The 106,427-nt window shown below is 39.4% G+C and overlaps 2 protein-coding genes across 9 annotated transcripts; one reads left to right on the top strand and one right to left on the bottom strand.

Annotated features, from left to right (window-relative positions):
- Window positions 1-14,119: 14,119 nt before the first annotated feature.
- On the bottom strand, window positions 14,120-29,989 carry LOC113433805 (zinc-binding protein A33-like). 4 transcript variants are annotated; one of them, XM_026696590.2, is made up of 7 exons: window positions 29,607-29,989; window positions 28,514-28,788; window positions 26,462-26,557; window positions 19,945-20,178; window positions 16,770-16,789; window positions 14,910-15,022; window positions 14,120-14,810 (listed from the first exon to the last, which is right to left on the bottom strand). In XM_026696590.2, exons 2-7 carry the CDS (start codon window positions 28,784-28,786, stop codon window positions 14,263-14,265), a joined length of 1,284 nt encoding a protein of 427 aa, XP_026552375.1. In that variant the 5' UTR covers window positions 28,787-28,788; window positions 29,607-29,989; the 3' UTR covers window positions 14,120-14,262. The 4 variants fall into 4 exon arrangements, with proteins under 4 accessions (XP_026552375.1, XP_087780421.1, XP_087780422.1 ...); XM_087924295.1 differs by having other exon boundaries at window positions 29,818-29,989; XM_087924296.1 differs by having other exon boundaries at window positions 29,481-29,613.
- Window positions 29,990-44,106: 14,117 nt separating this feature from the next.
- On the top strand, window positions 44,107-106,204 carry LOC113433806 (neuropeptide Y receptor type 2-like). 5 transcript variants are annotated; one of them, XM_087924290.1, is made up of 3 exons: window positions 44,107-44,310; window positions 88,170-88,298; window positions 104,884-106,204. In XM_087924290.1, exon 3 carries the CDS (start codon window positions 104,942-104,944, stop codon window positions 106,100-106,102), a length of 1,161 nt encoding a protein of 386 aa, XP_087780416.1. In that variant the 5' UTR covers window positions 44,107-44,310; window positions 88,170-88,298; window positions 104,884-104,941; the 3' UTR covers window positions 106,103-106,204. The 5 variants fall into 5 exon arrangements, with proteins under 5 accessions (XP_087780416.1, XP_087780418.1, XP_026552376.2 ...); XM_087924289.1 differs by lacking the exon at window positions 44,107-44,310 and adding an exon at window positions 86,249-86,667; XM_087924292.1 differs by lacking the exon at window positions 88,170-88,298.
- The last annotated feature ends 223 nt before the right edge of the window (window positions 106,205-106,427 follow it).

Below are 106,427 nucleotides of genomic sequence, written 5' to 3'. Positions count from 1 at the left end.
ATTTAGGCATATCTTGAATGGACCAACCTGAGTGTGTGTCAATATACATATTGCATTTAGTGTGTAACAGGAGATGGCAAGGAAACCATTTGCTTTTCCAAAACACAGTTTGGATAAATATAGTAATTTACATAGTAGTGTTAGCCATTTTGTCTAGGCTTTTATCATGTATTTTGTGGCATAATTGGCCAAGACTGATTAGTAATGACTTTACTGTTATTAGGGAATGCAATGTGGATGTCAGGGTTCCAAGTATCACCCCCAATAGAATCAAAACTTTGAGGAAGGCCTCTTTGTCATAGTATATATTTATTAGAAATGTCATATTGGCACACCTGGGGAAAACCCGAATCTGAAAGCCTCATGTTTTCCCCACCCAAAGTAAAGTCAATGTTCCTTCCCCTCCATTCACATGTGCATCACATAGTCCAATCCGGTCACTGACCCAACTCTGGTTAACTTCTAGTCACACCTCTCCAGGTGCTGGCAAGACATCCTAGACTTCCAGGGGAAAGAATGTTGTTATGATTACACACCCCAAATTATCTCCCCCTCCCATTCTTACAGCCTTGCCCAGCCATTGTGGCAGTCTGAAGACTCCCATTAAAGATGGCTCCAGTGCTGATAGTGGAGATCTCTCTCTCTCTCTCATTCTCTCTCTCTCATTCTCTCTCTCTCTCTCTCTCCCCCTCCCCTCTCTCTCCATGAACTTGATTGTAAAAAAATGGGAATAAAAGAAAAATGTTGTATAATGTCTACAGGCAGAAAATTATAACTGTGAGGATGGAGAGAAAAAGAACAAGGAATGGTTAAAAATAAAATAGACAAAATGCAAAATGATTTTGAGGGAAGTAAAAAAAAGGTTTTGCAAAGGATGGAAAAGGACTAAACAAGATTCTCTTCATGTAATCATGTAATTCTATACAGTCATTGCAGATATCTTGTGTATTGAGCTCCTAGAACACTTGTTTACAATATGAGAAATGAAACAGGAAGACAAAACCTCATTTTGTTCAATCTCAACTGGGAATGTGCATATTGGGCCATTCAATTTTTCCATCAATCTGTTCATTTCTGCAAATGAATGCAAAAATGACTTTGGGTTATGCATAAATTTTAGCGAGTAGGCAAATTCTCAAATATGGAATTCATAAATATTGACAATTGATTGTATTTGAACAAAATGAAGCAATGATATGGCGAAAGGTGTAATTTAGATATTTATATAGAATGATATTATATACTGAAGAGTTGAACTGAAATGAATGCTATGTGTGTTAATTCTAAAAATATTTATGAAAAGGAAGTCATAAATGTTAAGAGAATGTTGAAAAAGTATAAAGATGGAAGTAATGAAGGTGTACTTGTATAATTAATATAATATGGATGTAGTTTTCTTGTTGAGTTGCTGTGCAATTTGTTTCATATGTGTTTGAAAGCTGTATTTGTGCTTGACTCTTAGAAGAATGCCATTTTTGTTCCTGCATAGAAAGGGAAACAAGTGTATAGAAAAGCTACAAGATGGTTAGTTTGTTAAGTGTGCTTGAAATGTTTGGCAGAATTCTGTTTGAAAGTGTTCAAGAGGTGACAGAATTAAAGAAGTACAGTGTAATGTAGCTTTATGCGGACACTGTGTTGCTGGCTGAGAATTCAAATAATTTACAGGAGAGTTAGATTGTATAAGGCAATATGGATTTAAAAAATTAATGTATGAAATATCAAAACAGAAAATTAGATGACTGATCACAAGATATACATGAATGTTGAATAACCAGAACAACTAGATACCTTTCTGTACGGTAGTAGAAAGCATTCTAAACTAGGAAAATGGTGACATGTTAATATGTGCAAATACTGGTAGAATTATAATGAACAATATGTAGTCTATTATCATGAAGGAATATTTATCAAATGAAGTGTAAATGTCTATGTGTTAAGAGTATGATTTTGTCCATTTTGCTATTTTGAAATGTTACATGGAAGTGACATTTGAGTATGTCAGGAAAAACATAAGAGTAAGTTGAATGTGAGCAAGAATGAGGTACATAAGAGGCTTGTGCAGAAAAACAAGTGATGGGATCATCATGAAATGGGTAGTGAACTAATACAAAGTGGGTGAATGAGATGAAATTCTTATGGTTTGGTCACAGGGTAAAAGGGTTGAGAGGAAAAGGAAAGAAAGTAATGCTTGGATGGAGAGGTTCAGATCAAGAAATAGACGGATACAAGAAGCTTAAGAGAGAGAGTTTGGTGTAGTATTAAAGGCAGCAGACCAAAAACTGGAAGATTGTGAGTTTGGGGTTCTTGTTGCTCTTTGAGCTTGCTTCTTTTCTTTGAGCTAGGCACTCTCTCTTAAAATTGTCAACAATACTTTAGTTTCTTTTAAAAATGTGTTTAATAAATATGATATAAAAATGGTTCATCTTGATTCCTACCCCTGTCCACAATCTCAAAATCCTAGTTTGACTGGCTGCATTGTACACAATCTGTCCAGTGTATATCGTTTGTTGCCTTCTTCCACATTACTAACCTTGAAACGGAAGAACTGACTGGCATAATACTCTTGATCACCTGGGGACAACAAATTAATGCATGGACATTTTGACATGTGAGGGTTTTCTTTTAAATGCTTGTCAGCAATTCATTTCCTGGCTGTGTCCCTAGCAGGGGCTTCAATGTGCTTCCTCCCCTCCTGACCCAGGAGGCAACCGGGTCAAGGTACATCCAGTGAATCAGAGCAGGCCATCCTGAAAGTGGGAATCGGTCTTTTCAAGCCTATCACACACAGAGGTTGTGATATGGTTTAAAACATCCTTTAATCTCCAGCTCAAATAATGGTTAATCCCAGCATTGTGCATGCTCAGCGAGGATCAGTAAAGTAAAATCTTTTAAACTGTCTCAATCTTGCTTCAGGGATTTAACACTCGTTTGAGGGGAGGGGTTGGGGAGAGAGATTGGTCAATTTTGCCATAGTCAGAATTTCTAATCATTGTAGTTTGGTCTATGGAAATTTATGCTCAATCTATTGAACCTGGGGCAACCAGAGAAGACTGGGATAACCAGATGCAAGGAGAAATAGAAATGCATAGAGATCATCATCATCAAGAAATAAAGGAGAACAGAAGCGATAAATTGGAAGCTATGTGAGAATGGGACAAGGGGGAAACAAGGGAATGAGTTACCTGAAAGTAGTATATTTGCACAATCTCAGCATTCAAGAAATGCTCGGGATCAGGTGGTATGACGCAGCAGCAGTATATACCCTAGGTATATTGTACACCTAGGGTATATTGTATACCTAAGGTATATTGTATTTATGTCAAAGACAGTTAATTGTCTGTTATAGTTAAGCATCAGGCTAGAAACCAGGAGAAGCTGAATATTTAAAGCCAGCTGGGTGACCTTGAGCCAAGCTCTGTCTTTCTCAGCCCTAGGCATAATATTAAACATCATTAGTAAAATTAGGCCAAATGCTAACTTTCCCTATTATAGGATTCAAGGATACCTTTATTGATATAGACTGGGAATTCCATCAAAAGACTATAATAGTGTTTTTCAGATGAAAGGGAAGGAACTGAACCAAATGAATGGCAGGCAGGAAGAGATCAAACATATCTTAGTGGCTGGCTACTAGTCAATGAAAAAAAAAGTCTTGAAGATGCTTTTCTCAACCAAAAACATCCATTAGAGTTCAATGGTCATGAGGGCATGCAATAATTCCACCAAAAGGAATTGTATTTGCAGCTTTTCAATAGCCACTACATGGATCTCTAAACAGATGTAAACTATGTTTTCAGCCTGAATGGCTGAATTTACTCAGGGCCAAATGGAGGGTCACATGTAGGCTTGCATTTGTATACAAATGGAGACATGTGAACTACAGATGTAACTACAGATGTAAGTACAGACCTATAACTTTGGCCTACAGATGTAACTACAGACGTAACTACAGATGTAAGTACAGACCTATAACTATGTTTATTGGGACAAACATATTGCAACAGTGCTACAGTGCAACAGAGACAGAGACAGAAAAATGTAGTGTAAGATTTGATTTGAAACTAATTCCACCGAATCTCCAAATTGACTAATTTTCCAAGTACAATCAGAAAAGCCAGTTTGGGGGCTGAATTGAATTAAGTGCTTGAGAATAAACTTGACAGTTTGATTGTACAAATTAATTCGGGAAATAGAGTCATTTTGATTTGAATTATGGTGTCAACATTATAACCTAGTAACTGTTTGGCTAGGGACAGAATAGATCTTATATCTGCAAAATGCAGCTTACAATCCTGAGGAAGCTGCTTTGCATGCAAGAGTTAGAAGAAACCATCCAAGCATAACTGCTAACCTATATCCCTGAAGCGAAGGTGCAGCCAAAAAACCTGCAAAAAAGGATTTTTCTTCCTAATCTAGAGAGATTAGCTGTTTCATATGTGACAGCCAGCTTCTTCATTCAGTTGAAAGACCTCACCCTTTCTTATGGCCTGGCCATGGACAAAACATCCCCAGGAACTTCACTTTCCCCCTCCCCACAGGAGATCTCAAACAAACAACCCTTTTTCTACTCTGTTTTCATTTCATCCATGGCCAGCAGGCTGTAAGAGAGCTGTTCCAGGATATCCGTGGGGAGAAAAAAAAAACTTAAATGGGTTGAGCAAATTCCCTGGGTCCAGCACAAGCAATGTTGGGTGTTGGTTAAGAATATTTAAGAGCTAAAAATGGCTCCAAGCACTGGAATGCAGGGATAGGCCAACATCCAGAGCCTCTGTTAACATTTCTAAAGCTGATTCTTGGAAGAGGAGTAACTAATATATGACCTGTGAAGATGATAAAATCAAATAAACACTCAGCAAAAAGATTATCCCATACACAGTGGAGCCTCTTCTTCCTAATGTAGTTGCCACTATAATATTTGCAAATTCTGTAGTGATGGGAATGATTGTTTATTGCATGGCTACAGCTTGAAAATATCTTACGCAGTGGGAGAAGAACTGTTGGATTTCATTAGAGCGAAAGGCTATGCTTCATAAGAGCTGAAGGTTATGCTATTTTAATGTAGATCATTTCAGCTGTATCAAATGTTTTTCTGATTCAAAAGGAAGAGATTAACCTTTCTTTAACCAAGTTGCTTCCAAAGTTCTGTGTTCCAGTTACTGAGGCTTTATTTCAGAGCAAGGTGGCTTGTTGAGTGTGCCACTAGAGTTGTTCAACAAATCATGGTTAAAGCAAACTGCAACATGGAAATTGAGAAATCTCTTATCTATAGAGATTAAGACTATATTCTTTCCCTGCGTTGTTACCCAATTCCTAGTCTTTATAGGATTGTGAGTCTAGCAGTGTAGCTTGCAAGGCGTTGGCTATGAGCTGCCAGCTGGAACATTTCAGGGCCTTTTGAGCCTTCTCCTTTCAGTGCCTCTGCCACCACATTCCAGTGTGCAAATAGTGACCTGCATAAGAATGCCATTTGGGAAGCGCAACTAAAAAAATAAATAAATCAAGGGCCATATGGCGCAGTTATATGGAAAGAGAGCATCCAAGAAACAGAAGGAGGCACAACATTTTGAATATATATTTTCACAAGACATCTATCAGTTTATGGTCATTCAATGAATCTAGAGGACATCACATGGATTGCAAGAGTTATATCTACAAACTTTGCTGATGTCGAAACCATGGCTACAATATTCAAAAGCCCCAAGCACATCATAGTATTAAATAAAATGCTAAATGGATCCAATAAACAATCAGATATGGATTGAATATCTGGATATCATTCATTGCTTGTGAGTAGGGATTATATATTAATTATTGTTGTGGTTAGCCGACAGCAGATGCAGATGGCTGAGGAGAGCGCTGACTGATGGGGGCCAGGACTATCAGGGAGTGGACTGTTGTCTTCAGAGATTGTGGGGGCTGGCAGCAGTGATGAGGAGGTTCCCGAGGAGCCTGTGCCAAGTGCACGTGCACAAAGGATTACTCGGAGGAAAGAACAATTTCAGCAGCATAGGTGACTCGGGAGTAAGGCTGCAAGGTAATGGCCCCTCCCTCAAGAGGATAAAAGCCAGGTTTGAAAAAGCATTCTTTGCAGAAAGCAAAGAAGCTCTTAAACTCAACTGGTGGACATCTTGGTTTGTGTTTGGAGAATTTTGTAAATTAGTTCTTATCTCTGGGTTTTGGGCAGCCCTGACAAACAACTTGGCAAGGCTCTTTCTTGTCGGCGCTAAGAATTCGTTATTAAACCTTAAAAGGTGGGGGCTGCTGCCTTTGTCTGTGTTTGCTCTTTGGGAACCCAGTTGGGCCAGAACAATTATATATTTAAAGCTACGTCCATATTATTTAAAACTTTTATACAGAGCTTGTGAGAATGGCATGTTATACCGATTTTATTTTGTACATAAGATTCATTAGCATTCTTATTAATCAACTGCTTCAAACAAACCTTGATCTATTACAATTATGCAATCCTTTGCGAGTTGTGTTAAAAATGGAGAAGTGGATTGTTTCTGAATAGCTTACATCTCTTGGTTCTCTCCCAAAAATCCTAGGCAATTACTGAGCTGGAATTTGGGCCTTGATTTATAACCATTTGTTTAGTGACTGTTTGAAGTTTCAACCACACGGAAGAAAGTGACTTTTAACTAGTTTTTACACTTACAACCATTATAACATCCCCATGGTCACATGATAAACAGTCAGATGTTTGGAAACTGGCATGTATTCATGACAGTTGCACTGTCCCAGGGTCATGGGATCATCATTTGTTACCTTCCCAGCTGAGCAGAGTCAATGGAGGAAGCCAAATTTGCTTAACAAGTGCATCGCTTAACAACTTTAGTGATTTACTTAACAACTGTGGCAAAAATGGTCATAAAATAGGGCTACATTCACTGAACAACTGCCTTCATTAGCAATGGAAATTTTAGGCTCAATTGTGATCATAAATTGAGGACGAGCTGTATCTGGAATCCCATTTTATCTGAGAAACGTTATGTTTGGAGAAGGCTGATATAGAATGTCAGCAGCAAATCTGATTGCTATGTATTTCAGTTTCTACCTTTCTGGAAGTAACCAGTAGAAATGGAAGAACCAAAGTTAGGTGCCACAATTAAAAAAAATTGCAATTATTACAAGCGCTGCCCAGTGTAAAACACCTATTGTAGATTAGTTAAGATGAGAAAGCTATATTGATGGAGCCAGCAAAGAGGCCGTGTTAGCCTGAGTGTATCATTGGGTTTTGACAATGCATTATTGTCCAGTTAAAATACATTTTTTGGGCCAATAAAAATAAATATTGAACTGTTGCTTAAGATTGGATGAACTTAATGTAGCAGATTCCAATAAGAGTAACTTTAAAAAAATCATTTGAAGGTTGAATGTGATTAGGGCATGATCTTTTGAGAGTGGGCAACAGAGTTTCAGTTTTAATGTGAACCAATGTGTTCACAATAACAAATGACACCAAATGACACTCTTCCTATACCTGTAGCTTTTATTCTAATGTTAGAAACCAAAATATTTTTAAAAAAACTGGGAATAAGATTTATAGTTCTGTAGTGATCTTGAATATGAGAAGAAGCAGGGTGGGGAGGCATCTTTAAGCATCTATGAAACAACCTTCGATGGGAATTAGTCATTTATTATCTTATCCACAGAAATAAATATTGGAATCGGTTTCACCTCCTTGAGGGTGTAAGGCATTGATTTATTGTGGCAGTTCATAATAGTGTCTAAAATATCTTTCCAACACAAGTTTGAAGAAGCATTTTTGCTCCCTGAGGTACAAGGTAGAATCTCTGCCAGGAGGCATAAACTAACCTCAACTCCTTGAAACAGTCCAAAATCCTGTAGCCAACTGTGGTTTACAATCTGGAAATCCAGATGTATCAACAGGGTCATACTCTCACTGTCTCTTTCTAGTAGAGATCATTTGTCAGAATCATCAAGTCTGTCTAAATGCAAAAATACCCCTTTTGATCTAAGAGCTCTGGGGGCTACGGGACTATCAATTTTTCGAGCAACCTGCCCTGCATATGAAAAGCATTTGAGAGATTATTAGCAAAATGGGGATCCTATAGGACTTAAAAGGCAAGTTGAAGAGATTTGGCACACTGTATGGTGCAAACATGTCCAGGAATCATATTCACTTCAGGCAAATGTTAGTAAATAGTGTAATAAATAGTAAGTCTGAGACACTGTAGATCACAGACTTACACAGAGTTAGAAAGTCTATTTAGGCCATCAACACTAAATTCAGCTCAATGCAGGAATCTAGATTCCAGCGCCTCAGACAATTCAATGAAGAGAAGCCCACCATCTTTTTGGATAAATGTTTGCATGTCATTATATTAAATTTTATTTACAATACTCTACGCTGTCCCACCAACTGGAGGAAAACCTAGGTCTTCACAGTTTTCTGGAAGGCAAAAATGATAGGGGACCTACTGGATTACTGGAGAAGCTGAAATATGTTTTAATTCCTATGTTCTACCTGATGGCAGTATTTAACACAGCACTGGAAATGGGAAGGGGGGCATGAACCCAAAACAAATCCATCTTGTTAGGGTTGACTTAGACTTGGAGATAAATGCTCTTATAAAAGTTTTTTTTTTAACAACTTTCAATTGGACCTTGCCTTCCAGTAACTGAAATTCTAACGTCCTGCATCTTTAATTTATATTTAAATTGTATTTCTGTCAATACAGCCTGTAACTGCATTTGTTTTCTTTGCAGTCACCTGAGATTTAGCAATCAGCAACTGTTCCAAGACAAGTTGGCTTTTCCCATATAATTTTCAAGCCAGATATTTCTCATCCCACACGAGTTCAGCAATGGCCAGGGATCATCAAGCTGACCACGGCTCCGAGTGACAGCTTTTAAAATGCTCATAGTGGGACTTAGATGCTATCGGGATATTGGCAACATCCAGGAAGTTCACTGGCCTGGATCTTCACAGCTGCAACCCAGGAGCAAATCCACCATGTTGTCTCCTCCATGATTGTTAGGATGATACCTCCTTCACATCCAGCAGGATTTCCTCTGGATCTATGGCAGGTTTACTCCAGCTGCCTGCCATTAAATGTCATTGCATATCATTGCTGCTTATATTGCAGAGCTGTAAATGGACCTGGGTTGGAACTTCTGGTTTCACCTTCCTAGCTAAGGAAGAAAGTAAAGATCTTCATTTGATTTTAATCATAATGCTTAGCACTGGAACAGCACATGTAACTATTCGTGGGGACATTTGAAAGGGCAAAACAGCCACTGTATTTCACAGCAGAGTGAAGGATTAAAGATGTGTTTTGAGAACCTCATGAATTCCAGTAGCTCTTTAGTTTAGTGGTGGTTTGTGCTACATATGATATGTACTATTTTTTCTTTAAAAACAACAACAACAATTATATTGAACAGATTCGCCTTGCTGTTTTTCTGCTATACCCTACACAAGAGGCAGAAAGTTTAAACCTGCACGTGTTTGTGACACAAGCTAATTTTACTTCCTTTCCAAATGCCTTAAATGGTTCTAAATTATATTTACACAGACATACGCACACGGCTGTGCATGCACACATAGGATTGCATATGTTTATACGTGTGTGTGTGTGTATTCATTCTAATCTAAACCACCCATTGGCTGTTTTAACACAACAAAACAGATTACGAGTGGGGCTGGTGTATTGTTGGAGTGGGAAAAACCCAAGTCAGCTTTGTGGTTAAACAAAATGTCCTCCCTAAACAGTTCTGGAACACTTCTGCATTAGATCAGTCAAATGGATCATGCAAATAAACAAGGAAATACAGTATTAACAGAGGAACCTTGTTCTCTTCTGGCTGCCGGCACAGAGACAAGGGCCTAGCTCAGCTCTGCAAAAGCATGGCATCTCTGGGAACAGCCTCTTTTCTGTTTTTCCCCACAGCGATCCTGGCTGGTGATCCTGGTGAAAGAAAGAGCTGGAGGGGGTGTGGGTAGGCAAGATATCCCTTATTCTATGTCAAGGGGTTCTGCCTCTCCCAATTGGTCAAAAATTGGTCAATTTTACATTTGACCCTTAGCAGAGGCTGGACTTTTTCCAGCAGTTGCTTTTTTTGGGGTGGTGCGGGTGTTGTACATCCTTGGCCATCTGCCCCAAGTACACTGAATGTTTATCCAAGGGTAGCAGCAGGTGTGGTGAATTATTTCACGCAACACAAGCCCTGAGTCTCAGAGTTTACAATTGTTACATCAGCACACTTGCTGATCTTTTAATTCAAGCCCAGTCACGTGTTTTAATTTGGACAAATGCTAAATCCTGTGCATGTTTTTGGAAGAGATTTGCATCCAGCAGTTCCTGCTGGGTGAGCAAATGCATGGAGAGCCTGGAAAGGTGCTATTTCACAAAAGTCTTTCTCCCTCCGAAGTCAAGAGAGCTGACCTTCTCGGGAAGAAAAAAAATATCTGTCATTCAGTGCCAAGGCGCAACCCAACATTGGCCACCTTTGGCTCCTGTAAGATTAGATAATGGTGCTGCCCTGTTGGTAGAAGGGGAAAGCTGTTGATTGATAGGAAACATTGAGCACTCAAAGATGAGGTACAAAAAGCTTCTGAAGTTTCAGGAGACGAAGCCAATGGTTTTGGGGAAGTGCCTTGGTTATGCAAACCCAGCTTGCGTCTATTATGGAGAAACGTCTGGTACCCATTTTTGTCTGCTGTTTTTTGGCTCAAATGTTCCTTCCTTCATACAATAAAACTGTTTTTGGTTTGCTGACAGCTATACAGCAGTGGCCAATCCCTGAAATTAACCTGAGAGGAAGTCTGCTTAATCCACTTTTGAACCTCAGCTCAAAAGGTTTTGGAAAATCTGCAAGTAGCTTGCAGTAAGAGGCATTATCCATTCAACTTTGGAGACAGGAATTGCAATTTGAACTATTAAGGAATTTGAGATTGAAATTCAATGAACTAAGACAAACCACACTCCATGTGTAGTCCTTAACGGAACTACATCTACATGGAGGGAAGTAAACAGTGGAGTACCCCAAGGTTCTGTTCAGTTTTACTCAATATCTTCATAAATGATTTAGATGAGGGAATAGAGGGGGAACTCATCACATTTGCGCATGACACTAAGCTGGCAGGAACAGCAAACACTCCAGGAGACAGGCTCAAGATACAGATTGATCTCAACAGATTTGAACTCTGGGGCCTATCTAACAAAATGAAATCCGATATAGAGAATAAGGTTTTATATTTAGGCCTGAAAAACCAAACGTACAGGTACAGATCAGTGAAACTTGGCTCAATAGCAGAACTGTGGGAGGGATCTAATCAACAGTCACTTAAATATGAATCAGCAGCAGCCAAAAAAGCCAATGCATTCCTAGATTGCATTGACAGAGAGAGAGAATCAAGATCATGTGAAATGTCAGTACTGCTTTATAAGGCCTTGGCAAGACCACACTTGGAACAGTGCATCCAGTTTTGGTCACTCCCATATGAAAAGATGTTGAGACTCTGGAAAGAGTGCAGAGAAGAGCAGCAAAGGGGACCGGAGGCTAAAACATGAACAGCTGCAGGAATTGAGTATGTCTAATCTAGTGAAAAGAAAGACTAGGGAAGACATGAAAGAAGTGTTCCAATATTTGAGGGCTCCCCGGTTTTCCACATATGTTTTTATTACTATATTCTTATATATCTAACTTATCTGCATTTTGTCTTGTTATATATTTATGTTATGTTACTGATAAGGTCTTATGACTATTCAATAAACCTCTTACTTACTTACAATATTTGAGGGGCTGCCATAAAAAAGGGGTTATCCCATTTTCCAAAGCACCAGAAAACAAGACAAGAAGCAAGGGTTGGAAACTACCAAGGAGAGAAGCAACCTAAAACTAAGAAGAAATTTCCTGGCAGTGGCAACAGTAAACCAGTGGCTGGCTTGCCTTCAAAAGTTGTGAGTGCTCTAGCATTAGAGGCTTTTAAAAAGAGATTGGATAGCCATTTGTCTGAAATGATCTAGGATCTTTCTTGAGCAGGGAGCTAGATTTTCAAGGCCCCTTCCAATTCTGTAATTCTGTTAAGCCTTATTCGAGTTTCAGAAACATGCCAATGCTCAGATTCAACACTTATATCATGTTTTCATCCAGATTTGCAAATGGATTTAGTCATTCTTAACTTTACTGATTTATTTGAGGGGCTGCCACAGAGAGGAAGGGATCAAGCTATTTTCTAAAGGCCAGACAAGGAATAATAGATGGAAACTGAACAAGGAGAGATTTAACTTGGAAATAAGGAGAAACTTTCTGACAGTGAGAACAATTAACCAATGGAACAGATTGCCCTCGGAAATTGTGGGAGCATCATCACTTGAGACTTTCAAGAAAAGATTGGACTGCCATTTGTCAGAAATGGCGTAGGGTCTCCCGCTTGGGCGGGGGGTTGGGCTAGATGACCTACAAGGTCCCTTCCAACTCTGTTACTGTAGCTTATAGGTATTAACTGGCCAAAGGAGGCAGTTTAGGATTTTTGGTCTTCCAAAAGCAGGGGCCCAAATATGTGAATCAGAGTTAATGTAGCTTCCCCCTAGAAGGCCAACTGAATGTCGTTTGATAGGGAGTAACTGTTATTAGCTATTTGAGTTTGAAGGTTTGACTAGGTGAAATTATTAATCAACTTGCTCTCTTTATGTAATCAATGTTACTGAAAACACCCGATGTTTAGCTTCTGGGTGGGTGTTTTTCTCCATGTGGCACAACAGATGCAGAAAGTCTCCCCTCCTCAACAAATCCCACTAGACCACACATACATTGGTAGGTAAGAGAATTCATCCTCTCAAAATACTGGCCAAGTTCATTTTGGCAACACAGAAAAGCAGCGGGTTTTCTGAGTTTCTCCTTTCAAGACAGTTAGATCGTTTTTTGAAATATTATCTCACCTAGTGCAAGGATTAGGGGCATGTCTGGAAAATATATTCTCCAAGGACTGGAAAAACATTGGAGCCTCTAAATAAAAAAAGAATTCACTTAAAAAAAAAACAATTTTGGATCTCTGAGCCACCAAAGGGGTCCTGGGACACATTACTTAAAAAAAAAAAATGTTCCTGCTTGCAATTGTTTAAACCTGCACCTTTAAAAAAAAGTAAGCTCATTTTGCAAGCAACTATGGATCCCATGCTAAGAATGACAGGTTTGAATCAAATAGGAGGAAGAAGATTATGTATGTTGCTGCTTTGAGTTATTTATAAAAAATAGTCATGGTGGGATATAAATAAATAAATAGTTCAGCTCCTGTTAAAATGTTCTTTTAGCAGACATCACCCTCTGCTGGCAACTCCAGGAACTACACAAAAACAGGGAGGAAAAAAAAATTCTACTCCTCTCATGAATATTCTTTAATGTCAATCTAGACAAAAAGCTACTGCACCAAGTGATACAAATATACAGAACGAGGTGAAAAATTCCAGAACAATTGGCAGAAATACACATTTGTTTATTTTAATATTGCATAGCAATAGGTTCATTTGATTTTATTATAAGGAAAATATGTAATTGTACATACTACTCTGTACTACCGGTAATAGTACGGGTGCCAGGAGTAGCTTCTTATACATCCCTGGCAAACACTAAGCTATTGGTGAAGCTTTATCACAGCCTCAAAATTCCTCCTTTCAACAGTGCAGAGCCGCATCTCCCATTTCCAATGCAACTACCCTGTCCTCCAATTTGCCATGGTTATTACCAAAATCACTGTGCTGCTATTCTGAATCATATGTTGAAGTACAAGCTGACATACTGCTCCCAGTTCAGTTCCCACATAAAATGGTCTTGCTTTCATGTCCATAAAACACACATTTACAAAATGCTCCTTTAAAGTGATTTAAAAGGGGCTATTCTACCATTATATTTTGAAGTAACATAAACACACCTTGTTTTTCGATTTGAAAGCTATGCAGCAAAATTGGGGAAATCTTCCTCTGCACTACAAAGCTGTCCTTCAGTCTGGAATTTGTGAATCTGGCTGGTTCCTTTAAAGATACAATCTAATTCTTCAGCATCTTAGTCCTGCATCATAAAAAAGGCTGCTTTCAATCTCTTTGGACTAACTGAATCTCCTCAGAATCCAGGAGGAGATGTGATACTCTCATGCCTGCTTATGTCCGTTGTGTAAGTAGTTTGAAATCTCAATGAACGTTTACCAGCGTCAGTTATGAGGATAAACAGTATTGTAATAGCGCTAAGGCAGAAAGAAACCGAAGTACCCACCATGTCCTGTGAAATGGGATGGTTTCAGAGCCTGAGAGGATGGCAGATCCTCATGGGCTCTGCGTTCTTCTCGCCATGACTGAAACCGGTACTGAAAAAAGGATAGAATTTGCTAGCCCACAACTGGTGGAAAGTAAAGAGGAATGACATGTCCTCAGCGTTATAAAAAGTCAGCTTTTTGGCCTTGCAGTCCAACAATACCCCCACTTTCTTTAGCAAGCACTGGGGCTCCAAACGTACCCAGGGAGTTGCCGCGGCCCAATACTCGGAGTTGTTCCACAGTCTTATTGTCCAATAGCCATTTTCTGGGGACAGACGGACTTTTGCTGCCCGGTCCACATTGTCTGAAGCCACTCCCAATTCCCACTTCGTCTTGTTGCCCACCCAGACTTCCCAGTAATGCTGCCCGCTTTTGAAGGACGCCCTGGCCAACACGTTCACGCTCTGCAGGAAACGTTTGGGGCTTCTGGGTACCGCCTGAGGTGACTCCCTCTCTGTCACTGAAGTCAGATCTTTGGAGAGGATGAGGTTGGGGTGGGCCGTTTCTGGATCCAGGGTCAGAACAGCAGGAGCTATGAGAACAACGCATGGAATTAAGTCAGGCCTTTGCTATATGGGAGCTCCGCTGGTCTCTCTTTATCCCAAGCCTACTTCAAACAGGGAAAACACACCTGGGATGATGGATTTCAGCATCTTTCGCCAAATTATGTACTGCAAGGGCCTGTCACGCAGCTCCTTGTAGTGTTTTTGAAACAAAGTCAATGTTTCTAGTTGCACTGCTGGTCTGGAACAGAAAGAAACTTAGCTAAACAAGACGAGAGTATACACATCACAACATTTGTCCATTATCAAAGTAAATGGTCTCCAGTCTCGAAGCTTTCCAGTCAATTTACCTGGATGCTACCCCGTACTTTTATTGACCACGAAGTGCTCAACACTTTTATGGAGCAAATTACTGTGCTCCCAATTTTACGGCAGTAAAACTGATATAAAGGGGCTCAGACGTATCTGTTTGCTGAGTCCACATAACAGATGGGAGTAAGCTGAAATTACTGGGTGGGTGGGAAGCAGGATGTAGAGGTGTTTTTAATTAAACCTACCAACCCACCACCACTTCTCCAAGATCCATGCAACCCTTTATTGCTAAGCAAAGTAGCTAAGAAAAGAGACCAATACAGGTAGTCCTCAATTTACAATGGTTTGTTTAGTGACTATTTGAACTTACAACGGCACTGAACAAAGTGACTTATGACCATTTATTCAACTTACGATCATCATTGCAGGCATCCCCACGGTCACATGATCAAAATTCAGATACTTGGCAACTGACTCACATTTATGAGGGATGCAGTTTCCCGGGGTAATGGATCGCCTTTCACGACCTTCTGACAAGGAAAGTCAATGGAGAAGCCAGATTCACTTAACAACAGTGATACTAACTGAAGTGATTTCACTTTACAACTGTGTCAAGAAAGATCATAAAATGGGGCAAAATCCACTTAACAATTGTCTCACTTAACAACATAAATTTTGGGCTCAATTGTGGTTGTAAGTAGAGGACTACCTATACTAACTAGGGAACCGTGCAAGTCAGTGATGCCCATGATCGCAGGCATTTGAAGAATGAAGCATCCTTGAAAACTGTCAAATTCCTACAATGTCCGTTCAGCTTAAACAGAGGGGAAATTTCTGACCTGGGCATTCTGCTTCCTTTTCTCAGCCTAAGGGGGTTTATCAACTCACAGTCTGGAGGGCCAGGAGAAAGTCCTAAGCATCATGCAAGAAACTACTTTGCAGACAAACAGAAACATGCACAGTAGCAGTGTACAAATGGACCTAATAAAAATATACACCAAATGCTATTAATTAATTAATTTTAAACTCATTTCCACAGAAACCTCCAGCCCTTTCCTTACATATAAAAATGTCCCCTGGTATGGTGAAGGAGAAAGAGGATTGCACATGCAATCTTCTCGTTACAATTAACAGGGAGAAAATGGATGCTACATCTCCAATGTAATCATTATAGCAAGTTGGCAGTATCACAATAAAGCAGAAACATAAGATACATATCGGGATCCAACAGGGCCTTGATAAGTGAGAGATTTGTGTTTCTTTTTCCTGCCCACCTGGGTGAAGCTAGAAAGCTCTCCAGGATTGGCAAAGCAAAAGCCAAAGCAGATTAACTGAGCTCATATTGGATCTGATATCCTGCAAATCTGGCAGGCTAAGTCTTCCGTCCATTTAGATTGCTAATCAGTTCTGAGGAACTACAAGTGGAGCTCATTCAAGTAGCTCAACCATTTCCTCCTAGCACATCTGTGCCACACTGTTCAGCATTCAGAGGATACAGATCTACCCGTACATCCTCGATCTGTTCACTGACTTCCTCCAAACTTTCAGTGTGTTGAATACTAAGGTGATGATACCCCAATCTCCACCCTGATGAAATTATCCCCTTATCCCACAGCAGGTGAGAGAAGAAGAAATTGCAAAGGATTTTTTTTTGTGTTTCTTTTCCAGACACATACCTGACAGGCAGAGTTTCCACCTGCAAAAAAGAAGTAGAGCAAATTAAGAAACATCTCACTCAATTTGTGTGGACTAGCACCAGTAGATTCTACAGTATATTATTCTATTCTAAAGTTGGAGAGAAGGACAATTAAGTGAATATTAAACACAATTCCAAAGGGAAGCTAAATGCTAAAGGAATATATTCTGGAGACAATAAATAAACATTTCATGATATGAATGAGGAGATGAGGTAGTTAAGCTTTCAGTCTCTCAATTTTCAAGACACAATTTTTGGTGTCTTTCTGGGCTTTTGCTTGTGAAGGAAATCTGTAGTATGTCACCAGCAAAGCAGAAGAGCTTTATCCCTAGCTGTACATTATAATTTTAAATTACACTGGAAAACCAATTTGAAATACAAAGTTGAGAAATAATAGTTTATTGTACTTTAGATAATTTAGACAGAGAAAATGTCAATGAAGATTCTCAGTCATCCAAGTAGAGTTGTCTGGAAGTTATATCATGGCAACTGGACTTTCCTTTTTTTATTTGAAATGTTTCACTGTTTATCCATGTAGCTTATTCAGAAGCCTAGTTGCCATGATGAAATAATGGAATGCTTTGTATGAATAAAGCACTGAAAGTTAACTGGTCATTGTGCTAAAAGTATTATTTGATGGCAGTAAATCATACAGGGAAGGAAACAGAGCACTAAGCAAATTATTCAACCTTACGCAGGCTGTAAGACAAGAATATAAGTCCTCTGCTTGTTTAAAGTAATCACAATTTCCCTATCACAAGATAAGGAATGCTTATGGTAACATTGCAGGTGTTTGGGGTATAGCCATGAACAGATGCGCTCCTTTGTATGCAGACAATGCTATTTTTGCTGACTGAGAAATCAAGAGATTTGTAGTGAATATTAGATTATATATTACAGTGTGAAAGAGTATGGACCTGTAAATTAATGCATCAAAGACTAAAGCAGTTCTACTGAACAGAGAGGAAAAAAGAGAGCGGCTGCAAATTTTGTGCAAATGGAGAAGAAATAAACCACCTTAGAGCAAGTAGCTGAATTTGTTTCTTGGTAACAAATTACTTGGTAGAACAGTTAACATATAGAGAACTGCACGGATGAATTTTAGAATGCGCAAAATGTAATTTTTTTAATTGTTTCTTTTTTTCATTTATATACCTTATTAGTTTTTACTCCTTTTCTGCCTTTGCATGTTGCTTAGTTCCCTGCTTAGGGAATAGCATACCTTGACTTACAACAGTGATCATTCAAAGTTACAACGGTGCTGAAAAAAGTAATGACTGTTTTTCACACTCATGACCATTGCAACATCCCCATGGTCAAGTGATCAAAAGTCAGATGCTTGGCAACTGACTCATATTTATGACGGCTGCAGTGTCCTGGGGTCAGTTGACCCCTTTTGCAACCTTCTGACAAGCAAAGTCAAAAAAGACCGTAAAATGGGGACAAACAAATGTCTCACTTAGCAACAAGAAATTTTGGGCTCAGTTGTGGTCATACATTGAAGACTACCTGTGCTTAGATAGGTAAAGAATGTTTATTTTATTTATTTAAATTATAATCCATCTTTTGGCTGCCAGCAAAGCAGATTAATTTTACACTTAATTTTATAAATGTAAACATTTAGTAGAAGAAGTTTCATGAAGGGAAAAGGTGTCATGTTTTCTAATGCATTTTGTAAAGGGGTTTGCGATTAAAGCACATTTGTGTTCCTCACATTTAGAGGAACGCATGTAATAAGCTATTTGTTAAAGCTAAATAGGTCTTGTTTCTGAGAGCCTGAATTGAAGACTTTCTGGGAATTTTCCTAGACCCAGCTTGTCCACTAGGGGAAAAAAAGGATAAATATAGTTTTTCAGTAACCATTAACTGATGCCTTTCTTCCCGTTTTCCACTGAACTTTTTTCAGTGATTATTCAAGGAAGTGCTAGAAAGTTGTCGTAAACTAGAATCCAAAAGGTGCTTTTTCAAGAAGCAACTGGACTTTGTTTTTTCTTTGAAGATGTTTTACTTCTCATCCAAGAAGCTTCTTCAGCTCTGACTGGAAGGTGGGGAATGGATTTATACTCCTTGCAGACAGCTGGTTATTTGCATTCTTTTTAGAGAGTCATTGAGGCCACTTGGAGGTTCACCTGATTACTAGTGCAAATGGGTATGGAACCTTCTTGGAACTACTGAAAGGACTGTGTTCCTGTGGTCTGCAGGGACCATTTGTGCTTCAGTTTGAGATGCAGACAGCATAGACTCATTCCCAACAGCCTCCACCTCTGGTTCAACAATGAAAGGACACAGGGCAGAAAATATCCTGCAGAAAGCACAGCTCCAAAACACACTCCTTCCAGCAGTTTCAAGAAGTTTAGAGCCTATGCTCTGGCTTTTTACCTCTAATATCAACTGCGATGTTTCCTTGTGCAGCTTTGCTGTATAGGACCCAGAGCCAATATGGCCGCTCTGGACACTCCAAGGCTCAAGGGCTTTGCAGTAATTTCTCAAGGCAGGCAATTTCCCATGCAATTTGTATCAGAGGGAGAGTCAGCCATTCGTTTAACAATCCTGCCGCTGCAGTCACAGCAACTTACTGTGATGTAAAAAGATCGCATTAAACCACGAGTTATCATTCAGGAATGATACAGGAAAGGGAAATGAAAAGAGCAAATGCCCTTTGGGAGGAGGAAGAGAATGTCAGCTGACATTTCCCTTGCCATGTTTGTCAAGTCTGCAAGAAACGGGACAGGGAGGGAGGGAAGAAAGGAGAGAGGGAGACATTCTCATTGCTCGCCCTGGTGAAATGGAGAAAGGATGGGAAGACAGGTAGAGAGATAACACTACAGACGCCATTAGAAAGCCAAATAGAAATTCCCCTTCTCTTGCAACATGATGCAAAAGGTCAAGTCTAGTTACGGACAAGACAGTAAAACAAGCAATGAGTACAGGCAAACATTTTCAGATTGTAAATTAATACGGGGGGGCGGGGGCACTTCTTCCCATCCACATCTCTCACCCAGGAGATAATCCATTCCTCTGAACTGCCCCACACCCTCCTGGTCTTCCCCGAACCTCGGTGTGTTGCATAAACAAGACGGAGGAAGGGTAGATTTGATCTGAACGCCAAGCCCTAAGTTCAACCCCCATCTCAAGGGAAGTGTAGGAAGCTTCACCTGCAGCCCCGATGAGATCTCAGAGTTTTCCAGCCTACGCTGTATCTGCTCCATGCTCTTCTTCAACTCAGAGATCTCTTCTGTTAATCGTACAGAAGCGTTTTCCAGTCTCAGCATGTACTGCTGCTTTTCTCTAGCCAGTTCTGTCAGCATCCTTCCTTCCTCCTCTTGTAGGATCCGATGAAGATGTTGAAATGCTGCATGGACCTCTGAGTTCAGTTTCCCAGATGTTTTCTGGACAGAGAAAAAGACCACAAGAAATAGAAACAAGGTGCATGTTTGATATATTCAGCCGTTATCTTTGTTTCAAAAGATATTACCTCCCCGAAAGTTTTGTGAGTAATGCATCCTCGCTTTGTTAAGAAGAGCAAAGCACGCTTTTATTTTTAAAGCAGTCAGCTATCTTCCTAGGGATCTGCACAGCCACAGGGTGGCAATTGTATCTATGCTACTATTTAATCTAGAATTGTCCTGTCTCACTTTGACAGAGAATCCAGATGTTGCAGTTAATTCATCGCACCACAATTTTCCCAAGCTGTTCTTTGGTCTTCTTTCAAACAGACTTGAAGATTTTTCTCATTTAAAGGCAATTATGGTGCTATTCTTTTAGCATGGTCTGGCAGAACACTACTGAGTCTTTTCAGAGCTACTGCAACTTTAATTTGAAGTTTCTTTTTTGTGACTTATTTCTCTAATTGTTTCCTGTTCAGTGTAACTGCAAGATTACTTTGTTCCTTGATTAGTCTTTATGTGAACAGCTCCTTTCCCACATGGAATAGTTATAATGACTTGACTCCCCTTGTTCATTTTCTCCTTTAATTTTTATTGAAAAATATTCCTGTATTCTCACATTAAAACAGTCCTCTCACAACAGGATATGATGCAAATGCATAATTACCACTTACGCAGCAATTAATTAGTAATACTATGTTAACAGCAAACAAGAGATTGAAGCTGAATGTATGGGTTTTTCAAAACACCTGGAGGATACCTGATTGAACTCGTGCTAAACGCTTGCAAAAGGTTTGCCGTTCACTTTCATTTGGGTTTTTAAAATGTTTAAAAATTCAGATGTATTAAAAAAGCATGCACACAAACCCTCTACTATCTTTTGTAAGCTTGTGAGCATTTTGTTTGGCCCTCTCCAATTTCCTACAAACATGGCAGCCCAATACAGTGAAGAAAGAAACCTTGCCTAATTACAGTATCATTGACTTTCTCTCTCCCCTGCCATTCAGTTCCATTGTATGCAAAATTATAAAAGCAAATTACATACTGCTTATATTCAGGGGCACCAAAATAAGCCCCGAGATTCATCTGTCTTGTATTATTTGATTTCTTTCTTTCTAACACTCCTCTAGTGTACATTGAACTTTCTGTAGTGAGTCTCAATGGGCTCAAAATGATTAGAATTAATTTTAAATTCAAATTACTCCTTTTGAAGTGAACATTATTTGCTACTTACTGTCATTTCAAACTAGCAACACTTATTAGACTACCAAAGCCTTTCAGAAATTGTCATTATATATTATATATATAATGAATGAAGAGCTAACAGAATGATTACAGAAGCAGCTTTCATGAACTTAAATCTAATGCTTCTGAGACCTGCCTGCTTCCAACCTTTACCCGGGATAAATTTTGTTGAAGGTGGGTTAGATGTACTGCTTTCTCTGATGAACTGGGAGACTGTTATTACTTATCATGTTCCTTCACCTTGATGACATCTGAAGGGTAAATCATAGGCTTTAATTTTTAAAAAGCCCATTAATGATGACTGTGGCTGTTCAGAAAAAGCTGCACAATATTTAATATCATTTCTGACAAGACATCAAGAGGAAAACTAAGATGATTTAGCAAATATCTCTCCCACATCCAGAAGTATGCGTGTTTGTATTCCTTGATTGTTAAAAAAATCTTAATAAAATATTGGAGTCAAATTTCAATTCAGAAAGGGCATTTTCAGATGATGTACAATTTAATATTCTAATACATATCAGAATGATATACATGAGAAAAGCAGGTTGTTCTTTCATTTTAATTTTTAAATTCTCAGTGATTGCTGTATTATCAAGACAGCCACTCATTAAGACTTTGAATTGGAAAGATCCAAGCAAGTCTCATTTAGTCACAGAATTCACAATTCCTAGCCAGTCATCACTCACAGGGTAGTGTTACAGATAAAATGGATACCCTACATATCTTGCTAGAGAATAAACCACAGGATAAATATCGTAATAAACACAAAACAAGCCAACCAATATTTAACATTCTGCCTAATTAAACAAGAATAGCCTCCCCCCATGACAACTTAAGTTTCCTTGAGGGTTGGGCATAAACAATTTGAGAAAGTTCATACAAATCAAAGGTTCATGCAAACCAAGGCAGTTCTTCTCCACCAACCTCAAGTTTAGGAGTTTTTGTTGGCGAAAAAATCCAGCATTTTTAACTGGACTTAAAACACAATGAATGGCAATGCTGTTGAAAAGGTAATGTGATCAGCAAACCACATTTCAGAAAGAATAAACTCCTTAACCCCAAATTCCAAGTGTTCTGCATTTTAGTGGTTTCAAAGAGAAATAATCACAAGATGGAGAAAGTGGACAAATATGTCTTCTCTGGTAAAGGGCATATTAACAGAGTGTAGACAATAACATCCTGACCACAGTGGCCTCAGAACTGTCCGGGATGAATACTAAAGCATGTCAAGCTATAAACCTGATTCTTCAAAAAGGGTCACGATCTACTCTATTGCACATTAGGTTTAATCCATATTGTCGTGAGCCTAATTTTGTTAATTTATATCTGATGTATCACTGCATTTAGGCACCAATAAAGGACATGAATAATCTCCTTGAGTCCAGTTAACCAAGAAGGGATGAGTTGGAGATCACCAATCATGGTAAAAGCGTATGGAATATAACAGATCCCTGACAAGACCTGACATTAAGTAGCAGCTTCCTCCCTAGTCATCAATAAAGTCAAACTCCATGGACTGGTTGCATCTCCTCTCATTCTCATGACCACAACTACATGCTGAAGAATTCCTAGTAAGGGACTGTCCTGCGTAAGTGATTATGTGCTTTTTTTTTCCTTTACGGACATGCTATCCGTGGAGACAATTACTTAATTATTAAGTGTTCCTTGATCCTCATTTTGCATTCATCCATCCTGCAATATAAGGAAACCAGAACATTTACATATATAAGAGAAAATAATAAAACCATCTTTCTGAGTTAGTATAATTTGGTTTTTTTGGAAAACCCAGGTTTTTCAGCCTGGAATTCTAAACATGGCTTAAGAGTGAACTGGTACATAATGTCTACTTGGGTGCTGAAAAGTCACAGAACACAACATACTCTGCAAAAAGAATAAAGGCTTGAATAATAGAGTACATGTAGTGCTCGACTTAAGCAGTTCATTTAGTGATTGTTCGAAGTTACAACGGCACTGAAAAAAGTGACATTACTATTTTTCACGCAGCATCCCCACAGTCACGTGATTTATATATGGATGCTTGACAACTGGTTCATATTTATGACGGCTGTAGTGTCCCAGAGTCATGTGATCACCTTTTGCGAACGACTGGCAAGCAAAGCCAAAGGGGGAAGCCAGATTCACTTAACAACCGTGTTACTAATTTAACAACTGCAACGATTCACTTAAAAATGTGGCAAGGAAAGTGGTAAAATGGGGCAAAAGTTACTTAACAAATTCCTAACTTAGCAACATAAACTCTGGGCTTAATAATGGTTGTTAAGTTGAGGACCACCTGAATACCAGCTTGTTTCAGGAGAGAATGCTATCTATGAAAGGCTGCAACAGCATTAAATATGACGACTATAATAACACAGTAGTTCTTAGATGTTTTCAGGCCTGAAATAACTCTCTGCCCCAATTTCCCATAACTTCTGATCTAGAGGCAAGGCTCTAGTGATATAAAATTGGCCGCCTCTGAGTGATCCCTCTTCTCCCTCGCCTCCTTTTATTAATGGAACTCCATCAAGGTCTTGGGAACCCTGCCGTTCAGAACAATTTGAGAAACCCTGATCAAACCCACAAAAAGGTTAGATCAGGGTTTCCCAAAATGATTTTGATATCGACCTCCAGGGATAAATGGGACTATCCAAGGGTTTGATATTATATTTGTAGAATTAGTAATTAAAATAGTGCTTATTAATTTATTTTCAAATAATTAATGTTTTTGAGGGGGCATCAATGAGCTAAAAGGTTTTAGTTTAGGGTCTGGATTAGACACTAAAATATGTTCTTTTAAGCCCTGGATAACCACTTCCCAAGATAGTCCCAGTTGCTGAGTGATTTAGCAAATGTTCAGCTTGCCAAGACGACCAACACTGTCAATACTATTTTGGTGACATATTTCACTTCTCTCAAGAGGGCAGAGGGCAGTCTTGTGGAAAAATTAACGGAATGCTCTTTCCTGGAGCTATGTCCTCTGCCAACTGTTAAAAACTAAACAAATCATTATGAAAGAAAAACACCACCAAAAATTCATTTGTGTCCATCACCCTTAAAGTGTTAATTCTGTATACAAATGGGAAAGCATTTATTAAACCCAGTTAAGTTCACTCATTGATGCAATCCCATACAACCTTCTTCAACTCATGGCCCTCCAGTCATCCTGCCAATGAATTCAAGAAACCCTCACAAATTTATGTGTCTCTGAATGAACAAATTTTTATTTCTTCCTATTGTATACAGTGTAACTGAAAATAGCTGCCTGCTGTCAGCCCACCACCTATTGTGGCAGGAACAGGTTATGAAACATAGCAGTACCAATGGCAATTACATACCGCTCCGTAGTGTTTTAAAACACTGTCTGGGCAGTTTACAGAGTCAGCGTATTTCCCTCAGCAGTCTGGGTTCTCATGTTAATGACCTTGGAAGGCTCAGTCAATCTTGAGCCAGTCAGGATCAAACTCCTGGCAGTGAGCAGAGTCAGCCTACAATACTGCATTCTAGCCACTGTGCCACCATGGCTCTACCAGCTTTTCTTCATACACTTGTCCATGCACACATACACACACACTCTTTGTGGAGGTTTGAAAAAGTTTGCTCTACTTTTATCCCAATATTATTTATAACACCATTATCTCAGTGTTCGTTTTAGAGGCATTTCTTTGGCAAATGCATTTCAGCAATACAATATTATTTTTTCTTTTAAGATGCCATCATAATCAAATGTCTGTGTTATTTTGCATGCTATAGTTCGAAACTTTGACATGGAAGAGCCTTCTCCTCTGACCTTATTTTTGTTACTGGTATTTAAGAAAGATTTTGTTGGTTTTCTTCAGCGAAATCACCCTGTGGAATATGACTTCTAAGCCTTACTGCACAAAGCAGGAAAAAGATTGGCTTATTGGGCTTAAGCTTTTTCCATCTGCGTACTCTCCCCAGTAATTCCCCCCTTGCTCTGTGCAATACCAACAATTAGAGGTATTAATCTTCTATTCTGCTGAGAGGCCTCAGCAGTCCATTGATTATCTGGGCAGATGATTAGTTTGTCTTGTGACAGCCCAGAAGTAACTATTCTTTATCGACTGCTTTATATTGTTTTGCCTATAGTTTAAGAATAGTGTTAGGAAGAAAAAGTCACACAATGTCATAAGTCCAGCTTTGGTCCCATAGATTGGATAAGTCTCACAGACTATAGGTAGTTTTTCTTCTTCCTTTTATGTATTTTCTGCAATTATGATTGTCTGATTATTCGATTTCAGTGCTTTCTAGCATGTGGCCAAAATGCCCCACCTGGACATGCACAGAAGCTAAAAGATATTGGACTAAAATATACACATGGTTGGAAAAGAAGATAAAACAACATATAGACTTAAAAGCCTGAGATATTCCTATTGGGGATTTTGCCTGAGAACTATAGCAAAGAAATAACATATTTGATTATACATGTATTAACAGCAGCTAGAATTGTATTTGCTCAAACTTGGAAAAATGAAAAAGTTCCGATGGAGGGGGTGGAGATTAAGAAAATATTGGAATGTTCAGAGATGAGTAGGTTAACACTAGTAGTTAGAAAGCAAGAAGAAAAGGAGTATTATAGGATTTGGGATCTATTCTATAGATGGTTGGAAAATAGAGCAAGAAATTAAATGACATTGTAATAATGATGTATTATAATAGACAATGTTGAATAGGCTATAATATGAACCTAGTTAAGAGTTGGGAGTTGTTTTCAAGGATAGTTGAAAAATGAAGCAGAAAATTTAATGACACTGTAATAATGATACACTATGATATATAATGTTGAATAGGTTATAATATGAATGCAAATTTAGTAAGAAATGCATACAAATATTATGTGCACAAGATATATGTACCCAGTCGACACTGTATAACTGAAAGACGGTTTTGTTGTTTTTGTTATAAAAATAAAAAAACAAAAACAAAACGCCCCACCTCTCCCAAACCCTAAATGTCCCACCTCTGACATCATCTCTAGCATCTTAGCCATTTGCTTCTGATTCTAAACCAGTAATATTACCACCAAGTAATTGATATTTTCCTCATTCTTTTGCTTCATCTTCAACAGTTTCTCGCGTTTCATCTGGAAGGTCTGAAGGACCTTTTGGAGCTCCATCTGAAAGAGAAAAAGAAAGAAAAGAAAGAATTAATTCATCGGAATAACTTCCAATATTAATTTTGGAATCAGTACAGTATCCTCAATATTTTTTTCAGCCTCATTTATCCCATGAAGTTGTTCATTAGAATTCAAATAGCACCTGCATCTTCCTTGATCTTCCTTAGTAAAAGGATATGAAAATAGTGCCTGATGTTGTTTTCTCCTCTTTATGCATTTCCCCACCCAATCCCTAACCTCTCCAAAGGCATCCAGAGGTGGGGAGGAATGATAAACCATGTACAGTGACATTGTGATGCAAACCTTGCAATCTTTCTCCTTGCATCCAATGCCAGGACATATGTATGAAAAGGGCGAGATATAAATATTTCCACTTGGTGCTGACAACGGATGCAAACATGGAAAAGTTCCAGAGTTGGCATTGGGCCTATGAGCCTCTCTTTACTTGTTTTACCACTGTTCCCTAATCAGTAATTATTATCACCATCTTTTTTATTCATTTGCCAGAGACTTCTCTTTCTTGCTTTCTCCACCCACCCCACCTATGAACTAAAGGACCACACTTAAAAGGATTTCAATGCTGGTTGTGCTCTCGTGCAGAATTGAACAAAGATTTCCAGTACTATTTTCTTTCACTTGTGATCTCTTCTTCCATCTTTTTTCTTATGTAAAAAAAAAAACAGTTAGAAAAATGGACTACCTTTTCACTGGCAGCCATTTCCTGACTATAAGGAAACATCCTTACAAATCAATATTGGCCAATCAGTTGGGAATTCAGATCTCTGAAACATAAGGACCTCAGTCCCAATCTTTTCCTTGGGAATTTTTCTCCTAACCTCTGTTTGTCCCAATGGCAGATAAGGATGCTAGACAAATTCTTGTTCTTCAGTATTGCGCTGCAAAGAACAACATTGTGAGACGAGGAGAAATAAATTAAGCAAAGGATTAAAACTTCAAAGAAGTTAAAAGATAGGACTAGAGCAAAATGCAATGGAGAGGGAAAAGATAAATCTTCTCTCACAGCTCACTTCACCTGACAGGGTGATCACTGTGTGGAAAATAGGATAAATGACTATTAAATATGTTCCCTGCCCTGGGTTACTTATGGAAATAATAAAGGTGGAATTAAAAATATTTTAAAATGGTAAAGATACTACCAGTTGCCAAAGTAAATTGAAAAGAGCTTGGAGAGAATGGAATTAGAATAAAAATATAAAATATCTTGATTCAAAAGCTGAAGAAGCTTCTTGGATGAGAAGCGAAACATCTTCAGAGAAAAATCAGAAAGACCAGTTGCCTCTGGCAAAAAGCACCTTTGGGTCTTGATCCAAAAGTATTTGCTAGAAGGTATTAGGCATGTTTGCACACCATGGAAAATTAAACTTCTTCAGAAATATATGATATGTCCTCAGACAATTTTTGATAATCCCCATTTTCATGATTACATCTGTAATAGATATATCTTTTTTTATGTGAATAGAACTGGCTTGTCTTCTTCAAGCCAAAGAAAATCACAAGCCATGCAAACCAAGAACAATCCATGATGAGCTTGTAAAAGAGGAAGAAACCACAGTTCCTGTTTTACTCACTGTAATACAGACAGACCATAGATGGAAATAATCAAGTTCATTAATCATGTCCGTAAAAGGCATATTGGCTTAATTCAGGTTTTTTTGGGGTGCCTTTGAGTCGTTGATGATTCCCGTGACTGCTTGAATTAGTCCTGAAGTTTTCTTGGCAAGGTTTTTCAGATGTGACTTGCTTTTGCCTGCTTTCTACAGCTGAGAGATAGCACAGTGATTGGCCCAAGGTTTTGTGCTTAAGGCAGGACTAGAATTTATAATCTCTTGGATTATAGCCAGATGCCCAAACTGGATCTCTATTGCAATGTGCCACATGCTAAACATGCTTCTTGCCAAAAGGCCAAGGAAAATGGTTCATTGCACGGTTACTTACCTTGGTTTTTCTTCTGTGCTCCTCAGAGGCAGATCTTCGAACTGTCTCCACTATATTAGATACAATGAAATTGGGATGAAAAGATCGGGAAGGAAACGTTTGCCGACACTGGGGGCAAGTGGCAATTCTGGAGCATCCATTCCAATATTTCAGGATACACTCTTTACAAAAATGGTGCATGCATTCCAGCATGACAGGGTTTCTGAAGAGGTCATAGCATATTGAACAAGTTAATTCTTCTTGAATGCTCTGCTCCTGACTCTTGCCAGCCATTTCTGCAAAAGGATAAAAGAGGGCCTAAGTTTCCATTCTACGGAAACAAGAGTTTTACAAGTGGAACGTACTGAGAAATGCATGATTAGTTTAAATACTTCCCCTAAACACATAAATAACCATTGAGCAGGACTGCATATCCAAACCCCTAAGCTTCCACCTGTAGGCAAATGTGAAACTATCAATAAAAGCATCTCTTCTTATATAGAAATGTAGCAAAAAGGAATGCAACAGGTTTTGATCTTCTTTTTTTGTAGGTAGCAGGAAAGTCCTTTGAAATCTCATGCCCTTCTGGTGAATTCAATTTTAATCAGAAGCACAGGAGAATAAGAAAGAGCTACTAGATTTCAAAACCCTCGGTTTGGCAGGGGTTTTCCTCGCTTCGCTACCCCCTAGAGGCTATTTGGAGTTTTGCAGTCCAGATTTGCTCTCTCCAAACAGAAATCACACACCCGCAAGCTGCCTGCTAAGAAAAGAAAGACGTGGCATCGCGGAGACCCAGTTCACATCTCAACAGCTGCCTGCATAAAAGCAAGCTCCTTAATAGTTTTTCTCCAAAACAACCCGACCCCGAGAACAGGGGGGCGGAGCGATTCAGACAACAGCCCGCACCCCACACCTAAGGATCCCTAAAGAAAAGCAAATGCTTCTCCCAAAAGCCCTATGGAGCTATAAGGGCTGGGCGAAGGAGTACCCCGAGCCGAATGTGGGCGGCTTCCCCTCCCCGGCCCTTGTTCACTACGGGCCAAGACAACGACCGGGCTACCACCCCCTCCTCAGCATCCACGCTCTGCGTCATCGCCCATTGTATTTCACTAACCCGCCACGTCGCGCCTTCGCCGAGGAAGTCGGCTAAACTCCCCAATTCCAAACTGCACTCAGCTTTGCTTGAGCGGCGGCCCTTTGCGCCAATCGGGACAGCCCCTGGCCGGCCGATCTTGCTCTCTATTGGTCGGGTCCCGTCGGGGCTGCTGAGGCTGCTTGATGTTGCCGCGAAAGCCTTCCGGGAGATCCAGGTTGCCTCTGCTCGCCTCTTTCTTCGGTCCGTGTTATTTGCTGCAGGAGAAAGGCGTGTTGTGAAGTTTTTGCAGTTGACGGGGCTCATTAGCAGGGGCTTTTTTTTTTTCCTTTTTCTGCTTGCTGCAAAAAGCCGAAGAAGTTTGCATTCAGGACTTAATAATTCTGTGAACTCTTTAATTAGGGAGGAGCAACGGTGGAAGCCTGCGATTGGTCGTTTCCCAAACAAACAACTTTTATCTCTTGCGGAGTTGGCTAAATTGCACAGTCTAATACAGTACAGTGCCGCACACCTTTACCCCCGTTTTCTTATGTAAGGGGAAAACTCAAATGACAGCCCTGCAGCCTTTCTCATGGGCCAGTATTTTGAAAGACCTCGGTAAATCTTGCCCTTTTTTCTTTACTATGTCTCTATCGCGCCACTAAAGTTGAGAATCAGATATAAATACAGCAAATAATAAGTTAGAAGGCTTCTTTTACGCATTGAAGTAAACTTTGGGGTGGGGGTGGGGGTTTGCATAGCAGTGGACATGTTTGCCTCTTTTTGGCCATCAAAATGATACTTTACATGCTGCCTTCTTGGTTGCAAAGCTTTGAGCTGATTCTGCAGATCTGCAGTCTAAGCCAGCACAAGCTTAGCTGAGATAGTTGCAAAGATGACAGTTTCTCTGTATCACCATGGTACATAGATGTGTTTTTTACTAGGTTGGCTAAACTTTTTTTTCTCTAGCAAGAGTTATAGGGATCATTAGACTTACATGCATAGCAACAAAAGCGTTTGTAAAGATATAAATAAAGATACAAAGATATACAAATAAATAAGACATAAATAAATAATAAGATATAAATAAGATATAGAATGCTATACAACCAGGCCAGAAACATATTAACAAGAGAGATCAGAGCAGCAAAAAGAAGCTACTCTGAAGGTCAAAGAATCAATTCTCAACAAATGAACCATCAAACATGTGGAAAACTCTTAAAAACATCACTGGCTTCAGCAAAACCTCCTTCCCAGGCAGAAGGAAATCAACAACTAGCAGATGACCTGAATGTGTTTTACTTCAGGTTTGAAAAGAAACTATAGCCACCTATCTCCACAACCCACATCACAAACACACCAACAACAGCCAAGCCTCCTACAACTGGCTCCAATCCATTGGGCTCACAACCTCTGGTGATCACAGAAAAAGAAGTCCAAAATCCATTACACAGACAGAAGCCAGGAAAAGCACCAGGGCCAGACAAGATAACTCCTTCTTGCTTAAAGGTCTGTGCTGACCAATTGGCCCCCATCTTCACCCGAATCTTCAATAGATCACTAGAGATGTGCTATGTTTCTTCCTGCTTCAAATGCTCTACCATCATCCCAGTGCCAAAGAAGCCCTCCATCAAGGAACTGAATGACTACAGACCAGTTGCTCTAACATCTGTAGTTACAAAAATCTTTGAAAGGCTTGTTCTGTCCCACCTGAAAACCATCACGGATCCATGCAGTTTGCATACCGAGAAAATAGATCGACAGATGATGCTGTTAACATGGCTCTGCATTACATCCTACAACACCTTGAATCTCCAAATATTTACGCAAGGGTCCTCTTTGTAGACTTCAGTTCAGCATTCATTACCATCGTTCCAGACACTCTTCTAATTAAATTAAACCAACTAGCAGTACCTGAACACACTTGTAAGTGGATCATAAGCTTCCTAACAGACAGGAAGCAGCAGGTGAAGCTTGGCAGAATCACATCGGATACCTGTACAATCAGCACAGCCCCCCCCCCCAAAGCTGTGTGCTATCTCACTTCTCCCTATATACCAATGACTGCATCTCAAATGATCCATCTGTTAAAATACTGAAGTTTGCTGATGACACAACAGTGATTGGTCTCATTCGAGACAACAATGAATCTGCATAGACAGGAGGTTATACAACTTGCCTCGTGGTGTAACCGGAACAATCTGGAACTGAACACACTCAAAACCATAGAAATGGTGGTAGACTTTAGAAGAAACCCTCCCATACTACCACCTCTTACAATACTAGACAACACAGTATCAACAGTAGAGACCTTCAAATTACTAGGTTCTACTATATCATATGACCTAAAATGGACACCTAACATCAAAAACATCATCAAAAAATCACAACAAAGAATGTTCTTTCTGCGCCGACTCAGAAAGCTCAAACTGCCCAAGGAGCTGCTGATCCAGTTCTACAGAGGAATTATTGAGTCCATCATCTGCACCTCTATAACTGTCTGGTTTGGTTCTGCAACCCAACAGGACAGACACAGACTTCAGAGAATAATTAGGACTGCAGAACTACCAACCTCCCTTCAATCGAGGACCTGTATACTGCACGAGTCAAAAAGAGGGCTGTGAAAATATTTACAGACCCCTCACATCCTGGACATAAACTGTTTCAACTCCTTCCCTCAAAACGATGCTATAGAGCACTGCACACCAGAACAACTAGACACAAGAACAGTTTTTTCCCGAAAGCCATCACTCTGCTAAACAAACAATTCCCTCAACACTGTTCAACTATTTACAAAGTGTACACTACTATTACTGTTAATCTTCTCATCACTCCTTATCACCCATACCCTCCCACTTGTGATTGTAGGACCGTAACTTTGTTGCTTGTATCCTTATGATCTATATTGACTGTTTCCTAGTATGATTTGATTGTTGATTGTACCCTATGACTATCATTAAGTGTTGTACGTTATGATTCTTGATTCTTAACGAATGTAGCTTTTCTTTATATATACTGAGAGTATTTACACCAAGATAAATTCCTTATTTGTCCAATCACACTTGGCCAATAAAGTATTCTATTCTATTCTATTCTATTCTATTCTATTCCTGTCCTATCCTATCCTATCCTATCCTATCCTATCCATCCTATCCTATCCTATCCTATCCTATCCTAAGTGGGGGATCATCATCTTTGTGCTTCCAGAACAGCTTTTGGAGTATTCCTGCTAAAATGTCCCAAAGATACTTTTGCAAGAGGCAGCTGGACTTATTTTTCTTTTTAAGACATTTCGCTTCTTGGATGACAAGCGAAATGTCTTGAAAAGAAAACCAGGAAAGTCCTGTTGCCCTTTGAAAAAGCATCTTTGGGACAACCATGACTCGAATGACTGAGAATCTCCGTAGACTTCCTGCTGTAATGGATCTTGAAATGGCTTCAGTTCACCATTCAATTCACTTGAATCAACATATGCATCAGATGACAGACAGCACTGTCTCTAATGCCCTGTGTTTTTAGTGTACATCTTCAGTAATAGAGAAGAATTTTGAAATATCATTGACTGATTGATGTGCCATCAAGCTCTTATTGACGCTTAACAACCACATAGATTTTTGTACAGGATGATATATCACTAACCTGGACTTTTAGGTCTTCCAATGATGCATTCATCACCCCTGGAACTGAGATTCTCCACCTTGCTGCTGGTTGTCCTCTTTCCTTCACCTTTCCTAGCATTTGAGTTTTCTACAGAGAGCTGGATCTTTGTGTAATGCGCCTGACAGAACAATTTGTGCCTGGTCATTGTGCCTTGAGTGAGAATTCTTATTGTGTAATTCATCAGTTTGTGTTCTTGGCTGTGGAATATCATATAATAGCCCAAACATGGAACTGGCCCTTGAGCTACAGCTGCTTAGCAAATTTAAGTCATTTTTAAAATTAAATTGATATGCCGCCCATCTCACCCAGAGGTGACTCTAGGCTGCTTACCACCAAATAAAAACCACAGAAAACATTAAATTAATAAATATTAATGACTTAAAAATTAAATATGTTACCCACATTTGAAGGTGGTTCTAAAATGTTCTTGGACTCTAGTGTTGAACTCTAGTGTTCAGGCCCCAGGGCAAAAGGCCATACAAGATGTATCTACCTTGAACCTTTGTCATAAGGCATCCTAGGCATAACTCTTATGCACATGAAGTTTTGTGGCTCACAGCAGACTTCAATAAGAACCTAGATCATAATTTGATTGTGGGCCTAATAAATTCCTAGAGGTACCCAGATACACTGGAGGGTATAATATTTCATTCCTATTGTCGTATATCTCATACGCACAAAGGACGCGAGGCAGTGACTTGGTTCAGCTCTTTATTCGGGTAAAACACAAGACGGGGAAGTGGGGAAAAAGCGCGGCTTAAAAAGACCTTCTGCTGAGTGCTGCGGCCAATCGGGTCGTTTTGAATCGCCCGCGATCGGCTCAGCCAATCGCGGGCGATCCCGAGCGACCAATCAGTGCCGCGCACTCAGCCAATCCGGTGGCAGTGCGTTTTAGCCAATCCGGGTTGCCGGATTTCGAGTATGTAGATTTCTATACAGAACACCCCTCCCCTCTTGGTTTGGTCCTACGTGACGTAGTCCCGTAAGTAGGCGGGGCTCCGTATTTTCCTACTTGACTTGCGTTGGTCAGTTGTCATCTGGTTGTTGGCCGGTTCGGGTGGGACTCCTGTCGCTCTCCGCCTCGTTGATGGAACCGCCTGGAAGGGTGAGTCAGGCCTCTCGCCGCGGCTCCCTCCTGGTCTTCCCGGGTCGGTCGAGCTGCTGGCTCCGCTGCTCCCGCTCGGCTTTTCCGGGCTGGTTGAGCTGGCTTGGCTGCTCCCGCTCGGGCTTCCGGGGTCGGTTGAGCTGGTTCGGCTGCTCCTTCCAGGCGAGGCTTCGAGTGGGTCGTTCTCCGGTTCTTCAGGTGGTGAGTACTGCTGGTTCCTTTTCGGGTGGGTTTGTTCTTTGGGGTCTTCCCTCCCCTCTTGGTTGGTGTCCTGCCGGTTCCCTTCTGTACCTGGTATCTGCGTGTCGGTTGTGTTTCCCGCGGTGGTTCTTGATCTCAGTTGGTCGATGTGGCGCTTCCACGCTCGTCCGTCAGCTGTTTGGAGGCGGTACGAGAGTGGCCCTGTTGCTTGGGTGATCGTTGCCGGTACCCAGAGGGGGTCTCCGGTGAGGTTTTTTGCGTAAACCTTGTCTCCCGGTGAGAATGTTCTGTGTTTGCTGGTAGAATCAGGGGTCTTTCCGGGTTGTATGTGGGGTGCAGGCGGTCGAGCGGGGATCGCAGTTTTCTTCCCATTAATAGCTCCGCTGGGCTCTTGTTTGTTGTGGTACTCGGGGTTATGTGTTGAATTAGGAGCATTCGATTTATCTTGTCCTGTATGTCGCCGGTTTCGATCTTTTGGATGGTCTTTTTGTGAATTGGACCATTTTCTCCGCCCTACCGTTCGCCGCCGGGTGTGCGGCGCTGTTATGCGTGTCGGATTCCTCGTTCTGCTAGGAATTTCTCGAGCGGTAGTGCGGTGAACTGGGGGCCGTTGTCCGATACGATGACATCTGGGAGGCCGTGGGTTGCGAAGAGTTTGCTGAGTTCTCTGATGACGGAGTCTGTGGTGGTCGTCTTCATGTTGCTTACCTCCAGCCAGTTTGAGTAAGCGTCTACGGTTATCAGGAAGGTGTGTCCTTTGGTTGGTCCCTGAAATCTCGTGGATTCGGGACCATGGACCCCTGGGGGTTTCCCACTCTCGGCTCGGGCGGCGGGGGTTTGGTCTTGATTCCTGGCACTGCTTGCAGGAGGCTACCCAGGCTTCGATCTCTTTGTCCATCCCTGGCCACCAGACGTGGCTTCTGGCCAGGGCTTTTGTCCTAACGATGCCGGGGTGCCCTTCGTGTAGCATGCTTAGGACTTTTTTTTGTAATTTTTCCGGGATTACGACCCTGTCCCCCCACAATAAACAACCTTTTTGTGTTGACAGTTCTGTTTGTCGGCTCCGGTAAGCTTTGAACTCGCTGTCTTCCTCTTTTTCTGGCCAGCCTTTCCCCACCCATCTCAGGACCTGCGCCAGACGTCTGTCTTTATTGGTTGCTAGGGCAATGTCTGACGCGGTCAGGGGTAGGTTGGGTAAGGTCTCGATGCTCAGGGTAGACGTGGTTGGTGCTGGGTCGTCGTCCAGGGTTGGCAACGGTGTGCGGCTGAGGGCGTCTGCGTGCTGAATTGTTTTGCCGGGGCGGTGGATTAGCCGGTAATTGTAGGCGGCAAGGAATTCGGACCACCTTGTCATCCTTGGGGAGAGGATGATTGGTGTGGCCCGGTCTCCTGCCAGTATTCCCAGCAGTGGTTTATGGTCCGTGATTATGGTGAAGGTCCTGCCGTAAAGGTATTCGTGGAATTTCTTTACGGCCGCGACGATGGCTAAAGCCTCCTTATCCAATTGGCTGTAGTTTCTTTCGGGTTTTGAGAGGGTCCTCGAGAAAAAAGCGATGGGCGCTTCTTTTCCGTCTGCGAGGGTGTGGCTGAGGATGGCTCCTACTCCGAAAGGGGATGCGTCGCACGTTACCGTGATGGGGAGTGTCTCGCTGTACTGGATGAGGACAGCGTCTGATGTGAGAAGGTCCTTGGTTCTGTTGAAGGCGTCCTCTTCTCGTCTCCCCACGTCCAGGTGGCTGCCTTGTCGAGCAGCCTATGCAATGTAGCTCCGCGCGAGTCGCCTTTTGGGGCAGGAAAACATTGTAGAAATTTATTAACCCCAGGAACGCTTGTAATTCCGTTTTGTTTGGGCTTGGGCTTCTTTAATGGCTTTTATTTTGCCCTCGGTGGGGTGGATTCCATGCTGATCTAGTAAATACCCCAGGAACTCGACCCTTGTTGTGTGCAGTTGGCACTTCTCTCTCTTAACCTTGAGCCCGCGTTTTGGAATCTCCTCAGTACTTCCCGTGGCGGCCCTCTAATTGTTTCCGATCAGCCCGGCTATCAATACATCGTCAAAGTACGGCACCACCCCTTTTATGCCCCGGAGGAGTCTTTCCATCAGGCTTTGAAATACCCCCGGGGCTACGCTGACTCAATTGCAGCCTCTTGCAGCGGAAGGCCCCCCGGTGTGTGACTATTGTCTGCGCTTCGGCGGTTTCCTCGTCTACCGGCAGTTGCTGATAGGCTTGTGCCAGGTCGAGTTTGGCGAAGACCCTGCCTCCTCCCAGTGAGTGCAAGAGGTGTTGTACTACTGGGACGGGGTAGGCGCTTTGTTGTAGCGCGCGGTTTAGGGTGGCCTTGTAGTCCCCACAGATTCTCACCGACCCGTCTGGCTTTATCGGGGTGACTATGGGGGTCTCCCATCGGGCATGATCTGTGGCCTCGAGGACTCCCTGTTCGATGAGCTTGTTTAATTGCTCATCGATTTTGGGTCGGAGGGCGAAAGGTACTCGCCTGGGTTTGAGGCGGATGGGTGCAATGGTGGGGTCTAGGCTGAACGATATTGGGGGGCCCCGGTACTTGCCTAGGTTCCCGTCGAAGACCTCCTGGAAGTCGCGCACGAGCTGTTCCTCCCAGTCTGCTTCGGCGATGTGGTTGGTGCCGGTCACTTCTAGTCCCAGCGGCGCAAACCATTGTAGTCCCAATAGGCTGGGGCGGTCTCGTTCGGCGACTGTTAGCGGAAGTATTTCGGTGCGCCCTTTAAAAGTGACCTTGAAGTGCCCGGTCCCCACCACGGGGATGCGATTCCCCTGGTAATCTTTGAGGACGAGTGTTTGGCTCTCCAGCTCGTGCCGCTTCATGGAAGGTACTAGTCGCTTAATTTCCCGCCATGCGACCATGGACAGGTACGACCCGGAGTCGACTTCCATTTTGCAGGGGCGGTCCTCGATCTCGACCTCCACGTGGACCTTCCGGCTGTCCCAGTTGGAGGAATGGCCGACGATGACCGTTTGGTGGGTTTCCTCACGCTGGCGGCTTCCGTGTAAACGGCGGTTCCTCGCTTCCCGGCTCCAGCGGCTCTCGCTGTCCCGATCGCGGTTTCTTGGTGGAGTGTTGTTGCGCCTGGTGGTGTCGCGTCTTCGGGGGGTTGTGTCTCGGTGGCGGGGGCTGTGGTTCCTCTTTAGGTGGCAGACCTTTGCGATGTGTCCCCGTTTGTCGCAATGGCGGCAGATCGCGTCTAAAAAACGGCATTCTGACCTTGGATGCTCACCCCCGCAGCCGGCACACTGGAACTTTGATCTTCGGTTCCGTGGGTCGCGCCGGTCGCGCCCCGTCTGCATGCGATGGACATCTTCCTCGTCGTCTTCCGAGCCTGAGGAGGACTCGAGGTCGCCGTGGTGCGTGGAGGTGGCTGTTCGGTAGTTGTCGTCGGTCGCGGCTGCGGTGGTCCGTTCTGCGGTGCTGGGTTGCTTCAGTTGGGCTGCGGATCTCCGGGTCGCTTCTGCTGCCGTGGCGTCTGCGAGGGCATCCGCGAGGGAGATGTCGCCTTTTGCCATGATCCGGCTTTGCAGGACGGAATCCCGGAGGCCGAGGACGACGCGGTCCCTCAGGGCTTCGTCTAGATCGGTAAACCCGCATAGCCCTCCGAGGTCCCTGAGCTCTGCCACATACTTGCTGACGCTCTCACCTTGCTTCTGGTCGCGGCGGTAGAATTCGTGCCGACGAATGAGGGTGGGCACAGCGGGTGCGTAGTGGCTCCTCAGCAGGGGTTCGAGGTCGTCCCAGTCCATGACCTTCACATCGAGCGGCTTGGCAAGGGCTTTTGCCATTTTGAAAACCGCGGGGCCGCAGTGCGTGAGAAAAACGGCCCGTTTTCTCTGTCCGTTCGCGTCCTTGAGATTGTTGCTCTCCAAGAACATGAGGAATCGGTCGATGTAAGATTCCCATTCTTCAGTAGCGGCGTTGAAAGGAGCGGGTGGCACGTTGCCGCTGGCCATGTTGCCGGTTGCGGTTCCGTGGGCCACGTGCGGTGTGGGATTTGCTAGGATCCCACCTTCGTCGCCAGTGTCGTATATCTCATACGCACAAAGGACGCGAGGCAGTGACTTGGTTCAGCTCTTTATTCGGGTAAAACACAAGACCGGGAAGTGGGGAAAAAGCGCGGCTTAAAAAGACCTTCTGCTGAGTGCTGCGGCCAATCGGGTCGTTTTGAATCGCCCGCGATCGGCTCAGCCAATCGCGGGCGATCCCGAGCGACCAATCAGTGCCGCGCACTCAGCCAATCCGGTGGCAGTGCGTTTTAGCCAATCCGGGTTGCCGGATTTCGAGTATGTAGATTTCTATACAGAACACCTATTCCACTAAATTGTCAGATTGGGATGTACTGTTTCATTAATTTCAAAATTATTGTTTTTCAATGTACTATAGAAGTGGGAAATATAAACCCCATTAAACTGCGTTATGCTAATTAATATAGGCAAGCCTCAACTCATACACTTTCCTCTTCTTTCACTTCTGAAAATGGTTGTAGGAGCGCAGAAGTGCTTGCTTTCTAATTTCTAATTTATTACACATTTTAAAAATTCAAAACTTACATCCAAGAGAGGCTAGTCTCTCTCACCCTAACCTATCTTATAAAATTGTTATGAGGTACAAATGAACAAGCCCCCATTTAGGATATCCTGGGGTTATAGAATTTAGGACTTGGGAATCAGACACCGCAGATTCACTTTAGCTCAAGATTACTGATAGTGATTGCTTTCAATCAGCCTTTCAAACAGAATATGGTGTTGAAATTGAAATTGATGTGGTCAGCTTAGTAACCAGGGCTGGAAACTGGATATGGCAAGCATAGCATTGCCTGTTTTACTTGCTATAAGTTGTTTAAAAAACAACTCTTAGGTGTTTGTAGCCTTTCCTCATAAGGAAATTGCTTTTGTTCCAGGATCACTTCATCTACTCTTCTTTATGCATTTTCCTCACTTTTTAAATATTATTTTACAGAGATAATTGTCAAAACTGTGCAGAATATCCCAAATTATGCTTCATTGTAGATTTATATGAAAGCATTATTTTTTTCTTTGGTAATTTTATTTTTTTGTTCTGTTTTCCTAATGATTCCAAGCATGGGTTATATACCGTTGTTAGAGCTACATATTGAGTTGATCATGATTCCAAGAGTAGTTAACTTGGTCAATGATTGCTATTAATGCGCATGTGAAATCTTAACATACAATATTTCATAGCTGCTAATACTGAAAGTCATTCTGGGAAAGTCTTGATATGAAGTGTGAACCCTGGGCATAGCTAGTCAGGGGTCCCTATCATATGCTGGTTGTTGATGGAGAATGTATTGGTTTTCATTGGCCTGGAACCTAGGTTTTTTTTGTGTGTGTGTGTGTGCTGATAGCTGGGTAACTCTGCTCCTAATAGCCAGTGGATATGATTGCAAATATTGTCAGCCTTGTGAGGTAATCCAGACAAGAAGCACGCCAAGGAGTACTACCTCTATAATAAGGTTACACCAACAGAATTGTACACATCTGAAAGGACAGCTCTTCCCCTTCGCCTTTACAGCCAAAGAGACTAGGGAGGGTTCCTTCTGAGATGTTTATCATGCCTAAATTCCTTCTGTGAGCTCAGCTGCCTCTTATCTGACCATTGTCTATTCTGTGGCTCTTCATCCTTTCTCTCAAAGTCATTCCCACATATCATTACATATATGACAGAAAGAAGAAAAATATGGCCTGAGCTCAGTGATGGGATTCAAAAAATTTTACTACCGGTTCTGTGGGCGTGGCTTGGTGGGCACGGCAGGGGAAGGATACTGCAAAATCTCCAGTCAGAGGTGGTATTTGCCGGTTCTCCAAACTACTCAAAATTTCCACTACTGGTTCTCCAGAACTGGTCAGAACCTGCTGAATACCACCTCTGCCTGGCCTGTAGTAAACTCACTCACATACCCCGCCTCTTCCTCCCCTTGTTTTTATTGATTATTGTCCTGCAGAATGTTTAGATTCCATTCACACAGAAGGATTCCGAATGTCTGATGTACACTAGAAGGTGATTTGGAATTGTACTTTTCAGCAGTACAAAATTACATGTTGTGGTTCCTACATGGCAGCCCACAATAGTCAGAAATATGAACTGAAATGCCTTTATCATGTAAAGCAGTGGTTCTCAACCTTCTGAATGCTGCGACCCTTTAATACAGTTCCTCATGTTGCGGTGACCCTCAACCATAAAATTATGGCTCAGTTCTTAAGACAATCGAAAATATGTGTTTTCTGATGGTCTTAGGCGACCCCTTTGAAAGGGTTGCTCAACCCCCAAAGGGATGGCAACCCACAGGTTGAGAACCACTGATGTAAAGGGAACATACCCAAGAATTAATTTGGAGGCCAAATGTCTCAAAATTGGGGAGAAGAAATTGATGAAATGAAAGTCTATTTGGTACAGTGCAAGCCTTACATTCTCCCTCCCTGAGGTGGCAGTGTTGCAAATATGATTAACTTGCAGAAGTTTGAAATATGCTTTTTTAATTGGGAGGAGGGGGAGTAGGATTTGCCCTCCCAGCAACATCTCAAGCATGATTGTAAGAGCATACTACTCAGAGGAGGCCCTGAGAATGTAAACTGCAGAAAAAGCCAAATGCTACTCTTCAACTTACACCCGTTTGTTTAGTGACCATTCAAAGTTACAATGGCACTGAAAAAAAGTGATATGTGACCATTTTTTCATATTTATGACCATTGCAGCATCCTTATGGTCATGTGATAAAATTCAGAGGCTTGGCAACTATCTCATATTTATGATGGTTGCAATGCCCTGGGGTCATGTGATCACCTTGTGCGACTGCCTGACAAGCAATGTCAGTGGGGTAGCCACATTAATTTGGCAACTTGTTGCTAGCTTAACAGCTGCAATGATTCACTTAACAATTGCACCAAGACAGATCATAAAAGGGGGGAAAATTCGCTTAACTGTCTTGCTTAGTAACAGAAATGTTGGTCTCAATTGTGGTCACATGTCGAGGACCATTCTGTAGATACCATAAATAAGCTGCAAAACTCCACTTGACCACTAGATGGAAGCCAAAAGACACAGAAATACCATATAACGGTGATGGCTAACCTTCTCCTCGCATGCTGAAAGTGAGTGCGTATGCGTGCGCACGCATGCCTGTACCCATAATGCAATGTGCACATGACCCCCGCACCGCACACCTCTGTGCATGCGTGTGTGCTACCCTGTGTGCGCCCCACCCTCCTGTGCATGTGCACCAGATACCCAACAATCAGCTGGCAGTGGATCTGTTCAGGGCGACGGCTCCTGTGCCGGAAGAAATGGCTCTGTGTGCCCTTTCTGGCATGTGTGCCGTAGGTTCACCATCACAGCCCTATAACTTTTGTTGGTCATCTAGGTTTCGTAACCCAGAGGCAAGACCCGCAACTTTGCTCTTTTTCACGTGGGGATACAGAGAGGGTTCACAGGTTCTCTGTTATCACTTCACATTGCTGCTGCAAAGATTAAGTGAGAGGAAGCCATTGTAGTAAGGTGTTTAAAATTAATACTGTCTCTTTGACTTGGGGGAGGGAGTAGGTCAGGGGACTTGCTTTTGGATATTGCTGTCATACTGGTCATGCTTTTTTTCTTCTTCTGTTCACTTTATGGCATCCATTGACACAAATTATCTTCAGGTATTTGACTCTGTTAGGATTCCCCATCATTTCCCTCTTTGAAAAATAATATTAGGATATTCAGTTACATACAGAAGACCATTAATGCTCCCAATCTATTTCTCACTCTCTTGCTGTGCATCCTACCTGCTAAGCACTATCTCAACACAAAAAAGCAACCAGGAGTGAGCACAAGGTATGATAAAAAATGATGACTCAAGTTAAACCTTTTTATGGGTGCTGAGCATGCAATGCATGTAAAAAGCAGACGGAGTTGTGATTGTACAATTGTATATACCATTTTGACTTATTTTTCACGCTCTGCAGAATACTCTTGACTATTATAGCATATCCCAGAGAAAAATCAGAGGGGAAAAAGAAGCATTTCAAAATGTCCAAAGTCTCCTTTTAATTTTTTTTTTTTGGCTTTCTGAAGTAAGATTAATCCATTTTGTTTTTAAAGCAGATGTGTGACACTTCTACCATAAAAATATTACATATTGGTTTATGACCATGATCCATCCATCCATCCATCCATCCATCCATCCTACAGATTAAAAATAAAATAGAGAATCAAAATGAGAATGAGGATCAATGACAGATGTGCAAAGAACTGAAATGGTGTAAAGTGAAATGATACCAGAATGTAGCAATCCCATGCTTCCTTTTTACAGCAGCCTGATTTCTACATTTATTTTCTGGTAAGAGGTGATGTTGAAGAACAGAATAGTATTGGGTATTGGGGAGAGACAGGGAGAGAATTGTTGCATGTTCCTACCCACCAATGAAGAACACATAATTCAGTGACAAAGATACTACAGATGCTGCAAAACCATGATGGAGACAATGATTTTGACAACCAAATTTATGGTGGCAAAATTATTTGTAAGGAAGCATGGGTGGCGTGTTAGAACCAGTAGTGAGGACAATGGAATATTTTCATGTAAAAAGCTATTGTTGCTCTTTAAAAAAAGTCAAATTCTATACTTTATATAAATGTGTATATTCACATGCAAACCCGATTCGTAACATGCAATCATGGAGAGAACAATCCATCCCCATGGTGGTGATATGGATTAGGGATTGGCAGCAAGGTGTATGAACTCAGTGATGGGTGCACTGTTTGAGAACCTAAAGGGCCAGTTTGGGAACAGATCATCCTGAAGATGGTCAGTATATGTAGTTGCCACTATGTGGCACATAAGCAATAGTTAATTATGTGAACTCCAAATTATCTAAGATGTTGATTAAAACACAATTTGGATAACTTCCTTTTTTAAAAAATGAATTAGTTCCTCTGTTATAAGTGAATTGCCTTGACAAAAAGTAATCTTTAAAAAGTATTTTCTCCTTTTAAAAGAGAACTGGTTTAATGACAACTACCTTTTCTAGAAAGATCCATAATTTGCTTTTTTAAGTGAGCAACAAACTTTAAAAATATACTGTTTTCAAAATGAGTTCTTCTAACAACTGCAAACCCATGCCAGAGTGTTAGACGGGGAATTGTTTCCTTTTCCCATTCTCAAAGCCCATGTACATGTTTGACTTCAAAAAATGTTGTGCTTGTGTGTGTTTTGCATATATTAGTTTTTGTGTTTGCACTCAGTCAGTAGAATTGCTATTTCTCAGGTGGAATTTTCTCTCTTTCCTTCTCAGGTAGAAGAGTTCTGAGCAAATGTTGCAGTTTTGGATGGCCATTTGAAACTGTCAATCTTATTCAAATTAGGGAACAGATTCAAAGAGTAAATGTTTATTTTCTTTGAATGCTTGTGCTGGTCATATCCAGGTATATCCTGTGTTAGGCACGGTTCCCAGAACAGAGTCCTTCTTATGATTTATGAGGCTTATACCAAAGGAAGTTTATGCAGAATTGCAGCCTTTAAATGAGTCGCTTACTTATCCTGTCATACTTAATTTAAGCCTCACTGAAATTGATGAGGCAGTTTTTCTATTTGTCCTGGAACAGGCTACAGACTGTGGTCAAATGCCACATGACATGTTTACTAAAGACACTGCAACAGCTACTAATTTCATTCAGGAAGTGGTAGAGGGCTTGGAGGCAATAGGATGTCCTTCCAGAGTGCCCCTGAAGAAGAAAAAAACATCATTGCTTCTTAGGGTAAGGCAGTACTGTATATGTTTTGCACATTAAACATGATTTGCTTCACCTTCCTCTAGTTGCCTCCATAATAAACCTAGCACCTATGAATTGTCTTGTTTAACTCCTGAGTAGGCTAAATTGGAATATTTGTCCTATTTTTAACTGATCTGCCCTTCTTTCAGACCGAATCTTTGCTAAGATTGAATTCAGTTCAATTAGGAAATCTCTTATTTGACATGTCATATAAAAAAATTAAAGCAGATCCTCTGTTCTTAGTCTGTATTTTGTTTTGTTGTTGAAATACAGAGCCATATACGCAGGATGCCTTCTCTTAAAACAGGTCATCTAAGTAATTTTTTTTAAAATATCATGATATGCTTTTCTTCCTGCAAAACAACTAATGGATAACCCATTAATGTGCCTTTTGGGCTTGCCTCTGTTAATTCTGTGACAAACAAAACACTTGTCAAAACCGTTTGAAAAATATCACTTCAATAAACCACTATAAAATTATCACATTGAGCACAGTAAGCCTTTGAGTGATCTGAACTGATGATCAAGCCATCACTGTATGTAAGATATTTGTAAATAGCAAATAAAGCCAGGAGAGTTCATTTTCCTCTAATACAGCATTATTAGCTTTGAGCAATTTGTTCAGACTCTTATTTTTCAGAGAGGCAGTACATACACACCTGCACAATTTTGGGACCACAGACTGCAGACCTGGGTAGTTACTCAGGGTTAACATAAAGCTCTAAATGATAATTGCAGAAGCTGAGAAGAGATGATCACAGCTACCATTAAGAAAATGACAGGACCTCTATATTATAGAAATTAGTCAGATGAAATTATGGAAAAAAAAACTATATGATGGTTGCTTTAAAAAATAAGGGCAGCAGCTACTCATGTGGGTTAGTGACAGTTGCAGTCTGTTTTAGGGATAAATGACGAGTAATATGTTACCATGGGAACTATATACTCAGGAGCATTTGGGAATGTTCTGAATAGGAGGGAAAAAAAACATTTTTGGAGGTGGGGGTGGTAAGAAGTGAGATAGAAAGTTTAACCAAATGCAGGGAAATAGAGCCGAATCTTGGATTGTTGAACTTCACTATAGTATCTTGGCTATATTTTTACTGTTCTTATAGAAAAGCAGGGCATTTCAGACAGATTTAAGGAGTAGCATATGTATTTGTAAATAAATAACAGGTGTCACCAAAATCATTTTGAAAAACCTTTAAATAGGCTTGTGTGTTTTTACTTTGGCCTGGCATTTTAAAAACTTCACATGAGTTCACTATAATGGGCCTGTCTAGCAGCTGGGGATAAAAGTACTGACAGGATTTAAAATCTCTGTCAGATTCAGAAACACTTCTTTTAAAATATGGACAAACAATTGGATTGGGGGGTTCTCATTTGTTAGAACGTGGCTTTGTCATTACAATTTATGTTTCATTTAAACATGTTTACAAAACTAAACCCCTACTGAGCAATACCTGTCCAATTGCAGTTTGGGACAACTTTACATAATTCAGTCATTTGTGTTCTGTCCTTATATCTCACTGACCTACAGGCTAATAGGAGCTTCCTTGCATTTTTCTCTATTCAGGGGAACGCTCAGCGGAGATATTTTCTTAAAGCACATTTTTCGTAATTATAATTGGCTTGTTAGTTGCAATCCAGACGTGCGACTATCTCAAGGAATAACTGGCTGTGAAATATGCCATGAGCTCTGTGCTTATTTTGAATCTCAACCAACAACTAAATATCAAGGGACTGTAGCAAATTTTATCTTCTGTACTAGTTCTGGGCTTCCTTTTAAGGCTAAACCAAAATAAAGATTTTGAGGCCAGGCAGTTTTTGTTAAATGTGTTCTGTAGTTGGGGGTGGGGCATATCTCTCTTCAGAAATACCAGTGTTGGTGTCAATGACACATAACAGAATAAGAGAACAAGTGATTATTTCCCTGAAGTATTTATAACCTAATTTTCAGCAGCATGAAAAGTAATAAAGGTCAGATCAAATCACAAAGAGGGAATGTAATGTACAGTATAATTTGTCCATTGGTGGTCTTCATTCTTTTCTTTCTATTCAGAAATAATTTTAAATAGATATACTCTTTTCCCTTTTGTGCATACCTTTCAAGTAAACCAATCTACATTCAAAAGAGTAAATGACGATATTTGGAAAGAAACGGCATCACGAGGGGATCTTTTCAAACTCCCTGGCTCTTAGTATGGAATTATGAGTAAAAAAGCCACTGTGTAAGTATTACAATTCTTCCTCTTCAACTCCTTTCCTGATTAAAAAGAAAAGAAAATAACCCTGCAACAAAAAAAAAGTGAGCGGAGAGCTGAGAAAACACATGACCTTGCAAATGAAAAAAAAAAATCACCATTAGATGAAGTTCAGCAGGAAGATTATATGTTCAGAGAAGTGTCTGTACAAGGGCTCTTCACATGCCAAAGGGCATGGAAAGGGCAGCAGTTTTTTAACTTCAGCCAGGTCCAAGTTTTATTTTTATTTTTTTAAACACCTCATTAATCAGCTTAAAAACATTGGAATGCCAGTGCTGAGCGAGAAAAGGTGCGGGGAAAGGGCAACTCTAATGATTCGTCCGCTGCGGTTTCCAGCAGCTCTTCAGAGAAGAAAAGCGACAAAATTAAGATATTAGCCCAGCAAAAAGGCAAATGAGTTATGCTGCTATTAACAAGAATCTGCTCAGGCAAAGGATGACAAAAACATCCAGGGCAGAGAGAAAGATTTTCTCCCCATACAATTCACTGTACAGTTGTGAAAATTGCTGCCAAAAATGTAGTGATAGATAGCTATTATTATTATTATTGATGGATTTTAAAGGGGATCATACAAATCCATGACGATTATCATTGACCTTAGGTAAATGGGCTCCTGTCTTTAGACTGAATCACAATGCGTGGAAGGCAGCTGCCATGATGAATGGAAAGAATAAGTGGTGGGTATTATTTATCTGCCTTGCTTGTTGAGAGATCCAGGGTTGCATGATTTATTCACTTATTTATTACATTTATTGGCTGCCCACCTTTACCACAGGATAATTCTGGGTGGCTTACAATACTAAAAAGATAAAACCGTATAAGTAAAATACTACAAAAATATAAAATACATTACCTAAATACATTAGCTAAAAAATGGGGAGAGAGGGAGTAGGATGAGTAGGGGGAGAGGTGGGATCTAATTTTTGTCTATCAACCATCTCCAATGTAAACCCCCTCCTTTGGAGCCCCAAGCAACTGGCAGAGCTAGGTCTTCAATAGCACTAGCACTTAGACATACATACAGCTTCACAGTGCTTTAGAGCCTTCTCTAAGCAGTTTACAGAGTCAGCATATTGCCCCCAACAATCTGGGTCCTCATTTGATTGAACTGCCAACAGCTGGCAGTCAGCAGAAGTAGCCTGCAGTTCTGCATTCTAACCACTGTGCCACTGCGGGTCTTGCAGAAGCTCAGGAGGGTTGGACTCCAAGGGTAAGATGTTCCAAAGGAACAATGCAGAGAAGGTGCACTAGCGGAGAATGCAATGGCAGAGGAGTCTTTTCTCCTGGACCCCACCATCCAGAATAGCCAGGCTGATGGAGCCCACAGCATGCCTCGCCTGCCAGCATGGGTGGGATGCCAATCCCAGTTCAATGAGATGATCCTTCAAATAGCCATGAAAGGCTTTAAATGTGATTACCAACATCATGAATTGTACCTGGAAGCAAACTGGCAACCAGTGCCGCTCATGGAGCAGTGGTGTTACATGGGCCACCCTTGGGGCTCCATTAACGGTCTGTGCCACTGCACTTTGTACCAGCAGAAGCTTCCAATTGATTGTGCTGTTTCACTACATGCTGAATGATGTGTACACATGCAGAATTAGGAGGACTTGTGCTTAGGGACATGAAGAGGAAGTGGAAATGGGTTTGGTGGATCTGATTTGTGGGGAGAAATATGCTCCTGACAAACTACATTGCAGTTAAGCAGGGAGACTACATGCTTGTTCTCTCTCATGTGTTGTTGGGGGAGGGCATAGAAAATGGATTGGCTGATTCTGACCCTTTTTAGAACATTTTTGGTTACTTGAAAGCTTTTGGCAAGAAATCTCCATTTATGCAATTAAGCCTTCCTAAACATTTTAATTTAAATGCTACTGTCTCTTTATGACAAGGGTCTAAGACTCTGGTCTATGACCACTTTGGAAATCAACATTTACTAAAATGGATTGGAAGTTTTAATGCAACTTAAAGGATCTCATTCATTTCTAAAGAATAGAACAGACATTTATTTATCATCGCAACAAACAATTATTTGATTGTTTGGAACTACCTGGTATTAACTACTAAGTGAGTTCAGCTTGTCTCTGAAATATTCATGTATTTGCAGCATTTCTATTGGCATGGCAAATAATAGTATATCCAAATAATAGTATATCCATAGTCTTTGGAATAGCCTCGGTGGCTCAGTGGTTAGAGTGCAGTACTGCAAGATAGCTCTGCTGCAGCCAGCTGCCTGCAATTTGGCAGATCAAATCTCACCAGGCTCAAGGTTAACTCAGCCTTCCATCCTTCCAAGGTGGGTAAAACGAGGACCCAAATTGTTGGGGGCAATATGCTGACTCTAAACCACTTAGAGAGGGCTATTAAAGCATTATAAAGCGGTATATAAGTCTTTGCTCTATCTGTAAAAGATTGGTGAAGACAAGTATTTTTCCTACTGGGTATAATAGTTCACCTGCCACAATCAAAGAGGCATAATTCTTAAAGGTCTTTTCTAACACTTGTTTCAAAATAAAATTTCTGATCATGTTGCGTCCTCATTTTCTGATCAATGTGAAAAATCTGTTTGAGTATGAGTACTAGAGCTAGTTTGGTCTAGTGTTTAGTCTAGGCCAGACATCAGGAGATCATGAGTTCTAATTCAGCATTAGCTATGAAAGCTAATTGAGTGACCTTGTGCCAGCCACACACACTCAGCCCAACTCACCTCACAGGGTTGTTGTGGGGAAAATAGGAGGAGGAAGGAGTATTAAATATGTTTACCAGCTTGAGTTGTTTATAATAATAATAAAAAGAATTAAAAAGTGCTATATAAATTTAACAAACAAACAAACAGATTTAAGGGAAGGATAGGAGCCCACTGATTCCATCTGTAATATTGTATTCATTCAAATCAAGGTTTTCTATAGTTGTTGCTATACAGAACCAATAGAGATGACAAGCTAAATAATGAAGAAAAAATGACAGCAGCTATCTAAAACCCAAATTGCAGGAATTGTGCAAAACCGAGCAAGCCCAATCTTTGTATTAAAAATGCATATTAACATATTGGAAAATTTGAGAAGCTCTGCTTTATGAACTTGGAAATATGCGCCAGAAAAAGGACTGTTGGCTGTGACTGAGTGAATGATTGAAAATAAATCCTCTAGTTTTAATACATATTATTAACAACATCTGATTGTTTTTCAGGATGGGATAGAGCTTGTTGTGGGAGTTGTTTGCATGAAAACTGTAATATTGTCCTATAATTTTCCTTGTGTTAAGCCTTCTTCAACTTAGTTCCTCAGAGAAATTGAGCCTCATGGTGAATGGGCTGATAAGACTTGCAACCCAAGTCTAAGGAGGACCTAACCCACCTGGGGAAGATATTCTTGTATTTCATCTAGCTGTTGTTCTAGTTTGAGTGCAGAGATTGACAGGTGACGGTTTGGTCTCTTTGTTCTTTATGCACCTATTTTCAGTCTCTAATTCAGCTGAGCATATTACATATATTATATAACTCTTTCCCTGAGATAGTTTCTGCTCCCTAAAATAATACGTTTTATATTTAATCATGAATGCCAATCTCTGTTATTGCCTGAAAGAAGCATGGCATTTGTCATAGATGGAACAAGGTATTTTGGGGAGGGAGATGGGGGGGGGGGGGCTTTGGCATATAGAGAGGCTGGGACAATTTTCAAAAACTGCCAGATGGATCATTTCCCCGCTTTTCCACTCTCAAGATTAAAGGAGTCCTAGATCTTTATTGTTTCAGGCTAAGGTACCTGAATATTCTTCCAACTGTTCAAAGTGCTAATGAGTTGTGCTGCAAAGTTTCTAATGTACTGACTCACCAAACTATTTGAGAATGCAAGGAAGCCAATAATCTTAATTGTATTTCACCTTGGCCAACAGTAAGTGGATATCAACTTCATAATTTTGTATGGATCACCAAGTATGTTGTCATTTCTGTATATTTGTTGGTGGGTTTGTATATTTGTATTGTTTGCCACCCTTTGCCAGAGGGTGTTTTGCAAAGATGTAATACGCTGTGCACAGGAAAGGGATTTCATTATTTTGATAGCTTATTTGCAGAGCTCATTCTGGAAAAAAATGGTGTGCCTTCCACAAGCAGGTCTTTAAAAATCAATAACTTGTTGCTTCAGGGCACCAACTTTATGTATCACTGCAATCTACCCAAGACTTTGCAAACAAACAAATATATTCAGTAAACCAATGGGAAGGAAGGTTGCTCTCAACACTGAGTAAAACTACAGAACTGATGAGCTATTAGAGAAACCTGAAATGTACTGAAACTGTCTTACTATTTTCCCTTTTGACCACTTGTTTTATACTCGAATGGCATGTTTTTTAAAAGAAAATTTCATCCTCCTTCACTGCCTCTTTCTCTGAATGAATTGTATGCAGTAGATATTGTCAAATCTTTAATTAGCCACTACCTTATCTGGAGACTTTGTATACAAAATGAAATGTGGTATTAATACTGTTTATTATTATTTTTAATAAAAGTAATGTAGTAGTTCTAAAAAGAGGGATAGAAGTATCCATGTAATCCTTCTATCTCTCTGTAGTAACGTAAATATTTCCTTTTGTGAAAATGTGGTGAAATGGTCCAGCAAAAGTAGAACAGGATAACACAGATGTTTGAGGGTCCCAAAACAAAGCCTCATGAGAAAAAAAGGCTGAAAGAGATGGGTATACCCAGCCATAAGCAGAGGTGACTGAGCAGGATATGTTAGTACTCTTCCATTCTTCCAGAAGATTAGGACTGATTCTTTCATTCCAGAATACAAGGCATGGATTCATGGAAAGAAAGATTTTGATTGAATGTTAGATAAAACTCCCTAACAGGAACAGCAGTTCAAGAGTGGAACTGAATACCCACAGAGGGATTTGGATTCAATGGTCTAAATCAGTATTTCTCAACTTTAGCGACTTTAAAACACGCGGACTTCAGCTCCCAGAAATTCCCAGCCAGCATACTGGCTGAGGAATTCTGGAACTTGAAGTCTACACATCTTAAAATTGCCACGGTTGAGAACTACTGATCTAAATGACTCCCTTCAGCTCCATGGTTCTAGTCCTTAATTACATCATAAGTAGCCAGGCTGAGGTTTTCACATATTTATTTATTTTCCTTATTAAACATAGAAGGCTAGCCAACTCCGTAAGATTCTGGGACTATCCAATATTAAAATGGTAAGAACAAGACAATAACATGAAAAACATTCCTTGTAACAGCTAAAGTCCTATAAGGGGTTTGACATCCATCCTAACCCCAGGCCTGGGGAAACAGACAGATTTTCAAGAACTTGAAGAACTTTCAAGAATACATATCATTGGGGTGAGAACCATATGGAGCTCATCTTTGACTGGGACCATTAAAAAATAGTAATAGTTTATGACAAATGGTCTTCTGCATTAATGTGAAAACCTCATTTCCACTAAGTAGTGACTTTAAAAAAAAAGCAACAAAAAGGGAAAAAGAAGCATGGCTGACTTGTATAGATAAGGCTTTCATTTCCACAAGAAAGTAACCTTTAGATAATTGCTCCTGCAAACAGAATAGCTGAAAGAATGTTAACTGAGTCCAGTTTAGACCAGATTAGCATAAAAAAGGCTGATAAAGGGTGATGACAGCCCTTTTATATTACTTGCTTTACTTTAAGCATGTGTCAGCATGATACAAATGGTGGCAGTCATTTGCATTGGAAATATAACATGGATCTTGCCCAACCCTGGAATTCTGCAATTATTTCAAGTGTTTTTTTCAAGAGTACCAAATGAACCGTAATTCACAATTCTGTCTCTGGAAAAAAATAATCTGTAGCTCATTAACATATTGTAAATTAACTTGCATTAACATTGCACCGATAATATTTTCAATGGTAAAATATGGAACTATATTATTTAAATCATTGTTCGTTCTCCTACAGCTAATGGGCCAACTATGATGTTCTCCTACCAACTATACATTTCTGCAAGTATGCATATTTAATTCTACCCATGCTGCTTTTAATTAGAGCTGGCAAATCTAACTATATCATTACTATAGAATGAAGCCCAGCATTCTGTTTTGAATCCTGTTTGTTGTGTCATTGTGACTGATGTGTATGTGAATTTCTGGGAGGGACAAACAAAGAACACAGGAATGTATGCCAAGAACAGGGTCACCCATGGCAAGGAGATCATCCCAGCCACCCAAATTCAGTTTGAAACTGACAGAACATGCAAGTAAGATGTGCTGCTTGTGACTGGAGACTGGAATGCCAGAGTTGGAAACATGAAATAAGAAAATGTAGTTATATTGTATGGTTCAAGAAACTGGAGGAATGAAGCAGGAGAGTAATTTATCATGTAGAAACATTGAAAATGGAAAAAGACGGAAAAACAAGGAAAGTCTTCCCAAAAAATATCCCTGAACGCAGAAGGAGGTTCCAATCAGAATTGCTATGATAAATGACACTGATTAATTCATATATGTTGAGCCCATAGCTGCAAGAATTCCAGATTAAAAAGTCAATGGGGAATTCTGGGAATTATGTTCTCAATAGATCAGGAAATTATCAGGCTGAGGAAAGCTATTTTAGGCAGAGTACCTCAGGATGAAAAGCTATACTATTCAATGATTTTGCAGTTTGCAGATAGCTTACAATATAAGATAAATAAGATAATCTTTATTGTCATTTTTTTTTACTGTGAACACACTAAAACACACATTAAAAATGAAATTCTGTTGAAAAAAAATACCCATACCCAGCCATCCATGCTATATTTATACATATATAAATATAAACCAGTCATGGAGAGGATGTGTAGCATCCCTGACAATATTGCAGACCCTGATCAAGCATCGCTTATATGCTATGTCCTGGATAGTGAACATCCAATAATCTTTTCTGCCATCCTCACCATTTTCTGCACTGCCTTCCTGTCTGAAGGAGTAATGCTTCCTAAACTGACAGTATGCAATACGACAGGATGCTCTTGATCATCCCTCTATAGAAAGTAGTAAGGACAGGGCAATGAAGGTGTATTCTTCTCATACGATGAAGAAAATGCAAGTGCTGCTGTGCCCGCTGTTAAGTGACCAAACTAACCTGCTTGATAGCTACATAGGCAATGCTACTAACCACCTCTTGAGTCATTAATACACAGAGGAGTATAGATTTTACTGCCTTTTCTGAAACTGACAATCTATTTCATTTTTCCTACATTTAAATTAATTTCTTTTTAAAAAAATTAAAATGTAATATTTTTATTACACCAGTTCACCAAACTCTCTACCTCCCCGCGGTAAATTGCCTCATTTTGAATAAGGCCCACTATTGTTGTATCATCCGCATACTTCATAATATGGTTGGTGACCAACATTGCACAAAAATCATGATTCAATAGGGTGAACAATAGTGGACTTAGGACCCAGCCCTGAGGAGAACCCTGTGCTCAAGAAAATGGTGTTAGAAATATTAGTTTTTACCTTAAAAGAGCTTTGTTTTGGGACTAAAATCCAGAAATGGGAGTATTCATTAACTGTGAAATTCTGGGACTCCAAATATAGCTTAATACTTGATCCCAGTTTTCAATACAATTGAGGTTTGCTCATAGAAGCTACACAACATAGAATCTGAATCCAGCCCCCAAATAGATCCATTTGTAAAACCACTTTGGTCCATGTAATAACACTTTTCTTTCTTCTCAAACAAAGGGAACAAACATCCCTAAAAACAATTCTAAAGATCAAAAGATCTTTGACCAAAGCATTCATAAGTGAAGGATAAGAGTATCAACCTGCATATGAAAGGATTTGGCTAAATACACAGGGTTTTATTTTATTTATTTTTATTTTTATTTATTTATTTTTGTCAATTGCTTACAAGATAATAGGTATAAGTAAAAACATAGTTATGAATACATGGATACATATAAGAAAAATAAAAAATAAATAAAAGAAACAATAGGACAGGGGCGGTAGGCACATTGATGCGCTTATGCACGCCCCCTACAGACCTCTTAGGAAAGGGTGAGGTCAATAGAAACAGTCTAACATTAAAGTTTTTGGGGTTTGGGGAAGAAACCACAGAGTCAGGTAGAGTATTCCAGACATTGACCACTCTGTTACTGAAGTTGTATTTCCTGCAATCAAGTTTGGTGTGATTAACCTTGAGTTTGTATCTATTGTTTGCTCTTGTGTTGTTATGGTTGAAGCTGAAGTATTCATTGACAGGTAGGACATTGCAATGTATGATTTTATATACTATACTTAGATCGGACCTTGACAGAGTTTGGATTATCAACAAGGTCTTGACTATTCAGCCTGTATTTTAGTTTCTGATTTTTTTTTGCCAATATGTAGAACAGAGCATTTATTTGTTGAGATTTGAAGTTGCCATTTGTTTGACCATTCTGATACATAGTCAAGGTCTTTTTGAAGGGTAGCAGTATTATTGTCTGTGGTGTTGAATAGCTTTACATCATCAGCAAAGAGAACACAGTTGCTCTTGATATGATCACAGAGGTCATTTATGTAGAGTATGAAAAGAGTTGGTCCTAGAACACTGCCTTGGGGGACACCACTGTTGACAGGTACAGAATTTGATAGGACATTCCCAATTTTGACCATTTGTTGTCTGTTTGATAGGAATGCTTCTATCCAGTTATGCAGGTGTCCAGAGATACCGTAAGATTTTAGTTTTAGGAGTAGTTTGTCATGTACCACTGAATCAAAGGCTTTACAGAAGTCTATGTAGATTGCGTCTATTGCTTTGCCCTGATTGAGTTGTGTTGTCCATATGTTTTTGCAGTGTAAGAGTTGCAGATTACAGGATAGTTTTTTCTTGAAACCAAATTGTTTATTAGAGAGTAGGTTGTTTGTCTCTAAGTGGAGGATAATGGATTGGTTAATAATTGATTCCATGACTTTACAGGTGATGCATCATAAAGAGATTGGTCTGTAATTTTCAACTAGGCTAGGGTCTCCCTTTTTGAAGATGGGGATGACCATGGCTTGTGACCATAGTTTTGGCAAGGAGCTGGTCCTGAAAGATTTTTCAAAGATTATGCTTAGAGGTTCTGCTGTGGCAGTGGATAGCTTTTTAAAGAAGTGGGCACATATTCCATCCGGTCCAATAGATAGAGATGGTTATAATTGCGTAGTACTTTTTCAACATTGTCTTCTGTAAAATCGATATGTATTAGATCATTCTGTGGTTTGACTAGGAAATACTGGGCATGATCCATTGCTGTTTACAAATATTGAGCCAAAGAATGTGTTAAAGAGGTTGGCTTTAATAGTGTTGTCATTGCAGTGTCCATTAGGTCCTTTCAGGAGTGGGATGGACCTTGAGTCTTTTAGTTTGTTGTTTGCAAAATTATAGAAAGCACGGGTGGAATTGGTGCGTAGAATGTTTTCTTCTTGTTTAATGTGATAATTGGTGGTAATTTATCTAAAATCCTTCAGAATTATTTGCTGTACATTGTAAACAATCTCATGGAAGCTCTAGGTTTCGATGCTGTGGAGACTAGCATGTAAAAAAGAATTGCTTGTACCTTCTAAAAACAAGCAAAGCTAGTGCTATATGCAAGGGTTTCCTCTCTTTAACAATCACAATCACAATAGTCACAGCAGTAATGATGGTGCTGTTTGTTTGAACGAATGATAGGTTTGCTCCTTTCCCTAACATGGCATTCCCACATCAGAACTGCTCTAGCATCAGATACAAATAAAGCCTTTTATTCTTTGTATAATTTTACTTAAAACAAATATTAAAGCCTTGTTCAGAGTCTTGTTTCAGAAGTCTTGCTTGGCTGCACAGCTCCATCAGCCTTGGTGCATCTGGATTAACGCTAGCTGCAACTACCACATGCTGCAGAAGAAGAGAGACGAGGGCGGTGGGAGGGGGGAGAGCACCCTTTTGAAACAGGAAAAAGATTCTGCCACACCAGGATCCCAGTGCCCTCCACATTTGAAAGTTATGGAGAACTCAAAAGAGCTTTTGTTTGTATGGGTTATATTTATTGATATTTATCACATTAAAATTTAAAATTGATGCCTTATCTGCCACTACTGCTTCTCACGACTGTTTGATGCGATTTTAATATTGCATTCTTTTTTTTTAAGATAAGCTGCCAAATAATTCCGATTTTGTGACCCCTGAGAGGGTCTTAGGGAAATACTGCAATAAACCATTATTTGCAATGTCAACAAGAAATCCTATTTTATTATTACAAGAATGGATGCCAATTTCTCTGTCTCCATGTTTTTTCCTGTAAATAATTCCATGTCTGGGTATGCTGGTAGGATTGCCAAGAGAAAAGATCCTGCTTTTGATTGGTTTTCATTCATATAAATATAATTTTTCAGACATGCAAACCATAACATCTTCAGACACGGCTGTTAATCCAGTTGTTCCTTTTGAGTAGAATTGTGAACATGTTCACATTTGCCTTTTCACATGCAATGATGTATTTTATTACAGCAACCTGAACAATTAATGATTGTAATTATAAATCTGGGTGTCTATTTATCATTACTATGTATCATTTGTTTTTAATGATTTACTTATTATTTGTTTTAATGACTGACTTATGTTGTTTTTTAAATAATTACTAAAATTAGTTAGTTGCTATGGCTTTACTAGAAAGATAGAAACATAAACAAACAACTGAGGGAGAGTTTGAGAGAGAACAAGAGAGAGAAAAAAACTATTTTGATACTATTATATGTGCTATTTACTTCATAGAATCATGTCATTTCTCCACATAACAAATTCCCTACCTAATTCATAATATATTGTACTAGAAAAAGTGGAGAGCCACAGAGGATCTTGGAGAAATGTGCAGAGATAGTTTCAACAACATATGCACAATTATGCTTCAAGCTGTGATAGTAAAACCATAGGAAGAAACTCAGGCTGGCTCAGTCTTCACTCTCTGGAATATAAGAGGGACGGAAGGAAAACACCATCAGATTATTTTATTTTAGCCTTTATTTCTACAGTAATATTCCAGTTAATTTAATGGAGTCTGTTTCCTGGTCTGGCCTGTCTTGAAGGGCTGATAAAAAACTGAGTGAATATAAATTAAAATATATACTTCTTACTGTCAATTTGCACAATATATTTAAAACTTCCTTATATCAAAAGTTAATTTACACCTAGAAATAGCTTACACTGAATTGCTTGGTCTTCTGTCTTCTGTTTGCATAAATTCATGAGATATGGGGGCCTCTACAACTGACAAAGCTTTCACTAAAATGAGAAAACATGGAAGACATCACGACACAAACTGAGCCTCTTACATGTACATGTGGGCAATGTTGCGGTGCAAATGCAAAAGGGGCAGAGCTTGCATAGTTGACATCACAATACATGTTTTGTCGTTTGGCTATTTCCCCTCCACATCCCCAACTTTCACGTTGAGATGGAAGTATGTATTTCAAATTATGTACCTTAGTAGGTTCTTAGAAAAAAAAATCAAGGGAAGAGTGAGAGGCAATTTTTTAAGGGTTGCTGTTCTGGATTGCTGGCCTATTTTTGGAAGGTGTATTTCTATCCTTTGTGTTGTTAAGTATTGAGCTGAAAAGCTGTAGGACTTTTGTCTGGCATAGCTTTTCTCCTCCAACAGTCACAAACTGTCAAGGATTTTGGCATGTTAAGGAGAAAAAATTGTCATTCCAACCTGGATAACTAGACTTTTATGTTTCTATTAGAGTAGAATAGAATAGAATAGAATAGAATAGAATAGAATAGAATAGAATAGAATAGAATAGAATAGAAAATTGGAAGGGACCTTGGAGGTCTTCTAATCCAACCCCTTACTTAGGCAGCTATACCACTCCAGACAAATGGCTGTCCAATCTCTTCTTAAAAACTTCCCACGTTGGAGCATTTACAACTTCTGGAGGTTTCACCGATTAATTGTTCTGTCAGGAAATTTCTCATTAGTTCTAGGTTGTTTATCTCCTTGATTAGTTTCCACCCATTGCTTCTTTTTCCTGCCCTCAGGTGCTTTGGAGAATAGCTTGACTCCCTCTTCTTTGGGGCAGCCCCTGAGATAGCGGGGCACTGCTTCCATGTCACCGCAGTCCTTCTTTTCATCAAACTAGACATAACCAATTCCAGCAACCGCTCTTTATATGTTTTAGCTTCCAGTCTCCTAATCATCTTTGTTGCTCTTCTCTGCACTCTTTTTAGAGTCTCAACATCTTTTTTTTACATTGTGGAACCCACATTATTCCATGTGGAATCCTCACTATTCCTTCATTTTAGTCACACAGTCAATATTCAGTATTGAGAGTGTGATATGAGAAAACCTGCTCACTATCTGTATGATTTTTCCATACGTTGCATTATAGGTACCATTCAAGTTAAATTGGATGTTCTGGGCTTTGCCAGATTCAAACTAAGAAACCTGGTGAGGCTCTCCTTAATCTTGTTGCATCCAGCTTCAGCAAGACTTTAGGTTTAAGATGATAAACTGATTGATTTATTGATTTATCCAATTTCTATAGTTGCCCAGCTCAACCAAGTGACTCTGGGCATCTTACAGTTCTAAAATTATAAAACAATGAAAACAATTTAAAAGGTATTAAAACAATAAAAACACCCACAAAAATAAATAAGTACAGTATAAGCAGCAGCTGTGATGATTAATTGACTAATAGTAAAGCTAAGTAACAGGACCCTTAAACACCAGATGAAGGCAGGAGAATACTAAATTTTAACACAGCCTGATCTTCCTGTGCCTGCCATGAAAAAATTCTCACTTTGAAATTGGTTAACAATATGCCAATGAAAAAAAACAACTCCCCTCTCTCTTTTCCTTGGTCAAACTCAGAGGTGGTATTCAGCAGATTCTGACTGGTAGCAGAAATTTTGAGTAGTCAGAGAACTGGCAAATACCACCTCTGACTGGAGATTTTACAGTATTCTTCCCCTGCCATGTCCACAAAACCACACCCACAGAACTGGTAATTTTTTTTGAATCCTACCACTGGTCAAACTGGCATTTTCTATAAAAGGAATATCTCCATACTCCATCATTACTGTATTGGTATAAGGGTAAGAAAGATGCAGAAGTTAGTAAAGCAGAAGAGGAGAGAAGAGAAGAGGAGAGGAGGAGAGAGAAGAGGAAGGGAGAGGAGGGGTGAGGAGAGGGGAGAGGAGAGGAGAGGAGAGGAGAAGAGAATACAGTTAATGCTGACTAAGTCCATAGGTTGACTAGGTCGGCAAAGGTTTTTCAAGAATTCACTAGTACCTTTTAATTTTTTGTTTATTTGAGACTCCAGTACTCATTTATTTGCATTCCTCTGATCCCAAACTAGATATGCTAAATACAAGAATGTTTGCTATGCTTTCTTTCTGCTGTAGCTCTAGCTGGAGATACCATTTCTACCTCTCTCGATTTCTCATAATCACAATTCTCATCGCCTGTTTACTCACATAAGATGTGCATGGATTGCATCAAAAGGCTTTCTTTATTAGAGTTTAATCCCATCTTTATTACTTTTATAAGTAGCTCAAGGTAGCGATCATACATAACATGCCTATTTTCTATTAGTGGTGGTTCTATTTTACCTGTGTGGTGAGTTGGACTGAGAGAAGGTACCTGGCTCAAAGTTCAGCCAGCTTTCATGTCTAAGGCAGAACCAGAACTCAGAATCTCCTGATTTCTAGGCCAGCAACTTAACCATTGATTTTACAACAATTTATTCCATAAAGTTTATCTTTGGATGGTTTATTCATATATGGAATAATGACTTGCATAGCAATTATTGATGAAGCAAATGATCTGAAGTCATGATAAGCTATGAAACATGCTTTAGTAAATGTTTAGAAATGTGCCTTGGTATTTAAAATATTAATTTTCTTTTCTTTTCTTTTTAAAGAATACTGCTTAGATATAATATTGGCTATACCTACAGTTGAGCTAGAAAATAGTTGGGGCAAATCCATATAGATATCCTAGCATGTCCATGTGATATTTGTTCACATGGCACAAGATCCCACTTTTTCTCGTGATACCAAGTTTCTTGACTGCATTTATGGTGGTTGTGACAATGATAAGTCCTTTGCATTAGTCAATGCAACATATGTCTAAACTATGGCATTCATGAGAACCCCTCTCTGGAAGAGGCGTACTAAGTATTTAAACAAGTAAAATAAGCTGGGCAATTTTGTATTAGGACTTTGTACTTCAGTAGAAACTGGTAAATTTCCATTGCAAAATATCCATTGCACAATATGGGGAAAGTGCCAAGGACATGATAACAAAAGGGGCTGCATTGATCCTTCATGGAGTAAAGCTCAAAAAAATTTCATTTCCTTTTTGTAGAAAAACATACTTAAAATGAAAGCACAAGCGTGTCTGTGTCCATCTGCAAATATAAAATTGGACTGAAACCAATATACACAGGAGCAAGCAGAACCAGCTTTCAATCACTGAAAACATGTGATCTATTTAATACCTTTATTTCTGCTGTTATTACAAGGGGTGTACTGTACCAATCACAGCAGATATCTGGACTATTTGTCATATTCCTACTGAGCTACTACTATCACTGCAGTTTCTCAAGACAGGAGAATCCAATATAGAATCTGCCCTTGATCAAACTCTATGTTAGAGTTGGATAATTGTTCTTGTTGCTGTCATCATCATCATCTTGTCACCATCATTAATTAGATTTGGATGACTTACCATAAGAACAAAGTTAAAACCATAAATTTAAATTAAAACTAGGAATATTATACAGAGAGAGGGGTATATTTCAAAACATGGGACAGCTACAGAGAAGGCTTGGTCCCCAGCTTGCATGAGACAAACTCAAATAACTCTAAGTCAGTTCCCTCATCTGCAAAGAACAAACACAGTGGTCTCCAAAGTTATCATAGATATTCTGTAGCAATGTTTAGATATCCCCATAAAAACAAATGATAGCTCCAGAATTTGAAAAAAAAAAACAATTCAAAGAACAATAAAAAGCCTTTTCAGCAAAAGGAATTCTATTTCTAACTTATAACAAACAGAGAGAAAAATTTATGTCACTTATGACCTTCCAGATCTAGACATTATGGTCAGATGAAGTGCTTTCTTTGGGTGAATTCAAGGCAGCTGATTCAGAAAGCAATAGAAAAAGTCAGCTCAATGTTTGCCAAAAATAGACTTGGGACAGAAAATGTTCAATTACAGAACCTACAACTATATGTTTTTGAGTGATTGTGTTGCTAAGATGTAGACTAGCTGTGTTTGGTACTGAGGAACAATTTCATGCCTGGGGTAGATTCTGGGAAGGCCGTTGGGCCATTTCCCCCAGGGACGCCAGTTAGACCCTGCAATTATTGGCTGACATCAGCAGAGTCTCAAAGCCACTTCCCTAGACTGTTCCCTAAAGTGGTTTTGTGAAGGGATCTATCGATTATTATGTGGCCTTTTACGAATGACAATGGACTGACCTTCTGAAGGTCAGAAGGTGCTGAATTTGATCAACAATTGAATCACTGATAAATGTACTTCATAAATGCATTGTGACTCCAGGTGGTAGAAAGGAATCTATTCCACTCTGTAGAAAAATAATCCATGAGGAGAGCCTAGGTAAAAGTACATTTCTGTTTATTACCTTAGGGGAAAAACTGTAAACCTTCATGTGGCAGGATTCTCTAAACTTGGTTTCATATGAATGATCTCCAGAAATTGTTCCAGTAGCCATGGGAACCAGAAGACATCACACATGCCAGAGGCCTGTTTTGTACCTTTATGGTGTTATACTTAGAAGATAGGGCGATATACCAAGAAGGTACATTATCTGAATTTCCAGACAGTGCACTTGGGTGGCTGGAGGGAAATTAAGATTTTAAACAGAGAACCACAGAACAAGGCTTCTAAACCTTTAAGGTTCTGTTTGACCTGGTTTTGTTCAACAAATGGATTGCACAAGGCTAGCTATATTGCTTTCCATTGCAGCCAATGTTTTTCACTGTTTTCCATGGATGCCATAATTCCTAGGTGCCAAGTCTAAGGCTCCAAAGTCTTTGAAATCTCTGAAAGCCTTGGAAACCTGCAAATTCTTGCAAATTGTAATTTTTAATGTAACAGGGAAAATTATTCAATGCATGACAAATGAATATTCATGTTAACAAATTTTAATTAAACATTATTTTAAGTGAAATGAAACCAGATTTTAAATTTGGGGCCCTCACCACCCATTCTTTACAAAACAGGTCTCTAAGAACACTGTTCAAGTAATCAAGTTTTGTTTATAGGGCTGTAGAAGACATTTAATCATCATCTGCTGAGACCATTAATCTTTGCAACCTTTGATCTCAATGATCATTTCGTTGTTGTTGTCTAGAAGGCAAGATGCTTTTCTAATCCATAAGAACACAATCCATTGATAAGATTTTTCTCTACTGAGTTATCTTTAAAGTCAACACCTGAAGAAAAAAAATGTTATAATCAACCTATCTACAATCTTAGCTGGTGTATCTAGATGATCCTAAGTTGGAGAAGGCTGCTGTCAACTTCAAAACGGTTCAGGCTTGCTGCAGCCATTTGTAACATTTCTCAGATTGCCACACAGTGTGGGAGGGGCAAAGTCTGGGATGTCAGACCAGACAACAAAATCAGACCACCCTGCGGGAACTAAGGTCACCTCAACAGGTGTTGGCCAGAGGCTGAGGGGAGTTGCCAAGGAGATGCCAGAACACCTAATTGGACAATGTGACCTGTGGCTATGAGGGAGAGATTTATCTATTCTTTAATTATACTGAAACCATGGAAAATACTTACAGCTGGTTTCGTTTTCATCCCTGTCAAAATGACGTACTCAGTAAAACAGTTCTTTGAGAAAGCTGAAAGTCTTTGAGTGCTGAATTGGTTGGGTTCATTAGTCAGAACCTTGACAGCTGCATTAAGATGTTGGGGCAAATTGTTTCTTCCCTGTGCCACACAGCATATATTGTTGGTCATTACTGTATTAATTCAACAGACTGACCCTCCATAAATACATTAACATGAAAGGTTTCAAGGTTATTTACTATGTCCAAATTCATATACTGCATGTAGCATATTAGAAGTATTACAAATGTCGAGGAAACTTTTTTGCTCTTCATCTCTAAGAAGTCTTCCAGAGATTTTTCTAAACAAACTCTTCTATTTTCTGTGCTTTGGAGAAACGTCTGTGTCAAAGCAAAAAGGGATGTCTGTTAAGGATATTGGATGTTAAGCACATAGTCCAGGATTCATTCTGGAAATGACTTTTTTTTTTTACTAGCATACCCTCCTTGATAAAGATGGTTCAATTTGTTTTTGCAGAGAAAGAACAAACCAAGAATGAATTTTGTTATATAATTCTTAATAGAAAAATACAACCATGTGTATCTATCTTTGTATATATACAGTAAATCAATATACATTATAATGCTACACGCTTTTTCCTGAATTCATGCAATTTCTATGAAGAGCTTATTTTTGATTCTTCCATATATGGTGAATGCATGAAAATTACAAATTGCTTTCTGAAAAATAGGTTTACTTTTCATGTCCCCTTTCCTAGATTTCACCAAAAAAAAGTGTGCGTGAGGGTATCCAAATTTTGCTTGATGAGCTTCTTAGGTACTACTTTTAAAAAATGGAAATTCTGATTCAGCTGAAGTTGGAATGGGAGGGGAGAGAGAATATTGGAAAAACTGATAAATTTTACCAGTTCACTTATTTCTCTCCCCATAGTTTGAAGCACTGGATCCTCTTCCAGTGCAGACATTGCATGCACAGGAATAATATATGTAGATGGGAATCGTGTTGTAGCCATTTCTTTCTTATTTGACAAGTTTTCAAATTCATGCATTCAGCGTACACTCTGCTTAAGAGATACTTCTTTTCATGAAGTCTAGATGTGGTCTTTTGCAAGTTATAACCTTGTTCTGTCCATCATATCTTTTGTTTCTTTTCTTTACACAGAATAATCTAGAATGGATTTGCTCTCTGCCTGTTTATTTATGTATCTATGTGCTTATCTGTCTATCTATCTGTCTGTCTATTTGTCTGTCTGTTTATCTGTCTACATAGCACCTATCAGTGCTGGGGATTTTAAAGAAAAGATTGGACAACCATTTGTCTGAAATGTTGTAGGGTCGCTTGCTTAAGCAGGAATTTGGGCTGAAAGACCTCCAAGATCAGTTATTCTGTTACCGATATTATCTGTCTATCTATCTTCATCTCTCTTTCTCTCCTTTGTGTATTACTTTCATCCAGGACCAGCGTGTGTGTATATATGTGGGCATTTGTGTGGCATTGTTTGTAAACAAATGTAATGTAAATTATTAGAAAGGAAAAGTCTAAAGGAGAAATTTGCCACCTAACAGACCTTTCCAGGTTATACTTAAATTTCCACATGGCAGGGACTCCAGATTTCCTTCCTTACGTTATAGGAAATTGTCTTCCCCAGAAGATCAAATCGATATTTGCATCTAACCCTCCTTTTCAATAAATGATACAATTTGGACTGTGAAAAAAAAAAACAGGTATTGTATATTGCCATATCTACAAATGAGTTTTTGAATCCAGTTTGGTGTAGTGACTAAGGCATCGGGTGAGAAATCAGGAGACTGTGAGTTCTAATCCTGCCTTAGTCACAAAGCCAGCTAGGTGACCTTGGGCCAGTCATACTCTTTTAGTCCTAGGGAAGAGGCAATGGCAAAACTTCTGAAATCTTGCCAAGAAAATTGCAGGGACTTCTCCAGGCAGTCTCCCAGAATAAACAGCGTCTTGAAGACCCAGAAATCCCTTGAACACATTTGCATTGTATGTATTCAGGGAAACAAAAGTTTTGAAGACTGACTACATTGGAAATTAATAGAATGTGCTTCTTTAAAAATAGCTTCTTTGCTTGCATTTAATGAATAAATCTGTACATCACCCTAGTTTTCATATTTGAAATCCATGGCTTTCTAGCTGGATAGTGTCCCATGATAGCCACCCAAAGGCCAGCCTTTCACAGGGCACCTGTTCATTAGCAAGTGTTGATGCAAGTCCTTAAAGCTCCTTTTCAAAAAAATAAAAACAAGAAACGCCCAGGAAACCAGGCTTTTGGAGAAATAATCCTCTCTTACTCAATCAAGCAGCTTTCCTGAGCATTGCATCTGAAAGACTCATCAAATCTCACTTCATGTCTAATCATCCCAATTTTATGTGTAACTCTCATTCTGATAGGTCTTCTGCCAGCACAACCTACTGCCAGCCTTCCTGTTTTTCTATAGTGTGTCATCATGATCTGTTGCATAGAGCAGTTGACTTTACTGTCCAAAAAGTTACCAGGGAATCATAAAGTCAGCTTTTAATCTTAAGGAAATGACTGAGATCTCAGTCAGCAGATACAAGGCAGATCTCCACTTTGTTGGAAGCATTAAAAAAAAAGTTAATTCTTTAGACTTTAGAAATGCAACTCCATAAGAAAGCAAAATGAGTACCTTGAAGAAAATAATAACACACTTCAGAAATAGACCGGTTCTCTCTGCTTCGGATGAACTGGTAGCTAATTTTATAATTTTTAATGGCTGGTTAGGGGAACCGGTAAATCCCACCCTTGGCTGGCCCCGCCCACCATGCCCCTCCCCTCCCAGGAGTCCCCATGTGGCCTGTTTTAGATGCCAGGTAAGTACAGGGCCCATGTGGAGGTTTGGGGAGGGCACAAAACAGTCCTCCCGGAGGTGCTGGAAGGTCCTCAGGAGCCCGGGGGAGGCCATTTTCCTCCTCCTGGAGGCTCGAGGAAAGCCTTTGGAGCCTGGGGAGGGTGAAAATGAGCCTCCCAGAAATGAGCCTCCCAGAAACGGGCCTATTCTCAGCCTCTGGAGGGTCTCCGGAGGCTGGGGATGCCATTTTTGCCCTCTCAGAGGCTCAAGGATAGCCTCCAGAGCCTGGGGAGGGTGAACCCCCCCTGTGGTGCAAGAGGCCAACTAGACCATGCCCACCATGGCCATGCACACCCAACAACTGGTTGCTGAAATGTTTGAAGCGTACTCCTGGTTAGCACATCTCCATTTTGAAAAGCTTGATATTCCCTTATTAATGGAATATCTACTGAAGTTCTCACTTATAGATAATTATTTAAAGAGTTGGAAATCCTGTTTCTTGAAGTATGGAAAATCTGATTTTTGTAAAGTCTTTAAGTCAGTGATTCTCAACCTTAACCTTGAGGTTAAGATGTGACGTTAAGATGTTTGGACTTCACCTCCCAGAATTCTTAGCTGTTAGGATTGGAAACAGTACTTTAGGTGGTTTGAGATTACAACAGATACCCTGTATTGCAGCAATGGGAGCATTGTGCATATCCATCCTGATACGGAATTTGGCAAATGACTTATAAAGAACAAGTTTGATTCAAATTTTTCTGTGGTTGTCTAAAAGGCCTATCTTTTCACAAGATCCTGCTACTGATTTGTTTAACAGAAGACTAAACATGAGATCCAGGAGAAAGCTGATGGGACAAAGAAAATAAACTCTTACATTAGAATCTTTCAGAAGGATCTGAAAGGGTCAGGCTCTGATACAATTTAGATGTACAATTTAGTCTTCAAAGAATAGAATCCAGAGAAACTCCTGTCTGGACAGAAACAATTTTCTATAAGGTGGTATCAGGCTCAATCAATCAACCAACATATGAAGAGTTGAATTAGGCTATCCCAAAGGTGCTTTTCAGAATGCAACTGGACTTTCTTTGCTTTTTTCTTGAAGACATTTTGCTTCTCATCCAAGAAGCTTCTTCAGTTCTGACCTGACCTGAAAAACAAAGAAAGTCTAGTTGCCTTTTGAAAAGTGCCTTTGGGACAACTATGATCTGGATCACTGAGAATCTCCATAGACATTGAGGTAGACTACTTTATTGCAAATCTACCTGCAATAGACAAATCTCTCCAGACTGCTTGCCTTCCCTTGTGAACAGATAGATAAGGTTCCGTGAAGTTGGGAAGGGGGTAGCTCCTGGATCTCCTACAGCTGCACAATGATTGTAAGCTAATTCCACACTTGATCCCTCCTCCCTCCCTGGCTGGGCATTTCCTAACATGAGACAACTAAATGTGCATTCTTACTCTACCCAGACATCTAAAGAACACCATGGCTTAGGTGCTTTTTTTGCTTAGAAGATTTTAGCATCCCAACTGATGGGGTAATTAAATGATATGATTTCTTATACTCTGCAGCAGGACCAGATCTTCATGCAAGAAATTGCTACATTGTCTGACAGCTTATCTACTGTACTGCAATTCAGAATCTGTTTATAACATGAAGCTTTGGAGATCACAGCTGCGAGTAACTAAGTAGCTCTTCTCAGTTAGCTTTTCATTCTTGCGCTTCTTATTTTGATGCTACGAAGGATTCTCCTATCTTCTATACCAAGGGTGTCCAACCTTGGCAACTTTAAGACTTGTGGACTTCAACTCCCAGAATTCTGGGGAATTGAAGTCCACAAGTCTTAAAGTTGCCAAGATTGGACACAACTGTTCTATACCACATCTTTCCTCGTCTTCACTAATGTGAAGCAATAGCAATAGGAAGAAAAATCCTAATCTATTATTTCCTGTCTTCCTTTTTATGCTGATTATCCCTACAGATAACCTGGGTAATTGCAGTACATTGCAGAAAATGAGTTTCTAGTATGGATTATACTGCATAGGACCCAGTTAAACATGTTCCAGTTAAAGGCCTTTGAGATCTACAGGCAATATTATAGAACTGAAAGGAGCCAATTGGACCTGATAATCTTATTTTATTTTCTTAAGACATAGCCATTTCTATCGCCTTAGGCATTTTCTCTGAATATTTGCCCAATATTTTCTTTTATAAGATTTTACAACAGATGAGGTATATGGAATATCTACTGAATGAGGCAACATATTTCATTGCTGAATTGTATTATAGGCAAAAATAAGAGCACAAGGGTCCAAGTTACATACTTCTTTGGAGTATTGAATAATAGTGAGAGAAAAGGAAAAAATGGAGGCTAGCAGAGTTAGGACATTTCAAGAATATTTTGCTAAAATAGCTCAGTTTACAGTAGCAGGGTATAAGACTGTTGATTCCTGAAGTCTCTTGATAGTTTTAAATAATATAATGGATCATATAGATACCACATAGTGACGTCAGCTGAGAAAAAAATATTAGCAATTAACACTGGCTAAATGAAGTTGAAAAACAAAAACTAAGGACACTTCCATGAAGCACCATTTCTGTTCTCCAGTCCCTCAAATAATTTTGAATTTGGCTATGAAATGGTTTCACTGCTCCAGACTTTGAAATGTGGAGAACTGGGAGGGTACACAGAAACATTCCTTTTTCAGGGCTCTTTCCCTCCCCCCTGACTAATAGTGGAACTAATTCAGTCAAATACCACATTCTAAGCTATTTTGCTTTGCAAAAAAAAAAAAAAGCAACAACAAAAAAATTCTGAGCAATTGCTCTAAGGTGCAGCTGTGAAGTTTATTCCATAATTGTATTTAATAGCTATCTGTGAAAATGAAGGAAGGCGTGCTGGCAATTTGGAAGCCAGGCAATTTTCTCAGTATTTGTAACCATGGTTGCACATTGGCGCCACAGTTGGAGGTGAGGAAAACGAAAGAGACGTTCTAAAGAATGCCTGTTGATAAGCAATAAACAATACCAAGAGTAGCCAATAAGGATAAGAGAGAGAAGATCCCCAAGAGATAACGAAAACCTTCAACCCCACCCCTCTCAAAACAGGAAAAGAAAAACAGTTAGGAAGGCACTTGGCAGCAGACTGGCCCTCTGAAGAAGAGACAACCTGGAAATAAGGAGAAATTTTCTGACAGAACAATCAACCAATGAAACAGCTTCAGAAATTGTGGGGGCTTCATCACTGGAAGTTTTCAAAAAGAGACTGGACTGCTATCTGTCAGAAATGGTGTAGGGTCTCCTGCTTGGGCAGGTGGGGTTGGACTAGATGTTCTACAAGGTCCCTTCCAACTCTGTTAATCTGTTAGATGGGAAAGACCAATAGAATTCTTCTCAATTTCACACATACCATTTTTGTTTGGTCAGAATCCCAGAAGTTCTATTTCCTTTCCCGGGTCCACCAATGGATGCACTTGGTGGGAGTGACTCAGAAAGGTGGAATCACAAAAAGTCTATCAAAGGGAGTCAATGAAAGAAAGCTCATTCTAAAAATCTATTGTGCCAAAAAACATGCCATGTCCTCAGAGACCTGGCCATGGAAATCTATGAATGCTTGCTCTCCTGGCACAGGGGCAAGGGGGTAAAGAAATAGAGGTATCCATAAATTACAGTTGTGATAAGTACAATCTAGCTAGAGCACTAGGTCAAAACAATAAAAGAGGCTGAAATCTAGAAAGTTCTAAACACAGCTTCCTATGGAGTCAAACATGGGAATTAAGCACAGTTTAAGGATGTTTAGGAAAGTCCATCACCTGCTTAGAAAAAGATCCCTTTGGAATATGTGGTTTAAGCATGCATGCATGTGCCAATGGGAATAGTAATTGAAAAGCAAGATTGACATGATGGCTTGTGCTAAAGTCTGTTTCATTGTCTCTGCTTGATGACAATAGGATGCTTGGTACTGATTCAGGATCTTAAGATGATACACAATATTAAAATATTACATAGAAGTAGATTATAAAACATCAAAGTAGATCATAGTAATAGACTTCAATCAATTCCCAGATAGTAGATAATAGGTTTGGAAGTTGTTAAGCCTTTCCATCTTTCAATGCTATATACTATGTCAGGGTCCCCAACCTCTGGGCCACGGACAGATACTGGGCTTCACAGCTGGAGGTGAGTGAGTGAAACTGAAACCATTTCACCTGGTCTGGGGAAAAATTGTCTTCCATGAAACTGGTCTCTGGTGCCAAAAAGGTTGGGATGACTGTTGTATATGGCCAGTTTTTTCATAATTTTTCTCCTTCCAATACAGTTTAGATTTTCCCTTTCTTTCCTTTTGTGTTGTTCCTTTCCCTTCCAACATCCTTCTTCATTAGCTATTGAGTTCTCCAATTCTGTAATTTTTAGGTGCTTTTAACAAGGCAACTAACAGAAAAACCCCTTCAAGTCAACTGTAAAAGAACTGAAGTCTTCCCTCTGTGATAAACCAAACAACTTGGTATTTTCTATAAATACAGAGATTGGCATTCCCTGTTCATTTCATTGCAACTATCCAAGTCCTTTTCTTTTACTACATTTTTTTTCTGCTTTTCTCCCACATTGCAAATGTGATGGGATTGCAACTCCAAGAATTCCCAGCCAGCTTAACATTTACAGCTAGGGTTGCTGGCTGGGGAAAGGCTGAATGCTCATATATTGTTAGCACATACGCCATTTCAATACATAAGATCCTGCCACATCATTCTAATCTATCACAATAGCAACTTTTTGCATCTGTGGGCAATTTGCTTAAGACTTTGGCTAGAACCAGTGAATTAATTGCATTTAGCTATTATGTGTGCTCACCAGAATTATATGGTGTAATTTCTCCTTTTCTGGAGTAACTCTGAAGAATTCAACGTTCTAAACACTTGTGATAAATGCACACAATCAAACAGATGTTTTAAAATGGAGGGGATGCTTTAAATAAATTTCCATCTCACACAGTGCTGGAATTTGATTTCTATCGGCAGAGCTGTTCTGAACTGATCTGAAAGTCTTGCTAACAAAAGCAATGTGGAAAATTCCCTGAAAAATAGAAATATTGTCACAAGACATGTCACATACAATAAGATTACCTATTCTGCTTATTGAATGCCATGTAGTTCAACCTAATTTAGATGAAATACTTTATGGCAATTAAATACAACCCTTGTGTTGGAAGCAAAGATAGGCAAAGGAACATAGCCCTTTAGGTGGTTGTAGAGCCATAGAAGGTAAGAGTTGAAAAGTCCAGAGTCCAAAGGTCCAGGTTGGAGCAGGCATCCCTTATTACAGTTGATTATCCAGCTTCTCTTTAAACCCAGCTAGCAAGGGGAGAGTTTGCCACTTCTTGAGACAATCTGTTCCATTATTGAGCAGCAATTACTGTCTGAAATTTGTCTTGATATCTGTTTGAAATCAACTTCCTTATAATGGAAACCCTTTGCTCTTGTTTTGGATCAACTTTGAACCAATTCTGACCTTCAGATACTTGAAAACAGCTATCATGTCTCCCCAAATCTTCTCTTTTCCAGTCTTAATATACCCAATATCTCCAACTGTTCCTTGTATGGTTTTTTCCTCCCATGTTATTTCTCATTTGGGTTGTTGTTCTCCTCATGGCATTTTCCAGTTTATCCATGATGTTCATAAAAGAATGGGAAACAGTTAATCTAGGTGCAGTGTGACCAACAGTCCACAAAGAGGATCAATGACTTCTTCTTTTGAACATGACATTAAACTTTTGTCCAACTGTATTTCACATGTATCACACTATTATCAGTAGGGTACAGTCAGTTTGTGTTCCAGCAAGATACTCCAACTGTGATGAAATGTAGTGAGGAGGTGGACCAGGAACAAGGGTGCATTTCAGAGGAGTAAGAGGCAATATAGCCCAGATATTATGTGTGAAAGAGGATGAAGACAGTCTCTACCTAATAGTTTACAGGATATATTCTAGATGCAGATAGTAGAGACTTCAGTCTGATAAGATTTTATCGATAGGTGTGAAACAATAAAGAACTTAGCTTGGAAGGGCTGCCATAGGCCATTCCTGGTTTGGGGCCTGACATCAGCCTTTTTTATGTGTTGTTGCTCAGTGTGGCTCCCTTTTATTTCTATGCTGATCCCTTAGCTCTTTCCTATCTGAATGTAAGACTTTGTATCTTGCTGTTTGAAATTCAACATGCTATTCAACTTTAGCTAATATTGCAGCTTGTCAAGATCTTGAAACTTGATACTGTCCGGTAAGATGTTTGCTATCCCTCATATCTCTTTATCAACTGCAGATGTGATCATCTTGCTTTCTAATTCTATGTCCAAGTAATGTTTTATTTTGTCTTTAAGCAGAGCAAACAAAACAAATATATATATATATATAGACATTTCATGCACATATATATGAAATAGAGTTGTGTAATCGTATAAACGTAGTTTACATCTATAAGTAACACTTTGATAAGTCACAAGGAACATTATGTCTTCAGTCCATTGGGAGAACGAGTCATGTATTTATCTTCCCAATGTTGAACAGTAATTCCTTTAGCAATAAGAAGGATGCAGAAATCTCTTTTCATTGTCCACTTATAATTTTCATGTATTTAAGTAAATAAATCAAAAGAATGGATGTCAGAAAATATTGAAATTTTAAAACCTATTTCAAAGGCAAATTAATATATGTAATAATTTCTTCCTGAAATGTAACCATTTTACATTATCACAAAAATGTATTTAAATGAAATATTATTCTCACTGCATCTCCAATAACATGATAATTTATTTGTTTGCTTTCTGTATAAATGGAATGAATTCCAGAAAGTCAAAAATATGATAATTTTGTTGCTGAATAAACTGTGTCTATTGAACTTTTTGATACAAGTGATGTAAACATATGTTGAATGGCGCAAGGCCTAGAATGGCACCTTTTAGTATGTCATCCAATGCTTCCCCCCAGTCTGACACAGTCATTGTTAGATATTATTGCATTAATCTAATAGTACGTAGTCCAGTCCACATTTCATCATTTTTTCAACTGCAATCTCATGAGAGACTTTAATCTGTAAATTAAATATACTATGCCTATCACATTCCCATGGTTAACTAAATTGTTTACTCCTTCAAAAGGAGATCAAAGTTGGTTTGACTTGCTTTATCCTTGATAAATCCATACTGGATTATTACATTAATTGATTTTATCATACCATAAGTAACCATACCACCAAACCTGAAATCATGTCTTTCTAACTGCAATAATATTCATCCAATAATTCAGATAAAACTGATCTCGTCCTAGACTCTTAAACATTTTATTCTGTTACCTACTTAAACATCTCTTATTTTGAGTTGTCCTTTTGCCATTTGTTCTGCCTATGTCCACCTGAACATAACTGTCCTTTAGGGAGAAGACTGAATAAAAGTAAGAGTTAAAGAACTCTGCCCAATATCACTTATTTTTCCAACATCTGCTCCTACTAATTGACTTCTTCCTTTTTCTATTAACTTAGAAAATATTGTTTTTGTTTTTCCTTCTTTTACTCTTTACCCTTATTTTATTTTTGCATATGCTAGTATTTTCTGATGCAGCTCTTTGATGATTAAATCCATCTTCTACTTCTATACATTTCTTTTGAATCTTAGTTCAATTGACTGGTTCTAATTTTTAATCTTTGTTCTTTAATCTCATTGAAATAATGTGACATTGCATGTTCCCAATTTTATCTTAACTTTGTGAAGTTTCCAATTTTCCAACATTCCTCTTCATCTGAGTATTGATTTCAATGGGATCCCAAATACTAGTTTTTTAAGCTTGATGAAATTTGCTCTCCTCAACCCTAGCATGTATATATAAATCTGTGCTTTAATTTATCCATCTCTAAGATGATATGGTCATTTCCTCCCCAAGTTACCATTGCTTTTACTAAACTCTAAAAAAAGTGACTTATTGTTTATTCTTCAACCTATGAAAATTAAACAGTCAGAAAGACCCCTGTAGTATTTTGGGAGACTTTGCAGGTGTTAGCCAAGTTATTTTTCCAAGAGATATCCAGATGGTTAAAAACTTTTATGGTACTATGTGTCTTCTGCCTGAAAGTTTAGTAATTTGGATCAGAAGAACATAATTGAGATCTTCTACCTTCACATGCTGAAGTAAGATGCTCAATTCATGATTATGAAATTGAGTTAAATTTGAACAACATTTGGTGGTGGGAGGAAGGAAATGAGGAGAAAAATCATTCTTAGATATGTTAAGGTTGGCCCAGTCTGCTCCTAGAGTTTTATGAAGCGATACTTCATCTAGGCTATTTTAGGACAAGGCAGCAATTGTTTCAAAAACTCACTGCTGACACTTTTTCACTTTTTGGCCACTGGGGAGTTGAAGTATCATTGTTAAAAAGATTGTGGCATAAGTCCTCTGTTGCCCTCCCCACCTCAATGTTACCTGTGGTTTCCCCTGAATGTTGGGGACACTTTTGTCATATTTTCTATCAGAATTGTGTAGAGTCAGGGAGTGCCTGAAATGCACTCCCTGACTCTGTTGTTGCATCCTGTAACCCCCACTCCTTTAACCTTAAACTATCCACTATTAACCTTAAACTATCCACTATTGACCTCACCCTATTCCTAAGAGGTCTGTAAGGGGCATGCATAAGTGCACCATCGTGCCTACCGTCCCTGTCCTATTGTCCCCATTTAATCGTGCCTATTTCCTGTATTCTTACTCATGTTAATACTTTTACCTTTTATCTTGAAAGTGATTGACAAATCAAATAAATAAATAAAAAATAGAATTACCACCCAGGTTTGATCTTTTGTTGCCAGTTCCTTAATTTCACATAGAAGATTGGAACAATTGTGAACAAAGTGAGAACAATTAACCAGTGGGTTATGCTATTTTCCCAAGCACCAGAGGGCAAGACAAGAAGCAATGGTTGGAAACTATCCAAGGAGAGAAGAACTAAGGAGAAATTTCCTGACAGTGAGAACAATAAACCAGTGGAATGTCTTACCTTCAGAAGTTATGGGTGCTCCATCTGGAGGCCTTTAAGAAGAGATTGGATAGCCATGTGTCTGAAATGCTATAGAGTTTTCTGCTTGGGTGGGGGGTTGGACTAGAAGGCCTCCAAGGTCCCTTCCAACTCTGTTATTCTGTTATATAAATCTAAATTTTTAGCTTAGTTCTAACATAAAATTAATTCCACAGACATTTTTCTCACCACAAGGTGGCTGCAAGTTGAGACTTACTGTACCACTTTCTCAAGTGATGACTTAGTGCAGAGGAGCAGTATTTGCCTATTGGTTTGTAGGAGGATCAAGTGTGTTTTGTGTTATCTTCAACTTTGGCTGTAATGAAAAGAACTTGATGATAGAATTGATCTGGTAGTTTTTAAGGAGAACCAACACTCTACTGCTTTTAATGAAACCTTGCATTCATTAATCTTTCAGGACCAGTTCCTTGCCTAACCTATGGTCACAAGCCACAGTCATCCCCATCTTCAAAAAGGGAGACCCTTGCCTAGTTGAAAATTACAGACCAATCTCCTTATGCTGCGTCACCTGTAAAGTCATGGAATCAATTATTAACCAATCCATCATCCTCCACTTAGAGACAAACAACCTACTCTCCAATAAACAATTTGGTTTCAGAAAAAAGCTATCCTGTAATCTGCAACTCTTACACTGCAAAAACATATGGACTACACAACTTGATCAGGGCAAAACAATAGATGCAATCTACATAGACTTCTGTAAAGCCTTTGATTCAGTGGTACATGACAAACTACTACTAAAAATAAAATCCTATGGTATCTCTGGACAACTGCATAACTGGATAGAAGCATTCCTGTCAAACAGACAACAAATGGTCAAAATTGGGAGTGTCCTATCAAATTCTGTACCTGTCAATAGTGGTGTCCCCAAGGCAGTGTTCTAGGACCAACTCTCTTCATACTCTACATAAATGACCTCTGTGATCATATTAAGAGCAACTGCGTTCTTTTCGCTGATGATGTAAAGCTGTTCAATACCACAGACAATACTGCTACCCTTCAAAAGATCTTGACTATGTATCAGAATGGTCAAACAAATGGCAACTTCAAATCTCAACAAATAAATGCTCTGTCTTACATATTGGCAAAAAAAATCCGAAAATAAAATACAAGCTGAATAGTCAAGATCTTAGTTGATGATCCAAGCTCTGTAAAGGACCTTGGAATACTCACCTCTAATGATCTAAGTGCTAGTGCCCACTGCAACTACATAGCCAAAAAGGCATTAAGAGTTGTTAACCTAATCTTACGTAGCTTTTTCTCTGGTAATATCACACTACTAACTAGAGCATACAAAACATTTGCTAGACCAATACTCGAATACAGCTCATCAGTCTGGAACCCACATTACGTATCTGATATTAGCACAATTGAGAAAGTCCAGAAATATTTCACAAGAAGAGTTCTCCACTCCTCTACTGCTAGAATACCTTATGCCACCAGACTTGAAATTCTAGAACTAGAAAACCTTGAATTACGCCGCCTTCGGTCTGATTTAAGCATGGTATATAAAATCATACATTGCAATGTCCTACCTGTCAATGAATACTTCAGCTTCAACCATAACAACACAAGAACACACAACAGATACAAACTCAAGGTTAACCGCACCAAGCTTGACTGCAGGAAATACGACTTTAGCAACAGAGTGGTCAATGTCTGGAATACTCTACCCGACTCTGTAGTTTCTTCCCCAAACCCCAAAAACTTTAACCTTAGACTGTCTACTATTGACCTCACCCCTTTCCTAAGAGGTCTGTAGGGGGCGTGCATAAGCGCACCAACGTGCCTACCGTCCCTGTCCTATTGTTTCTTTTATTTTTCTTTTATTTTTCTTATATGTACTCATTTCATGTATTCATAATTATGTATACACTTTTACTTATCTCGTAAACAATTGACAAATAAATAAAATAAAAATAAAATAATCAGAATACAGCATGTTAAAAGAAAACAGGGTAGTGGGCTCAAGGAATTATAAGAATGAATGTTCTGCACTTCAAGCAATGTCAATATTTTGCTGACCAGAATTCTAATGAGACTTTGGGAGGCTGGGATGGGAGAGCAGGCTGGCTTTGACTTTTTACATTAGTCAATAAACTGCCTTTCAGACTTCAAAGGTGAGATTGGTTGCCAATTTTTTTCTAGTTTTATAAGTCCCCTAGTTCATTTCTACTAGTCAAGAGACAGAACTAGAATTCTACTTCTGATTTACTCATGGCATAGGTATTTCTGGGGTTCATAAAAACAATTCAAAACATCAGAAATGGCTAGCATTTTCAGCAAGAGAAGGAATATATTACTCAGTCATAATTACTCTCCAGTATAAAAGAGGCAAAAGAGATGGACATTTCGCAAAGCTCCTGTGTGAAGTGAGGAAGCAAAAACCTGTAGAATCCACAACAGCAGAAGCTAGACTAATATTATCCCAGCCTCCATCTTGGATTGTTTGTAGGGGATATGTAGGGGTTTATAAGGAATGGGACTCTTATCCATCTAAAAAGCTGGTTATGACTTATGATCAGATTATGATGTTTTGACAACTTGCTAGTTTCTTCCAAGTACGATATGCTTGGTAAGAAAGTGATAATTTAGTGCAATTTAAATGACATAGATTACATATGTCAGATAGAATCTGTATGTAGCTGTTTAGATACCCAATATATTTTTTGAGCTTTAGCCAAAGTGGCTTGTTCAGTAGTATCCTGGCAAAACTGAAACTGGCTTTCTGAAAGAATGAACACATAGTTTGGGAATGTCCTCAGAGGGGACATTTTATGGGAAATACAGGAACCAGTCTATAGTTCTGAAAAGGTAGGGGGAAAGATTGAATATGTTTGGCTTTCATAAGATCCACAAATGCTGTCTCTGTCTTCCCCTTCCATGTTGGTTAATGACACAGCCTTATTCTGAATGACAAAATGCACATGTTGTCTTTCAAAGTGACTTGAGTGAATTAAATATCAATTTAATAACAAGAATATAGGAAAAAGCAGCAGCATGAAGTAGCATTCAGCTTAAAATTATTTCTAAAGCATCAAGTTATAAAAGGCCTTGGAAAATAACTTCTTTGCCTAGCATAAAGTTATTGTTGGGTAAGTTAACTTCAGAAGAGTATTGCAAACTTTAAAAAGTCCCTTGTGATCATTTTACACCAGTTTCCTGGAACAGTGGTTTTGAGAAGAAGATAATAATAAAAATGTATTGCTGCAGAATTCTTGCAGTGTCTTGCTCTAAAGGCATTTCAAATCCCTAGCTCAATTTCTATTCCTTTGCTTAATATGCCCCACAAATGAAAGGAGATGGTATCATCAAGAGTGTAAAAGGATTGAAATGGAAATGGGCAGGTCACATAGCAAGAAGAACTGATGGCAGGTGGACCAAGGCAGTCATAGAACAGATCCCACTTGATAAGAAGCATCCACAAAAGATAACTAAAACAGATGGATGAATACCATTAGTAAGTATTGCGGGCCCAACCGGCAAAAGAAAGCTCAAGACCATATTGGTTGGAAACACGCAGAAGAGGCCTTCATCCTGCAGTGGATAGACAATGGCTAAAATGATGAAGATGATATTTTGAGGACATAGTGCTGGGTGGAACTGACTCTAGATTTTGAGCATATGACATATGATACCTTGAAGTTCTAGTTCTCCGAATCTGATCTGGGAAACTCAACATCTTGATCTTCATGAGACACCAAGAGAATTAAGCAGTGGTGGGATTCAACCGGTTCGCACCACTTTGGGAGAACCGGTTGTTAACTTTCTGAGCAGTTTGGAGAACTGAATTATTTGAACCCCACCACTGGAATGAAGTATAATCAGAGCTGGCAGGGTCATGTGATATGATATATATTCTGAGTGAGTGCATTGCACCGATTCATTTGCATTATCACTCTCACAAGGTGTGACTTGAGGAGTTTAGTGCGTACTGCTGAAATAATCCGATGATCATGAATCTAACTTTTATGAGCTGTGTTAAGGGAAGTTGAGTATCCCAAGGGCTAATCAGGGCTTTCTAATGATCTAGTATTGCAGCACAGCAAGATTATGATATGTGGTGCTTCTGCTGCTCCTTTTCTTTCTGCAAATAACAAAAAAAGTAGCGCTGAAATTTGAGCAGGTTTCTGGTCCTTCAGGCAACGATGGAGAAGGTTCCTTCTCCAATTGTTTTACTCTTGTATTCCTAAGCTGGGTTTCTTTAATTTGCTGGGCTAATGGCCTGTGGTCTTCTGCACATAAATGACAAGGTTTAACTCGATTGGGAAACACTTGTCCTTTTTCCTGAAGGCTTTTCTGGATAGGCTGTGATCATGGTGGAGTTTGTGTTCCATTCAGGCCCCATGGGGATGGCTCAATCTCTCAGGCTCCTTGACCTTATTTTGCTGTGGGAGAGGTAGAAACTCTGTCTGCCCCTTTGATTAAGCAACTCAGAGTCTGCAAAATAATATTAGTTGTTTGTTGTACAGTAAATTCCAAATTTGTCCCTTCTTCCAGCAGCTAATCTTTAGGGGATAAACTCTCCACCGGGACTTGTGTTAACTGTGAGAGAAGAGGGAGGATTAATGTCAAGGGTATATGGCATATGACAGAAGTCTCTGGATTAACTATGCTGACAGCCAAGATGTCAAAATAAATTATTTTTTGTATTGCAACATTGCCACAGCCCCAAAATTAACACTCTTTCCCATATTTTAATCTCTTTAATTTCTTGCTGTCTCAAGCTCCCTTGGGGGAAGTTATTTTGTTCTTGCAAGTGGGGTTCACGGTGAAGGGTTTTGCATCTTTCATGTATTAATTTTGATGCTGCAGATAAATAGCTTTGGATTTGGCTTGCATAGCATTTGCATCATCTGCAATAAAATGATGTCATCCACAAAGTAGAATGATGTGATCCACAATAACTGCATATTTTGGGGCACAAGGATGATTACAGATAAATCAATAAATAGATTTATCGTATCAATTTCCAAAGCTTCCCGCTTGCCAATTATTCTAGGTATCCTACAGAGAGTTCAAAATAGTTGATAAAAATAATCTTTGAAAATATTCAGTTTGGACAGTGTTAAGATTTAAGCTGATAATTCTTTTAAGAAGCTAACCTCAGGTTGATTTTAGTATAATAGAGAATATAAGTGCCAGATTTCCAGATTGTTGGTTCCCTCAGCTACTGTCATAAGAACAAGAGGGAATTGTTGTTTGTCCAGAGGCCATCTGGTTCTCTGCCTACTCCAGTAGTTATTCTGGATGGTTCTACACATCCCCTGAAAGAATAGACTTGTGACTTGAGTGTGCTTCTGAACCACTGCTTAACCATGCTGTCTGGGGGATTTGGGGAATCCACACATTGTAACATTCCTGAGATTGAAAACACTGTTCTGGACTCATGTTACTGTGGGTAGGTTAGGTGGAGGCCATGACCAGAACCTTCACTCTCCTTTGGTTGGTTTCACCAGTCTTGGCTCTATCTGAGTGAGACACCTGGCAATCACAAGGCATGACATCATTTCACCAGAACAGACTGCCACAATGCACTCTATAGGGACTTCAAATCTCACCAGGCTCAAGGTTGACTCAGCCTTCCATCCTTCCGAGGTGGGTTAAATGAAGACCCAGATTGTTAGGGGCAATATGTTGACTCGGTAAACCACTTGGAGAGGGCTGTAAAGCACTGTGAAGTGGTATATAAGCTTAAGTGCTATTGCTATTATCCTTGAAGAGCACTTAGAAATGTGATTGGTTCAAAATACAGTTGCTCATGTGCTGGTGGATAAAAGCCATTTCAGCCACACGACATCTAACTGCAATTCGCCATCCACATTGAGGGCCTGGAAGCTGGGCTTTTCTGTGGTGCCCTCCCTTCTTTATGGAGTAGCCAGCAGAGGTGGTATTCAGCAGGTTCTGATCAGTTCTGGAGAACCAGTAGCGGATTTGAGTAGTTCGGAGAACCGGCAAATACCACCTCTGACTGGAGATTTTACAGTATCCTTCCCCTGCCACGCCCACCAAGCCATGCCCACAGAACAGGTAGTAAAATTTTTTGAATCCCACTACTGGTAGCCAGCCTCCTGAGGTGATAGTGGTATCAAGTCTGGTGACCTTTGGAAAATCTGTCAATATAGAATTGACTTCAGTCATGTCACCTCCATCTTTTATCCAATCTAAAAAGCCATATAAATTCAAGGAAATTGTGTCACAGTCGCTGATTATTTTAATCACTCTCTTATTTCTTTAGAAAAGAATGACAGAGTTGGAAGGGACCTTGGAGGTCTTCTAGTCCAACCCCCTGCCTAGGCAGGAAACCCTACACCACTTCAAATGGTTATCCAATATCTGTTTAAAAACTTCCAGTGTTGGAGCATTCACAACTTCTGGAGACAAATTGTTCTAAGCTGCTTCTCTCCTTAATTAGTTCCACCCATTGCTTCTTCTCCTGCCCTCAGGTGCTTTGGAGAATAGCATTTTATTATATCCTTTTTCAATCTAGCCACCAAAACTGTACAGTTTTCCACATATGAATAAGACACAGACTGGCATAGGAACAATACCGTTTTGGCAATTTTACTTCCAGTCCCTTTCCAATGATCCTTAACATGGAATTTGCCTTTTCGCAGCTCAATTCACATTGAGTTACAGTAATATATTTATTTGCTATCAACCAAGCCTTCAAGATCTTCTTCCTGGTTAGTCACAGGCAGCTCAAACCCTGTATATATATTTGTGAAGTCAGAGGTTTCATGCTCCAGTGTGACTTGACTTATGTTTAAACTGAAACCCATTTACAGTTGGTTGATCCTGATTCCCCACACTTAAATAATAACTCCTTGGACTTTGCAATCACTTTTGTGATCGCAGTTTAGAACCTTCCCAGCTGGCTTCTGACAAGCAAAGTCAACGGGGAAGCTGGATTCATTTAACGACTGTGTGATCACTTAACAATTGCAGTGTTTTGCTTAACAACCATGGCAAAAAGCTTGGGCACAACTCGCACAACAACTACTTTGCTTAGCAACAGAAACCCTGGTCCCAACTGCATTGGTAAATTGAAGACTCTCTGTAGCTGTTCTCTTCAATGAACGTGGCAGTGACATTAGTTACCTTAAAGAAAGATCTGGTAAGAAAATGTTTAAAAGCACCTGTTCCCATGCACTTCCTTAAGGGACTCTAGTTTTTATTTTCTGCTTTTAATCTACTGGCAATACCTAAAAGGGCATGTCTTCTTATCCCATGGCCACTAAATTTACTCAAAAGCATTTGATGAGGAATTTGTCAAAAGTTCTATTGAAAATTCAAGGATATAATGTTAATATTATGTTAATGTTCTATCTATATTCTATCTAATATTATATATATATATGCATGTGTGTTATTTTTTATCTTATCATAACTTGTCTTTTATCTTGTCTTGTCCTGTCCCTTCCCCTCTTCTTCTCTCCCCTCCCCTCCCCTCCCCTCCCCTTCCCTTCCCTTCCCTGTCCTTCTCTTTTCACCTGTTGGCACTTTAGAAACCATTTCTCAGTTGCTTAGATGTGACATGCCTTTACCTAATACATTCTCATGTTCTAACAACAAGACTTCTTTCTCTGTATCTTTATTTTTTCCCTTTTGATTACCATTTCCACCAATTTTTCATGAACCAGATGTTAAACTGAGTGGCTTATAATTTCCTAAATCTTGTTTAAAAATTGATACCACATCAGTTGTTTCTTGTCTTTTGGCACAAACCTGATTTGAGGGCAAAACTACATATTTCACAAGGAAATAATGGCATACTTGATCAGATATAGTAAATGCTATCAATACCTAGTGATTCATTTCCTGTATAGTTTCTCAAAATATTGAATATTTTCTAGTTACCCCAATTTGCTTTAGGTATTCTAATTCTCTGGTTGCCTGAGAAAGTTAATTTTGGTACAGATGCCTGTCCTATATTGTCTATTATATGTAAAGAACTGTAAAGAACTTGATCAATAAAATCAATAATCTCTGCATCTTCCTTGCCCTTTTATTATTTTTTCTCATTTATCAGCCAAGTTGCTTAATTGCCCAGTTTTCTAGGCTGAATATTTATTTTATTTATGTATTTAAAACATTTATGTGGCTGTCCATCTTCTAACCAACTCTGGGTGGCCCCCAATCACGTGGGATTATCCCAATCATGTGGAAATACGTTTTTAAAAGTTCACACTCTTTTTGTTTTGCTTCTTCCTTTTGTGTTTTCTATTTCCTAAAAAACCCTGCATCCTTAATTTTTATAGCTTCCTGGATATTAGAAAACTATGTTGGCAAGTTGGACTTGGGTAACTTTTTCTTACAATGTGGAATACATTCCACTGAGTCACAATTATTGTGGTTTTAAATAACTGCTGGCATTATGGAATGATCTGGCCTCTTTTCATCAGTTCCTTCCTTTTTTAGAAGTCAAAAGTGACTAGGTTGGACCTTGCTGGCTATTTTTCATTGGCAAATATACTAAACGCAGTAGTATTTTTATCAAGATTTTCCCTGTTTCATTACACTTCTATTTCATACCAGAATACAGTCATTATTTAAGATTACAACTTGCCCCATAATCACATGAACTTCACATGTGTATCTATAGAGTATATACAGTATTAATCTCCAAGAAGTTTCTTCAGTTATTCTGAAGAAGCCTCTTGGCTGAGAAGTAAAATGTTTGGAAAAAGCACTTTTAGGACAACCATGACTTGCATGATTGAGAATCTCCATAGATACATATCTCTGGATGTCTGAGTGAGCCCAAACAATGCATCATATGTCATGATATCACAATACAAAGCCCCTACTTTTGTATGTGCATCTAATGTCAGGAAGTAAGTCCAAAAGGCAATGTTTATATGATCCCATCACAATGCTTATTTTGACTGATTCCCCTCCCGGGGGAAAGTAGGTTCCTAGGTCAACTTAGGATCTTAAAATATGTGTCCTTGACAAATATCTCAAGCTAGAACTAATGTTCAAATATGTTCTTCACTCAACGTACCAAAACATTCAGTTATTCTTAGAAATATGCTTATTGCCAGCCATATGCAGAGGAACAGAACATTAATAGTGTGGTGCACAATCCAGGTGAGTCATAGAAAAAGTATATTTCCTTTCTTGTATTCCTGTGCTAGATACTGGTCTGTAAGAATATCTTGAACCAATGAGAAAGCATCTCAAGGTTTCATTTAGAGACCTCATATATCCATATACGTTGCTCAAGTACTCCCTGGAGATCTCTGAGTACAGCTCGCTTAGTACATTAACCAATGAAGTTACGCTTGATTACTTCTCCTGAATATGCTCATTTGCTGAATGGCTGGAAGCTGCAGGTGATTTGAAAAGGGATGCTAATGTGCCAGAATGAAGGGCTGAATTCTGAACATGCAGCTGCTTTCCTTTTTCTTTTTCCCCCCAACCATCTGGAATGCTTCTTAAGAGACTCCACTTGGAACCAGAAAATCAATGGGTTTAAAAACCCACTTCAGCTTTGCTTATTTTGATACTTGTACCTTGCAAGATGCGAGGATTCCGCTTGGAGTAGCACTGGTGGATTTGGTATTGAATGTTCAGCCATGGTTTCAGGCTGAAGCACGGGCTGAAAATCTTATTTGATCATCTTTGGAATCAACATTTCTTCGAATTAAGAGCACACAAAATTCACAAGTACTAGTCATAGCTTTGTTTTTAATGGCTTCTGTTATTCGAGGGAAGGACAAGAAGTAAGTTTATTAAAGAAAGATCCAACATAGAAATAAGGAGAAATTTTCAGAGAGTGAGAACAAGTTATGGATGCTCCATTACTGGATAGTTTCAAAAATAGGCTAGAGAGCCATTTGTCTGGGATGGTATAAGATCTCCTGCTTCAATCAGGGAGGTTGGGCTAGAAGACCTCCAAGGTCCCTTCCAGCCTTATGATTCTATGTTGGATTTTTTTCCCACTATTTTTGTTGTATAATTTGTACTCAAATTCCTCTTAAAATAAAACTTGCTAAGATTGAGATATTTCTATATCCTGTGCAACTGACTAGTCCTGTCCATTTTCCCTTTACCTGATATGCCAATGGCCCTTTTTAAACTATTGTCATTTTACTAGGAGGAAAAACTGCACTCACCAAACCACCTCAGTTTGGGTATAATTGAATGCAACTGGAAAGAATCTAACTCTAGATATGAAGGAATGGACTTAGGATATGAAAGTACTTTTTTGAGGGGGAAGTGGTGTTGTCTTTATGAACTCAGCCTCTTGGAGATGCCTAATTCCCCCCTGTTTATTTTTCAGATTTGGGCAGAAAGAATATAGTAGTGTTTGATACTGCCTCTGTAACTATTATTCTGTGCACCGGTTTCTGACATTGGCTTGCAGCGCAGTTCTCTTTACGTTTATCTGAAAGTAGGTCCCAAAAGTACAGTGGGATTTGTTTTCTGTAATTGTGATAGAAGAAAGCCTGGTAGAGAGGAAGGAAGGAAGGAAGGAAGGAAGGAAGGAAGGAAGGAAGGAAGGAAGGAAGGAAGGAAGGAAGGAAGGAAGGAAGGAAGGAAGGTATCAATCAATCCAGGAGTATAGATCCAGGGGTGGTAATCAAGTATAAAACTTTATATGGGGAGCACCATGCATGTCCAAAGATGGAGACAAATCTATGGGGAGGGCATATGCAGAAAGCAGTATTAAGCAAGTTGTTTGCAGATGAATGTAGGAGAGAATAAGACCTAATATCAAACATCTGCATTTGGAAAAGGGAAGGCATGAATAAGAATAGAAGGAGAGGATTTGCTGAGGAGTATGAAGCAATAAAATCCTGGAGGTGAGCATGCTACTAGCCTGCTGAATTCCATTCCTCTAATGAAGATGCACATGGTGACACACACACACACACCCCAGTCCCCAGCACAACCCATATTTCATAGGGAGTTAATCTTTTTAATCACCACAGGATGTTTCAGCAATGTAACAAGCCCTGCAGTGGTTGAACAATGCATGAACAGCAGCCACTGCTTCTCTCTCTTTCTCTCCCCCCACCTCCTGCTCTCTCTCTCTCTCTCTCTCTCTCTCTCTGTGTTGCTAAACACGCTTCCTTCTGTCTTGCTTTCACTCAGGCAGAGTCTGACAGAACATCCAGCTTTATGGGATAGAGATTACCAGTGACATCCCGTTGAAGGGCTTGGTCCATCAGCTTTATACAAACAGGACAGCTGTCAGGGAAAAGTCCACTTCTGTCATTTAGAGGGGCAGAAGAGGGAGGTTTTCTCTAAAAGAGAAAACTTTGAAGGAGACCCCCCTGCCTTGGGCTCACCACAAGATTCTGCAGAGTGGAAAAAGAATGGAAATCTAAGAACAAGGAGCTGGGTCAGATACTGCAATGAAACAGTAACTCCAGGTAAGTGGGCTTTTTTTTGAACGCATTTTTCCAGCCAAGGAAGTTGGAAGGGAATGAGATGGAGGATGCTTTTTATTTAGTGGAAACCTTCAAGGTTTTAGGGGAGGAGAAGAGCTTATTTCATACCATGCAGATGAATGTGTTGAAGCTGCTATCATCCATAAAACTTCCTTCTTTTGCTGCTAATTTTTGGCAGGTGATTGTAGTTTTTGTTTTTAAGAGAGGTGCAGGACGTAAGACGGAAGCATGCAGCTTCCTATGCCATACGTAGAGTTATTTCTTTTATTTCATTGACATCTCTGATCAAATAGGCTTTGCAGTTTGGGAAATACTACAGGGAGGCAATAGAGGAATCAGCATTCAAGTCATGGGCAATGATGCAACTCACCATCTTTGTTTATTGGAAAATATTGCCTGCCATTAAAATCCAGTGGTAAAGCAAGACTGCACGTGCTATAAACAATCATCCTAGGAATGGCAAAATGTTTGCATCGTGAGGCGGAGATTGGGAAGAAGGGAGCTAAGGTAAAATGTACAGATCGGTTAATGTTCCTAGTTCCTTTTGTTCCCTGGATGTTTTCCTAGGAGAAAAATCTTGGGGAATTCTCTCCATCATTTTTACTTTTGGAAAACTGTTGGTTTCTTCTCTGTGTTGCTCTCCCTTTGGTACTTGGTCCACAAAGGCTAGATATGTAGAACCAAAGTCTATCTTTCTTGCTTGCTTTGGTCTTTTTGTATATTTTGACTTGCTCTTTTGCCCAATTGCTTCGGAATCTAGCCCACAGACTCAGAATGAACTCTGTGGTTTGGCTTTTGAACATTTAGAACCATCTGATAGTTTTGAGAATAGGCTTCCTCATATATAAAGGAATCCCACGGTATGATAGTTAGATTGATCAGATGTGGTGTGACTTTTGGTGAAGATATAGCAGCATACCTAGCACTTTAGTAACTCCTGAATTCAATTTCTTCTCTGCCTCTATCCGAACTTATTGCTTCTTTTGTGCTCTGCAGGCTGAGCTCTTGGATTACTCCTAGAAAAAGGAGAAATGTATATCCCAGCTTGATTTTTTTTTTTTAGATAGAAAACTCAAACGCACACAGGAAGATCAGTTTAGAGGTGACTTTCAAAAGAGGATTCCTTGCTGTTAATTCCTACAGCTTGGCTAGATACCTTTGCAGTCATCCGGGAAAATGTCCTCCCCATTACATCTCCCCATCTGCACAATTTGGGAATTAAAACAAATGCCTGCGGTATGTTTTGGCTAAAGTCCTGAAGGCTAGCTGTGTCTTTAGCCAGCATGAAATAGCTACCACAGTGGCATTCTCTTTCCTAGTCTAAAATCTTTTTTCTTTTTGGGGGCTGGAGGAAATGAAATTGTATACGCTGCCCTTAGATAACTTGCTAACTTCTCTTTGTGAAGTTGTTACTTTTTCTTTTAAGTGGGAGATCATCTTAGTCTAGTCTTCCTAGTCCTGAAACTTTTTTGTTCTTTCCACAGGAGACAAATGCTGCTCCTGGATTGGCTCTGTGCCAGCAGGATCACAGTCCATCATCCTCGTCAGATAGCAGAACCCATGATTTTTCAGCTCCGTGGCAGCCCAAGAGGATCATTGCAAATCTGAGGGAGGTAGGCAGTTTTCAAAATTAGATAGATATGTGTGTGTGTGTGAGAGAGAGAGAGAGACAGAGGGATAGATGGACAGACAGACAGACAGACAGACAGACAGACAGACGATATAGGGTAGGATTCAGACTGTTGGGAAGAATACTCCTTTGTCCTGCCTCCTTAGCTTTCCCTCCAGGAGTTGAAATCCCATATTGTTCCCTGCATTTCTTCATCAGTTTCTTTAAAAAGTGAGTACTCTTTGAATCCCCTCTCACACTGGCTGGGGTTTTGTTTTAGTAATAAATTGCAAAATCAGATGGAGATGAAACTAGAAGGCTCTCTCTGTCAGTTTTTGTGTTCTCTGTTGGTCATCTGGAGGAAAAGTTCCTTGACAATCCCTTATTGTAGCAATAACCGAAATGGTGAAGACACTTGCAGACTGTGAATGGATGTAAGAGAGTTTGGGGAATGAAAAAGGTGGCTAGGTGGAAATGTCATAAGTGGGGGCTAGTGAAGCTGTTGCACAAATTGTGTATTGTCATGCTGCAGTTTACATTTTTATTTCCTTAATTGTAAGCACCTGAAGGCTTAATCCAGGACAAGGCTACTGCTTCAATAAATTCATCCTTCCTGCAAGGGCACAGAATTAAAACAAAAACAAATCACCTATTACAGTGAACCTGTGTGCTTCCCATCAAATAAATACAATTGTAATATGAAGCCAGATGTCATGCAATTTCAGGAAATGACTCCTGTTGAGTGGGATTGATCTTTTGACAGATAGATCCAGGTTAGTTTGCTTTGACAAGGCTGGAAGGCTTCACCTTGTGCTGCTGGCTTTTGGCCCATAAGTCTGAAGCTTTTGTTTTTCATGTTAATCACAAGACTCTTGGCTTGGCTAGAAAATGTCTTTGGTTAGAAGGGTTGGACTGAACGTTTATCCTTGGGCACAGGAGCATGTTTCCTTAACTTCTAGTTTTGTGCATCTCCTTACTTTGTCAGAAAGCATTCCACACGCTAGTTAACATCTGCCTTTGTTTAAGTCTTGGATTCATGGAGATTGATATAGCCGAACAGCTAGGACTTCAAAAGCAGGATGCTAAGGATATGGGATAAAGCAGTACTGTATTCTTTCTCTTTGAAACATGCTAAATGTAAACATGATTTTTATTAGAACCCTCAACAAAATAACACTACTGGGAGTATTGTGATTGCCCTCTTCTGGCGGCATTTTATAATCCCAAGAACTTTCCCTTGAGTGAGCTCCTTGTTCAAATGAGGACTTTGAACCTACCTCTTTTCTCCGTTGGGCACATAGATTCACTCTTGTGCCCAAAAATGATAATTGGATTGGGAGAAGCTACCAGGCGGTACTCTCGATTACGCCTGGTAGCTTCTCCCAATCCAATTATCATTCCTGCACTGAGAGATTTAGCACAAAAGTTAACAGGAAAGGCAAACTTAAAATAAGGCTTCAGAGCTTTGCAAGTTTTATACAACTGTCATTTTCCAAATTCTTATTACCTGAACTGTGCTTCTCATCCAGATTTCACTATTGCTTTGATCTGATGTTTGAACAAGCAGGAATTATTCACCTGTAGTGCTTCCCAATTCTTGTGGATCTTGTAAGGTAACATGTATGCTTAAAAGGCATCCTTGAAGAGTCTATTCTACTATTAATTCTCTGAGCTTATCTAATGAGCAATTCTCATCTGAGGCAATGCACTTAATTGAAGTGCAAAGTCTCGTAGGCTAATTTAAAGAACCACCATAAGATGGGACAAAAAGAACAGCTCATACTAAGTATGGAACATTCTTACGGAGATAATACTTATTTGATCACTTCCTTCTTTAGTGACCATTCACAGTTAGGAGGGTGATGAAAAAGTAACTTTAGAACCAGTCCTCACCTTTATGACCTTTGCAGGCCTGTAGAGCAAAGGAAAGCTGAAGTGAGATCATAATTATTCTTACGATCTTACTTCAGCTTTCTTTTGCTTTAACCTGCAAAGGGTTCTTTTAGTGATTGTTTCACTTAAGTTGCCGATCCCAATTGAGTTGCTGATTAAGTTGCCAATCCCAATTGTGGTTGCTAAATGAGGACCATCTGTAGTGAAATTCTACCGTGGTTGATAAGCAGATAAGTCTCTCTGAGTTCTTCTGGATTGTAATGGTATGGGGGAATGGCCTTGGGAGACAGTGGCAAAGGGTTGCTGCCAAGGGAATAGTCAGGCAAAAGACAGCATAGCCAGCAGCTGCATTATGGGCAGAGCGAGAGGATCAGAAGCAACCCTCCTTAAGTTCTCTGGGTATAACTGTGACGGTGGGAAAATTTTAATTTCAAACTTGCAAGATTTGGTTAACATATTTTTACAATAAAATGAGATTGATATATTTGGTTTTGTTTCCTGTCTGGTCTAACTGGTAAGGCTGACATGGATGTATTCCTCACTAGATGTGCACATTTATAGGAAATCTTAATCAATAATATAACATATTTGTTCTCTTTACAACCCTGCAGTCCCTTAATCTGGGATAGAATTGGGCTGTCTGGATGGGATATAAGCAGAAAACAACATTGCAATATTATGGCATACATCTGTTCAGATGAATTCCTCTTGACACTTAGTTAGCCTTTGTTTATTTTTTGTTTCAGTTTGATAAAGTGACATCTTAAAGGTGCTATTGTAAGATTGCCTGCTCCATCTTATCACATGGAGAGAAAATAACTCCAGAAATAGAGACATTTAATTCCTCCCCACCTTGGTTTAATTTACCCTAATAATCATTGGCTTTCTTACATTTCTTTTAGACATTTGCCTATACAATGTGTGCTGTTTTATAGGATGCAGACTCTAAAATGATTTACTCTTAGATTTCAAAAATGTATTTCTTTCTTTAAAAAAAACCCCACATTATTCTCCATGTCTTTGTAAAACATGATGGGTTATTATTGAAACAAAGTAGAAACTTTGAGTATTGTATATTATTTTGAGGATGGAATAATAGGAAATAATAAGAAAATTGAATAAAAGGTGCGGTAGAAGTTGCAGAAGTAATTTTTTTTTGTCCCTTTTAGTTATTATTGATTTTTGGTGACTGCCTGAACTAATTCTTGCAGTTTTCTTGGCAAGGTTTTTGGAAAATGGTTTGCCATGGACTCCTTCCTAGGGTTGAGAAAGAGTTACTTACCAAACATTACCTGCTAGTTGCGTGCTTAAAATGGGATTAGAACTCCCAGTCTCCTGGATTCCACCTGATGCCTTAACCACGGGGGTGGGATCCGACCGGTGTAACTACCGATTCAGTGATTTTACATTCTGCGCTCACATGTGCTTCACGTGCATGAACACCTGACGCGCGCTATGCACATGTGTATATCATCGTCATCTAGCTGCCTGGACAGCTGAGCAGCACTGAGTGTGGGTGTGCAGTGGTTGAAAAACACTTTTTCCTGCTTTTTCAACCGCAGCTGTGTCGCACAAAGCAGCTGTGGTTGAAAATGCAGGAAATAAAGGTCAGGTAAGAGCCCGGGCAGGTGGGTAGGCCAAAACAGCAGCAGACATAGAACCGGTTCTATGTATGCTCTCTGTTTGCTACTTTTCAGAGCAACCAATTCTACAGAAGTGGACAGAACTGGTAGAATCCCACCCCTGCTTAACCACTATACTAAACTGACTTCAGGAAGAAAGTAATAACCATTGAAATAGAATTAGACAGGAATCAAGTTTTTTGGTACATGAGGAGCAAGGTGCTTATGTTTTGTGTTTGAGTGGATAGCAGATTGGTGGTGTGTCTTCTGCACTGACAATGGAGCTGTGAGGGGTGCAGCATTTTATTTAAAGATCTTTTAAGGGGAGGCCTGCTGCCAAAATAGGGAGAGGTTTATCTAGTCTTAGAAGGACAACTTGAAATTCAGGAAGCAGAGGCAATTTATGGGACACTCCAAGTTATAGGCCTATTAAGCATGCAGGAGAGGGCACCAGATCTTGAATGCATTGCTGCCACTTCTCAGAATCCATTTCTCTTCCCTCTGCCCATCAGAAGGCTTTTAACAATCCAGAACATGAAGCTCAGGGAAGCCAAAACCTGAAAATATTAAGAGGAAGAATCAAAACTGATCTTTTATTATTTAATATCATCCAAAAACTGTTCTGTATTAGCATTCTTGTAATACTGAATTCTGATTGGTTAGAACGCACAGCGCTCGGATTGGCTGAGTGAACAGCAATGATTGGCCCGTTACGAATTGACCACGATTGGCTTAACCGATCGCGGGAGATTCGAAACGCTGTCATTGGCTGCGGCGCTGAAAGCAAGATCTATATAAGCCGCCGCCGATCCGAAGCCAGACAAGTCGATTTGTACACACAATAAAAAGAGCTTGAAAATCACTGTTCTCGCATCTCTTTCTGGGACCGATCTACCGACTTAACAGAAACTCTCTGTATTGTTGCGGGATAGTACCTCAAACAAAACCAAAGGGGAGAGTGTTATTTTGAGTTTCTTTGTTATGCTTTCCTCTTTCTCAGGATTGAAAGTCTCTTCCTAATGGATAATTACTCTCTTCCTGCTTCCCAAGGCAGGTTGACATTCTTTCTCTGTGAAACCACAAGGGTGGATACAAGGTGTAATGGAGAAGCAGCCCAATAAGTGGGAACAAGCCTGAGTTAGGTGATGAAACTATGAGTACCCAATTTTCTTTGTAATCTGTACTTCAAGCTGATATCAGAAACCGTTTCTTGATTATCGGATCTGAACCAGATGGTGACTGGTAATTTTGTCATTATCAGCCTTTCAGAATTGCTATTATCTTTGTACCTTTTTTTCAACTTGGCCTTTCCTTTGAATCATTACCACTTTTTCTGCCTCTGTATATCATTTCAGCCTTTATCAGTATACAATGTGTATGTGTGCATGAGAGAGAGGGAGGGAGGGAGGGGAGTAGGGGGGAGGGGGAGGGTGTCACACCAGCTCATGCACCAATCCAAAGGTTATGTGTCAAAATATGCCCCTTCTGAAAGGACATATTTTGGTTCAATTAGTCCTTTTCTTGAGTATAGTGGTCCTTGAGTATAGTGGTCTATCTCTCCTTCTGTACCTTTTTCTCTGTCTTTTTCTGTGGCTGGCACCTTTTTCAGTGTCCTTCCATGTGTGTTTTTTTTTTTTTTTGCTTGCTTGCTCTTTGTAATGTAAACAGCCCCTGCAGTGAAATCTCTTTCTTGAAACTCTTGAAGAATCTGAGCTTTGGTGGCTCAGTTTTTCCTTCTGCCATGCAATCAGATTCTCGCCATGTGACCTTTCAAAATCTAACACTACATAGTTCCCCCCCCCCCCACCCAATCAAACTAAACAATGCTTTAGGGCTTTGTATTTGAGGATCTAAGTTCCTGTTTGCCTTTTCAGTATTCTGGATGCATGATATTCATTCCTTCCCTTGACAATGGCCATCACCCTTACTCACCTGGGGAAAACTGCTCAGGCAGATCAGCCCTAAGTCTGAGACAATTTTCCATGTGTCTACATTCCTTAAAGTGGATCACTCACAGCCAAGCAAATCATCGCAGCTACTCTGTCATTTGTAGCATTTTTGTCCCTATCTTGTTTTTCTCTGGATATCTCTCCTTGCCCAATACACCGGTAGTTTCTTGAGACTTCAGGATCATGTTCATCTTGAGAGGGAGAATTTTGCTCCTTCCTGCACTCCATGTAGCTCTCCTCATTCCATTTCCAAAACTTACTTATTGTTTCCTTTAGCTGTTCCAGGAGGCATCCTTTCTTCTTTGTGGAACTTCTTTACATCTTTATTTCAACTGTTGAAGCCTGTAATTCTGTTAAAGATGGAAGTGTGGGGTGAATGTCTGTGAGTGCTCCTGAAAATTAATGTGACCACAAGTTAGAGAAACAAGTTTCCAGGAGTAGCAGAGAGCACATTTATTTACAGAAAAATATACAATAGGGATAAACAAAGCCTAGCTACCAGTAGTTACATCCTATCAGGAGAAGACTTCAAGAACATGTGTGTGTGTGTGTGTGTGTGTGTGTGTGTGTGTGTGTGTGAGCATAGCCCCCAAGAGCCAGAAGACACAGTATCTCATTATCAAAAATTGCTACAGGCAAAAGCTATCTTGTCCAGGCAGAATTTAATTTTTAAGAAACTTCTGTGGGACCAATAGTTCCATCCTCCCCACCAAACTGCTTCAGTGTTCCTGTCAAGGTTATTCCCCACTTAAGCAGCATTTAATTTCCAAATGTTATTGTTGCACTATGCCTAAGCAGATCTCCAGGAAAAGGAAAGAACGATGTGTCTCCATTCTGTTAGTGATATTTTGCAATGATAAGGTGATTTATAAATATGTCTAAAAAAGGAAGCATTCAAGTCTTTAGTGAAACATGTGACTTACTAATATCCCACCGGATTTTTGATATAAAGGGTCATGTATATACTGTCAAGCTTTGGACAAATTTAGAAAGTCAAAAGAGTTTAAAAGCCACTTGAACGCTGATGAGTATTGATCTAATCTACACAAGACAGAGCATTAAATACAGAACTATTCTTTCAGGGATTTTTTTAAACTGCAGCTTAATTAACTGCAACCATGATGAATGACAGTTGCAGAAAACAAATATGCATTAGGCAATTATCTTTCACTCATTATTTGAACATAATTTTTGGTTTCCATTTTGGGGGAGGGTTTTTTTTTTTTTGTCCTATAAAATAGAACTGTGTCAGCCTCAGCTCAACTCCTTAGCTACTAAAGTCTTCTTTTGGTTCTAAGATTGCAAAATGGACAGAAAAAGTGGTAAGGAGGCAAAGGAGCAATGTAGACATATGAATGTACAATTGCAGTGCTGAGCAGACTGAACAACAAATCATGTCCCCAGGTTCTGACATGTCAGCCTAAACACCATCAACACTGTTATGAGGTAAAATATGGAATCCATATTGATGTCATACATAAAATGAAAATTCAGGTCAATCAAGAGACAGTGAAAACGCATGTTTTGAGGCTTTCATTTATGTCATTATATACCTGGAGGCCAATCCCTCAGAAAATTGTAACAAAAAAAAATCCCACATCAGTTTAATAATTTGCTATCCTCAGAATACAGATCTGGTGAAATATGAACATATTGATTTGATTATGAAATCAGAGTTAGGAGAGTCCCTTCGCTGACAGACCGAAACCACGATTGTGCGCAGTTTCAATCCATGCTCACTGCTGGAGCGCCCCGAGCTGCCTGGTTTCGGGGCTAAGCCACCCCGTAGAGGTGGTGAAGAGCGGGGAGACTGCCAGCAGGGTTGAGGAGAGCCACATCTCTCCTCCTCAGCTGGCCATTACTCCCTTTCCCAAAGGCGGTTGCAGTGGTGGTCAGAAATGGCCACCTCAAAGAAGAACTTGACCAGAAAAGAATGTGCAGGAGGAAGATAAGAAGAGAAAGTTTTGGTTGACCGGGTTAAACTGCAAAAGCAACAACGTAAGGTACCCTGGAATTTAAACAATAAAAAAAAATGTTCCCAAAGAAGATTTTGAAGCAGCGAAGGAGAGAGGAAAGGGAAAGGATTTGGTTTGTTTTTCTTCCCTTCCCTATACTGACAGCTAAGAGACTTAAGCAAGAAATTGAAAAAAAAAAGTATAAAGAAGATGCACAAGAAGGGAGAGATTCTTTTGGCTTCTTATTACAACTCTTAGAAATGGAGATCTGGAACTATGAGAAACAACAAAAAACGCTTGCAGAACAAGAAGACTGGGACAAGGAAGGAGCCATCTTTAATGATCAAGTAATTTTATGTGGGGGGAAAAAAAGGAAAGGGGGGAAAGAGAATGAAAAGTTTAAGATTTGAAAAAACAACCAAAAAAAGAAGAATAGTTTGAAAAATAAGTATTATATTAGAAAGCAACAGAAGAGGGGATTACAGAAGAGAGAATTAGAAGTAGAGAGACAAGGGGTAAAAAGAGGAGGGGGAAGAAGAGGGGGAAGAAGGAAAGGAAAAGAAGTTATAAAGGACAGAAACAAGATATAGAGAAACAGGGAAAAGGTATAAGAATTGAAAGTATAAGTCTGTTTAGAGATAATTGGTGAAAACTTAATTGTAAAAGGGATTCTGCAAAGGTACATGAGATAGTATTGTTATATTACAAATAGAAATAATTTTAGAAAATATGATAAAATGATGGATAAAGTATTTATTGTAATCTAGTGGAATGTTTGTTAATAAATAAATGAAATAAAGTGAATGAGAGAATTAAATTAGGAAAGGTTGGGAACATTTTAATTATTAATGATTTATGAAATATAAGTCAAGGGAAATATGGGGAAAAAAAGAATTAATTATGGAAAGTTTATAAGTGTTCCCAAGGAAGTATGATATTTAATTGAAAAGAAATGTTAAAGATGTTAAGATTTTAATGAATTTTAATGATAGAATTGAATTGGAATGGAATGAGTGCTTTATTTACACACACACACACACACACACACACACACATATATATATAAAATCTTTTTTTAAGAATATAGTGTGTATTTTAAGAATGTACCAAGCAGAATTCGATTGGAAGTTATGTATTATATTGAATGTTATAATCTTAAAGTTATACATTAAGTTTAAATAAGAGTTGAATGGATAAAATTAAAAGATATAAAGGTGTCATACTCCAATTAGTAACTACAGGGGAAAATTTGTTTAATGGGAAAAGATAACATGAAATTGAAACAGAACAGACAAAAGTATAAGTATAATGATTTGAATTGAGATGAGATCATCAAAATAAAGTTGAGAAAATTAAAAGAGGGGAAAAACTATGTAGAAAATGTAAAACAGTAATAAGATATGGAATAGAACACAAAAATGAGCATGAAATTGAGTTTGTGTCTGTATGAAGAAGTGATAACCCGGGACCATGCTATTTTCAAAAAAAGATGTTTTATTTGTATTATGTTTTTTTCATGAAAACCCAAATAAAATTTTCATTAAAAAGAAAGAAAGAAATCAGAGTTAGATTGCAGATTATATGTTCTCAAGAATATTTCTCTTTAGTAAAATAGATTTTAAAGTCATCCATCATGTTCATCGTGAAGAAAAAAAAACATGCGGAAGAGCCTTGTTTTCACCTTTCCTCTTCCTTGAAGTCACTTTAGAGACTGTTATTGCAGAGAGGAGTTTGGACAAAAGGGAACGCAAATACTCAGGTGATGCTTCTAATGAGGCACTCTTATAGTAATACCTGTAGTACTGAAAGGCCATTACTGATTTTCATAATGTGAGTGGTTAGAGTGGAAATGTTTCAAAGAAAACAGAAGACCAAATGCATATAAAATACGGCTTCAGTCATCCACTGCAGTTGCCATCTTGACACGTTCTTCCCTCCATCTCCATGCTCCTGACTAAATAGATGCTCTGTTTCTTGTCTTCCCTCTTCTACAAAGCAGAGAAATGGCATCTGGATGACATCTGGAAGAGAGGCAAAAGCCAAGTTTTAACTCTGTGGTTGTGTTTGCATAAGATGCTTATTCATGGTTAACTGAATCATGGTTTATTTTCTGAGTTTATATGGCACACTAGACTATGACTAACTATGTCCTTGGCTGAAATATTGGTAGCTAGGTTATTGTCCAGCGCGCCTCTGGATGTGTCTGTTCAGATGACCATGAGAATCTAGCTTTCCTGGGATATTGAAAAGGTATCTTGGGCCTATATAAGAAGAGTAGAAATGATTGTAGTAGAACTATTCTTTCCATTGCATTCTTCCTGTTCTCCTCATGTGAAGAGAAACACTATCATAGTCTTCTGCAACTTTATACACAAAAGAGTTATGCTATCCACTGTCCCCGACACATAAAGGACACACCAAGGATAAAAGGAAATGAAATAGGAGGAGATAATTGGTACAATGGTCTTATTCTCTCTCCTCATTAATTAAATCTATATAATTTTCTGAAGAAGGTATATGCCCATTTACCTTCATACCTACTTCCTCCATGGTACAGATCATATGTACAGGTATACGAGGGTCAAATGAATGATATGGACTGGTGAATGGATATTCAATTCATGTAACCAAGGAACAAGACCATTTCTGTCAGCCCATTTTTTGTTTCCTGGGAAGGGTAGTCTTAGCCTACTTTTCCCTTCAAGTCAACAGTCCAGGAAAGCATTGATGACTCTTTATACTATATTAGCTTTCCTCAGCAAACAAAATCACCACTCAGCCATCTTCCTTTCCTTGTGTGCATTGGCTGCCCTTTGCTGCTAGAATAATTCCCTATTGTGGACTCCTTAGTGAGCTTGGTTGCTTGCTTGCAGCTATTTTATTACCCAACAAGTAATGAAACATCTACAATCAAACAACCAAGCCCAGAGAGCACCAAGGACTCCACAGTTCAACTGAGAGCCACATTTATTCTCTTCTATTGCAGTTTCCTACCAGCAGACCATGGATTAATTTGGAAGGCTGAAGAATCTGACCCATACACTCAAAATCTGTGCAAAAGAGGATGGAATGATCTCTCTGAATCCAGGTGTATTAAATCTGGGCTGCAAATATCTGGATAGCAATTGGATACTGCCTGCCTTTTCAGGGAATCACAGCAGTAAATATTCCTCTGAATAACTCTTTAGGCCCAACCCTTCCTTCTTTTGTTCCACATATCATCTCATTAAAACCAGGCATAATGCACACATCTTATTTATTTCAATTCACATTAAAATCATTGGGTAATCCGTGACCACAGCAAACTGGGATGACTTTATAGATCCAAAAAAAGGAGTCTGAAGTGCCCATTCCTGATGTTAAAACATTAAATACTGATTTTAAACACATTTGAAATTTGTTCAAACATTCAGTCAATTTACATTCTTGATTCATGAGCAAACATCCATGAAATGACAGGGACTAGAAAAATTTTTCCTCAGATTAAAAGCCATTTTGGTGGAGTTGAAGAGGGAGCAGGAAGTAATTTCAATGTTAATTCAGCAGTCTTTCTGATTGTGGGGCCGGTGGCGGTCTCTGTTGGTAATCTCTGGGCACTGGCTGGGATCTTTATGTTCTTTTTAGTTCCCGCATAGACTAGATCCAAAAGGAGGTTAGGGAAAGGTAGAAAGAAACAAGCAAAAATTTTGAAATGATTGTTCTAACTACCTGTTGGTTGAACCATGAAAAAAACAAATGAAAGGTTGGTGGGATAGAAATGTCTTTTACAGAAATCTCACTGAATGTTCTTCTCTTTAATATGCTTAATAATATTTTCTCCACACTTATCGGGGACAAACAAGCCTATCACTTCTGTCTTTGCTTTCTCTGGTACAAATCTGCCAGCTTTCCCTTCCTGTAGTAATGAGATTAATTTGTTGTGATGTTGCAAAATTGAGTTAGAAGAAGGGTTTCACATCTGAACTCTTTAAGAATTCTCAGGAATATCATCTCAATCAAATGAGCAGTCATTGTTTATTTTTTTAAGCTAATGCCTTTTCCATTTGTCTTACTTCTTCAACTTCTTTCTATGTTTCATCTTTTTTCTTGAAAAAGTTTCCATTTTTGTTCTTATTAGTTGATCATCTGTATCAGGGCTGGAGCTGATGTGTCATATTTACCTAACCTTATTTGACATTAAATTTTCACTTGTAATTTTGTCTCCATGCAGGAAGCAGAAAGAAAAGTGTAGGTTTCAATTAAATATCATAAGATGGGATAACTCAAAGGACCTTTCTGGAAGGACCTTTCTGGATAGGGATAGAAAAGTGTTTTTTTTTTTTCCAAATGTGGGAGTGCATTTGGAAATTTGACAGCACACAGCAAAGTCACAATTCCTAATGGGCATGATCAATAAAAAAACATCAATTTGTCAGAAGACAAGCTTAAATTGTATTTACACAGCACTTGTAACCTGGAAATTGAGTTAAATTATTTTGAAGATATACAGAATACACTGAAGCCAAACAATTTAATTCTGTAAGACAGCTTATCAGGAAACAGTCACTCAACGTTTTCCAGCTCATATATATGCTGTTTTCATCTGATTGGAATTGGAAGGAAAGAAAAAGATCCAATCCTAACTATACCCAGAGACTTTCTCTTTATGTCTTTGGGGCCTAACAACTACACTGTTGTGTGAAAATGGCCTTTAAAACTGATAGCAATATTCCATTTATACAAATTATTTACAGCTTTATTTAAAAAAACCAACAACGCCAATTCTCCCTACTATTAGGCCTAACAGGTTTGAATTGCAAAACTCCCAATGATTTGCTGCCATTGACTGGTCATTCAAATTTGTGCAGCCCAGATTTCGTGATTTTACCTAATATACAATCAAAACAAGCTTATCTGAATAAGTAACTGATTGGGTAAATAATGCAGAATAGAATAATTATAATCTCCCCATCTGGAAATGCAATCTGCAAAATTTTGGACATTCAACCCCTCCTCTTGTATTACCCTGGATGGATATATTTATAATCCTTCTGATACTTAAGGGGTGACCATTCCTTTGGCACAAACCAGGATCTAGCTCTGATTAAACACAAATCACAGAGACTCAAGATGCAGAGCAAAAATAATAAACACATTATGTTTAATGCCAGTTGAAATAAGCAAGACACGGGCTTTTTTTTCTGGTGTTAATTTAAGACTTGTGGAGTGGGGGGGAAGGCTGAAAGCATGCTTGCTTGTGTACCCCAAGAACTTGTCCCATGTTCAAATTATAACTCAGCAGCAATTTGATTTCACATAATTCTCAGCCCAAGTCTTGCATTTTGTCTACCACTCATTCAACTTTATCTTAACTGTCTGGAGCAATACTGCTTAATTATTATTCTAATTGCGGGGGTGGGGGGAATGGGACAGATACATGAAAAACTCTCCAATTGTTTATCAGGTTAAAAAAAGTAATAGTCTCTTAGGGATTTAATGACTATTGGACTTGGTCAAGACACTGCAATAAATATTTCTGTCTGGCTCAGACAGTGAATCTGCATTGCCATTGCTTCATTCTTACAAAACAAAATGAATGCTAGAGGTGGCGTTGTGTAACCCAGCAGAAAGTGGGGACTGGCTATGAACATTTCAGAAATATGACATTGCTCTTGGTTAGATAGAACTTAATGATATGACTCTGAACAATCCAAAGCATTGCAATTGCCTTTGATCAGACTGAAATAGCATTGCAATAATTATTGGCATTGTTAATTAATTAATTAATTAGACTATTTTTAAAATCCCTCTATGCTATATAAGTGGCTGTTGGGCTGCTTTTTAGACATTGTGCCATTGGCCAGAAGTTATTTGGGGTGGAGTAAAATATTTAGATAACAGTTTATCAAACAACCTGCCGGATAGCCCTTACTAATTTGAATCCATTTAAAAGAAATGAGAGAAACTGGGTATAAAATGACAATTTTAAAAGAAAATGCTCTCGTGGGCTTGCACAAAAGAAACTATACAATATGTTTGATATTTTGTGTGAACTGATATTTGAACATGCAGCTTACATGAATATTTATGCCAGTTCAAACCTAAATGGAACTTCTCATCTGTGTCAATGTAGCTGGCCAAGGATTATTTTAATTTGGAACTGCAATATTTTTCCTTCTTGAATTCTCAATGAAAATGCAAATTGGGATTAAATAACTACTGGCAGAAGTAAACAGAGTTTATTCAGACCTATTATTGCTAAAATGAAGCTTGTTATTATTTTCAAATCTATTGTTTAACTTGAGTTGGAAGAAGTAAGAGTATTGAAAATAAAAGTATAAAAGTTCAGTATGATCAACTGATCTGATCTGCTGTTGCTACTATAATTTGATTTGTATATGTAACTGCTTCATGCACAACATGGAAAAAGCAGGAAGGGAGTTCAATTACCACCCTTTATTCACCTTGTTTTATGATTTAGGCTATAGATTCCAGCACAGGGGGAAAAAGGGAGAAAAAACAGCAAGAAACATCAGTCATACCAAGAATCAAACATGATAATGATAATCCTAATTGTGTAACTTTGAAGATAAATTGCACAAACAATGTGGTAGCATCTGAAAACTTAGGCTAAACTATGTCCATCTTACATCTCACCAATTCTATACAGTTCTAGAAACTCATAAAGAAAATCCTGGGTCAACATGACATCTACGGCTTAAGGGAGACATGAAACATAACAAATGTTTGGAACAGCAGTGAAGAAGATAAAGCAACAAGTATTCTATCTGGAGTATCATACAGACAGATTAATTTCAGTGAGCCTGCTGCCAAGCTCATTGTTTTAATTTAATTCCAAGGTGTCAGCCTCAAAGAGCTGGTAAAATATTTACATGCATGCACACTAGCACACAACCGAGAAGGGGAGGAAGTAGCTGAGACCAATCTAACCAGGCCCTTCTTCCCACTCATCGCCAAACATCTCAAGCAACAGAGGTTTCCAACCAAGCTGTCCAAATTTCTGTTGGAGCTCCCAAGAGGGGTTATGAACTTTGTTCTGCAAAATAATTGGGCATGCTTGCTTTCAAACCAAGAAGAAAACCTTCATAGATCCAAGAGATTAATCACATGTGTCTAAACTATTTGTGATCCAGGGCTGGAAATGAAGAAACAAATCAGTGAAGGGGGCATAATGATCAAACTGACTAAAAGGCTGTGATTCTGATTTCCCCCCCTATGGCTTTGGCAAAATATTCTTAAAGGTTTAAGGCATAAATTTATAATCTATATTTCTTCTGCTACATACATATATGAAGCCCAGCTGTGACACACTGACAAGCATGGATGAGTCAGTTTTGTTATTTTGCCTTAAGAACCTTGAAAAGGATTGAGTAAATCATACAGTGTGTAGTAAGGATTCCAGAAGTCACAACAAGGAGACATAAGGGCTCTTATATTTATCATCTCTCTTATAGTGAATATTTTATCTTTCTCGGGGAATGGCTTAAGACATTCATTGTCTTTTACCCAAGGTATAAACATGCCGGTTTCTCTCACTCCATATACAAAAGTCATCTGGACTATCAACTGAATAATCTATTTTGCTATATCTATTTAGGGACTCAGGGAGTGTACACACTGTACAATCTTTTATCCAACAGAACCTCCTAGAAGACCAACAGGAGCCATTGGGAGGCACCATTCATCTTTCCCAACATTGACTGCCTTAAGCAATTGCTTCATTCAGTCTCATAGTATGGCCAGTCTTCACTTAAGACTGCTCTTATGTATGCTTATTTGAGCAGAACAATTCCATCTCTGATTTCTTGTCCCTTATGGTGAGCTCATAGGACTTAGCAGATGGCAGGAAAAACAGTAACATTCATGCAGAGTTATCTTTAAAAATTTCCCTAATATAGACTGGGACAATACAACTGACTAAGCCAAAAAATAGTTTGCTTATTTATAGAGTAAAGTGATCATTTGTGGGTCTTACAGCACCTTACCTTTAACTTGCCAAACCTTTCCAAATAAAAAAAATATTTTTGTTTTACTACCATGCTGGGAATTCTGGGCTCCACATTACAACCTGTGGACCATCTGGCAACAACCACATAAGGCTCTAAGGCCCCCAACTTTTTGGGCACCAGGGACCAGTTCCGTGGAGAGATATTGTTCCATGAACCAGAGGGGGTTGGTTTCATGTGCTCCCTGCATCCTGTGGATGGGGCTTCACTTATTTACGCAGCCTGGTTTCTAGCATGCCATGGACCAGTGCTGGTCTATGGACTGGGGGTTGGGGACTCCTACTCTAAGGCATTTAAGGAGGGTCATATCTAATCTTTTATTTACATAGCAAGTCCAGGTTGATTCCTCTCTTGAGGCCATTTCCCAACTGGGATGGTTGTTCTCCAACAGCAACAGCTCCTAAATATCTATGTTAGCCTATGCAAAATGGCTTGCTGGAAGTATTATGAAGACTATTAAAAAATGGTTCCTATTGTTGCTTAATATCCCTTGGATCAAAAACTGCTAAAATGTTGTCCAGTTAGTCTTTAGTGGAGGATGTTGCTCACTCAATCCCATCCTTGTATCCAATTATATGGGCACAGAACTGAAGCCTTAAATATACTGATGAACAAAACAGTTGCAGAGTTTATTGTATTTCTAGTTCATTGCTAATTTATATTTTGACTTTCCTTGCCATTCTTCATGCAAATAGAATTACTCTGACAAGCAGAGGCAAGGTCACGAGAGAGCACAAAGGCAGATTGTAGACCAATCACAAGCAATTGCTAATAGCCAAACTGGTGATCTGGTTTGTATGATGATATTAGCATGACATTTGGAAGGATTATTTTTTTTAACCCATTCCATTTTAGATAAATAGAATTGCAAAGAGAAAAAGCATCTTTTGTGAAAAATAATGTGAATTTAATCAGGGTCAAACTTTTTTGCTCTTTGCTTGGCTTTAATTTTATCATGCAGATATAGTGGGATCTACAGAGGCTATTTTTTTTCTTGCAGGTATTTCATTTAACCATGCATGAAAACCAAATATTAATCATTTTAATGTGCACAAGGATTGCAGAAATTTAGAGCTTAATTTGAAATATTGTACATACTTGATGATAAACTAAAGTCTTTAAATATCATCTTTTTCAATCTTATATTTGTTTCTTTTTCTGCAGACAAACATACAAGCATAATACTGTCAACCCAGGGCCTATATAAATACAAAAAATAGGCATGGGGTTGCTTGATCAAGTCAATAGCACCGTCATGTTGGAAGAACGTATCTTAGAGAAGAAATCACTGCCTCGCTGGCATGCAGACAGTGTTGTCACCCCCAGTCAAGGGTTTCCATACGCATCCAGTGAAGTTATGATGGACAGCACCAAGATCCTGGGGGTCCAAATCATACTGATAATGGCTTATTCTCTCATCATTCTGCTGGGATTCATTGGCAACTCCTTGGTCATCTACATGATAGTGAGATACAAAACCATGAGGACTGTAACCAACTTTTTCATAGCTAACTTAGCTCTGGCTGACTTAATGGTGGATACTTGCTTGCCCTTTACATTGGCTTACACTCTATTGGATGAGTGGAAATTTGGGGCTGTCCTTTGTCACTTGGTGTCCTCTGCTCAAGCTTTAAGTGTTCATGTATCTATTCTCACCTTAACCGTGATTGCCCTCGATAGGTACAGATGTATTGTTTTTCATCTAGACAGTAGAATATCAAAGAAGATCAGCTTCACCATCATAGCGATTACATGGCTGGTTGCTGCTCTCCTAGCTAGTCCACTGGCTATCTTTCGAGAATACAGATATGAAGAAATTCCATCCATCGAACTCAGAATAGCTGTCTGCTCGGAGAAATGGCCTTCGGACAACAGAGATGCCACTATATACAGCTTATCCATGCTCATCCTGCAATATGTCTTCCCTCTTTTTATCATCTGTTATGCCTACATCAGGATATGGTTCAAACTGAAAAGCCACATCAGTCCTTCTGCTAGAAATGACACTCACTCTCGCAGGAAAAAGACCACAAAGATGCTTTTCATGGTCGTTGTGGTGTTCGCTGTGTCTTGGCTACCGTTCCATGCTTTCCAGCTTGCCGCAGACCTAGATATGGCACTTGCCCTCCATGATTATAAACTTCTTTATACGGTATTTCATGTCATAGCCATGTGTTCCACTTTTGCAAACCCCTTGCTCTATGGCTGGATGAATAAGAACTACCGCAATGGATTCCTTATGTTCTTCCGTTGTCAGAAAAAACCAGAGAGGCTCTATGCAGAGGGTTCAATTCGGGGGAGGTCCTTTACTTTCAAGGCTACTACCTTGAATGGGAGCATCAAGCACTCAACTGGTGATGGACAGCTACCAACACCGCTTTAGTACACAGCAGCTTTATCTCCACATAGGGCCTGAATCTCAATGTGGGCCACCTAAAACTGTTGTTTCCCCCCCTAAAAATAAAAATTTATTGAATTGCCAAAATGCTGTCATTGTCATAGTTAGATGAAAGCACCTTATCTATTGGTCTCTTAAGCCTTGTGTACCATCCATTCTGCTTTCCCAAGTTAAACAATCCTTGCCTCCAATTTGTTGTGTGAAGCAGAAATCATGTCATTCCAGCATGCTTTAATTTATGAGAATTTAGTTTTACTGTTTTTTGAAGGACAGGAGAAATAGCAGACTGGATTATTTCACTGCTTTAGGC

This window comes from Pseudonaja textilis, chromosome 2 (genome assembly GCF_049901715.1).
Source record: "Pseudonaja textilis isolate UNSWEBS1 chromosome 2, rPseTex1.2, whole genome shotgun sequence".
NCBI classification, from domain to species: domain Eukaryota; kingdom Metazoa; phylum Chordata; class Lepidosauria; order Squamata; family Elapidae; genus Pseudonaja; species Pseudonaja textilis.
This window is presented reverse-complemented; position numbering and strand designations above follow the sequence as displayed.

Bases quoted from the DNA above. Each gene is read 5' to 3' on its own strand.
- LOC113433805 (XM_087924294.1), bottom strand. From the start codon at position 29,275: ATGCCACGTCTTTCTTTTCTTAGCAGGCAGCTTGCGG. The intron at 15,023-16,769 runs GTATGTGTCTGG...TTTCTGTTCCAG, and splicing joins GTGGAAACTCTGCCTGTCAG to ACCAGCAGTGCAACTAGAAA. The intron at 14,811-14,909 runs GTGTGTTTTCCC...TTGTTCTCATAG, and splicing joins GCTGAAATCCATCATCCCAG to CTCCTGCTGTTCTGACCCTG.
- LOC113433806 (XM_087924292.1), top strand. From the start codon at position 104,942: ATGGGGTTGCTTGATCAAGTCAATAGCACCGTCATGTTGGAAGAACGT.